Here is a 144,179-nt window from a genome sequence, read left to right on the forward strand (position 1 = left end):
ATCTGCAATACTCTTTTAATGGTTAACTTTGTAGGGTATCCTACAAATCGAGAGTTTCATAAAGACATCTTCATATAGATGTACCTGTGTGCTGTGTTCTAATCTGTTCCACACCCAATTACTCTCCCATGTCCCCTCCCACTGATTCTTTTATTTCTTGTGAGTCCTCCTTCTGACTTTTTAAAATCATGTATATTGCATTGTTCTCTCTTCCTCCCCTCTCATGTTTTTTCACCCATTCCTGAGTTTTGATTTGGGAATCAATATTAGATTGGCAGAACTCCAAGACTGAAGAGAAAATACAGGGAAAATGTAATACTTCACAAAAACAGAAACTTAAAATGTTTTAATTAAATGCCATTGCTTTTAGTAAAATTAAGTAAATCAAGTCTGGCTTAAATCAAATACTGTATCATGGTGGATATAGGGACCATGTTAACGTGCCTGACAGGACAGGATTGTAGCACAGGACAAGTGGGACATGGAGGCTTCAGTTCCCACGTTGTTTACACTCAAAGCCCAACCCTCTGGCTTTCTCTAAGCACCTCATATTCTCTTGTCTGAAGTTTTGTTTTCTTTCCCAATATTGTCCTTCTTTTCTGCACCTTAGAATTCAAGATGCATTAGATAACTATGGAAAGCATCTTTTTGTGGCCTTTCCATTGTCCTAAAATCAGCATCCCTGGAAGAGCAGAGTCAGAAGCGAAGGAAGGCAAATCTTCACAGCTGCCAAGCTGACAGGAATCTGTTATCCCCAACACAAGCCTTCTTAGCCTAAGCCAGAGACAAAACCAGAAGGAATCCAATTCTCCCTAAGTGTATTCCTACTTGTGACTTGCCAGAATTTGAAATATACTGCACCTAAAAAAAGGTATGGCTTAAATAATTGTTTTTTTAAAACTATGTATGATGTATATTTGTAGGAACCTGAGAATATAATTTCGGTATCAGATTTTCTTAATTCTTTCAATATATTCATTACTGATTTTAAATACCAAAAATAACATCTAAAGGCAAAAATTAAGTTTACTGACAATTGAAATTATAATTTTAAAATCCAGATAACATATTCAAAATATGTGAGCTGCTCTGATCTCAAGCTATGTAAGTATGCATGTATATATATAAATATATATGTATATGTATATATATATAAATATATATGTATATATATATATGCATCTTGTTAGGAAATTGTATTTATTCTTGTTAATCCCCACGTACTCAACAGTGAATGTCAGTAGCCAGGGGGAGCTTTGTTAGAAGAGCAGGGCACAAAGATTGTCGATGTGTGAGTAGAGAGGTAAACAGCTAAACTGCTCCTATTTCAAGAGGGATAGAGAGAGGTGCATGGCCTGAAAATAAGTTGAGAGTTGGTTGAAAATATTTAGAAAAGGTCAAGAGTCACATGGGAAAGGATGGAAGGCTGAGTGAGAAGGAGATACTCTAGCAGATGAAAGCGGGCTGTGATTTTTATTAGAAATGCAAAGTATCCAATGAAAATTTCATAGAGTTCCTTGCTGTATTGGCAGGTGATGAACATTTCCTCTTCTCTCACCCAATGAAACCTTCAGCATCATCTCTATTAACAATATGAAGTATAATTTCGTACCAAAGAGGTAAAGACATTGGCTTTCGTACCACTTCAAAGATGAAAACCTGATGAAAAACGAAATGACAATTAAAAAAGAAAGAAAGAAAGGAAGGAAGGAAGGAAGGAAGGAAGGAAGGAAGAAAGAAAGAAAGAAAGAAAGAAAGAAAGAAAGAAAGAAAGAAAGAAAGAAAGAAAGAAAGAAAGAAAGAAAGGAAGGAAGGAAGAAAGAAAGGAAGAAAGAAAGAAAGAAAGGTAGGTAAAAAGGGTGTTGATGCTCTGAAAGGAAAAGCAAGGTATGTCTCCCAAAGTCCTGGGATATTCCTGTATTTAGTTATATTGCCTGGTACACAGAGTTCCCTGGAATCGCTAGGCTACTTGAGGACACAGACTGAATCAATCTGTGTAATCTCAAGCTATAAACAAGCTTGGCATATATAATATGTAACAACAACAATAAAGGTAGAGATGTATTATCCAATGAGATTGCATGAGTCAGCTTTGGCATTAAACAATATGATTAGTTCTCATGATAGTTAAAAACCCAGATGCCAAGAACAGAGGAGACAGTAACTGGAATCACAATGACAAAAGGGAAGATACCTTTAGAGAAAAAAAATAAGTAGACAATGTAGGTGGTAGGACATAAAGTTTAGATTGCAGAACATATTATCCCATATGAACAGCACATTGATATGTCCCTGGAAACACTACCATGTCCCTAACCCTCTTTCTTCATTAGTCCATGTCAACAGGAATAGTGGCACATGCCTGGTAGCACAAATTGATTTAAAAATAAAGTGTACACTAATCACATTTAACAATTAAAAATAATAGCCCAAATTAGCTCACATGTGCCCAATTTCACCAACATAATATCCAGCATAATTATTAATAACAAATAACTAGACTTGGCCTCTGTGAATAAGGATGTCATCATATTCATGAGTGCATATAAGTACTTACTAAATACTTGATGAAAATAAACTAGAAGTAGCTACAGAGTGCTAGAAATAATAAAAAATAATTTTAAAAATCCATTAAGTGCTTGTTTGGCAGTAAAAGCATGGAATTTGTGGAGTAAATCTACATATTAATCTCAACTGCATCACATTTAGCCATACTTGGACCTAGAGTTTGTATCTGTTCTCTAATGAGAAATAACTAGAAGCAAATCTATATTAGCTGTGTGCTATTATTCAAAATATTTTATGCCTCTGTCTAATGCATTGATTCCCGTTATTAAATTTTTCACCGTGGTAGAACTATTTGACCATTTGCTGCTAAACTCACACATTAAAGAGAATACCCACAGAAAAGATAGGAGTGTTTCTTTGGAGCTGACCTTCAAGCATTAAAGCTCATGCTTTGACATTTTCCTGTGTGCCCTAAGGACCATCAGGATCCCCAGCAGAACTCTTCCGTCACTCTGGGTGCTGGCATGAAGACAAAATGGAGCAAGGAAGAATCCAGCCCACTCTAAACAGTAAGGGAAGAGACTTTTGGTTTAAGGAATTGAGATGCCCAGGTTGTTGGTGTCTGAGATATATTATCTGAAAACAACCGTGGGGTAGCAGTAAGGCTTCTCTAAATTTGATCTGGGTGTACTTATACACACATACTTAATGTTACAGCAAAATTCCTATACCTTTCATTTTGATTTCTTTAATGGCACATCTATGCTAGTTCTTTATATCTTTTGTAAATCATTTTTAAAAGAGTCCTCCAGATATTACCAAAAAACAACATGGAATCAGTACTAACCAGATTTCATCATGAGTCAGTAGGGAACATATTAGCAACTTCCTAGCCTAATATTTTTAAGATGTTCTTTTGAGACTTGTTACTAATCAGCATTCATATCCTTTTAGTTACTCTGTTACTTTAGGTGGAGCTGGTGGCACAGGCTTACAATCCCGGGTACTCAGGAGGCTGAGACAAGAGATTTGGAAGTTTATGACTTACATAGACTACAAGGTGAGTTCACCTACCCTAGGCAACTTAGGAAAGCCTGTCACAGGATAAAAGGCGGATAAAAATGAAAAGCCTGGGGATAAAGCTTAATGGCAGAGTCACTTGCCTAGCATGCATTAAAACCTGGGTTCAACTCTCAAGAACAATTTTATAACTATGAAAAATACTTTTGTAGAGTTTTAGCTACACTTTCAAGGTAAATCTTGACCTTAAAAGGCACCAGTCTCCTACCCTTAAGCCAAATTCCTTACATTTTTTTCTTAGCACTAAGCACAACTAAGATTATTAGATGGAAAGATTTACAGTAATATATACATCGAATTTGTCATTTCAGCATAGAACTTGTTCCATACAACACAGAAAATGAATAACACTGTCTTATAATAATAATTCTCAAAATAAAGCATCAATGCAATAAAGTATATTTTACATAGTGACTTTGAATACAGTCTTGAACTGCTTTGGGAACATAGAAGAACTTATTAATTTTTCTGGCACCTCTGAGGTACTGTGTAAACACTGCTTATCACTGTGCTATAACCATCTGTAAATTCTACTTACCAATGTGTTCCCTGAATGGAAAGACTAGAAAGCAAAGACCCATAAGCAGGAAAGAATGCTGTAATCTAACTACAGACCATTTACCAGGACTACTAAGGTGCTCAAATGATTAAGACTTTAAAAATATTCTCCAAGATGTTGGCATGTTTCTACATGTGAAACTATCATCTTCAAGATCCTGTTTTTCCCAGATAACCATGTTTTATATTTTATAACCATAAAAGAGAATTTGTTCTATTTGCCTTCACAGACATCATTCAGATAATGCCAGTCTGGTGCGATGTTCTAGTGAGAAGCCTTATGGTAAGAAGAAATGATTCTGTGAATTGGCTCATATTTCACAATGATTCAATTTCATCCCACTGAGTAAATCCTAATGAGTTCAGGAGAGCTTCGTCTCACAAACTTCTCCCTAGGGCAGTTCTGAAATATCTGCATTTTACCATCTCCTTGCAAAGTGAGAACATGAAACTACTGAGTTGCAGTCAAAGAGACTTCTGCAGTTTTTTTACAAAAAAAGGAAAATATTCTCATATTTGGTAATTAAATTAGCTAAATAAAAATGAAATCTGAGAAGATAGATCTCAAAGATAGATGGTGCACAAAACAGATGGAAAAATCTTATTCCGAATTAACAGAAATATTAAATTATTTGTGCAGTATTGATCTTATGAGGGAAGCCATACTAATTCACTGAAGTATCCAAACATCAATTCTTCATGAATGTCAATATTCTCTCCACAATCCACTACCATCTGACCACTATAGCTCTTAGACCATCTACTGTCTATTACCTTTCTATTTTATTTCTATTTTATATAAGTTTTCCCTCTACTTCAAGTAATCATGTTGTTTTCCATGTATTTTCTCTCAGTGTTAGCATCCAGCATAGTCGCACATGATATGATCATACAGATAAGATTATATTTCCCTCTCTGCTCTTTTTACATAGCATTTGTTTATTGTGAATGATACTGAGGCAGTATTCCTAATGAAAGAGCAGAGGGCATGCTATGGGCAGGTAGACATTTTCTTCTTAGTATATACCCCCTCCTTCATCAAATATACTCCTAAAAAAGGTTGAATTATGTCTTCTCCCTTCTGTAAATCACTATCATTAGGATTTCTTTTTACTAATATCAAGGTCATAGTAAATAGGTTAGCTCGTGGCTCTTCTCTATCCACCCTCTGTCCTGCTTGCAACAATGAACTAGATAAACAGCTTTCAAAACATTGTGTGAACCGTTGTGTTGAATTAGTGGTCATAGAATTCTTAGTTTGACCACCCCACTTTGGATGCAACTTTTTCTTTTCTTTTCTTTCTTTTGTTTTGTCTTGTCTTGTTTTGTTTTGTTGTGACAGGGTTTCTCTGTGTAGTTTTGGTGCCTATCCTGGATCTCACTCTGTAGATCTCACAGAAATCCTCCTGGCTTTGCCTAGCAAGTGCTGGGATTAAAGGGGTGCACCACCACCTCCCTGGCTTGGATGCTACTTTTTCTTCTCACAGTCTGCAAGGGCTGTTCATCTTTCCTATTGCTGAAGTTTGGAATCTCTCCAAAGGTCTATGTGCTGATGGTTTATAAATTTCCTTGGCTCTGGTTAAGAAAATCAATAGTTGGAGTTTAATGCAAGTTATTTAGATCAGGGTAAAATAATCCTACAGGAGATTCACAGGAGGCCCAGGCCCCTTCTTCATCCTTCATTGCTTTCAGACATAAAGTAGTAGTAGTGAACACACTACCCTTCCTGCACTAGATGCATTGGTTATACTGTACCATGCCAATACAAGCATAAATGAGACCAAACCACCAAACAGTGAAACTTCTAAAACCGATCAAACAAAATAAAACTTTCCACTTTTCAAGTTTGTTCCATCGTCAACTATCAAAGAGAGGGAAACGAACACAAGTCCTGGGTTCTGGAAACCTGCTTTAGGACTGCTTCCCACTCGGCAACCAGAGCACAAGGAACAGCTGGTTAGGTGGTGTCATTAGAACGTGGAACCCTTTCGTGATTGCTTCTCCATGTTGTATAATAAGCTACCTCGTGTCAAACTCATTTGAGGTTTCTGTAGAAAGTACATAAAGGAGTTGGGAGTAGTGGCGCACACCTTTAATCCCAGCACTCAGAAGGCAGAGACAGGCAGATCTCTGTGAGTTCGAGGCCTGCCTGGTCTACAAAGCAAGTTCCAGGACAGCCAGAGCTTTTACACAGAAAAATCCTGTCTCAGAAAAAAAAAGGATATAAAGGAAAAACAAACTCTATAGACGGTTTTGTTTGTTTCTAGATTACCAAGGTATGGATTTCTCCCACTTTTCCAATAGAAAATCAGGATATGTTAATATCAATTCTACAGGTGGATATAAGCTTTCTATGAATGTATCTCCCAGAAAAATCTATTCTTCATCCAAGAATACACTGGACTAAGCCTTCTTCTACCAGTATATGCTCAGTGATTAGTTGATGGGTACAATTTCTGAAGTAATTGTGTTCTTTTATTTAATTGTATGTAGCACATATATTTCATTTGTATAAATAACATTACAACTAATAGAAGCAACTAGAATCTTTTTAAAATGAAAGGTTACATCTTATATATGAAGTAACTCATTAATTTGAGTGGAAATAATGATATTAACTCAGTAATCATGAATGTGAGGGAAATAGAAGTAAAGAAACATGAAGGTTCACCTTCATTGATATTTTAAAAACCAATTCCCCATCACAACTTCTCACATCCTTGCTCTCTTGCTTAGGACCTGAAACAAAATCTAAACCTTGTTCTTTTTTCATATCCCAGAACGCTTAAAAATTGAAATTAGCAAGTCAATTGTTATTGGTTGTTTTTCTACATAAACACATGCATTCATTTGTTATCTCAGTAAGGTAACATATATGTAGTTTTGGGTAATATTCTGCTTTAAAAGTATATTTAACCACTTTCTATATTACTATTAATGAAGTACTTATCTATTTAAAGAATTTGTGGAAGTCATTTTTCTCCAACATGATATTATGAAGTAAGAAAATAAGGAGTAACATATCGTGTGTTTTTATAAGACTGAAGTTCACATAGTTAAGATTATTGATAGCATTACAAGCCACACTGACAGTTACTGCTGTTAAGACAGAAAGAGCAGCAGCACATTGTCCTTCCTAAGAAATGCTTATTGCTGTGAGAGGGTCAGCATAAGCCTCCACTCAGTGTGCGACCTCATATTTCCTAGATGGTACAGCTTCAATGGAGATCATTTGGTCAGACTATGTAGGACAAACTGCTTTAGATGTTGATCTCTGTTGTTATTCAGAAACCAACATCTAAATACATTAAGGAGTGTATTTATGAAGAGTTTTTGGGGAAGATTTGCCTTTCTTCTGGTAGATAAGTCCACGTGAAACTTACATCTTTCTACAGCACTGGCCTTTACATGTTTCAATCCAGCTACAAACATTGGTTTCTGTCGGCTCTTTCCAGTGAGTGTCCTTGACATGCTGAGGTCTTACAAAAGCAGATTAAGTTTTTACTGCAGCATGCATACTTACTTCATTCTGTTTCATGTAACTGAAAAGATCCACTGTAGTGATGGCTTAGAAGAAAACAGAATGACCAGGAAGCGATAAATACAAGGGTTAGGTAGTTAAAGTAAACATGCAGGTTGAAAATAATTAGACAGTGGTAGAAATACTACTAGATGTTAAAAACATACCTTGAATCCAACTAACTCAAAATGAGTAATTATAAAAGTTATTAAAAGTTATTTCAGGGTATGTATGTACACATTTGTGTACCCATATGTGTGTACATATAATGCATATATACACATATGTTTCTGTGCATACATGTGTATATATGTGTGTATATATGTATATATAAACATAAATATCACACTATATAAAATTTCATTTGTGGATAGTAAGCTTGGTATCACCAAAAAAAAAAGCAGGTAACATTTCCTTCTTAGAAAATATTTTCTTCTATTTGGGATTCATGAAGTCTGTGATCAAATAACAATCTCCATTATAGAAGTTCATTTTGGAATGTTGTTTGGTGAAGACAATATTCCTGAGGTAATGGTACCAGCATCCAGGTTTTAATGAGATGGAAGCTTTGCTATGTTGACAAGTTAGTCATGGCTGTTAGAAACTCGACTCAGATAAGAAACCCACAGATGAAAGGTGAACAGAAGTCATCTTTTCCTGTAATGAGGGTCACAGGCACTACATCAGACAAAGCTGAGTTTTATAAAGTAAGAGACTTAAAGCAGAATGGAGCTGTCTGTCAATAAGAAGCAGGATAAGGAAATTATGGGGACTACACGTGCCTCCTTGAGAATTCTGCATTTTAAAGCTGAGTGTTTTTATTAACATTACTAACCTAAAAGTACATATTTAAAAGTACATAGTCAACAGAGAACATTGGAAGAGTAAATGATTAATTTTTCTTACAATAACACAGTAAATTGGTATTAACATATTACAAACTATAACAGAAATATGAATGTGTTTTGGGATTCAATACTGTAAGTGAAAAGTCAAAGCCTTGCCGGGCGGTGGTGGCACACGCCTTTAATCCCAGGACTCGGGAGGCAGAGCCAGGCGGATCTCTGTGAGTTTGAGGCCAGCCTGGGCTACCAAGTGAGTTCCAGGAAAGGCGCAAAGCTACACAGAGAAACCCTGTCTCGAAAAACCAAAAAAAAAAAGAAAAGAAAAGTCAAAGCCTCACTTGCTAAGACATAGATCCATCTTTCCATTTTTTTCCACGTGATCCAGTATAATTCCAGGACTAGTTACTGCATGAGCCATTTTCTCTCTGCTGAACTGAAATTCCATTATATGCAAATACTTATAAAGGCCTATTCATAAATAAAATTCTGTTCTGCTGAATCACATACATTTGGAGTCTAATATATGAGTCATGTACATCTATCACCTTAGCACTGTGGGTATAGAAGACAGGAAGCTGGCTAGGGATGGATGTCTGCCACCCTAGCTTCAAGCTCAGAGAGTGACCCTATCTTAAGGAAGTGAGGCAAAATGTGTGAAAGGATACTTGCTGTCCTCTTCTGAACACACACACACACACACACACACACACACACACACACACACACACACAAATTGTAGTATGAAATTAATGTGACAGTGATGAATGCTCCATGGTACAATATTAAAATATACAAGGTAGAACAAAAGAATATCATGTTTTATGATGTAGAGCTTGAAATAGATAATATGTGAATATATTAACATGAAGAGGAAAGATCCATGCTGTTTAACAGGTTACAGTATCTAGTGACATATTTTGCCTGATCACAAGATACTCTATCGAGGTAACTTGTATGGCACAAAATTGTCAACCAGTACTGGATATAAAACATGAAACCAAGGCTTCATGTTGCAGCTGTTCAGCTAGTGACTGAAGTTCTAGAAACAACATCAAGAAAATGAGGATGATCCTGCCAATAAAGGTTTCCATGGATGTCACAAGGAGGCTGTGCTGAATTTGCTCCATGAAATATAAAAAAACCTTACTAAATAGAAAAACATCCCAACTCAGTGTTAGTGAGGCCAAATAAATTTTTCATTAAAATTATACAGCTAAGGGTTAGGGAAGTGGCTCAGTGTGTAAAGCCTTTGCTAGGGAGGCATGAAGATCGGAGTTTGAATCCCTCAAACCCACACAAAGCCAGGCACGGCAGAATCCATCTGCAGTACCAGTACATCTATGGAAGCTAGCCTGATATATGTCACAGCATACCCCAGACTCTGTCTTAAATAAGGTGGAAGGTGAGCATTAACACCAAGTTGTCCTCTGACCTCTATATTTGTGCCATGGCATATGTGTACACATATTCATATACATCATACCTATACCCTCCCACATTGTGTATATATATATATATACATATATATATATGCATATGTGCTAAAAATATATAGATCATTTCTCAGATGTATTGCTGTTCTATCTGGAGTCTATAGCACAGTAGCATGAATCCAGAAGGCTCTGCACTGACTTTGATTTTTCCTGACAGCTTGATACTTTCTTGAACATCAGGCATCAGCATGAATTTTGTTAACCTAACTGCCAGAGATTTGGCAAAGAGTGGAGCCATGTGAGAAGCATTCGGTTTAATCAACACTTCTGAAAGTCTCTTTAGCCAGGCATCTCTCATTCAATCCTGCTACCTTGGTCTTTTATGTTACTTAGAAACAATTAATTTGGAGCACATTAATGACCAATAAAACACAGTCCTCAGCTTGTTTTGTTAACTTTGCTGGTCTGTATGTTAATATTCAGCACACGCAATTCATATGATGGGAAATCTGAGGCCTATTAAAGACAACACAAACTCTTTATCAAGAAAAGGTTAAACAAGTTCATTTGCCTTCCTTCAATCAAAATCAAGTACATATGACAAGCTGAGGCAAATCACCGCTGCTCAGGGGGTTGATGAAATTTATTTCTTCCCACCTCAGAGTGTTTTTCAGTTCATTAGTAAGCTCTCAGGAACACTGCATATACACTTGGTATACTTTATTTGAAGTTGGGAATTAACACTTATCATTTCTTCAAGGTTGAGTAAAACAGATTCAAACTATGCATGTTCTCCCCACACTCCTTGTGCTCACACTGCCTGCCCAAAATGTTTCTCAGCTTGTCAATCCAAATTATTCTGCCAAGAATATTTAACAAGAAACTGCCTAAGAAGACAGGTCAAGGTCCCATATCAACAAGGCTACAAGTCGCCCAAGGCAAGTCACAACTAAATCTACTGTGTGATAAATCACATGAGCTTGCTATTTTTAGGGGGTGGACGTTAACAGACTATGAGGCAGAAAGAAAGAAATTGTCACTATCAGAAGTGAATTTATTGGAAAGGATTGTATTTATCACCAAAAATGTTCAAAACTTGGAGTACAAAGGAATGTATTACTTCCTTGTGTGCTAGCTTCCTCATCTATAAGCAAGGAGTACCATATTCAAGATTGGCATGTCTTCTGTTGAGAACTGTGGTTAAGAGGAGATTAATTTGAAACAGAGTGGAGAGATTCATGTGAGAGGATTTGGAGAGAGGAAAGAGAAGACAGAAATGTTACATAAAAATCTCAAATCTTAAAAGTAAAACAATAAAGTAATTGTTATTGTGACCTCCAGAAATTAGTACTATTCCAAATTTTATTGCAAAAAGTATTATAATCACTTGATATAATTTATATAATTACCTTTCTATAACAAGACTCAAATACAGTAGCAAAATAAAATTGTATATTATTGTAAATTTAAAGTTTTGTTCACTGTATTTTTTAACAAGGAAGTAGACCTACCTCAAGTTATTCTAATAAACCTACGATACCAGTTCGTTCCAGAAATCAGAAGTTATTTCTGAAACGTTTTAAAAGTTATCAATTTAATTGATATTATCAAGAATTCAAGAAGGTCAAACCTATATTATAAAACTAAGAATGTACATTTAATCATCTCTGTGATGTCATTATTTAATGTAGTTACAACTAAGTGGCCTTAGCCAAGTTTGTTGAAAAGAAACCAAAAATACCTGACCAAAAAAATAAAATAAAATCATAAGATACACACCCCAACACAAAAAGATGAAGAAGTGACAGGTGACAGGAAGATTATACTGGATCGGTATTTCTCAACCTGGGGGTTTCAAGCCCTTTTGGGGTCAAATGACCTTTTCATGGGGGTCACCTAAGATCATTGGAAAACACAAATATTTATGTTTTTATTCTTTACAGTAGCAAAATTACAGGTATGAAGTAGCAACAAAAATATTTTTTGATTGGGGGTCACCACAACATGAATTGTATTAAAGGGTCGCAGTGTTAGGAAGGATGAACACCTAGACTGTAGCATCCAAAGTCAGTAGTTCTTTTTGAAGTATGTGGAGGCTAGAGGTCAATACCAGGTGTCTTTTTCTATAGTTCTTCATTTTATTCATTGAGACCAGGAGCTAATATATTTAGTTGGGCTACCTGGATAATAAGTTCCAGGTATCCTTCCTTCTCCACCTACCACACATAAGCCCTGGAATTACAGACACATACTGCCATGTCTGGCTTTTATATGGCTACTGAGCTTGAACTCAGGTCCAAAATGCTGGTGTGGCAGCCATGGATTAAACTATCTCCCCAACCACAGTTCATTGGTTCTTTTGTGCTAGACACTAGATAAGCCACAGCAACTGATACCTATCTCCATAGCATTTGACATATTATAAGATATAAGTATTAATTATAAAGCTTCAAAGACAATATGAAGATAATCATCGTTTCAGGATACTGGAAGAAAAAAATGGATAAGGATGAAGAGGAAGCAAACCGTTTACTTCTGTGTTCTATAATATTTTGACGTACACACAAAATATGTTTATAGTGTATAAGACATTGTACAAGACATATATGTACAAGACAGTGCTTTGATATGTGTATTTATTGCATAACAATCCAATCAGAGTAACTGGGACATCATGTCAAATACTTACCATTTCTTTTTCATAAGAGTATTCACAATACTTTAGAAATCTTGAAATAGGCATTATTATTGACTATCATCAGGACCCTGTGCCAGAATTTATGTACTTATTCCACTTATCTGTAACTTTGTACCCATTGGCCAGCCTCTCTGGATCCCCTTCCTCCCCTTATTTCAGTCTTTTATATTTAAAAGATGATTAAGATGTAGCCAAGCCAAAGGTAAAGAGAATGCATTCCCTGTAGCATTCACTCTATGGATGCTAGATCAAAGTGACCGCATCTGTATGACCAGAGCTTAGGGCAAAGGGAGGTGCAGTCAATGCACAAGAGAGCTAGTCTAGAGGGACTGGACATGTCCAACACATGGAGCTGGTACTTTATAAATCTGAGGAAAATCATTGAAGGTATCTACAAATTCTGATATTTAATGAAGTATCTCTGTGTGTTATGGAAAAATACAACTGAGAAGTTTGGGACCTATGAGTAGGTACAACTCTGGATCAGATATTTTTAAAAGGACTAATTAACTTAATTTCAGAAAAGAATATAAAATTCAAAATAGTTACAGTCAATTTTAAAGTTTCTAAGTTTAATTTAGCCATCTAAACATCTTGGCAAGTTGAAGGTAATTAATAAACTCAGATCCTTAAGTATTCTTTTCTTCTGAAATAGTTTTACATTTACAAATAGAGTTCATTGAGCCCCTATCTGGGTTGTTCACTCACCTTTTCCACTTAGGAGCTTCTAAAGAAAAGAAACCAAATGTAACTTCACCCACAAATCTGCAGTGGCTCTGTTTAAGATGCCAATGTTTTCACAGTTGCAGAAATTTGAATGCCCAGACAAAAATTGGGTCAGCAGAGGGGCAACTGGTGAATGGAATCTCTAATGAAGGGGATGACTTTGCTTATGAAGAGATTCTCAATGAGCATCAATTGTCTACACATTACTATAAATAAATGGAAAAACTAAGTGTGCTTATGTGTAGTCTGTAGTCTTTACTTTGCACTCATCTAAAATATATTGGAGACTCTTTTATGCAAGAAAATAAGAATTCATGAATTGTCTCCAATTTCCTATTACAGATCTCTGTGAGTATTCCCAGATGCCTACAGAGATGAAATCAGAGACCACACCTGTTCTATAAGCTAGAGAGGTCACAAATTGATGATCTGGGCCCACGCGTGTCACCAGCCAGGATTACTGAGAAAGGGTCTGCAAAGTCTGACATGACTGTGTTCTGAAATATCGATTTGGTTCCTCTTCTAAATGCCTAATAGAAACAATTGTATCTAGAGTTTTCCTGCTTTGCCCACAGTCAGGACAAATCTTTGTCACCCGCCAATCCCACAGCTGCACAGACCCAACCAAGTAAACCCAGAGACTTATATTGCTTACAAACTGTATGGCCATGGTAGGCTTCTTGCTAACTGTTCTTATAGCTTAAATTAATCCATTTCCATAAATCTATACCTTGCCATGTGGCTGGTGGCTTACCGGCATCTTCACATGCTGCTGGTCATGGCGGCAGCTGGCAGTGTCTCTCTGCCTCAGCCTTCTGCTTCCCAGAATTCTCCTCTCTCCTTGTCCCACCTACTTCCTGCCTGGCCACTGGCCAATCAGTGTTTTATTTATTGACCAATCAGAGCAATTTAACATACAGACCATCCCACAGCACTTCCATTTTTCTTTTTTTAAGAGGAAGGTTTTAACTTTTATACATCTCCAAAGCCAGCTTGGTATATTTGGGAATTTGGGCATAGCTTCTCTCGCTACTTCCTACTGGAGGGGGGCGCTGTATCTTATGGGGACACAAAGAAAATTTTAGGATTATGGAGTAGTCTGTGAGGGTGTATTGTCTGAGCCAGTTGCCTTGAAATGGTTCTGGATGTTGGATCATCTGGGCCTAGGTGTCATCGGAGACCTTTCAAGGGGTCTTGGCTGGTCAAATCTGATGTATCTTAATCAGGAACAAATCCATAGCCTCTGGCTTTCTGTGGAAACAAAAGCAGAGCCTCCTTTCCAAAGTAACATATCCTTATTGCCAAATTTTGAAGTCAAGGTACCTTTAAAATATACATTTTGGCATAACTCAACAGCTTTTGCAATCAAATGTTTTTCTTCAGTTACGAATATCAAAGAGATATAATCCAGATAATTTCTGTGTGGTAGCCATCTTTACGTGGCTTATTTTTTATATTACCTTGAGCCTATTGCTTTAAACTGCAGCCTTCTAAGCCTGAAACAGTGCTGTGGCTGCTGGCTCTGCCCACTTCAGCTTCCCAACATGGCGATGGTACATTTTCCACCAGCTCTGGGAGCCATCAACTCTCAGAAATAGTGGGTCTATGCTTCTATCAAAGTAGCGTGTAGCCCAGAAACCTCTTTTTTGTTTTGTACTAGCAAAGCCTAAATCACCATGCAGCTTAATGTGCCACTTGCAGAGGCCTCATTCCTACCATACTGCAGGTTGAGCGTATATGTCAGGGACCTGTCATAGTGACTCAAACCAGCAGGGTGCCACTACCTTGAGATAGATAACTAGGAACTGTTTTTAGCTTCATTTTAGAATCTTTTTTTTCTCAGGTTTTAGGTGGAAACTCTTGCCAACACATTGGACGCCATTTGTAGCAAGAGTTTTCCTGCTTTGACCACAGTCAGGACAAATCTCTGTCACCCGCCAGTCCCACGGCCGCTCAGACCCAACCAAGCAAACACAGAGACTTATATTGCTTACAAACTGTACAGCCATGGCAGGCTTATTGCTAACTGTTCTTATAGCTTAAATTAATCCATTTCCATAAATCTTCATGGCTTACCACGTCTTCACATGCTGCTTGTCATGGCAGAGGCTGGCAGTCTCTCTCCCTGTCTTCCTGTTCCCTCAATTCTCCTCTCTGTTAGTCCGGCCTATACTTCCTGCCTGGCCACTGGCCAATCAGTGTTTTATTTATTGACCAATCAGAGCAATTTAACATACAGACCATCCCACAACACTAAATAATTACAAAAATTAATGTAACAGATTTGGATTTGCTCTTCTCAGCAAAGGAACATTTAAGCATTAAGAAAGCTCCCATTACCATACTGATTTGTATGTTTTGGTATTAATTAAAAGTTGGTTGTAATCCAAATATCAAACAGAAAGAAGACAAACACTTTAGAAAATTAATAAGATCATCTAAGGAATCATGTGAAAAATATTCTTTGGATTTAAGTTTTCCTAATTTTTTGAAGCAGAAATTCATGAGATGTACATAATTTTTCCATTTAAAAATATACTCATTACACAAACAATTTTAATACCTGTAAGTTTCTCTCACAAAGTTTTAAAAACACAAATATATGATGATTTTTATGTTAGATGGTTGTATTCCAGGTAACCCACAAGGTCCATGTTTGTGAAATAAGTGTTGTGACAGTGAATGTTATCTAACTCTATGAATGGATTAAGGGATGTCCATATGAATAGTAAACATATTGTTTCTGGCTACGTCTGTGAGGGGAAGATTTAGGATTTGAACTATAAAAAGATCTACCTTCATTCAGTGAGTATCTGAATAACAATCATTCAATCCATTGAAGGCAAAAATAAAAAAGCAGTCGAGGTGAAATCTTTCCTTGAACATGGGACATCAAAAGCCCTGGTGCTCCAGGGGCTTTTCAGACCATACATCCCTTACCACAACTCTAGCCTCACCTTTTTCAGCATTTCTAGGTCTTCACATTAAGATTGAAGAATGGTACCATCAGCTCTCCTGGGATTTCAGCATATAGTATCATGGAACTATTAGGCTTCCATAATTCTTTGAATCATTCTCTATAATAAAAATCCTGTGAGATATCTGCATGTATTTGACTATTAACCTTATTGATTTTGTTTCCCTCAGTATTCCTGATCAATATGCATCTTTTTAGAACCAATCACACCAGCGGATTAAAAAAAAGAGAGAGAGAAATGTCTTTATAAGGTTAGGGAAAAAGGGGTAGAGTAGACAGAAGATATAGATGCAGAAAGAGGTAGCCACATGACAACCAGGACAAAAAGATATGGATATTTTTGATTCCCATCTTATGCTGCTAAATAACATACAAGCCAACAAAGTAAATATCAATACTTACTGGACATTAAATAGTATATAAGAATTAGTACATTTAATATTTTATGTTAAACATAATACCTGTATTGGTGAAATTATTAAGGCCACTCCACATAGTTAAAAGGGAGGTTTATTTAGTGGCATAACTTACAAATGAAGGAATAGGTAGGTTATAGGGTCTAGGGAAGACGTAGCGCAGTCCAGTGGTGTTCTCTGGAGAACTCTGCTCGGTCTACTTCTAGAGTCCAGAGTCCGGGAACCAAGAGAGATGGTGCATCCAGATCTCAGGTCTTCAAGGTCCTCTCTTGGCCCTGCATTGTAAGTGTGACAGTTACTGAAGCCTCAATGGGGGTTGGAACTTACAGATCAAGGTTGAAATGGCTACCCACTACACACCTGATAATTTTGCCATGGCTATTTTTGTCTCTTTTCGGGTTACATACTAAAATGTGTAAAAAAATAAAAGCTGTATGATGTTTGAGACTTACATAAAGTAATCTAGAGATAGCAAGCAGTGGGAGTGAAAGGTATTATTAAGGTCTGTTGAAACAGATCAGTGGGTTAAGTTGCCTAGTGCTAAATCTTGATGACTTGAGTTCAATCCACAGATATGCACATATGCAGATATATGGGTGCATACATACTCAGAGAATATATTAAAATGTAATGGAAAGTATTTTTTATGGACTAAAAAATGCTTAAAGCTAATTAGTGTCAGTATGACTTTGGTATGCTGCTGGTTTATTGTAAATTTATAATTTTTCTCCAATAACTTATGTATTCCAGCAAAAGTTTGGTGACCAACTATATATGGATTTTAAGAAGGTCAACTAACCCCTTTTACATTGTTTCCGCATTGAAATAGTGCACTCATGCCATCACTTCACATTCATTCACAATTTTAATACACATTTCATTCCAGATAATATGATTTTCAATTTCTCCAAGTCTATAACAGCTATTAAAAGGTAGATTCACTATCTAGTCATTTTAATAAATAATGAATCGTTCAGCTATTTGCTTGTTTGGTTGTTTATTCATTTATTGCCAGTCATCAGGCTGGGAAACATACAAAGATACAATTACTTCATTACTTTTCACTGTCTTCTGACCTCACTGTCCAGCAATAAACAAAAGAAATTTCATAAAGTGATACTGACAAACTAATAAAGGATAAGAGTTAAAATAGCCTTATTTCTTATTTTTCTAAGGTATAAAAATTAAATTTAAGCGATATCCCTCTCTCTATTTCCATTCCTAATCCCCTGGTAGGGGGAACCTCCTTTGCGATAAATGTCTCTTTTTTTATTAAATAGTTCTCATTCATGTTGGCTGTGATGACTAAATAACTTTGATAGTCAGCTTGATTGGATTTATAGACAAGTGCATTATTAATGAGTCACATTTTAGGATATCAGCAAGGATGTTTCCAGAGCAGTTTGATGAATGAGGGAACTTTCACCCTGAATGTGGGCAGGACCACCATATTACCTAGGAATGCAGACTGAGAAAGCCAGCTGGGCACTAGCATGCCCCTTTCCTTACTTCCTGGTCAGCACCACATTCCTTTTGCACCACAACAGATCCTGAACTGTGGGTCAGAAATAAGCCCAACATCCCTTAAATTGCTTCTGACAAGGTATTTGGCCAAAGAATGGTGGATTCCTGCTTATAAAGCTAGTAAAACAGGGAGTAGGAAATGGTCCAATGATTAGAGCACCTGCTGCACAAATGAAGATATCATTTAGGATCCGGGACATGCACATAAAAAATTGTGACTGACAAAATCCACCTATAACTCCTGCACTGGGAAAGTGAAGGTAAGTGTATCCCTGGTGCTCAGTGGCCATCCATTCTAGCCAATTGGTGAGCTCCAGGATCAGTGATAAACCTTGACTCAAAAAATAAGGTTGAGAAGCAATTGAAGACGACAGCTAACATGACCCTCTGGCCTGCATAAACATGTGCAAAAGCAACCCATATATACATACATGCACATGTGCATTCTCTCTCTCTCTCTCTCTCTCTCTCTCTCTCTGTCTCTCTCTCTGTCTCTCTGTCTCTCTCTGTCTCTCTCTCTGTCTCTCTGTCTCTCTGTCTCTCTCTCTCTCTGTCTCTCTCTCTCTGTCGCTGTCTCTCTCTGTCTCTCTGTCTCTGTCTCTGTCTCTCTGTCTCTCTCTCTCTCTCTCTCTCTCACACACACACACACACACACACACACACACACACACACACACACACACACACACCGCTCTGTATCCTGAGGACAAAATTCAAGTTTATATTAAGGAACAGAGAAAGATTCAAAAATTAGGTCTCTGTTTCTTCACCCTTCTCTATAAAAAAAATAATAATAATCACCAGGGAAAGGGAGGACATATTATGAGAAAAGGGCTACAGAAAATGTAAAGTCTAATTTCAGCTTCTTCCCAGCATTGCAGCTATAGTGACTCGGTGTTTTTATAACCCTTTCTTTAGGTGATTAGAATGGGTTAGCAAAGTGGATCACACCCCAACCTGCATAGAACGGGATGGGCCTCCATGTCTGTGGATTGTTCATACTGAGGCAAACATAAAAAAGGTTACGATACCATTTCACTCCATTGAAAACAAAACTATCATCTAACACTTGGTGAACACAGATAAAGAACACACATACATCATTTTCTTTCTTTCCTTTCTCCTTATTTCTCTTCCTTCTCCATGAACCTGATTCCAGCACAATATGAACTTTGAAATGTCTGCTTTCTTAGTTTTTTTTTCTTTCCAATCCTTGCTGTACACAGAAAAGCCCTGGTTTCTCAGACCTCGTTGAAATGCAAAACATTGCATTAGAAAATGAAGAGACATTACATCATGTTCCAGAAGCAGTCCTACTTTTTTTTTCTATTTTGAGAAATGTTTCTTTACAATGTCATGCTTTCTGGGTGGAGACAGGCAGATGTAAGTTGATGTCTTATTGAAAGCAGCATGTGGCAAATTCAGATTTCAAGAACTAGGGATACTGAAATACAGATAACACAGGTTCAGATGCACAGTCACAGAAACCCTCAGTCTTCCAGTGGCCATACTGTCTTTTAAATGATCTTAAGCAAACACTGTCTTTTAAATATTGCTTTCTTTCTCTTAGTACAGTGGAGGCTCCTAAATTCATTTTACTTTGTTATCATCTCTGACACTAACAGAGTTTGTAAATTCCAATTTTTAGAAGCCTTTCTTTACCAGAGAAACAATAACCAATCTTTCCTACATTACTCCACATAAAGCAAATAAGTACATTCTGCCTGCTTGCTGAATGTGCTTTAGAGGCTTGTTCCTGGTCTGAATATGTGCAGGTTAGCTTTTCTTGACCCTTAGACTGCAGTCAGTTTTTCTATCATTCTTTGTTCTGAATCTATGCCCTATTTTTACATCCTTTTGGCCTAGGCTCCTGACTATTTAATGCCTTGCTGTTCCATTAGAAATGCATGCCTAATACTTTCTGAAACAAACCATTCATTGATATTTAGAGCCATAACAAAAGAATGGATTCAGAGCACTTTTGGGTCCAGGGAAAGAGATAATCTCCTAAACTCACTGTCACAGAACCGGAGATGTGCACAGCCTTCCTCTAGATTCATCAGTAATTTTCATGCAATTGTGTGCATCAGAGCTGCTTGGGAGGCTTCTTAAACCAGAGATTTGTGGGCTAAACCTGGGGGAGGAAGTCTGGGGAAAGCTCATGTAATAGCATCACTAGAGAATCCTTTGCAGGCTTTTGGGGCTGGCCAGAATCATTCCTTTAGAACAGCCCAGACTGAATGCACAGATATTGTGCATCTCTGTGGTCCCCATCCAACTTTCCTACTGTCTAACCATAGTGTCTTTTTATCCAAGGTGGTTTAAAGCATTCTAGCCAGAGAAAGGAAGAAAAAAAATGAGGGAAGGAAAGGAGGAAGGAAGGAAAAGAGGGAGGGAGGGAGGGAGGGAGGGAGGGAGGGAGGGAGGGAGGAAAGGCCACACTCCAGTAACAACAGTAGTTAATACTCTACACAATTTTACTTAATTGCAAAGAACATTCATATTTATAGTGTAGCTAGAGTTTTCCTGCCTTGCCCACAGTCAGGACAAATCTCTGTCACCCGCCAGTCCCACAGCCACTCAGACCCAACCAAGTAAACACAGAGACTTATATTGCTTACAAACTGTATGGCCATGGCAGGCTTCTTGCTAAATGTTCTTATAGCTTAAATTAATCCATTTCCATAAGTCTATACCTTGCCACATGGCTCATGGCTTACCATCGTCTTCACATGCTGCTTGTCATGGCGGAGGCTGGCAGTGACTCCTCCCACCTTCCTGTTCTATCAATTATCCTCTCTGTTAGTCCTGCCTATACTTCTTGCCTGGCCACTGGCCAATCAGTGTTTTATTTATTGACCAATCAGAGCATTTGACATACAGACCATCCCACAGCATCTATAGTAAATGGCATGGTCCCAGAAATGTGGAAATATACTTACATTTTGTTGTGTTTCTAATATTTCTATTAAGCCAGCTCAGTATTACAAGTAGGCAAGGTAAGGATCAGAGCAGTTAAGAGACTTGTATAACAATAATCAGCTAGTAAATGCTGTTAGGTTATAAACTTTTGATTCCCATGAAGTACTTTCCCTACAGTCTTTTTCTACTCCATGTGTGGTTTCCAGGCCACCAGACCAGCCCTTTCTTGGAATCTTATTAGAAACTCAGGTACAGTTTGCACCTCAGACAGACCAAAGCAGAATCCATAGTTTACAACTCTCAGATGATTTCTGAACATATTACTATTTGAACAACACTATTATAATAATACCAGGAGAAAACAAATTTTTAATATATGGTAACAAAATGAATGTTAGTACCCAAAGATCCTCCATAAAATTTATTCAACTTCAGGGACTTCCCCCTACCAAACTGAGTGCTAGTTTTCACTTTTCAGCAAAAGTTTGCCCCTTTCTGGGGTTAGTGGGTGGATTTTATTAACTATATCTCTATAGTTTAATTTCCTCTAAGCCAAAATGATGGCAATGATAATGTCTATCTTTCACAATAGGATTTTACTAAGATCTAACTATTTGGAGATTATAAATGGAAACTAATGTTTTCAGATCATTTTAATCACAAAACACTCCAGGTGAAGGTTACTATGCTAGCAGAGGTTAAATCATTTTGGTTTTTTGTTTCCTTTATAAAAAAAAATGCTCTATTATCTAAAGCACCTCATGACAGAGCTCCCAGAAGTTACAGCCCAATAATGTCCATTTACTTGTATTAAACTAAACAATGCATACAAATATAGTGTATTATAGAGCAGTTTACAAATTAGGCATGCTTGAATTAATTCAGGTTTTTCAAATAAGATCTTTCACCAAAAATTAGTTCAGTGAACTTGTTATTTTAACAAATGTTGTTTTTCAAGCTAACATGAAAACCCAGGCAAAGCAAAACTGCACCAACAGTGTGCCAGAAGACTCCGAAGAGACATGGAGGTCTACAGAGTAAATTAAATTTTCTGTTACTATCTCAGACTCATGACCCTCTCCCTCAACCCTTCATCTAAAATTGCCACGAATGTTCTGTAACTGGGTCAGGGCACACTTGCTTGGGGGAAGAAAGACATATTAAAGAACATTCAATTATGTCTCAGACATAAGGAGCAAGTGAAGCAAATGTAATATCCTGTCCTAAGAGCTGAGCATAATTTTCTACAGTGCCCCAGCTTTCATCCTCAATTGTCAACATGTGACTATCTTCCCTGACACTTAGCAGGAAGGTTTTGAACAAGTCTCTCTAACTTCTTTCTATTCAGTATTTGATTTCATTACATATACACACATGCACACATACATTATATATTGGTTCTTATTTATTCATTATATAATTTGTCATATTAATAAAACTGGTCTTCCCGTGAGATCAGCATTATTTCTACATATTAAAAATAAAAAATCTGGCTCCTTGATTCTATTATATTCACTATACCTCTTGATCATAGCTGCATTTTCCTTAAATGTCAGTCTGAGACACAGTGCTGGCCAAGTTTATTGTACCACGAGGTCACTGCAAGGTGGGTACTTGGAACTCAGCAGGCCAGTGCTAAATTGCCTGTTCACGACTCTGAGCTTACCCAAGGTCAGCACACAAGGTAAGGCAGAGGAACTGGCAAGCCTGACTTCATCATTCATGGGACTTCTGACGAATCATTAGCTCCTTGCTGGCATATTCAGCAGCTTTTCATGTCAGATGTTCCAAAAACAGTCTCTAATGCACACACCCTAGACAGTCAGGGAACCAAAGAATCAATAGATGAAAGAAGGGGGAAAAGTCAGATAAAAACACAGACCTTTGCTATAAATTAGGACCAATTTAATAACCAAATAAGCAAGATTCAAATTATGCCTAACATGGCATAGATACATAAATACACAAAAGCATTTAATTAAAATGTAAGTATATCCTAAATATATCACACTGAATTAATTTGTTGACAGAACATGGTCTACAACCGTTTCTGTAAACTTTTAAATAATCTTCATTTTGTTGTCAACAATAAAATCTTACATATTCCTTTATCAAAACCATAAACAAAAAGGAACCAAAGTAATAAATATGACTATAAGTAAATATAAATATTGCTATGTAGAGAAAAAAGATATCTTAGGTTCATTTAGTTTTACTATAACAGAATACCACAGACTATATAACATAAAAAAATAGAGATTCATTGGTTCATGATCCTGTGGGTTAAGAATAAGTAGACACAAGAAGAGGGGAAGCCAGATCAAGGCTCAATACTTTACTATATGTCAGGACTGATTTTCTTAGACAAAAATTTTAAAAATGTACAAAGTTAGTTATCAGATTAAAATAAATAGAGAATAGGTTATTTATATTACCTTTTCCACAAACAGTCTGATGTGCAAAAATTGTATAAATGGGAAGAGAACATACATAGGTAGATAGGTACAGAGTCTCCCACATCAGATTGGCACAGAGTCTCCCACATCAGCACTTAGAGTGCAAAGAAATATTTAGTTGGAAGGAATAAGACCACAGGATGGGGCCATTCAGCTTAACTCTTAATTTCCAAAGAGTCATGAGGAGTTTATCATTATTTTTCACTCTCCAAGCAGTGCATGGCAAGCAAGGACAGATCATACCAAAGTGTCACCTTGAGAATAAAGATTAAGTAATCAGCAAGAAAATGAGACTGCTTCATATTTTAGATATTACAAGTTAATGTGAATATGTGCTGCTCTGGAGTGAGACCACTTGGGTTCAAATCATTTTCTATTCAGCTGTGATTTTAGAAATTTTATGTTAGCCCTTCCATGTATACTTCCATGTATAAAATTAAAATAAGTGGTACCTTTTACTATGATTACTAAGCAAATTGCAAATGATAAGGTATGGAAGTAGCACGTAACATAGTGCACCCAATAAACACTAGCAATGATTATTAATTCACAACCTATGTGTACAAACATCCAAAGACACATCCTAATACATTCCTGCACTAACCAAAATATTTGATCCAGTGGATAGATAGCTTAATGGAAATATAGCAAGGCTGTCAAGCAGAATGTAGTCAGGCTTGCTTCATGCTTCAAGCACTAAATTATATTTGGCATTTCATTTAAAAAATATCAGAGTAACATAATGTAAGTCAAACCCCCACAGCTGCTTTAGAAAGATGTGGTTTTTAAAGAGATAAAATCTTCCTCATTATTTGGAAAATGGTGAATTTAATATAGTTTTATGGACAATTTTCCCGTGTAATCTAACACCTTTACATGCCATTTTGAATGTCATTGTGGGATATTTATTTTTATCTGCAATTCAATGAGCATAATTTTACACTGTGAATTGTTTAGTTTTTGCTAACATTGGGGCATCTTACAATTCTGATTTTAAATGCCACAGATTGGAGTCAGATGGAAATCCACTAAAATCCCTATTCTAAAGAAGAAATGAGGAGACATCAAACAGTCCAAAGATCTAGTCACAAGCAGGGAGTAAGGTCTAAATATCGAAAGTAGAGTAGGATCTATAGCTAATAATATAGCATTGTATACTTTAAAATTAGCTAACGGGGGTGGGGTGCTGAAGAGATCACTCAGTGGTTAAAAGCACTAGCTGTTCTTCCAAAGGACCCAAGTTCAATTCCCAGCCCCCACATAGCAGCTAACAACTATCTGCAACTCCAGTTTAAGGAGATCTGATGTCCCTTTCTTGCCTCTACATGTGCTGCATGCACATGGTGTATAAAATACGTACTTGCAGGTAAAACACCCATATGCATAAAATAAAAAGTACATAAATCTTTTAAAAAGAAAGATATAACTAAGAAAAATAGTCAAGAGTGTATAATGGTTAATAATGTTTACCAACTTGACATGACCAAGAATCATCTAGAAGACAAGTCTCTGGTCATATGTATGATAAGATACAGGCTAGCCTCTGGCCTTACCTATGGTGAATTATCTTGATCACATTAACTGAGGTGGGAAGAACCACCTGCAACATGGGTAGGTCTATTCCCTGGACTCAGGTTACAGACTGAATAGAAGGAAGAAAGTAGCTGACAACAATCACTAGTCTGCTGTGGGATGTCGTTCTATATGCTGTGAATATGTTTGCTCTGATTGGTTGATAAATAAAATGCTTAATGGCCAGTATCCAGACAGGAAGTATAGGTGGGGCAAGCAGACAAGGAAAATTCTGAGAAAGGAAGGCTGAGTCAAAAGTCACCAGCCAGACACAGAGAAAGCAAGATGTGAAGGCAGAACTGAGAAAAAGTACCAAACCATGTGGCTAAACATAAATAAGAATTATGAGTTAAGTGAAGTGTGAGAGCTACTCAGTAATAAGCCTGAGCTAAGGGCCAAGTAGTTATAATTAATATAAGCCTCTGTGTGTTTACTTGGGAGATGTGACTGGGAGATATTTGTCCCAACCACTGGCCAGCCAGGACAAAGCAAAACTTCCAACTACTTTTGGCTGCCCAATGTGGAGCAAGAGTTTCCACCTAAAACCTGAGCAAGTTTTTTTTTAAAAAAAGATTCTAAAATGGAGCTAAAAACAGCTTCTTAGATGTGTCTCTTGGGCAAGCCACGAACTACAGTGTCACACTGCTTTGATGGAGGCATAGACCCACTGTTTCCAAGAGTTGGTAGTGTGCATGGTTCCCAGAGCTGGTGGTAAATGTACCATCACCATATTGGGAAGCTGAAGTGGGTGGAGTTAGCAGCCAAAGCTTCTGTTTCAGTACTAGCCATTGCAGTTTTTTTTTTTTGTTTTTTTTTTTGGTTTTTCGAGACAGGGTTTCTCTGTGTAGCTTTGTGCCTTTTCCTGGAACTCACTTGGTAGCCCAGGCTGGCCTTGAACTCACAGAGATCCGCCTGGCTCTGCCTCCCGAGTGCTGGGATTAAAGGCGTGCGCCACCACCGCCCGGCAAGCCATTGCAGTTTAAAGCAATGGATTCATAATAAGGCAGATTCAGATGGAATAAGACTTTAAATGGTTTACGCTGTGTGCAAAAATGTCCATAATCTTGGAAGGTAGAAGAAAATGAATATAGACAGTTATGTAAAGAAATAATTAAAAAAAATGAAGTCTTTAAAGAGACAGTAAAAGTAATATAAAAAAATAAGCCATGTAAAAATGGAAATCACACAGAGAATCTGGATTGTCCTGTCTTTGGGATTTTTAACTGGAGAGAGACATGTGATTATAAAGGTTGCTAAGTTAAATGAATATATGTATTTTAAAGGGTATCTTGACTTCAAAATTTGGATCTAAGGATATGTTGCTTTGGATAGGAGGCTCTGCTTTTGTTTCCACGGGAAGCAAGAGGCTATGGATTTGTTCCAGATTAAGATGGATCATATTTGATCAAGCCAGACCTCCTAAACCTTACAGGTTATAGCTGGTCTTCCCAGGACTTGACTATTATCTTGAATTTTCTCAAGATCCCCATAAGACTACCAGTGCCCACAATCAGCAGGAAGTAGCCTAGAGAACTGTGCCCACATTCCCAAACACTGGATTATGAATATTTGTCTTTGTTTAGAGATCGATTACAATTTGTTATTGGTCATAGTCAATATTTTTCTAAAGAAAAAAGGAGGATATGATATAGATATAGTAGGATGAAAGGGTAAATTATTGAATCTACTTTTAAAGAGCAACAACTTGTTTAAAATGTTTTACATTGCTATAGATTTTAGCTTATTACAAATTTAAAGTTAATTTTGTTATACTATATGTATATTTCTACTCTTGTTCAAGGTATTATGTTTGTACAGCTCATTTGAAATGGTAATGTATAATTAAGAAATACAGATTAATAATTAGTCATCTATGATAATTACACTTACAGTCATGTTAGTTAAGTTTTCTAGGTATACATAGATATATTTCAGTTAGGTGGGTAGTCTTCAAACACTTCAAAGACCTACAAAATATGGCATCTAAAATGTTTTAAAAACTTAGACTTTCTGGACAGTGAGACACATCTGCTCCTGGCAGCACTGATTTACTTCAAAGAGGAACATGGACATCAAAGACACTCCATACGGAGTGTATCTTCTTCTTGGCAGAACTGGCCATTTGTGCAAGAAACTGTTCTTGCCTAGACTGATTGGAAAATGTTGTATAGACTAGACATGCAGGACCCATGGAAAAATGACCACTAAATTTTCCCAAAACAAGGTGAGATGGTCCTTCAGTTTCCTGCTCCACAGAGTAGACCATCAGATATTTTACAGGACACAGGGAGAAGCAATTCAAAAAACTCTAGGCCTATAGGCTAAAGATGGATGCCCCAATGTTACAAAAGAAATTTGGATGACTGTCCAGGCAGGCAGATGTCATTTCCAGAATTTTGGAAGTTATTTACAATGTGTTTTCTGTTTACTTAGGTAATATTATATCCTTCTGAGGTCTTTAATGTAGTTGAAGACTAGATAGTTATAATTATAATTTTCCTTGGTTATGATAAAAGATAAATTAGATATGAAACTTTAGACTCACACATATAGGATAGATAGAATATTTTCTTTAATTTCACGAAATACAAATAGACTAGATATTGTAACTGTAATTCTTGCTTGATAACTGTTCTATTATATGTAATTTTACTATGTTAAGTTAAAACCTCCCTTTTTGATTAAACAGAAAAGGGGAAGTAGTATGGGATGTTGTTCTGTATGCTGTGAATATGTTCTCTGGTTGACTGGTAAATAAAATGCTTGTTGGTCAGTAGCCAGACAGGATGGTATAGGCAGGGCGAGCAGATGAGGAGAATTCTGGGAAGAGGAAGGCTGAGTCAGAAGTCACCAGCCAGACACAGAGGAAGCAAGATGACAAGGCAGACTAAGAAAAGGTACCAAGCCATGTGGCTAAACATAGATAAGAATTACGGGTTAATTTAAATGTAAGAGCTAGTCAGTAATAAGCCTGAGCTAATGGCCAAGCAGTTATAATTAATATAAGCCTCTGTGTGTTTACTTGGGGGACACCAGTGAGAGATTTGTCCTGACTGCCGACTGGATGGAACACAAGAATACTTCCAACTACACTAGTCACTCTCTTGATTTTCTGAATACAGATCTATGTGACCAACTGCTCCAGCTCCTACCACCATGACTCCCTTGTCACAATGGACAAGACCCTGGAAGTGTGAGCCAATATAAACCTTTCCTTAATTAAATATCTTTTCTTGGGTCATTTAATCATTGTAAATGGGAAATTAGCAAGTTGGGTAAAAATCATTAGAGAACATACTTTTAGAGATGCTGGATGTTTCTGACATAAATTGCCATGACTTCACTTGTATATATTATCCTCAAATTTATAAAATCATATAAAATGGATATATAGAGCATTTTGTTTGCCCTTGATACTTTTAATAAAGTATATTTTCTCCTCTAATTTACATATTCTGCTGCTCACCACCTCTGAAATAATTGTAAATTAAATCTTCCATGGTGGAAAAATCATTTTACACACACACACACACACACACACACACACACACACACACATGCATACTTATGCATGTGCACTTTTTACACAATGCACCTTGATATCCCTTCAAGGTGATAAGGAATCCATCACTTCCCTTTGGCCTAGGTAGACTCTAAAAACTGTTCTACAAAACACAGTGACAATGGCAATTGTAACTTGTCATGGCTTGATGATCAAAGGGTTCATTCCTATCTTTCCTTCTTGGAATATTTATTTTGCATCCCAGCCACTACACTATGAAAGAACCCTAACTAGTGATTGTGAACACAGCATATTATTAACATGCATCTGGTAGTCAAAAGGTGAGTTTGGAAGTCAGTACATAACAATCTCAGGTATAGACATGTGGATGAAGATATATCCAATGAAGTTTGGCCCAGACATCTAATCACTTCCAGATCCAAATACCATTTATTTGTGCTCTATACCAATTCTTCACTAGAGAAACCATAGAACAAGTGAAATGGCTGTTGTGTCTCCAGGATGAGTGACATGTGCACCATGTTAACAAGGACAGTCATGGTGGATGAGAGATCTAGTCTTCTTGGCCTTTAACATTAGAATAGCACTAACCTGTACTTTCAAAGAGCAGATAGCACATCTGAGTATACAGATGTGTTAGCACCATGGCAAGATGGCTCAGCAAGCAAAAATGCTTGCCAGAAATCCTTATAACCAATTTTGATGTCCAGAACCCACAGAGATGTGAAAGGTGAGAGATAACTCTACAAAGTTGTCCTGTGGCTTTCACATATCTAGGCTCACATATATACACCATATATACACGTATCATGTACACGATAATAAGTAAACATTAAAACTGACTGCATCAAAGTGTGCATATGCACAACCTCTCCTACCCAAAGGCAGCTCTGGGCACTCTGTGATTCTAATCATGTTGACATGAGGCATGAAAGTGAAATGATGAGAGGTTGGGGAAAAGTAAAACACTGAAGAAAAAAAAAATATGCTGTCATTTGGATCTTAACTAATCCCCGGGGTCCATGTGGTAAAGGCTTGCTTCCCAGGCTAGTTTTATTGGGAAGTGAAACATCCTTTATGTGGTGGATCCTGCCACACATCAAATGAAAGTCAGCATAAGGACACTAAGATCTGGTAAAATGTTTATGCTCTAATTATATAGAAGCAGAACCAATATTCTTAAGATTCTTTGGTTTTCTCCTGTGTTTCCATTTCAATGTACCTAAATAGTTACACCCCATTCCAGCCAAGGAGAACAGGAAGACCTTCCAGGCCCATCCATCCTGGGTGAAAACTATGGTGACACATGGAGGGGTTTGCATCTAGAAGGCATAGTTTAAGATATAATTGTTAGACATTTATGATAGATTCTAACTGCTAGACATTAAGATATTTCAAATACAGCATCCTATAATCTATAACAGTATAAAAAGTTTATTTTGATAGAAATTTCTCTATTATTTTTAGTTATTATTTTATATTTAATGCCACAAAATTTAAATATTTTATACTTAATACATTTAATTCAGGTGCTCAAGTATCCAGTATACTAGCAATACTACATACATATGTGTGTGTGTGTGTGTGTGTGTGTGTGTGAGAGAGAGAGAGAGAGAGAGAGAGAGAGAGAGAGAGAGAGAGAGAGAGAGAGACTAGACTACATATATTTTTGGCACTCTAAGCTGAAGATTCCTTTTGGTTTTACCAAAAAGGGACTTTAGTATGGAGTGATGGGATCCTTATCATAGTGGGTCCCAAGAACCCAGACCAGCATCTCATTACAGGAGAGCTGGCTCACTCTCAATGTGGCAGATGAGACTGTCCATGCCTCAAAGTTGGATCTGCATAATGTGTCCTGACTCAACCTACTGGAACATTGCTGAAGCAAGGGTGCTCTAAAACAGGAGTAAATAGAATCCTAAGGTGAGATGCTTAACTTTTCCTCACTTAAAAAGTCTGTTATATTATTGTCCACTCCTTTACATAACAGAATGCCCTACACTTTTGTTAAGAAGGGACCTACTAATTAAATCATAGTTAAATATTTCTGTAGCTGGAGTTTTCCAGTGTCCCACCAGTTCGCAGCCACTCAGCACCAAGTAAACACACAGAAGCTTACATTAATTAAAACTGCTTGGTCATTAGCTCAGGCTAACTACTGACTAGCTCTTACACTTAACTCAACCCATTTCTGTTCATCTATATGTCACCACATGTTCTGTGGCTTTACCTGTGTGCCATTACGTGCTGCTCCCTGGATGGCAGGCTGGCATCTCCCTGACTCAGCCTTCCTCTTGCCAGAATTCTCCTTGTCTGCTTGCTTATCCGGCCTATACTTCCTGCCTGGCTGCTGGCCAATTAGTGTTTTATTAAACCAGTATACAAAAGCATTATCCCACCGCATTTCCCCTTCTCTATTTAATGAAAAAGGAAGGTTTTAACTTGGAAGGTTTTAACTTTAACATAGTAAAATTACATATAATAGGCACTCTGGGACCTGGCACTGGCAGGAGGCACAGGCCGGTGGCTGAGGTGAGGGGACTCGGGCAGCGGCAGAATGGTGAAGCTGATGGCGGAGCTGACTGAGCAGGCGACACAGTACACCAATGCTGTGCAGGACCTTCACAGATATAAAATTCCTGTCATTGAAAATCCAGGTGCTACCTTAGACAAGTTTGATGCTATTGACTTTTCTGACAATGCGATCAGGAAACTGGATGGTTTTCCTTTATTGAGAAGACTGAAAACATTACTAGTGAACAACAACAGAATGTGCCCTACAGGTGAGGGACTTGATCAGGCTCTTCCCTGTCTGACTGAGCTCATCCTCACCAACAACAGTCTAGTGGAACTGGGTGATCTGGATCCTTTGGCATCTCTCAAGTCACTGACATATCTAAGCATCCTAAGAAATCCTGTAACAAATAAGAAGCATTACCAAATTTACGTCATCCATCAAGTTTCACAAGTCAGAGTACTGGACTTTCAGAAAGTGAAACTAAAAGAGCGTCAGGAAGCAGAGAAAATACTCAAGGGCAAACGGGGTGGTGCACAGCTTGCAAAGGACATTGCCAGCAGAAACAAAACTTAATCCAGGTGCTGGTTTGCCAACTGACAAAAAGAAAGGTGGGCCATCTGCAGGGGATGGAGAAGCCATCAAGGATGCCACTGCAAACTCGTCGACGTTGGCTAAGGTGGAGAGACTGAAGGACTTGCTACAGTCCGGCCAGATACCTGGCAGAAAGCCCAGATCAGGACCAAGTGATGCTGGTGAAGAAGAGATGGAAGAAGACACAGTCACAAATGAGTCCTAAGCTCTGTAGCAGAGGCTCTCTAGAGAGGTCTCACTTTTTTGAGCATGGAGTAACAGCCTTGCTTGTATGAGCCACATAGAATCTGTCAGCATTGCTGAATGCTCAGAACTACTGCTGATAATTTTTTAATATGAACCTTGGGATCCAAATGCCTGTTTTCTACAAATGGTAAAATAAAGGCCACTTTCTGTGCAGCCAAAAAAAATTACATATAATAGAACAGTTATCAAGCAAGAATTACAGTTATAACTAGTCTATTTGTATTTTGTAAAATTAAAGAAAAAATTGCTATCTATCCTATATTTGTGAGTCAAAGATTGTATATCTACCTTATCTCTTATTATAACCAAAAAAAAACCATAATCATAACTTAGTTCATTATCCAGAAGCCAAATTCAAACAAAAGAATGCATATCAAGACCAGTGGCCTTGTTCTCAGAACATGTACACCCAATGGCTCGCTGCTGTCCTCTCTGTTAAAAAGTAATGGCTGTAAGCTCCACTTGGTAGTGAGGCATTCAAACTAACCTTAGCAAGGCATCTAGAAGTTAAGAAACCTATCAAGTTTAGTTTTAAAAGCCAGCGGCATCGTGTTTAAAGGTTGAAAACTGAGAAACTATTGAATCTTCTGATAAGGCAGAATCTCCTAATATTCCGAACTTTGCCCAGCTTCTACACTTTCAAGTCCCGTCATTCTCTTCTTGACTTTTGGTCTGGGTGTGTTTATCATGGTTACTTTATGTCTTTGAGACTCCATCTCATCCAAGTTCACCCACAGTTTTCAAATCATCATAGTCAGACAGTCTACACATAAAGCTTGCTCCCTTTAGAAGACGTACCCATGGATTTCTGTCCCTCCGCCAGGTAGAGCCAAGAGTCTTCAATCACCTTTGAGGCAGTTCTTGAGCTACCCCTAAGTTTAAAGAGGAGAAAATCTTTGAAGAAAGGACAAAAGGAGACCCCTGGAGCAAGATAAATTCCCATGCCCTACATCCATATGCAGCCTGTTATCCCCAGAGTTCCTTTCCTCCCTTGTTAATAGTGTACCCATCATCTCTGTACTTTCTGCCTTCATCTGATCACAAATGATAAAAATCACCAGTTACAGGGAAAGGCTATGGTGTTCCAATAACAAACTGGCCACTGCAATGTACTGAAATCTCTTCATGTAAACAATATATTCATACGTGTGCAGCAAAAGGCTTCTTAAACAATGAGGAATCAATTTAACATGAAGAATAGAAATAGAAATAGGAAGAAGAGGAAGTGAGAGAGGACAAAGACAGTACTATGTTCATGACTAATGAATCCCAGATTCTTTTTTTTTTTTTTTTTTGAATCCCAGATTCTTATAGGAATCCAACCTCTTCACTTTCAATTAAAACTTAAAACTTACATGAGAGTTTGCATTCAATCTCGCTTTTTATTTCTGTCACCACTGGGACATGTTCCCTTGCATCCAGCTGGGAGAATATTTTCACATCACTAAATATAGTCTTTTGATTTCGAAGTGATGAAACTTCAAACAAATCCCACAGATATATGAGCCAATGAGTAGCAAAACTGGACCAGAAACAAAATCTTCAGATGTCGATTGTGCCCATTTGACAACCAAATATCTCCTAACTACCCATTACTAGTTAACTATCTGGCAATTGATTGTATACTGCAGGGCTCACTTGCACAGCAATACCTCTTGGAAAGTCAGAGCATCTCATCTTTGGGAGAAGAGAACAGACTTTAACATCCTATTGAACTCTACTGTACTGGATTTTTCCCATAAGATAACATCTCACTTGTGGAATTACACTAGAAGAAAGGATAGACAGACAGACAGACAAATAGATAGATCACACTTCTTAGTAAAGCTTGCATAAATTATGACAGGAAAAGTGTTGATAATAAGTTGAAATACTGAGCAAATTACTGGCAAACTTACCATCCCAGTCAGTCATGGCCAGATCTGAGGCATTCAAAGAGTTTTTATAATTAGTATGTTTTACATCTCAGTTGCCTTCATTTTTGCATTTCTGATTTGTTTACTTGAAGGTGGTAGATATCAAGAAACCAAAGGAGGAAACCAGAGACCAAAGCATGTCTTTTGCCATGAGTTACGCCTGCCTCCTGGAAAAGTCACGATTCCATGCAGAGCACATTACAGTAAGGTTACTGGTGAAGTCAAAAGAAATAAACCATTTATATTAAGAATGATTTTATAGTTTCAGACTTCAACATAGTACAATGCTGCTTTAAATCTTGGACCACACATCTCAAATACTTAATGCTGATGTTCAGGATATTTTTAAAATGTTCCATCCTGAAAATTAAGGTCATCTTCTAAAAGCATCCATAAGGCTGCTCAATAACCATGTCCAGAGCTGTAAACTACTGCTGCTACCAATCAGGAGCAAATGATAGAAATGTGGGTCAATTACTGTGAACAATAACTGCTTCTTAAAAGCAGACATCTTATGCTCAACTTGGACAACTCCTCCCTAATTTTTTGTTAGTGTCACTGTTGCCTAAGTTACAAAGAAATAAATATTCATTCTTTCACAACAGTGAACTCATAAAAATTATTTCATTCAGCAACATGCCACCTGAAAGCTAATTTTGTACAGAAAGCTATTCTTTATATACATACTAGTGATTTGTATGTGTACATAATCAATGCATGTTATACAGTAAAGTGACAGTTTTCCTAGTTGTAGCATTTTAAAATGAGAGTTACAGCACCTTAACTATTTCTAAAAAACCTCTTACATGGGCATTATTTTAAAATATTTTCAACATCATTTTATCTTCAGTCAACAAGGTACTAAGGTTATCTTAGACCACATCATCACACATTATTTTATAGTCATCAAGTCCACATTTTCATCATCTCACCCAATGGCAACAACCACCACATCAATTGACTGTAAAGTGAGTTCAAATGGTAACATGTAAATACACATGAAAATTCAGAGGGAAGGCTCTCCAGAGGCTGCTCTAAACTCAAGAAGAAAGGAGGAATGATTTCAGCAGTGAAAGAATCAGCAGGGACAGAAAAGTGCCAGGTCTGATTAGAAGCCTTGAAAGAACTAACGCCAGCATCTCAAGGTAAAATGGGATTTTCAATAACTCACCCTGCATCGCAATGCTTGTAAGTGTTGAGAGGTGATTGGAGGGCGAAACAGAAGTTGACCTTTTCTCAGTGAAGTAAAAGGAGAAGTTCATCCATTGAACTGGAAGCTTTTAGTGGAGTTACTGGAAGACAAAGCTGCATGCTTGAAAGGAACAGAAAGTGCAGAGTTTTACAGCTTTATCAGAGAAGGTGCTTCAATCAGTTTGCATTTGATTGAAACTCAAAAGAATTCCTGCAGAACCACTGAACTCACTTTTAAGAGTCAACGCTTCTCATAAATTTCTCTTTATTGAATTCTACACACAGAAAAAAAAATTGCAAAATGCATTAAGTCCTTCAGAAAATGCTACTGCATTGTGTAGCCTATTAAAAATTACCTCTGAAAAAGGAAACATTGAAATGTGGTTTGTGAGGTATTAAAAGAAGTATGCCTTACATTGAGAATTGCACATAAAATAAAACCCATCCCTCTTTCCAAGCAACTTTTCCTTTTCTCTCATTCTATGATTTTTACTGCAAAAGTCTCAAGTCTACTTCATATTGCATTATCTGACTTGATCATGAAATTCTAGTTTTTCAAAAGTAAATTTAAGAATCAATGGTAGTTCTGGAAAGGAACATAGTCCAGGTGTTAAGTGAAAGGTTATTTTTTTCAATATATTAAAAATATTAAAATAAATTACTTTTCTCTGAGTCAACTAGCTTCTGAATGCATCTTTAAATCAGCAAGAATATGATAAGAACCCTGAAAGGCATCCAGGGTTAGAAGGACAACCAACAGCAAAGAACAAATCAAATGTCATGTTCAACTCTGGCTCCTGGCCAGGAGAAATCTACAACTGCAGCACAGTGGGAGCAGCCCAATCACAGAAGCAGGCTGGGCTTCCTAACTTCAAGATAACTCCACAGTTGTTAACAAGCTTCAAATCCAGTTTGAGGAGCTTGCTGTCCTGAGAGTAGCTGAAGAACACTAGAGGAGTTCACTTTGGCTATATCCCAGGCCACAGAATCCAAGATACCACAACTGTCACCAGGACAAAACCATCTTGGCTTAAATGTCAGTAGAAAATCTCCTGATAAAATTAGATGGCACCTTAGAGCATGCCACACTGAGTAGAACCCCTCTCCTGCCTCAGTGACATGCAGATTCAAGATGTGGCTGCGTAGGCACAACCCCAAGTATCCCTCTAAACTAGCCCTGCAGGTACCATCATTATCACACAAACTTGGAATTGAAATGATTGCATAAAGTTTTGCTTTCACTGATGGCCACCTATCAGGCCACCCTTCCAAGACCTATACCTCGACAAACATGGAAACCAGTAGACTTACCCCTCAGTGTAATCTGTGTTCAACTGGCATGACATAGGAAAGGTCTCCTTTCCAGACCATGGTCCTAGGAATTCAGCAGCTTATGAAAAATACCTTAGGGACAGAGAAAAACCAATATTTTTATTTTAAACAGGTTGATTATAAATGTGATCTTTTTCTAAAAAAAAGGGGGGGATATGATATAGATATATAGGATATAGAGATGATAAGATAAAAGGGTAGATTAATGAACCTACTTTAAAAGAACAACTTGTTTAAAATGTTTTACATTGGTATAGATTTTAGTTTATGTTTAAAATGTTTTACATTGGTATAAATTTTAGTTTATTGATGCAAACTTAAAGTTAATTTTGTTATCCTGTATATATATTTCTATTCTTGTTTGAGGTATTATGTTTATGTAACTCATTTAAAATTGTAATAGATAATTAAAAATAGATTAATAATTAGTCATCTATGATAATCATATTTGTAGCCATGTTAGTTAAGTCTTCTAGATATACATAGATATAGTTCAGATAGATAGGTAGTCTTCAAACACTTCAAAGACCTACAGAATATGGCATTTAAAATGTTTTAAAAATTTAGACATTCTGGACAGTGAGACATGTATGCTCCTGACAGCCCCGATTTACTTCAGAGAAGAGTATGGGCATCAAAGACACTCCATATGGAGTTTATCTTCACCTTGACAAAAATATCCATTTGGACAAGAAACTGTTCTTGCCTGGACTGCTTGATGAACTGGACATACAGGACCCATAGAAAGGTAACCACTGAACTTTGCTTGACAAAATGGTCCTTCAGGTTCCTGATTTGCAGAGGAAACTGCAAGACATTCTATGAGACACAGAGAAAAGTGAATGAGAGACTCTAGGCCTGTGGGCTGAAGACTGATGCCCCAACTTTATAAGAGAACTTTAAATGACTGTCCAGGCTGTCAGCTGTCTCTGTCTACCCTGCAAGACTCCCGAAAGTTGCTTACATCCTTCTCCCATTTCTCAGGTAGTATTATATCCCTCTGAGGTCTTTGATGTGGTTGAAGACTAGATAGTTGTAATTTCCTCAGTTATGATAAAAGATAAGTTAGATATAAAACTTAAACTCACAAATATAAGATAGATAAGACATCTTCTTTAATATTGTAACTGCAATTCTTGCTCGATAATTGTTTTGTTATATGTAATTTTACCATGTTAAAGTTAAAAGCTTCCCTTTTAAAAAAAGAAGAAAAGGGGAAGTGCTGTGGATATTGCTCTATATAAATAAAACACTCATGGCCAGTGACCAGACAGGAAGTATAGGTAGGACAAGGAGAGAGGAGAATTGGGGAAACAGGAAGAAGTGGGGAAAGACACTAGAGCCACCGCCAGGACAAGCAACATGTAAAGACACCAGTAAGCCACCAGCCATGTGGCAAGGTATAGATTTATAGAAATGGGTTAATTTAAGATATAAGGACAATTAGCAAGAAGCCTGCCACTGCCATACAGTTTATAAGTAATATAAGCGTCTTAGTGATTATTTTATACGTGGATTGTGGGACTGCGGGGCTTGGTGGAACCTGGAGAGAAGCCCTCCAGCAACAGTATTGACCACACATGTCCCTGAAGATCAGTAGAAAGCCCCCTCTAAGACAATGGTACCAAATGCTACATATTTTTCTTCTGTAGCCTATGTATCCTGGAGATATTGAAATCATTTTCTTAGGTTCTAGAACCACAAACACAAAACACTCAGCTGCAGTACCTTCTGTGCTCAAACTGTAGGATCTATAGAAGGCTCCCCTACAGCTTACTTCTGTAAGAACATGGATATCATTACCACAAGTCAATATTTTACCTTAATCTGCCTTGCAGGACCTGAAGATCTACAGCCCATGGACTTTAAACCACAGCTGTTGGTGAAAAAAAGCCTCAATATGGTTTGTGTTTGCCCCTTATGACTTCAAGAACAAACCATTTTGGTTCTAAAACTCCATGAAAGTTACTAACAGAGTTACACATTCTAGACCATAGAGAAAGCCCTCATGATGACTGACACTGACTATCTACTTGACAGGATCTGCAATCATCCAGAGGCAAATCTTTGTACAAGCCTAGGAAGGATTATCTAGACTATGTTATTCAGTGAGTATGTTTATGATGCATTATCCATATTAGGTTGATTGGGGTAGTAAGATCCACACTGAATGTCTACAGCACCCTTACTTTAGCTTGAGTCCTGAACTCAAGAAGTAAGTATAGAAACAAGAAATGTGGCTTATCATAAGTATTTATCAGTGTTTTTCTCCTGAATGGGAATGGAATGGGTCCAGTTATTTTATGCTCCTTCTACTATGCTGGAATTCCTCTTCAACTGGAAACCAAAATACATTCTTTCTTAAGTTGCTTTTGTGTACTACGTTGTTATAGAAATAAAGGGATTGATACAACCTCCTTTGTGGCTTTAAACCTCAAGTCTATGATTACCAGTACAATGGTTCATCTAGGAGCAGGCTATGCACTATATTGTGCCTCCACAGCAGTAGGAGCTGGTGCCAATCCCCCAGAAATCTCCTACATTCATTTGAAGAGCCATGGAGAAAAGGATTGTGGCTACCATTGCCACAATCTTGATGTTACCTATGGTTGCTCATAAATTTACTTTATAAATTGTCCTAGCCTCGATTAATGAGGCACCTGTAAACATTTCTGATATTGATCAAAGAATGAAATCACCAAGAAACTATACGGTTATTTCTCCAGAATTAAATGACATAAAACTACAAGTTCCTAAAAATATAGAAAAAAGCAAAAATAAGGCTATGAAAGAACAAATCAAATAAAAAAATGACAGATGGAAATTCATACATTATGGTAAAAAGTTCTGAATTAAATCCACCAAAAAAAAAAAAAAAACGTAGTCTAGATGGATCAATATACAAGACTCAAGTACACATGAAGCTCACTTTTTATAAAGATAAGCATAAACAAAAGTGATAAAGTTGGAAAAATAAATGTCATTCAATAAAAACTAAGGTAAGCAGTAGTACCTATACTCTTATCAGATAAATTAGACTATAAAATATGGAAGTCAATATAGATTGGTGAGAAGATAGATTCAGTAATAAGATATAATATCTATAAATACATACGTACCCCTAGAACCACCCAACTATGGAAAGCAAATATTATCACATCTAAAGGAAGAAGTTTAAATTCAATAATAATTAGCAACTACAACACCCCACGTCTCTCAATGGAAAGATCAAATTGGAGTGTTAAATAAGAAATGTTTAAAATGAACCATAGTATAGACAAAAAATATGTCTAATAAACATTTTAGAACATTTTATCCAACAGCAACATAATATATATTCTTTTCATCAATTGAACATGCAGCATTCTCCAGGATGATTACGGTAGCCCACAAAACAATTCACAGCCAGTTCAGAAAAATTACAACCATATATCTTCTCAAGTTGTAGCAGCAAAAAAAAAATCCATTAATATAAAAAAATTGAAAGTATAAAAATCAAGAAAAGGGAACAATGTGGTCTAAATAAGAAGTTTAGTGAAAAAAAATTGAAAGAGAAATGATATGTGAAAAGTACAGCACAAAAACTAAAAAAATGTTAATTAATGTTATAGTAATACGTTCACATACCAAAAATAGAAATCACTAAGAATGTGTCTCACTGACCTAGGGAAGTAAAAGTAAACTTAAAATTGGTAAAAAGGAAAAAAATAAATGTCAGAAGAAAATACTGAAATTTTTTAAGTTAAAAATGAAGACAATTCTTGATTCTCTGAATTCATGACAAAATTAACAAAACTGTATTTAAACTAAGAAAAAATAAAATTCATAGTTCTAAATTTCAGCATTTAAAATGTCACAGAGAAAAAAAGTAACAATACAACTTAAAGCCTTAGAAAAATTAGAACCAAAGCCAAAAGCAGTACACAGATGGAATTAATTAAGATCACAGCAAAAATTCAGGAAAGTGAAATGAAAAAAAAAAAATATATATATATATATCATATATAACAAATTATATATATATATATATATATATATATATATATATATATATATAAAGAACCAATGAAATAGAGTTGATTCTTTAAAAAGATAAGTAAAAATGGCAAACCTATTGCAAAATAACATGAAAAGAAAAAAGAAGACATAAGTGAAATTTGAGACAAAAGGGGAAACTTTACAACAAATATTAATGACATTGAGAAAAATCATAAGATTATTAAATATAAAAACCTTTATTTCACTAACTTGGAAAATCCAAAAGAAATTGATGAATCTATAGTTAAATATGACCTATCAAAATGAAACCAAAATCAAAATAATAATTTAACCAGCTCTGTATCCAAAAAGATTGAAGCATGAATAAAAGAATAGAAATAGCACTCTTTCCCCCTAGTTCCAGTCCACCAGTCTCACCCCCCCCCCCCCCCGCCAGCTCTGCAACAGAACACTCAGAGGAGCCTTCCTCCAATACCCACCTCTTGGGGATCCCACAGATCTTTTCCCTTCTAATCTTCTTTTCCTTACTTGTTGCTTTGTCCCAGACTCAATTAGAGCAGAGATCTCTGCTAATGCAAAGGCCTTGTTGGCAGAAATCCAGGTAGGCTGCCGTTAGACTTTCTTTTCTCTGTTTCCCTAGATCTAACTCCCAGCCTCATCCCCAGCTCTGAAGCAAAACACCCTTAGCAGCCTTCCCTGCCCCCTGCTCCCATCTCCTGTGTATCTCACATATCTGCTTCCCCTTCTGACCTCCCCGCCACACACATATACTTGTTGCTTTTTTGTCCGGGACTCCAACTCTAGCAGGCATCCCCTGCTAACTCAAGGGATGCTCCCCTCAGAAAAACAAGTAGACTAAACACAGACCCACCCCTCTCCTTTTGCTCTTGGGATACAACTCCTAACCTCAGTTTCATCTCCAGCTCAATAGCTGGAAATTTTCTGTGGCTTCCATTTACTCTCTGATCCCAATCCAAGGGATCATGAAGATCTTCTTCTCCAACCTTCTTTCCTCCAACTCAGCCCAGTACTCAAGCCTCCAACAACACCAGGTATTCTCTGTGATCATCCCATCTGAGCAGTCCAAGAAAACAGGCAATACACATCCATTACAATTCCACAAAATCCAGAGAGGAAACAGAAACCAAGAAACAAAACACTCACTCAACAAAGACAAGTCCAGAAATTAGCACTTAGAACTTTAATTATCCCAAGCCAGATGCCTAGATACCAGCATAAAAACACAATCAACAACAGCCAGGGAAATATGTCTCCAATAGAGCCCAGCTATCCTACCACAGCAGGCCCTGAATATCCCCAAATCACTGAAGCACAAGAAAAAGACCTTAAAACCAACTATATGAAGATGATAGAGGTCCTTAAAGAGGAAATGGGAAAAAAATTCCTTAAAGAAATCCAGGAAAATACAAAGAAATAAATGGAGGAAATTAATAAATCCAAGAAAGAATGAAAGAAAGAAACAAAGAAAGAAAGGCTTGAAGGAAACAAATAACAAATAAAATGGTTCAAGACCTGAAAATAGAAATAGAAGCAATAAAGAAAACACAAACCAACGGATCCTGAAAATGAAAATTTTAGGAATTCAAACAGGAACTACAAATGCAAACATCACCAACAGAACACAAGATATGGGAAGGTGAATCTCAGGCTCTGAGGACACAATAGAAGAAATGGATACATTTGTCAAGGAAAATGTTAAATCTACAAAAAGAAAAAAAACCTGACACAAAACATCCAGGAAATCTGGACACTATGAAAGGACCAAGCCTAAGAATAATAGGAATAGAAGAAGGAGAAGATTGCAGCTAGAAATCTTAGGAAATAATTACAACAAAATCATAGAAGAAAAATTTCCTACCCTAAAGAAGACCCGTATACTGGTATAAAAGGTATACAGAACACTAAATGGATTGGATTAGAACAGAAAGCAGTGGTCTTGCCACATAATGATCAAAACACTAAACATACACAACAAAGAAATAATATCAAAAATTACAAGGGGAAAAAGAGCAAATATCATATAAAGGCAGATCTATTAGAATTACACCAAATTTCTCAGTGGAAACTCTGAAAGCCAGAAGAGACTGGATAGATGTCCTTCAGACTCTAAGGGACAACAGATTCCTGTCCAGAATACTACACCCTGCTGTGAGGTGTTTCTGTAGGCTGTGAATTTGCTACCACTGGTTAATAAAGAAGCTGTTTTGGCCTATGGTAAGACAGGAGAAAGCCAGGTGGGAAATAGAAAGGAAATACAGATAGAAGAAAGGCAGGGTTGGAGGAGGCACTGTGACCCTCCCAGAGGAGCAAGATGTAATAGAATACAAATAAAGGCACGAGATATGTGGCAATACATAGATTAATAGATATGGGTTAATTTTAGATGTAATAGCGAGCTAGCAATAAGCCATAGACCAAACAGTTTGTAAATAATATTAAACCTCTGACTGGTTATTCGGGTACAGGCAACAACAGCCAGCTACAACAGCCAGCAAAAGTTTTAGTCACCATAGATGGAGAAAATAATATAATCAATTATAAAGTTAAATTTAAACAATATCTAGCTACAAATAGTGCTAGATACAATTCAAGGAAGCTAACCACACACATGAAAACACAGGAAATAAATAATCTCACATCAGCAAAATCTAAAGAAGGGAAACACCACACACCATCACCACCAACAACAACAAAATAAGAGGAATCAACAATCATTGGTCATTGATATCCTTCAATATCAATGGTCACAATTCCCCAATTAAAAGATTCAGACTAACAGAATAGATATGAACACAGGATCCATCCTTCTGCTGTATCCAAGAAATACAATTTAACATCAACGCTACCTCAGGGTAAAGTGTTGAAATATTCCAAGCAAATGGACTTAAGAAGCAAGCCTGGGATAGCCATTTTAATATCTAATGAAATAGACTTCAAACTAAAAGTAATCCAAAGAGAAAGAGGACATACATACTCAAAGGAAAAATCCACCAAGATGACATTTCAGTGCTTAATATATATACCCCAAGCACAAGGGCACCCAAGTTTGTAAACAAAACACTCACATACACACTGATAGTGGGAGATGCCAATACCCTGATGCACCAATGGACAAAAACTAAACAGAGAATTACTGAAGCTAACAGACATAATAAAGCAAACAGACCTAACAAATATTTGCAGAATATTTCACCCAAATACCAAAAAAATACATTCTTTTCTGCACTTCATAGAACTTCTTCAAAAATTGGCTTCTCAGAATAAAACAAATCTCAGTTGATATAAGAAAACTGAAATAACTCTATGCATCCTATCAGATCATCACACCCAAACTGCTGAGACACTAGGAAAGTGGTGCCAAAGGGAAAGCTCCTAACACTGAGTGCCTACATGAAAAATTGGAGAGATGTCATACCAGCAACTTAACAACATACCTGAAAGCTCTAGATAAAAAGAAATAATCACACCAAAGAGACACAGACAGCAAGAAATAACCAAACTCAGAACTGATATCAATTAAATAGAAACACAGAGAATAAATAATACAAAAAAAATCCTGAAACACAGAATTGATATTTTGAGAAAATTAACAGGGTAGACCAACCCTTATCCTAAATAACTAAAAGGGAGAGAGAGAATAAGGAAATTAACAAAATCAGAAACAAAAATGAGGACATAACCACAGACACTGAGTAAATCCAAAGAATCATAAGGACATACTTAAAGAACCTATATTTGACAAAATTGGAAAATCTTAAAGAAATGGACAATGTTCTGGATAGATACCATTTACCAAAGTTAAATGAAGATCAGATAAAAAATGTTTAGATAGAACTATAACCCCTAGGGAAATATAAGCAGCCTTTAAAAGTTTCCCAACCAACAAACAAACAAAGAGAAAAAGAGAGACACAGAGAGAGAGACATACCAGATGATTTGGGCACAGACTTCAAACATACTTTCAAAGAAGTTAACACCAATACTCCTCAAATTATTCCACAAAATAGCAGCAGAAGGAACTTGCCCAATTCTTTCCATGAGTCCACAATTAGCCTGATACCCAAACCACATAAAGACTCAACAAGGAAAGAGAATTACAGGCCATTTTCCCTTATGAACACAGTAGCAAAAATACTCAATAAAATACTTGCAAACCAAACCCAAGAACATATCAAAAAGATTACCACCATGATCAAATAGGCTCCATCCCAGAGATGCAGGGATGGTTCAATATACAAAAATGAGTAAATGTAACCCACCATATAAGGAAGCAAACAAACAAAAATCATGATCATCTCATTAGATGCAGAAACTGCCTTTGACAAAATCCAACGCCCCTTCACAATAAAAATCCTGGAGGTACTAGAGATATAAGGGACATACCTAAACATAACAACAGCAATTTATAGCAAGCCTATATCCAACATCAAATTAAATAGAGAGAAAATCAAAGCAATTCCACTAAACTCTCCACAAACTGACAGCAAGTCTCCATTGCAAAGGACAACACATGCGTGTGCAAATGCACACACACACACACACACACACACACACACACACAAAACTCATTGAACATGAAGATGTTGAGCTGGTGCTTACACAGAGTGTTCATCCCTATGTTCTAGTCTCTTTGGTGCCATAAGCTAGCAAAAGAGAAATGTGGACACCAACCCAGCCTCAAAACCTTTGGCATAAATTCTGTCCTGCCTGCAAAATATGCTATGGCAATGGTGGCGTAGAACATGTGAGAGCAGCCAACCAATGTTTGATTTGACCTAAGGCACTCTCCACAAGAAGGAACCAACACCCAACACTGTTTGGGTAACCAAGAACCAGGGACCAGATAGCTCAGAGATCTAGGGCAAAACTAAACACTGCTGGTCTATAAAAAGATCAATAAAATGATTCCTAACAATATTTTGCTATATGTAAATATCAATTCCTTATACAGTCATTATCATCAGGGAGGCTTCCTTCACCAGGAGATTCAAAAAGATTTAGAGACTCATCAGACAGTATATGGAGTAGAGTCTAAATGGGAGGTCTCCATCAAATCCCTCCTCTTAGAGCTAAGAGAAACCCTCAGAAGAGGATGTGGAAAGATTGTAAGAGCTAGATGGATGAAGGATACCAAGAGAACAAGGCCCTCTGAGTCAACCAGGCAAGGCTCATATCAGTTCAGAGACTGAAGTAGCAAGCACAGTGTCTACATGGTTCTACACCAGGTCCTCTGTATGTGTGTTATAGCTATCAACTTAATATTTTTATGAGACTCCCAGTTGTGAGAATGAGAAGGCCTCTGACACTTGTGTCTGCTCTTGAAACTCTTACTCCTGTTGTGTGACTGTGTCCAACTTTGATATGATAGTTTTTGCTTCCTCTTATTATATTTTATTTTGCCATGTGTGGTTGTTATCTCTTAGATACCTGTTCTTTTCTAGTAAGAGACAGAAAGGGAGTAGATCTAGAGGGAAGGGAAGATGGGGATGAAGTGGGAGGAGCAAAGGAGGAGCAACTAGAATCAGGTTGTATTGTATGAGAAAAGAATCAATTTTGATAGAAGAAAAATAAGAATAGAAAAAAGAAATAAAAAATTCTTTGGTGGACCTATAATTTAGTACTCTAGTGCCATTTGCTTTTTTTTTTTTTTTTTTTTTTGGTTTGGTTTATACTTGCTTCTGGTAAACCATTTGTGTCTGATCCAGATTGCCTTCCATCTCTCTGACTTTCACTGAACTGGGACACTGGATGGCATCCATTGCAGACCTTCATGGGTTCAGAAAATGCCCAGGCCACCTTTCCCTTCATGGGATCAGGGGGCTTGCTCATCAACTCAACCCTGACTTGTGTTTCTCCCTACTAGAAGCCTACAGGTCATTCTTAATACATTTTTTCTCTGCTTGTCTAGTTCTCTGTGTACTTTGATTAATAAAAAAATAATACTGATTTAGATTCATCTATGTATTTTTGAAAGTCATGGATTTACTTTATTGCTGCATTGTGGGGAAAGTCCACATAATAAATGCACAGAAATACAGAGTTGATGCTGCTGATGGATACAGTGGAGGTTTGTCCATTCTGGTCTTGAGATATATCTCCTTGATCCCTTCTCATTTTAAAATCAATCTAATGAATTAATCCTTATCCTCAGAATTTCTCCAGTTTTAAGAACAGCTTCTTTATGTGTGTAAATTCACCAAGTAAAACTTTAACAGACATTTTCTGGAAATTTAGAGAATTTTAAAGAGTTCATTTGCTTTCCCTAGTATTCACTCCCTTAAAGAGGGAAAAAATTGTTGACATATCACTTTCATTTCAGAGACTGCAGTGTCTATCAATACGTACTTTTCTCAGTGCTCCCCATTTAATCTCTTTAAATACTTCCTAAGACTTGGCCCCCAACAATGGAATTAGAACTAATTGGTCTGTCATTTCTTCAGATGTCCCCAGATCCTGCTGTACATAATGACAACGCGCTGGCCACTTGCCAGTCTGAATAAAAGAACCTGGTAAAAATATTGGGGGAAAATGCATGGATAACAATAGCATTTTAAAATTATCAGTTTATTTATTTATTTTGTGTATGTGTGTGGTTGAGTACATGCCAAAGAGATCATGTGGGAGTCTAAGGAGACATCATTGGAGTCAGTTCTCGCATCCCATCATGTGGGTTCCAGGAACTGAACTCATGTCATCAGGTTTTGTGAGAGGTGCCTTTTCCACTGAGTCATCTCTGGGTCCTAACTATAATGTTCCTATACACCAACAAAGGGCTTATTTTAAAAATTCAGAAAATATTGCTATTTATGGTAGCTATAAAACCACTCAGGAATTTTAATCAAAATACTGGCAAATAAGATAAAGCGTTATAACACACACATCCAGAAAATAAAAATACATTTCTTGTTTATGTACCACAAGTATTAATACTGTTAAAACACCTTAACCTCTAAAACAATTGATATATTCACCATAATTTCCCAGCAAAATATCAATGACTTTCTTCTAAAATATAGTAATGAATCTATAGGTCATGTTGAACCCTAAAAGACCCAGAATGGTGAAAAAAATCCAAAGAGAAGAATGTATTATTCCTGGCTGCATACCCAGAAGCTGCTCAGTGAGGCCCAAAGCATGGCTGTGATCAACCATGGTGGCTGTTGCCAGCACCCTTCACACTACTGCGGAGCTCTGGGGAGCCTGAGAGTCCCCCCATGGAAACTTCAAGGAGTCTGCAGAGCCCATGAAATCCCCCAAACAACTGAAAAAGGAGGCAGGTCCTATGGGGAGATGCTTTGAAAAAGTGAATTCAAGAAATCGAAAGGACAAATAACCAAACGAATGGAAACTATGAACTATGAACTATGAACCAAAGGCTGAGGGGCCCCCAACTGGATCAGTCCCTCTGAATAGGTGAGACAGTCGATTGGCTTGATCTGTTTGGGAGGCATCTAGGCAGTGGGACCAGGTCCTGGGCTCGTTGCATGAGTTAGCTGTTTGAAACCTGGGGCTTATGCAGGGACGCTTGGCTCAATCTGGGAGGAGGGGACTGGACCTGCCTGGACTGATCTATCAGGTGGATCCCAGTCCTCTGGGGAGCCATTGATCTGGAGGAGGTGGGAATGGGTGGTGGGATGGGGGGAAGGGGAGGGGGGCAGGAAGGGAGAGAACAAGGGAATCTGTGGCTGTTATGTAGAACTGAATAGTATTGTAAAAAAAAAGAAAAAGAAAAAAGAAAAGGTAAACATGATAAATACCATGTGACGGGACAATTGATTTTCATTTTTTTCTTGCAAAGAATAATATTAAAACAAAGACTGTCATAAAGTAAAAAAAAAAAAAAATCGAAAGGAAAAATGGAGCAGAGCTGTGCTCACTGGGGAGCATGCCCAAACTACAGACGTGGTAGCAGAGGGTATGGAAGCTATGTGGGAACACAGGCACAGTGGACGAAGAGCACAGCATTACTGAATAGGGCTGGTCCTCGGCCTGCAGGCTTGCCTACAGCATGGAGCCACTGGAGTTGCTGCTGCTGATCACCCTGCTGGAAGAAGGGAAGTGTGTGGCTGAGGAGCTGTCAGCAGGCTGCAAGTACAACGGTCATGCCTGTGAGCCTCAGGATGCCTGTGTTGAGGCTGGGGAGATGTTTTGTGAACTGGAGCTCGAGTGGATCCTATCCTTGGATGCTCTGCCTAACCGTAAGATCACTCTGACTCTGGGCAACAGCAGAATATATGAGAGCAGTCTCAACGATGGCCCAGTATTTATGGTGCTTTATGTACATGTCTGCGGCCTGGGCTGTTGCTGAAGGCCTTATTGATATATGATACCCAAGGCCCATGCTGCTGGAGATGAAGTGGACACCCATGGTCTGTGCTATGACTGTGGTCCATGTTAGTGTCCATGGTCCAGGTTGCCACCCAAGTTCATGTTGATGTATGTGGCCTTGTATTGCTGCAGAGGGCCATATTGACGTCCATTGTCCTGCTAAAGAAGGGGTTGTATTGATGTCTGTGGCAAATATCACCTCATAAGGCCATGAGGATTTCTGTTATCTGTGCTGCCACCTAAAGATATGTTGATGTCTGTGGGCCATGTTGCCATTGAGGGCCACGAGGGTGTCCATGGTCCGTGTGGAGGGCTGTATGTGGTCTGTATTGCTGTCAGAGACCATGTTGAGGTCCACAGTCCAAGCTGACAATGTAGGTAGGCCATATGGATACCAGTGATTCGTGCTTCTACCTGATGTCATATTGATGTCCATGGGCTGAGATGCTGCTGAAGACCATATGGTGTCTATGGCTTGTGTTGCCTCTGAAGCTAAGTTGATCTATGTAGTCTGTGCTGCCACCAAGGGCCATGATGGTGTCTGAGGCCCATATTGCAGCACAGGGTTGTGTTGATGTCTGTTGTCTATACTGGTGCAAGAAACCAAATGGAAGACCACGATTCATGTTCCCACTGACTGTAAAGGGTAAGGAAGCTTCTTTTGCTGTGGTATCAGTGACTAAAGACTTATAGTTGAGAATAAGAGACTTAGAAGGCTTCTGTGACAACACTCCCCTCCTACTCCACCCCCCCAACCCCCAAAAAGGAGTAACAGCCTCAGCAGGAAGCCGTTGGAGAAAACCTGTGATAAGGCTGCTGAAGTGTAGCTCTCCACAACTGATGGCTTCTGGTGGGGGAGCGTGTGGGGATTGGGTTTCTTTAAGGGGCTCGCCACTGGGAGTATGACCATGCCTCAGTGAGTATAAGGGCAACAAAAACTGGACTTGGTTTTGTTTCTGTTTGTTGTTGTTGTTTTATTTTGGGGAGGGTTTTTTTTTCATTGCCAGGGAGAGTCATAAGGGTGGGGCACAGACCTGGGAGGACTCAGAAGTTAGTATGATCAACGTACATTATGTGAAATTCCCAAATAATCAATGAAAATATTGTGTTGGAAGAAAAGGATATGTTATTCCTTGACTACTGAAAATAAAATAGATGAATTAGTCAATAAACATAATACCAAACTTAGGAGATAGTCCATATTCAGATAGTCAACTAATTTTTAACAAAGCCTTCAAAAACACATTGTGGAGAAAAAAATAATCTGTTCAGTAAGTATTACTTGCAAAGTTGAATGTTCATATATGCGCAGAATGAAATTAGATCCCTTACCCCCCCCCCCCCCGACACCACTATCCACAAAAATCTATTCTTAGTACATCAAAGTCCCAAATGTGCAACCTGAAACTATAAATTTATTTTAGGAATACGTAGAAGAAACTTTTTAAGACATTGACGGCCATTGACTTTTCAGATAAGATCCATAACTATAAGCACTAAATGTAAAACTAGCCAATCAAGTAGCTCCCATGCAGCAAAGAAAACAATCAAAAGTGTTAAAATGGAAGAAATACCAAAATGGAAGAGAAAGATCTATAAACTATTCACCTACCAATTAATTGTTATGCAGAATGCATAAAGAACCCGTGCCACTCAACACCAGAAAAACAAGCACAATTTTCAAGCAGCTAAAGAGCCATGGATTTCACCAGATATACAGTAATCAATAAGTATGCTAAAGATGCACAACTTTACCAATCATCATGAAAACATAAGTCAAAACCATAGTGAGATAACCTCTCATACCAGAATTATTTTTTGACAAAAAAATTAAATAAATAAATGTAAAGAATGCTAAAAGGGTGGAGACTTAGGCCATATTGGTGGGAACAGAAAGACAACTCAGCCTTGATGTAAATGATACAGAAGTTTCTCAAAAAACCTTAACAGCGTTCTGGTCAACCATTGCCTGTGTCTCTTATAATCTTTCAACCTAATTTTCTGCAATGATCCATAAACCTTGGGATCAGTAGACATGGTATAGATGTTGCATTGAAGGCTGAGAATTCCAAGGTCTCTTTTTCTGCCTTGGCCAATTGTGGGTCTTTATGTTAATCACCATCTCCTGCCAGTCAAAGCTTCTCTGCTGAGAGGTAGGAAATGTGTTAACCTATGGGTATAATGATGTCATTAGGAGCTGGTTTAATACTATGTCTCTTTTGTACAATAATAGCAGCCTCTCCCCTAGGACCTAGGACCTGTCTATCCAGAGGTTCTTAACTCAAGAATAATGGTTTCATCTTGTAGAGTGGTACTTAAATCTAATGAGAAAGTGGTTGGTCATTTCCATGACAGTGCAACTGTACATACAAACTCACAACAATTGTGACAGCAAACATAAAACCTATGAAAGCTCAAGTTAGAGCAAATCCTAGCATGGAGAGGGAAGTTGGACATGGATTCCCACCCCTAGCTGGGGAGCTATTGTCAAGTGATAACTGCTGGGAAAGGAAGAATCAATATCTTTAAGAGGGTAGCATCTAGTAAATTAACCACATTCCTGAGGAAGACCACACACCCAACAATATATTGACTTGATGGTTGGGAACAAAAGGAAAAGGGCCTAAAGTCAGGTGAGTAGGAAATGGGGTATATCTTGAAGCACTTGTGCTGTGGAATGTCTTTCTGTATGCTGTGAATATGTGTTGCTCTGATTGGTTGATTAATAAAGTGCTGATTGGCCAGTAGCCAGACAGGAAGTATAGGTGGGGCAAGCAGACAAGGAGAATTCTGGGAAGAGGTAGACTGAATCAGGTGGCCAGCCAGACACAGAGGAAGCAAGATGACAAGGCAGAACTGAGAAAAGGTACCAGGCCATGTGGCTAAACATAGATAAGAATAATGGATTAATTTAAGTGTAAGAGCTAGTCAGTAATAACCCTGAGCTAATGGCCAAGCAGTTATAATTAACATAAGCCTCTGAATGATTATTTTATAAGCAGGCTGTGGGACTGCTGTGGCTAGGCAGGACATAGAAAAACTCCCACCTACAGACTTGAGGGGCAGATGATCAAAATACATTCTGGAGGCCCCCAGGCAGTGGGACCGGGACCTGTCCTCAGTGCATGAGCTGGCTTTTTGGAGCCTGGGGCGTATGCTGGGACACTTTGCTCAGCTTGGGTGAAGGGAGGAGGGGACTGGATCTGCCTCGACTGAATCTACCAGGCTGAGCTGAATCCCCAGGGGAGTCCTTGCCCTGGAGGAGATGGGAATGGGGGGTGGAATGGGGGGAGGGGGGGCAGGAGGAGGGAGGACAGGGGAATCCGTGGCTGATATGTAAAATTAAATTAATTATAAAATTTTTAAAAAAGAATTTTCTGAAAGAATGAAAACAATAAATAAATAAATAAATAAATAAATAAATAAATAAATAAATAAATAAATAAATAAATAAATCAAAAGAAAAAATAGCCAGGTGGTGGTGGCGCACACCTTTAATCCCAGCACTCTGGAAGCAGAGTCAGGTGGATCTCTGTGAGTTCGAGGCCAGCCTGGGCTACAGAGTGAGTTCCAGGAAAGGTGCAAAGCTACACAGAGAAACCCTGTCTTGAAAAAAAAAAAAAAAAAACTCAAAAAAAGCCTTGATGATAATATATTGTATGAAAAAGAAGTTATTTCAAAGAAAGTATTTTAAAAGGAAAAACATTCTCAAATAACCCTCATAACCTTCAAAAAAGAACTTCCATAAGGTCCAGCAGTGCTATTGCTGCACATAAGTGTGGCAGCAGCAACAGGACACTAATGCTGGGCAGTTACATAGTCCTACATTTGCTGTCAACTAGACAGTGCCATTTTTATTCAAAAATAAAGGATGATCAATGTCTGCCCTGTCCACTGTAAAGGGTACAGCCTAATCCCTCATGAGCATAAAGCAGCAGAATGCATGGGCAGTAGGTTCACCTGTGGTGATCTGCTCACACAGGACTTTTAAGGCAAAGTTAATTACGTTGTTAATGCTTTCTTACTACCTGTGAATTTTCCTGTCTTGTTGTTCAAAAGACAGTTATTAAAGAATAATTTAGGTTTCCAATTCAGAAATGACAATTGCCTTATCTCCTTTGTTGAATCCCAATCAGCAAGGAAATGTATAATTAAAAATAACCCTAAACTTTGAAAGACAGGAAGCCATCAGTTCCATATAAATATGCAAATTTCCTTTATTAATCTTTTAAATGAACCTGCTTTCTTCATTGTGCAAGGATCATAAGTATCCTATTGCACTAATAACCCTTCAGTATTATTAACTATGTTTTTCAGGTCTAAAATAAATACCTGGTTACTGGTTAAAAAAAAAACCTCCCCAGAGGAATAGCTGCTAAATGGCGTTTGTTTCTATAAACACAAAATATGTCATTAATCCATTTTTATCCCAGAGAGGATAGTTGTTTTCATGCATTATGGTGATTTTATTGTATCTTATTAAGGAATAATGGCGAACTAAAGCAACTGCATTAACACACTCTTGTAATAAAAGCTAACGCTTTCGCTTTCTAATTAGTTACACTCATTTCATGAGAGAATGAAGCCAGATATGTTCATCTATGTGTGAGTCTTTAAAAAGGACTTCCTTTGTAACACAGATATGAAATTCTCCAGTTTTTAGCACAGGGATGCTAAGCTATAGTACAGGTACAGAATCAAGGCCAAATCTCGCCTGAAAAGATCTAGACATGCCTCAAGACCTCAAGAGACTTCCCAACTACTCAAAAAAAAAAAAAAGCTTCCTAACAAAAAATTCTATATTGATCTAATTGTCCCCTTGTGTAATTAGTTAGTTAGCTAGGTCATTAGCCACTGTCTTTCTGTAGAACTAACTGTAGGCACAATTAGTTACACTTAAGCTAGTTACCTGTGGCTCTGAATTCAAGTGTGAATGGGCATTGAAAAAAAAAATTGCTCTTACTAATTTCCATCTCACTTCAAATCTAGCTATGTATATGCTTTAAGTTATTTTTAAATAAATATACAGGGTAGGCAAGGGCATGTCAATCAGTTGCTTTTTCTCCCTTCCCCACACCTGCTACTTTCCATAATCCTCAGCATTCTTTATAAATGAGTGATGAGATCAATTCTGCGTGCTGAGAGCCTTTTTGTGAACAAATGTAGGGGAGATATTTATATGGAAACAGTTACTCTGAGCAGCATGTCACAGTTTCCTTTTTTTTATAAACTATCATGAGACTATATCGTTAATTTTAATAAGATTGACTCCTGTTGGATTACCTTAGCAACAAAAGCATGGTACTGATTTAATGTGAGTTTTTGTGTTATTATCCTTACAAGCATGGAAATTAATTGCCAATAACCCGTGGCCTATCAGAGACCAAGCAGGATTCATTTTAGTATCTGTATAAACTTAATGGCAATGGCTTTAATATTACAGGTCCACTCAATCTACATATTGTGAACTAGAAACCCAGGTGCTAGATTCATAATTACATGGTAAAAAATGTGTAAAGATGTGTATTTAAATAAGTGAAAGATTGCATTAGTAATAACACCTCGACAGACTTAACTAATAAATTATTGCAGTCTATTCTAGACTACATAGTGAGTAGTATTGTTATATGTGCGTACATTGTTATACAACTGTAACAAGGAACTTAACTTGAGAAGGGCCTTGAAGAGTAGTGATTGGATCAAGGAAATTCATCAAACTAAAGACCAGGGAAGTTTCTGTCAACAAAGGTTATCTTCCCTTGGGATTTCAGACAAAGGGTTCATATAAGGAGTTGTAAGAAGGCAGATCATATAACCAGGTACCAGTACAGTTACTAATGTAGAGTGGTCTGCTCCTAATGCATCGACTGCTCACCTTTATCTATATGTCATAAGATATCCTGCATTTTGTAAATCTGATTTACATAATTACTGATTAAAACATCTCATGGCTTATCATCAGTTCTTCCCAGGAATAGTTAGTTTTAGTTAATTATCAGGATGCAAAAAGATTATTTTTCACTGGGAAACAGGGAAGGGTAGTGAAAAGCTATTCTACTTTGGAGGATGAGAAGAAAAGGAAAAGGCAACTTGAAAAAGAGGAAAACTTTACAATAGAGGACAAGGGAAAGTTACTGGAAAAACAGCTTCTGTGGAATCCAATAACAAAACCAACCTTTCAAACATTAACCTCTCTACTGAGAGTGACTCTGAGCAACTCAGAGTCACTGTTTCCATGCACACATCTCTCCCACATTTGTTGAATAGTCAAAGATGTCACCCTAGTGAAAGCCAGTGTAAAGCATCATCATACTCATGTGTGTGGCCTCTGAATTAATGACTCTCAAATCAACTAAAACCAAGGTGAAGACAAGGGTTTACCTATGTCTTTTCTCGCTAAAACAACTCTCATTTCTCTATAGGGAGAGGTCAGGACTTGGAAAAAATAAATATTGGTTTTTGAAACTTGTTTATAATCCAACTTAAAATCTAAGTTCTGTTAGAACATTGAGGTTACACTATGTTTCTTTCTGATATCCACAATTAGCATATGCCTTCTATGCAGTAACTCTTTACTGAATCATTATAGCTGTACAATATCCAGGAAAGGCTCATCTGAAGATCTTTAAGACTATCAGGAAAAAAAAAAACTTTGAACAAAGCTATGATTGGATTTACTATCTTAGGGGAGAGTACAATCTTGATAGGTTCATTGTCATGTTCAGAAGGAGAACATTTCTACAGGAACATATTTATAGACTTTATACCTCTATATGAGTGATTTTAAGGTGAGTTTCAGAAAACAAGGAACTATCTAAGATGGGGTATAGTTTAATAAGAAAACTAGCTTTGGTATAATGTTAGAATAATCTAGAAAAATGTTGTTAAGGAAATAGTAACATAGGAGTTCTCTAGAAAAACAGCACTGAGAGATGGCAGATATAAGTGATGGTATGTATAAGTGAAGAGTTGGGTAGTATATGTGTTGGGTAGTATATATTGAATGAGATTAAAATTTTAATTTGTAGACTGGATAAAGTATACTGCCTTAGTTACATTTTTATTGCTGTCATAAGACTCTTTGATCAAGGCAAGTTATAGGAGAAAGAGATTTGGGGGGCTTACAGTTTCAGGATTGGTCCATGGCCATCATGACAGAGTGCATGGCAGTAGGCAGGCAGTCATGGTGCAGAAGCAGCAGCTGCAAGCTTACATTCTTATCCACAAGTAGGAGGCAGAGAGAGCTAACTGGAAATAGTTGAATGTTTTGAAACCACAAAGCTCACCCCCACCCAGTGATACACCTCCTTCAACAAGGCCATGCCTCCTAATCCTTCCCAAATAGTTCCACCAACCAGGGACCAATTATTCAAATACATAAGTGTGTGGGCATCATTCTCCTTCAAGCCAAAACAAGTACCTTCACAAATAGGCTTCCCTAAATTCACAGATAACATAGATATTATAGCCCACAAAAGCTCCTCCTGAAGAGAGAATTCCTGCATCCTTCTGTCCCCTCGAGATATCTGCCATTTTTCTATCTTCCGAATCTATTAAGATGGTATTATTTCTGGACTGACATCTGTTGGCCTTGGAAGCTAAAATGTACCATTGGCTCACCTGGTTCTTTGATCTGGTACTCGTTCAACATTTATCATTCACTTTCCTCTGTTAATTATTGGTCGGGTATCTTGGGTCTTCATTTGAAACTGAATCTAATTTGTATTCATACTTAGTATGTATATTATTTGCTATCAACTCTTTTGTTAAGCTTTTCTCATTGAGAAAAATATCATGCCAACTAATAATTATAGAGGATTTAGTACAGTAGAAGAAACATATTCAACATTTAGCAGAAAGATGTCTAAAAAGTATATATACAAAGTATTTTCATGTTCTGAACTTTGAACTATTTCAAAAGACATTTAATGAACTGCTAAGAGTTGTATGTTGGTCTCCCAAATGCATATTTGTTGATGGACCATCCTTAACTTAGTCTAATATTTAAAAAGCAGCAGAATAATCACCGACATTTCATATACGGTGAATATTCAGTTAACCCAGACCTTCACCAGGCTGGTAAGACAGAAAACTGCTCCTTCCTGCCCATTTCAATCCTGGGTTCACTTAATTTCTCTAAAACTATGCCTTTATAAAGGTAGATTCTGCATACTATAGATTGACTTGGCAAGTTTTAGTCTGATCAGTGTTATTTTCTATATTAGGTTTCTAGTAGATACAAAATACAGCTCTGAGTATAATGATTAATTAGTTCACAGATTTGCCATCTGCTTCATTCAAGCCCTGCAAGGTGAGAAATGACAAATTTGGACTAAATAAATTGAATATTAATGAGGCTGAGCTTCTGCTACCTTTTGAAACAAAAAAAGAGGCTGAGGATTCTATGTCAGTGATATGTTGGTGTTTGTCTAACAAATAATAGCACCCCCATCTTCATTAAGGCATGACTAACCATTTTTAAATTATACAGATTTAAAATATATAACAATATTTCATCTATTCATTGTGAAATGATCAGCATATCCAAATGATTAGAATATGCCTCACCTCTTGTAGTCATCATTTGTGTATGTGGAGAGAACACTTAAGATCTTAAGCAGACTTCAAGTAATGCTGCAATGATTATAATCACCATACTATACATTGTCTTTAAATCCTAGTCATCTAAGATAATGAAAACTCTCTACCTCTTCTCCAATATCCTCCCAATTTCTACTCCATTTCCTGGCAGTTATCCCACTCTGCTTCTATGAGCACATTTTAGACTACACTGAAATCACATGCATGGCATTACTTTTTCTCCATTTGACTAATTTCACTTAGCATATCTTCCAGGTTCACCTAAGTTGTTATAAATGAAAATATTCAGTCCAATATTAAGGCTTAAAAATATTCTGTTTTATATGTACCACACTGTTTCTTTTTAATTAAAGCATCAAATAATAGTTACAGGAATTCTGTCTCTTGAGCTATGGTCACTAATGATAGTGCAGATAGCTTTCCACAACACTGATTTTATTTCTTTGGAAAATGCTCACAAGAATGAGATGATGAGAACCTATTAGAGCTCTGGTTTATATTTTTGAAGAAACATACTGTTTTCTAAACTGGCTATGTAAATTTACATTTGCATCAAGGGTGGACTGGAGTCTTCTTTCCAAATATACATCTATTGTCAATTTAAACACAGCCATTCTAACCAATGTCTTTTGAAGAATACACATACATCCCATCATGGATTTTAAATGATGAATCCAATATCAATGAATGGAAAATTGGAAAGAGATAAAAGTAGAATGTCCATACATGATTGTTCCTATGTATGGATACATGTACATAAAACCAAGAACATAGAAAGCATCAGACACAGTAAGTATGAGGTGATATAATTTGATCATTTTACCCTTAAGATTATGTGTTTAATTTTAAGTTAATTATTAAATTTTAGAAATTAATTTTGGTAATTTAGCAATTATTTCCTGTTGTTATAAATGAATTTTCATGAGCATATCCTATTCATCCATACTTAAAATTTTACATTTTGAAAAAAGTATAACCATGCTGCTTTTTGATATGAAAGCAACTTTTCTGTTAATAAAGTTTTAAAAAAAAATACTCCCTCACCCCACAGACATATGTGTGTAGACAAACACATTGTCTTATAGAATCAAACATCAGTGGTTCAAGTGAATGGGGAAAAGTTCATGAGGCTTTAAGCCTACACTAAGAACAATAGGCATCTGAGGAAAACTGAGATCACGAGAAGTGGTCTTCCCCAGGAAAAAGCATACCAATTTGTTGTCTACTGTCAAACAGCCAGACCTGAAAACATACGTGTAAGTAACATTATAAGGAATGAACAGGTGATATTCAGGAATATATATGTGCATACATATATGCATGCAATAACAATTAGTGAGAAAAGAAGGAAGGTAGGGGTATATGAGAGGATTTGAAGGGAGGAAAGAGAAGGGAGAAATAAAATTATGTACTAATCTCAAAAATGAAATTAGACAAAAAAGAAATACATTCACTGGTAGCCACTAAAAATCATAGAAATTGGAATTTTTATTAGGTATTAGGTGAATACATGGTGTTATTACTTCTTAACTTTCACTAATAAATCCTATATATTTTATGCTCCAAACAGGCATACAATCTCCCTTTAAGCCAAAGAAAGAGTTTCTTAGTAACCTTTGTACATTCAGTGCATTAAAAAACTGTAGTTGCCTTAGTTACCTTTTTATTGCTGTGATAAAAAACCATGACCAAGGCAACTTATAAAAGAAAGTGTTTAATTTGACTTATTGTTAGGATTTAGCTTAGTGTTGGAATCCATGCCTGCTGAGCAAAGGAACAGCTGAGAGATGACATGTTGATCCACACAAATGAGACAGAGATAGACAGTGGCAGTTACAAGAGTCTTTGAAACCTCAAACCTCACCCCTAGTGACACACCCTCTCCAACAAGGCCACATCTTCTAACCCTTTACAAATAGTTCCACAGCTAGAACTATTTAAATACATGAGTCTTTGAGGACCATTCTCATTCAAACCACAACAGAAACAAAAATATTTGGACAACTTATTAAGTAAATTACAAATTAATAAATCAATATTACTCTGAAAAAGTCCCTTTGTTATTCCCATTCAAATTGGTGGGGGATTGTATTGTTTTGCTTTTATTGAAAATAGATTATTTTTCATATAATATATGCTCATTACAATTACCTCTCTGTCTACCCCTCCTAGTTCCTTCCCACATCCCCTCCTAACCAGATCCACTCCCTTTCTGTCTCTTATTAGAAAACAAACATCCCAATTTATGCAAAGAGAATATTCAACAAAATGTAACTATTCTCTGGAAAGTTGGTAATGACAATATTGTACCCTATATTTACATAGGTGAAAAAATATAGATACAAATAGCACTTTAAGTATTTTAAAAGATACTATCTGCTTCAAACACTCAATTTAAATATGGAACTTCCTGGTACATATGAATGCCTGATAGTGAAGAGTTTACGTTGTTCTGAAGTCATAAGAAAGGACCCAATGCACAGTAACTTCAACTAACTGTATCAGGAGGAGAAACCCTTAGTGAAAAGGAAGCAGTCATTGTATCATCACTTCATTAAGTTAGAGCCACTACATGACACATAGGAATAACGAAGATAAAGAGATACAACTTGACCAAGTGTTTTTATTTTATCTAAGACCAGCAATCAATAGCTTTGATCAGGGTATACTGGAACCAAACTCTTCACTGTTTTTTAGGAGACAGCCTTCAGAGAGCAACTTCAAATGCACCAAAGACCTCAAAACTGAAACTGCTAGAGGAAAAAGTAGGGAATATACTACAAGATACAGTCACAGGTAAGGATTTCTAAATATGACTCTAAGGAATTAATTAGGACCCTAAGGCATTAGGTCAAATGGAATACAGTATCTCATAAAAAAAAAAGTCTTCTGTATATGGAAGGTAACTGTCCATTTAGCAAAGATACAGACCAGGAAATGGGAGAAAATCTTGGACAGCTATGCATCTGAAAGAGGGATGCTATATGGAATACACAAAGAACTCAGGAACTAAAAGTCAAGAAAATAAATGATACAATCAAAAACTGAACTCTAGGCTTGAGCACAGTTCTCAAAAGAAGAAATACAAATAACATAACACTTTTCAAAAGTGCTCCAACATCATTATCCCTCAGGGAAATGTAAATTAAGACTACTCTGGCATTTTATCTCATTCAGTCAAAGCATCTCTATCCATTGAGAAAACACAACAAATGCTGGTGAAGACATGGGAATACAGGAACCCTCACTCAATGTCAGTAAAAGTGTAAACTCTCAAAAGCTACAAATATAACTATTCTATGACCAAAATATATCATGCCTGGGTGGATATATTTGATATATTTGGTAAGATCCAAATGCCTCTAGATCTTATGACAGAGACAACTTGTACACCCATGCTGCTCTACTCACCATAACCAGAACATGGAGTCAGCCTAGATGACCATCAACTAATAGATGGATGATGAAAATATGGCACTTATACAAAACAAAATTGTACTCATCTGTAAAATAAAAATGAAGTTATAAAATCCTGTAGGAAATTGAACTAGAAAATATTACACTGTGTAAGGTATCCCGGGCTCAGAAAGACAAACACAGTCTATTTGCTCTCACATGCATATCTTAGGTTTGACCTTTTAGATTTTCTGTAAAGACCAAGAGTTAAGAAAAGAGCTATTACCATAAGGAAGGGTATAGGTGAAAGAATCAACATAACATGTATGATATGAAAGAGGGGTAGAAATACTAGCCATGGACAGCTTTAAACAGGATGGGGCAGGGGATGGAAGAAAATAAGGGGAAGATGTGCAGTGGGTAATGGTTAAATCAGAGACACAACTGGTCAAAGTACTGAAGGTTAAGTGACTGCTGAGTACTCAGTCCTAAGTGAGACATCAGTACCACACTCTCCAGTGCCCAAGAAACATCAGAAGGAGGTGGCCAGAAGATTTGGAGAGCCAGAGGATGATAAGGAGTACTATAAGGCACTGTCTTCTGGATATGATGTGATATTCATAACCAAGAACACACAGCAGTTCTGGCTACATGACACCTACACACACACACAAATATATATATTTGACATATATATGACATAGAAGTAGGAAGAAGACTATAAAAAGCATGTTGGAGGAAAAAATATTATCACAATACATTGTATACATGTATAAAAATTTCAACAATAAGAGGGGGAGGTATGAGAGAGAAGGAGAGGGAGAGAGACCCACCAATCACAATACATAAATTGTGTAATTGATATGCAAAACATATCTAAATTTGAATCAGGAACTAATGTATTACTGACATTATTTAGGTCATCACAGACCATATTTCTGAAGTACCAGTTTCATGTAAGTTCACATTGGCTGAGAACTGTCTCTGTAACTCTTATAACTCAAGTACACTTTCTTTTGGTTGTATCCATCACTGGGCACAAAGTGTTTGAGCTTTTGATTTCCGCATATAGGGTCTTAAATAAAAATTATGCTCTTTCCTGTGGACTTTCTCTGCCTCCAGTTATCAGAATCTTTTTTCAAGAGCTCTTTTGAAGTATATTCATAGTACAATTGATGGTTGGAATAGTAAATTGAAGAATGTGGCAGATGAGACATCATAAGATCTAGCTACATAGCACTTCTGAAAGGAACTGCTACTATTCATATACTCTGCAAAAAAGTCTTAGTTCAGAATTATAAAAGTTAAATGGCAATAACTCAACATTTTACTCACAATTTGTATGAGGAAATAAATTCTAGTGATCTGTCAAACTATGGAACAATGATAAGCCTTTTTCTTAGCCTGTGTTCAATCTCTGAATTCCCACTGTCAACTGTGGGTAAGTGTCTTTAAGCAAGTAAAAATGCTAAAGGATTTTTTATTGCTTTTTTTTTGCACTTTTTTTCCTTATTAAGAAATTTTTATTCATTTTACATAACAACCACAGATCCCCCTCTCATCCCTCCTCCTGCCCCCCCCAACCCATGCCCTAGCCCCTCCTCTGAAAAGATATGCCTCCCATGGGGAGTCAGCAAAGCCTGGTACATTCAGTTGAGGCAGGACCAAGCTCCTCCTCCCTGTATCAGGGCTGTGCAAGGTGTTCCACCATAGGTAATGGGCTCCAATAAGCCAGCTCATGCACCAGGTATAGATTTTGATCCTACGGCCAGGGGTCCCTTAAACAGAACAAGCTACACAACTGTCTCACTTATGCAGAGACTGGTCCAGTCCCATGCATGTCCCACAGCTGTTGGTCTAAATTTCATGAGTTCCCACTAGCTTGGTTCAGTTATCTCTGTGGGTTTCTCCATCATGATCTTATGCCCCTTGCTCATAGAATCCCTCTTCCCTCTCTTCGACTAGACTCCTAGAACTCAATCTGGTGCTTGGCTGTGGATTTCTGCATCTGCTTCCATCAGTGACTAGATGAGGGCTCTATGATGACCGTTAGGGTATTCATCAATCTGATTACTGGGGTAGGCCAGCTCAGGCACCCTCTCCACTACTGCTAATAGTATAACCTGGGGTCATCCTTGTGGATTCCTAGGAACTTCCCTAGCACCAGGCTTCTCTCTATCCACATGATGTCTTCTATCAAGATATCAAGGTGCAGGACAGCATGGAAGACTCCTGAGGGCAGTCCTCACCACCAACACCCCCCCCCATCGGGCTCTGCAATCTACAAGACCCATTCCCCACTCCCAAACTCACCTATCCCCCTGCAACCTCAGAGGCTTCCTGAGACACAGACACAGCAAGCACAGAATGGACCAAGAGCAGCTCCCTCATACACAGACATGTCTTGCACCAACTGGAAGAAGAGATGGGTAGACGCCAGTGCAAAAAATCCATACAACAACATAATGGAGACTTTGAGGATTTTTTTTTGAAGTGCTTTATACTCTGTTCACTAGCAATAGTCCAACAATGACTTTGGAGCTTCTTTGGCTTGAAAGTATATCACATACCACGCAGTTCTCTTTGGCTCACCTACCGTGCAGTTGCAGCAACATTGATGTGTTAGAAATTAGTGCTTATTACCTAGAATATAGGCCAATAATAAGAGAGAAGAGTCAAGTTTATTCAGGTGGCATAATACATGGTATACTGGAATCCACAATTTAAAAAAACAGCAGTGGGTGTACTGAAATGATACAAGCAGGTTCTTTGAGCACTTGAGAGAAGTACAACCACTTAAATTACAGATACTCTGATTAAATTAAATGATTCATTTTTAAGGCAATGTTGAAATCTAAATCCCCCTTATCCACACGATGAGATGACTGAATGTATCTCCAATTACAGTGACCTTGTTCACCCGTGATGAAGACCTACACATAATGCAGTCAAAGCAATTGCCTGCATTATAATATGAACAGGATTAGACATGACAGAAAATTGATCATTTTCCAGATAGTTTAGGCCAGTCACAGAGTGATCAATCAGACTGTTGTACAACTGGTGACACAGAGGTCAGACAGTCCATATAACCAAGCTCCATTTCACAACACTGTAGTTCACGCAGGTAATGCAGTCATTATGACAGCCCCAAATTGGTGATTGATTAGCTGACTTTCAGTTCAGTTTCCAGACAGCCTCCATCATATCCACTGTTTACTGTTCAGTACAGCACTTTTCCATTTGAAATGAAACTGTTCTTGAGCAGCAAATCTTAGGCCATACTTTTCAATAATTAATCAGTGGAAATGCTGACTGAACAGTCATTAGTCCAGCTTCAATCCACTTCCAAGTAGAACAGAAGAACCGTACAAATGCAATTAATCTTCCTAATCAATTGTGCAGTGGTCAAAGGAGAATTATGATCCAATATTGATTGATAAAAGTGAAAGGTAAGTTTAATTCAAATAATCTGAGTCTTCCAAAATATTTTCAATTAGAATCCAATCCCATTATGTAGATTTCCTTAGGGAGTTATCATTCAGAAGAATATTAAGGGGCCTATTTATATGCTGGCGGGAGAAAATATGTTGGAAGCTTATTCCAAAGTTTAGCAGAAGAGGCCTAGGAATATGAACTAACATACTGTATCCAGGAAACAGCATACAGCTCACTCCAGTTGAAGCAGGTGTTGATGATAGATTTTAAGAAATCAAGAGGTGTGTGTAGAAATGCACGTTAAAAGTATCAACCTAAATACTGTGTGTGATAGTCATTCCACTAGGATGTGTCATCAAAAAGTATGGCCTATAGAAAAGACACTGCAATGATTTGGGGAAGAAAGCTGGCCAGAAATGATACAGTAACTGGATGCTTAGAAAGGGTCAGAAATTACTGAAAAAGTTGAATGGATCAAAATTAATGAGCTATAGAATATGCATAGGTTTACCACAAGCAGGATTCTAGAAGGAGATCTAAGGTGCTGCTTCTAAGAGAAATAGATGTTAGATTGGAGATAAGGAGGAGGAGCTAGTGGTGTTGGTAGAGAACATGGAGAGGAGGGAGAAGAACAAGGAGAAGAAGAACCACCTGAGGTTCATTGCTATGGAGTGTCAGGCTGTTGAGACATAAAATAATAGAGATATGAATGAGGCAACCATTAGCATATAGTGGTGTGGTGATATTGTGTCCCCCAATATATAGTGCACATTAATAAACTTATCTGGGGTCAGAGAACAGAATAGCCACTAGATAGACATAGAGGGCAGAAAATGGTGGCACACATACCTTTAATCCTAGGATTCTGGAGGCAGAGATCCATCCATGAACTCTCTGTGAGTTCAAAGCCACACTGGAAACAGCCAAGCATGGTGACACATGCCTTTAATCCCAGGAAGTGATAGCAAGAAGCAGAAAGGTATATAAGGTATGAGGACCAGGAACTAGAGCCGTTATTAAGCTTTTAGGCTTCTAGCAGCAGTTCAGCTGAGATCCATGTGAAGGCTTCTAGTTTGAGGAAACAACATCAGCTGAGAAGTTGGCGAGGTGAAGACAGCTGTGGCTTGTTATGTTTCTCTGATCTTTCAGCCTTCACCACAGTACCTGACTCTGGGTTTGTTTTTATTAATAAGACTTTTTTAAGATTCGTGCTACATAGTAGTAATTAAAGGTATAGACATGGGTGTTATACTGGGAAATCCTACTTTAAAAAAAAAGTCACAAATCTAGAAAACTCCAGTAGGATCATAATACATGAAAATAAAGGAATCAAAGAATGACATAGATTTATCTCATCAGACCAGCCTTGAGACAGAGTACCCCTAGGAATAGTCATTTGAAGCTGTAGTTTCTGTTCACTTAGATAAACACCAATTCTTCATCATAGGAATGCTGGCAAGCAGAGAAACCAGGCTCTCAGACTCATTGTGCCGGGTCCATGCCATAGAAAAGCAGGCTCTTATGAAGACATGAAAATTGTCATTAGGTTTGAAAACATAGGACTCTTCAGTGGTGGGGATCAGACTCCTGGCCTGAAAATAAACACAGTCACTTATTAAGAGTTAAATTCTGTACTCCCAAAAGTATACATCAAAACCAGTCTCCAGGACATAAGAATATGGCCTCACTTGGAAATTGTGTTGTTGTAGATTAATTCATTAAGATGAGTCCATCCTGAATGAACGTAGACCTTTAATCCAAATGGAATCTTTCCCAATAAGGAAAAAAGCATGTGAGGACCCAGACACACAGAGAAAATGCCATAACAATTGTAGAAATCGAATTTGAGGAATGCAGATATAAGTCAAGGAACACCAATAGTAACAGCAACCCTCAGAAACTAGGAAGGTATAAGATCACTGAGATGATTCTCCTTATTCATTTATACTTCAACCTCTAGAACTATAAGGAAAGCAAATTCTGCTGATGTTTTAAGCTACACAGTGCATAGAACCACAAGAAAAATGGTACAATATGCAACTGGGCTCAAAACTCTATACTAGGGGATGACAGAAGTGTGAGCCAAACACATTTGATCAGCTTTCCTGGGGTTCCTGGTCATTATATGCTGCTGAACTGATTCTGGCCAAGGGCTCCAGTTAGCAAAAGTTAAAATAAGAAAGCATCATTCTTTATATTTTGAATCACAGCAATATCAAAAAATGGTTTGAGTGATTTTACATTTAAAAATCGTATTCTTCTGTTTCTATGGCTTGCTAAAACTTTGTTACATATGCAAGGTTAACTGGATAATTAAAGTCATTTCCCAGAAGATTTAGGTCAGAAAAATAATTAACCTGAGTCACCTAGGTAATAAGGAGGAAAGGTATTGTTCTCTTGACCTGTATATTTTTAAAAAATGCTTCAATTTCCATGACTTTTGATGCATAGACATGACTTTATTTAAAATCTAATAAAAATAAAGGTCCATAAAAATGTGTACTTTCAATTGTCCTATTTTCTTTGAAGATATATATATATATATATATATCCATTAAGCCTTCAGATGTCTTACTTCACATATTAATTTCCTAGTTATCCTTGCACTTCTCATCAATTCATTCTTTATTTTTTAAAGCTAGCAAACCATACATCAAAGATCTTAGAAGGGCCTCAAAGTTCTTGGAATAGCATAGGTGTTTTATGTTTATATTTTTTCATGAGAGAAAATGGTACATATACATAAATATCAGAAAAGAAGAAAAAAACAACACCTAAGGCAAAATGTAAGGAGAGAACACTCCAACAAAATACAACTTGCACAGTAAATCTGTTCTGTCAGATCCTTGACAAGCAGGTTTATGTTGACCTCTTTCTGTCTGGAGAGAAAGAGGAAAGAAACCAGTGTCGATCAAAGGTTAAGCAGAATAAAAAACTAAATTGGGACACAGAATAGCTGCACAAGCTTTTCCCTTCAATCAGGGTTTTGTTATTTTTATTTTATTATCTGTACAAAAGCAGACTACCATGAATTTTCTATTAGATTTTCTTAAAAAATGAAATTTCTGATGTTCCTGTCTTTGTAAATCTTGTGAAAGTTGGAAATATTGATACTATTGAATTTTTATTCTTAATTATTGGTGTCTTCAGACTGCCAATCATGTTCTGAACAGCAAAAACACTAAGAAATTATGTGTCTTGTTTATTATAACCTACAAAAAAGAAGATGAAGAAAAAGAAGGAGAAGGAGGAAGAGGAAGAGGAGGGGGGAAGAAAGGGTATTTCTGTCACATCTATGTCTGCTCCATCATAGCACTTTAGATTTCATTTAAAAGACAAGCACTCCTGCCATATAAAGTGGCATGTTATGAACTAGCAGAGGCAAATGTGTCTGCCATTGAAGCATCTGCATGACCCAAAATGCAAAATGTTGTTGCATTTTTTAAAATAAATTATACTCTAAATCCTCTTTTAATCCTCTTAAACAAAAAAGCATATTATGAGACAGTAGATTTCACAAAGCCATCCTGTAAAAATCTAAAAGGGAGTAACACAACTACACACACACACACACACACACACACACACACACACACACACGAGAGAGAGAGAGAGAGAGAGAGAGAGAGAGAGAGAGAGAGAGAGAGAGAGAGAGAGAGAGAGAGAGCAGTTTTTGTTTTTTGTTTTTTTAATGCCAAATGCTGTTTATCGAAGGAGGAAAGAGGTCTTAAATACAAGCTTACAGCACAATGGGAGAACGGGCAAAGAATGAATGAACCTTCCTTCTTCCATTGTCCTTAGATAGGCTTCCAGCAGCAATTTTGTGAGAGGAAAAGGAAAGAAGAAACAGGGGGCGGGGTTGAAATGAGAACTTTTTCACACACATGACATTTCTAATATTCTTTCACTAAGGGCCACTTATAATCACACTGGTCTTTGCACAGCAAGGATGTGAGGTAACAGGAGTATCTTAGGGATAAAATGTATATTTCTTTATCTAGTGTCTGCTTCTTCCTCGTAGTCTGAGTGTGTACCTGGGATGTTGGCCATTTGGAATAGCACCTGTGCTGTTGAAACCCTGTTTCTGGAGCTCCCACAAGTTTGAGGCAGACAATAGGCCTTTCTCATGACCTCTATTTAACAGGCACTGTGGTGGGCACTGTGGTTATCTGGACTCAGAAAGACATAAAATGCAAAATATGCATTCCCTGTGCAAGACTGAAATCAAGGCAGCTAAAAGAAGAGATTACTTCCTTCAGTGAGCTTGGGAGATCAAGAAAGTCTATGGGGAAGAAGCAACATTTTAACTGACTTTGAAGGATGTTCGGGGTTTAAAGACACATCAGTGAGGATAAAAGATCATCTTGGGCTGAGGCTGTCTGTAAAAATGGAGATTATGGGAGCATCCACTTCACAATAATTGAGAGGATCAAATAAGATCCTTATATGAAACTGCTTTCTAGCACCTAATCTTATAAAGATGACTACTGTCCAACTGAGGTATAGTTTGAATATGCCTTCTCCCAAATTTAACTTGACACTTAATCCCCCCTGTGGTGGTACTAACAATCAGGCCCTTTAGGGAAATGGTTAAATTACCAGGGCTTCACCTAATATATGAACTAGAGCTGAATAAAAGGGCTGGGGCAGCGAGGACAGTTCTTCAATACCCAATCTCAGCCATGTTGGGACACAATAACTAGGTTCCACATGGGAAGCAGAGGCCAGGGCCACATAGGATGCAAGACTCTCAGAACTCCAACTTCTACATGCTTTCAGGTATGTGAGAAATGACTGTTCTTTATAAGTTACTCACTTTCTCATATTTTGTTACAATACAAATGAACCAAGCCAGGATGAAACATTAGGGTGAGTTCTTGAGTTCACACATTTGATAATTCTAGCGAGTTACAAGCTGCTTCATCATACCTATTGCAGAAAAGCACCTTTGAACTCCCATCTGAGTAAAAGAGCCACTTGAAAAACACAGAACTTTATTAAGTGATGTAAATGACTTTTAGGAACTTGAGAAATAAGCACTAAGATGTATTAATCTTCCAATTAACTTAAAGCTTTAATGAAAATCCAATAGATAAAAATAGCATTAAGAAATTGGAAGCATGTTCTTAAATTAACGTGAAAATATAATGATAAGTTTCAAATATGGGGGAAGTATTAATAAGAACAGCCTGCTTCTAGCAGGAGAACACCTAAGGCTATATCGGGAGCAGCAGTGGCAGTCCCATGGAGCAGAACAGAAAGAATGCAACCTGCAAAGGCTCAGTTAAATAAGCCATATTCAATAAAGCTAAGAATTGGGATAACCTGGGAAGAAAGAGACATTTATCAGTAAAATTTGCTAGATGAATGAAGTTCCTAACCAACCATGTAAACTTCAAAACACATGTGGGATTTACATCTGAGGTGATTTAAAAAAAAAAAATCTATTCACAACTTACCTGAAACAACCAATCCTTAGACCCAAAGATCACCAACTTCCTAAGTCATGGCTACCATGATTACAGCTTGGAATATGTGGGACCAGAAAATGATTTAAGTATAATCCTAGTAAACACAAAAATGCCATAGAATAGTTCAATAAAAGGCTATACAGAGGAGCTGTGTATGTAGATCTCTGCAAACTCACACCACCACACAGTCTTACTACACAATTCAAAGCTACAGATGCCATGGGCAATCACTTTTTCTAATAGACTTATTTTTATTCTATGTGCATGAGTATTTTGTCTCCAGGCATATATGTGCACCACGTGTGCCTGGTACCCACAAAGCCAGAAGAGGATACTAAACACCTTGGATTGGAATTGTAGACATTTGTGAGCCAGTATGTGGGTGCTAGCAATAAAACAAACTGCTGAGCCATCTCTCCAGAACCTGCTGACAAGAACTTTAAGAGGTAGCATTTATCCATTTATGGATGACACATCAGACACCTCGGATATAACTGCCTACTCAGATTACTTTGACCATTCAAAGGGGATGTGACAATGGGAATTAGTCATGTGTACTGTTTTGTCTCTCTCAACTTTTTTTGTCTGTTTTCTGTGGTGTTTTTGTTTTTGTTTTGTTTTGTTTGATTTCCATTCCCAAACTGAGTTCCCTAAAGGACCTTTCTTGTTTATGTTTGGATCACCAATGCCTAGAGGAGGAGAATTCCTTGTGAGGTTAAACTAATGTTTAAATTTATGCTACATAAGTACAAATTAAGGAATATTTCAATTAAACTAAAAACCTTATGGGACTCCAAAGATAATCTTTCTTTATCCTCCCCATATTCTGCACCATTTGTTATTTATTCCTCTTTTAAAGTATTAGTTCTAGTGTAAGCTTGTCTCTTCACGCTTCCAGGACATGCATTGCTAGAGACTTGCAGAAATGAGGGGCTCTATGATTTAAGCAATGCTCTCAAAGAAAACTCTGCAGGATAAAGAGCTGCACTATCTATTAAAAATGTTACAGATTGGCCGGGCGGTGGTGGCGCACGCCTTTAATCCCAGCACTTGGGAGGCAGAGCCAGGCGGATCTCTGTGAGTTCGAGGCCAGCCTGGGCTACCAAGTGAGTTCCAGGAAAGGCGCAAAGCTACACAGAGAAACCCTGTCTCGAAAAACCAAAAAAAAAAAAAAAAAAAAAAAAAAAGTTACAGGTTTTCAGCATTCAATGCAAGTATTAAAAAAAATGAGGTATGAAAGCCAGTGAGATGGCTCAGTGTTTAAGAATACCTACTGTTCTTATAAAAGACTCATGTTTGGGTCCCAGCACTCACAAGGCACCACACAACCATCTGTAACTCCAGTTCCAGAGGAACTGATGTCCTCTTTTGGTCTTTGTGGGCACCAGACTCACACAATGCACAGACATGCATGCAGGCAAACACTCCTGTACACAGAATAAAAATAAAGGAAGGCCATTTTAATGAGGCATGTATTCTTTATGTCTCATCTCAACTACTTGAGAACATGACTTGACCTTAAGTAAAGAAACTCTCATGTGTATTTATGTATGGAATATGTTTTTTATGTACTTCTTTCCTTCCTACAGGTTTTAGAGACTAAGAAACATACATGAGTCGCTTCAAATTCTTGATATAAATTTGGTAGTGCTCATTTGGTATTTTGAAAGAAAAAATAAAGTGCTCCCTCCAAGAAAAAAAAATGGGAGCCTCAAAGAACAAAGGTACTTAAATTGATTTTCTCATTCTGCTCACATTAATATACCCCAAAGATAAGATATTTAACATAGGTCTTTTATTTTAATAAAAGAATATACTTCAAAAATTCCCCCTTTGAAGCACAGAAAACTAGCAATATTTAGTAATTGCCATCAAATGCTGTAGCCCCACAGTGTTACCTCAGCAGTCAGATTCATTTTTCTGTGATCTAGAACTGCCTCTTCTGCCACTTGACATATTCACCAGCATATCAAAGTCCTATCTTCATTCTTACTCCTCCAGAGCTCTTGGAAAACAGCAGAAACATTTACTTCAAAGAGCCCAGCTTCAAACACTCTGAGAGACCACATACACACTCCATCACATCTCTGATTTCCATTTCTGAGTGACTCAGTCAATTGTATGCCACAACAACAGAATCCCTAAGACTGGGCAGCCTGGAAGGAACAGAGCTTATTCTTATAGTTCTGGAGGATGGAATACGACAAGCAAGAGTCCTCTGTTAGGTGAGGCCCTCCATGCTGCATTGTCCAACTAGAATCAAAAGGTTGGAGTAGGACTCATCTTTGATCAGAAATCAATTAACATGCTTATAGTATTAATTCACTAATTCAAAAGCCACAATGGCCTAATCAATTATAAAAGTTCTCAAGTCTCAATGTCATTGCACTAGGGACTAAATCTCCCTGGAAAAGGGAAAGATAAATGATATATTATCTCAAAAAATATATATATTATATATATATATATTGAAAAAGGTTAACACAAATACATTCAAACTATAGAAGCTTTTGAGTTGAGAGCAGTACTCTATTCACTATTTAGATGTGAATACCTTATGCTGAACAGGGTGTGTGAGTGTGTGTGTGTGTGTGTGTGTGTGTGTGTGTGTGTGTGTGTGTGTGCATGTTTGTCCAATCCTCTAAATAACCACATTACCATATCATCTTCTTCTCATGGCAGAGAAAATTAAGGCTTACAGAGTCATAATCATAGTTAATGACTGGCCAGGATTGAATTTGTTCCTTAGATTCCAGAGCTGATGTTATTAACAAAGCTGCCTCCTCAGAGAAGGCATTCAATCAACACACAAAAAAAGAAAACAAAAAGATATTCCCTTCCATCCTTCTCTAAATATATACACATATTGATCCAAGAATGAAGGTATTCTATTTTTATGTGCTTAAGTAGCTGAGGATTACCTCACCTTTCAAAGATGCTCTTCCCCATGGGGCTTGGATTGAATAAATTTACTAACAGTAAGTTTTCCTCACATATAGGTGAGCTTTCAAAAAAAAGCAGCAGTAGCCATGAAAGATGTCCTTTAATTGGTTTAATTCACAGCAGGTAGATTTTTAAGGTGTCTCATTACAAAAGAAGAGATGAAGTCTCTTTGACTGGAGCTTTATCTTCTCATCAGCTCTTACTCAATCCCATGGGTAATCAGATTTCTAAATTAAGTCCTGGACTAGACACAACAGACCATTCTTATGTTATTTCCTTTCACAAATTGCAAATTTGGCCCATTTTTTTCAGCCATCTTATTCTATCTTCAACACAACACTTAGCCAATACTTTTTTTTTTTTTTTTTTGGTTTTTTTTTTTTTTGAGACAGGGTTTCTCTGTGTAGCTTTTGGAGCCTGTCCTGGCACTCACTTGGTAGCCCAGGCTGGCCTCGAACTCACAGAGATCCGCCTGCCTCTGCCTCCCGAGTGCTGGGATTAAAGGCGTGCGCCACCACCGCCCGGCTTAGCCAATACTTTAAAAAAAACCTCAGATATTCTAGAGGATATTTTCTCTTAGTAAGGAAACCATCTAAACTACACTTTTTATTATAAAAGAAAAAAGCCAACTTCTACAGCCTTTTTACACTGGATACCTGTATTCATGCTCCCTTTTTGCCTCACTTAGTTAATGCTTTTATATAACATGCTGTTTTACATAGTGTCATAGAGAATATAGGAGGAAACAAGTTTTATTTACTTTATGAAACATGTTCTATGTGGAAAGAAGAAGAAATGAGGTGAAGAGATACATTAGCAAGAATATTTCACAGAATGGTGTGAAAGAAACAAATGATGTGATAGGTTATGAGAACGCACATCATGGAGGTGTGGGGAATGGGATAGGACATGACATGAAGCACAGAAGGAGTAGACCTTATCAAGAGATATCTTTGAGATGTCAACAATGAATAGCAACTAGCCATAGGTAGTGGCAGGTAGCTGTATTCTACACATCAACTCACTGATTCCTATATGTGACCTTATAAAATAGCAACTTGAGAGAGAAGAAGATACATGTCATAATTAAGATCATGAAGCTAACACAACTTACACAAATAAGTGCAACAATGTGTTAGTCAAAGAAAAAGCAAGCAGAAGGCATAACTCAGGGCGATGAGACCTGAAGTTATTATCTCAGCAATTCTCAACCTTAGGTCTACCCATCTAAACTCCTTTACTTTTCTGTGAAGGGATTTGCATAAGACTTAACACTAAGAAGTAATCTCACTATCACCCCTGAGCACTGTATCAAAAATGAATCATCTTACACATGACTTGTGGGTACTTAACTTGAACAACCAGAATATGACAACAACTAACATTTTAGAATATTATATTTCTGAAAGCTTACCATTTACTTCTTAATTCTACGGAATACACTCTAGTACAAGAAATAGCATGTGTTCTAAGTACTTGAAGGCAACTCTTGCTATCAATGGCATATATGTGAAAAACACAAATATCTCAATGCATAAGTGCAATCTTTATAAACATGCTATTTATTTATCTTTTATAAATGGTTCAATGTATGTGACTTACAAAAAGAAAACCAAGATAATGCTGCCAACCCACAGCTAAAATGAGCATTTACTCATGAGAAGCCTCAAATTACGTGTTCAGGCATTCTCCCAACCAGGAGACAGATTTGCCAAAATTTGCAAACTGCTATTTACCTTCCACCTAACACTTCCTAAACACAGATACAAAGATATCAAACCTATTGCTTCCTTTCTGACAGTCAAGTCATTCTGTTATCTCAAAAATTGGTCAAGACAGAATGTAAACAGTACCCTATAACTTTTGTGTTGTTGGAAACATGCGAGCTAGACAAAACTTAACAGGTGAAATGTTTTAACATATAATACATAAGTTATAAAAGTCTGTGCTGGGAAGCAAGGGAAGGAAAAAGAAGAGCAGACATTCTTGAGGACAAAGAGGCACTTAACATCAACAAGGTGAGGCACTTGGGTTTCAGACTCGCATTCAACTCCTGCCTGCTACTTGAATATGGACTTTGGTCCAAACACACTAGTGGAATGCCAGTATTCTCTAAGTACTCACCAGGCATTCTTTTCTCTACCCCCCCCCCCGATCATGAGAATTCTAACATTGCTTATTTGATAACTGTCATTTTAGTTTACTTCAAGTGAGTGAAGGGGTACACAAAATAAGGTGTGTGAACAAAATTTAAAGTGTCCTATCATGCTAGACTCGCTTTCTGAACATTCCAGTATCAACACAGCAAGAGTTGTGATAAATTTTAGAGGTACAGCAACTGCTCCCTCAAAATAATAGAAGGCTCTTCCAGAGTTGCCAAAGCTCAGGTGTGAGGGTGGAATTAAATCACCTCAGACATTACCCAAAAAGTTAAACTTTCCCATCTGTGCCTGGCACATATTAGATTTGAAGTATTTTTTTTTTCTAGATCAGTATGGTACATGGGAAGTTCACAGTTTATAAAGAAAAATCTGTATTCACATCTTGATTACAATGCTTGTATCTATGCATTCTTGCATAAATTACTCACTTGTGTTCTTTAATTTCATTTGTAAACACAAACTGTTATCTCTAGTCTTACCAGATTGTGTCAACAAAATACTATATAGGAAATATTCCCCCAGTTTAATGAAGCCATCAGGATTCATTGTAAATATGACACTGAAGTTGGGTGGTATTTTTCTTCCCATAGTACTCGGAGAGCAAAGAGTTAACAACACATCTGGTTTGAGGTAGATTCACTATGTTTACTAAAGAAGTCCTGCAGGAGAGGAAGGAAAGTACACAACTGATCTAATCTCTTGTCAAGAGGATAATTGGACCTTGGAGCAAACACAGGAATGCTATCTGCTATGAGGAAGGATCTTATCTATTTAGCATCCTTAACAGAACCCTCATAGCTATGGATTGCTGATAAAAATAAATAAAATAAACCTTTCATCAGTGTGTTTATGAGAAATCACTCTATGGACTAAGTCACCCATCCACACTATCAGGACCCTCTGTCCTACCCTCCATCACCTGCCTCTACACCATTAGAAATATGCAATGTATGATGACAGAATTGAGAGCAAGTACTATGACAGTCTGTAAGGAAAGTTAGTTAAGGGATTTGGAGTCTAATTTGAAGCCAATTTACTAAATAATATTACAGTACTTACCTTTCTACTTTTCCTATTTACTGACCTTTTAATATATCAATACTAGCTCTGTACAGGAACATCTAAAAATATCAACTTCCAATTTTTGTAATCTATTCACAAAAGGAGTATTTTTAAAATGTTGCATAGATGTAAACATCCATGAATTTTCACTTATGGATTCTGTATACTTCCTAACATGCCTGTGTCTTCAAATTTGTGAAACTCTGAGAAAAAGTTAATAAAAAAAAAAACTTGTAACTTTTGTCTTCATTTTCAATCTCAAACAAAACAAATTCTGCCTCTATTTTCTAGTTTCACAAGAATGTGTTGGTGTCCCAATGACAGATTGTTACAATTATTTTAACATGTCAATGAGCACTCACACATTCCAACAGAAAACTTAATGTAAGCTAGAGCATTAATCATTGAAATTACTAAAACAGTAGACTGCCTTACACAGTCTGATACATATTATTTAATGTTCTAAACAGCTCATGAACTAAGTATCTTCTTCATTTTGTAGATGAGCAAACTAATTTCCAAGGAGGCTATTGCATAGCAACAAACCTCAAGCTAAAGAATTAGAACAATAGTCAAATAATAATATGAACTGAGCTAAGCAGAGAGATCTGGGATTGTGTCTCCACTCAAGCTATGAAAGGTACAGTATTTTACTGTATTCAGACTAACAAGTTGGTCTGGTATAGGTTTGTTGGTACTAGCAGAATAATAGACCCCCCTAGGCCAAAGACAGTGACAGTTAATAAGAACAATAACAGTAGTCAGAATGTCAGCATTTGAACTAGCCCTACAAGCTCTCATTCCAGAAAAGACACAAAAAGAACAAGTGACACCCACACACATAGGGAACTGTACTGCAGGAAAGTTCTACAATGGGCAATAAGGAAGTCTATCCTCTATTATAGAGGAAAGCACAATGTGTGTTTCACTGGGGAGTGTGCATGCCTTCCCTCAGTTCCAGAGATCATCTCCAACTCCCAAGACTGTTTGATCCCTATAGGCCACTGGCAGCTCTGAGCAAAGGCAGTCAGTGTTCAACTCTCAAGATACTCAGTGATTCAAGAGATTTACACAACATCCTCTCTCCATAGTATCATTTGTTTCATAATCTCTGAGGGAGCTGGTAATAACTTAAACATAATAGGCTAGTAGCAATTGTAGCAAAAATAATAGATTGAATTATTTGGTAAACTTATAAGACTACACCTGCAATTCATAAATGCACAAATGTTCTCCTGTGTTGGAACTTGTGGAATGATGAAAATATATTGGTGGTCTGATTAAATGAAAAGTAATACTAGAGACTCCATTGAGGATTTTCACAGGATCTAATTGGCAAATATGGATGCTGCAAGCTAAACTAGAATACTGTCTGGTAGGACCCATACAGTTCTTCTTCTACCCACATCCACTTGAAATCATAATATAATCACAGCATTCCCTTCCCCCTTCTTTTTCTTCCCTTCAAGCCTTTCCCTGTATCCTGCCTTTCAAATTCATTACTTTTTAAATACAAGATTTACATACATGTATATATATATATATATATATATATATATATATATATATATATATTCCTAAATTCATAAGTACAACCTGTTCAGTCCATATACTGTGACTTGTGTGTATATTTTTCAGGGCTGACCATTTGGTATTGGATAACCACCTGGTTATCCAATTTTCCCATTTCTTCTGTTCTCCACATTTCTTTTCCAACTGCCACTTTACTAAACCAGCATAATTGCTAACTACATTCACATTTTTAATTAGACATCAAAAACAATTAGTAATAAAGTTTTTTGTTGTTTTTTGTTTTTGTTTTTTTTTTTTAGCTAAAAACAACTGCACTTTCTCTTTAGTAGACTTGCTGGTCCATCATGGAAAGAATATCTGAACTTGCTGCATTCTCCCTATGATCAATGGAATTCTCTGCTATATGAAGAAACTCTGTGACTCATAATTAATTTCTATATTTAATACACTCCTTGTATTTCTGTGAGCAGAAAGCAAGGGGGACCCTAATCAACAAAAATTATAAATATGGTTCTAATATAAATACCAATTTGCAAATGATATATCTGCTTCTAATCTGTTAAATCTGCCAATATTACCTTAACTCTTGGTGTCAAATGACAAATTAGTGATTAACTCTATAGACTAATGGAACATTAACTGGTTATGATTTTTTAATTATTTCTTATTAATCTAGTCTCCATATAGGATTGTTTTACCCAAACTACGCTCAAGGGCATATTGTGGCATCTTTGTTGTTAGCTTCAAAATGTTTTATTTCTGAAATAATTCTAGGAAATGCAAAATTTTAAAGGTCAAAACACCACCATTGTTATTCTAGAATGTCAGCAAAATTTCCTACCTCAAGCAGCAGAACAGAGTGTCCACAGGAGTGACCAAGAGAACCCGACAATAGTGGCATGCTGCAGCATCAGATTTCATTAACCAAACTCTTGCTAAGTGAGTAACCTTTCTCTCTCAAACTTTTACAAAATCAGCAAATAATCAGACACGTCCAAGTAAATAAAAGACAATTAACACAACCAGGATCAACAGATTCTAACCAAGATCCACAGCTGGCAAATACCAAAGCTACACAACATCAGGAACCAGGAAACTGAGAAGGAAGAGAAGCGATTCCGTGGAGCATACCAGAGCAAATTATTCAGTGGAGTTTCCAGGTATATCAAAACCATGGGTCAAAATCATAGAACGTGAAGCTTTCTGACTAGCTTGTGCTTAAGCAAGCACACTCTGTAAACAGGGGTTACAGAAAATTCTAGGCTACAATACACATGATCCACTTAAAGAATTTTAGACTCAAAGTGTACATTAAGGGCATGGTGTCTTGCCATCTGTGTTAGATTTCACATTAATAGCAACATTTTTTAGCATAATCTATATTCCAGGCCCTGTACTAAGCATTAAGCATAATACCTTACTTATGCCTCCTACCATGCTATTTAAAAGATAAATATAAGTTGTCATATCTCCACTTTCAGAATGAGAAAAGAATACTTGGAGATATTTAGTAAATTGTTCAGTAATATGAATCTGATACAGCATGCACAAATACCTATTTATAATAGGCATATTTCATTCATGACTTTCCAAATATGAAAATGAACTTAGTTTTTCTTCAAAGGCAACAGATGAGATTCACTTGTGTCTACAAATTAAAGCTTTGCAAGGATTTCAAAAGAATTAAAAAAAACCTTGAAATTTTTTTTCTTCCTGTGTGTAAATACCAAGTATTTTTATTTACCAGGTTTTTAATACACTGAAGATATATTGTTCCCAAGACACACACATTTGTACATACATATATCCTGCACCTGACACACTGGAATAATGTCAACTGTGTTTACTTCAATAATTACCTTCAAACAAACACATGTAGTGATTTTATCTGAATGTCAGACCCCACATGGCACTTCCCTTGTCCGACTAAGGCCTTAAGGAAGTAAATTAATGGATCAAAACCCGAGTAAACACTAATCCAGTGCTCAAAAACATTCCAGAGAACTAAAATTTCTAAGATTTCCCTAGAGGTATGGTTAGTCTTCTCAAATAGCACTCATAATGAAAAGGCAGTCAAATCATACGGGGAAACATGCCCATTAGAAATGACATGCATCATATGCCCAGAGCCTGTCGACGTGGGATAAAATGATATACTGACTCCTACAATTTTCCCCTATCTTCTTTTATTGAAAATGGATTTTTATACAATATATTCTTATTATGGTCCCCGCACCAACCCCTCTGATATCCTTGCCACCTCCCCTTTCCTCCCATCCAAATCCATTCCTTTTTTCTGTCTAGAAACAGACTGGAATAGGGCAAAACAAACAGAAGAAAAAGAGCCAAAGGAAAATCATACAGACACAGAGACACACTTGTCCGTGCACACAGAAATTCTATAAAAACAGAAAACCAGAAGCCATAACATATATGCAAATGGCTCCTATAATTTTTAAGCAGATCAAAGATGAAAAATAATTGCTATTAATTGCATGTGCCTCCTCACCATAGCAACAGATTCCAACTTTGGCTATAGTCAAGGTTAAGAATGACTGGTCTAAAGTGGTGCATGGTTTCAATCCCAGTACTGAGGAAACAGAGGCAGGAGAATCTGCTAGTTGAAGATTCTAGCCTGGTATATAGAGTGAGTTCTAGGCTAGCAAGAGAGACCTATACTGTGAGACCCTGCCTCAAAAAGAAATAAATTCCAGTCAGCAGTAACTTAATAGGTATGTTATCCCTAATTTACAGTTTGAACATAGGTGTGGAAACACGAAGAAATATGAATGCAAAGGAAGATGGCACTTATTTGATTGTCTACAGAGTTAGATAAGATCTGAAAAACAGACTAAGTTGTTTAGCCAACTGAACCTAACCACATGGTTAATAAAAGATACCCTTCCAAGACAAAAGGAAACCATTTGGCATGCATTTGATGGACCATAATTAGAAAGCCAGACAATATTTGCTGTTAGGTAGATCAGTAACTCATCTACTGTGCTCTATGAACCATAATTCTAAATACTGAAAGAGACGTATCATTTGGGGCAATAATCCTCTAAAAATTAGCACTCATTTATGCAATTCTGAATTTATTTGTAGAGAACACATTACTTTAAGAGAGCCATTCAGTCAGTAGCTTCACATATTATGCCTCTAAACCCAGCTCACGTAGATCATAACTAGTTAGTATCTGCCAAGAATGGAAGGGCTTTCACTATAAATCTCCCAATACTATCACATGACAACTCAAAATATATACACTAGGATGAGTAATTTCTATTTACCAGATCATTTACGTCCCTGATGCAGTTTTTTCTTGTCAGTATGCTTTAAGGACTCCCAAACAAACATTACATTAGTCACCCTTTGTTTACCAGTTTGAGATATTTTTGATAGCAAGAAAAGTACACTAAAAGCAAAAAAATGGAATCTCTCATTCTAAAATATGCCCATAAAATAGGAATCTATGTTTAATGCATTCCTACAGTGTTAGATGAGGAAAGGAAAATGAAGGAGTGGGTTTTTAATGCACAAGAACACCAGGACATGAAAAGAAAACCTTTCACAAGCCCTAATGTGAATGTTCAATGGAGGCCATTCAGCCCACTTCTTATCATCGGAGCCTAATTTTACTTTATTAATCTCTTGAATATGTCCTTCCTTTCAAAAGTCTGAATACAAAAATACACCTTAGAACTTTATTGCAGCTTTGAGCTGGCAAGACGGCTCAGCTGGTAAAATCACTTGTCAAGCAAGCCTGGTGACCTGAGGCTGATCTCCAGAACCTATGTCATGGTAGGAGGAAAGAATCTACTCCACTAAATGTGTCACCTCCAGAAACATGCTTTGGCTCATGTTCTCCACCCCCTCTCTCACATACACACACACACACACACACACACACACACACACAAACACACACGCGCACGCGCGCACACACACACACACACACACACACACACACACACACACACACACACTCACACACCCCTAAAGATTTTACAAAAAGAGGTTTTTTTTACAGCTATTACTGAAATGGCATTTTCCATAGCTTTGAGATTATAAAGGGATTTAATTTGTTCTGTCCTGAGTTCCAAGTACATGCATGATGATAAAGGGGAGAGAGGTTAGGCTTCATGAAGCTCCTAGAAATATTTTAGGAAATCCAAATAAGAAAGAAAAGTATGTCAGTCAAAGGTCATGCAGTATATGGACTCGAGGGGTCAAGAACAGCCACCTCTAAAGAATGTAATCTTCCGGCTTTCTGTACAATCTATAATCAGTAAGCCAACATAAACCAGGAACTGAGCCACAGTAAAATCTAAACCGGATAGCATTTTATTTTAGTTAAAAAAAAATATCTCTTTCAACTTAATACTTGTTTTGCACACTATCCATTTTGGCATTAGCTGCTATTCCATGGCAAGATGGATACAATTTCTAGATCTTCTTGTCCTAGCTGAAGTCTGTCCCTCATCTGTACATCTTTTTTCTTTAATAAAACCTGCTTCTTTCCCAACATATTACATTTCTTAGAATTTGATGGCAAAGACAACCTTGGTCCATATAGTCAATGCTCTTTAAATAGTAAGACTTCATTTACTCTGATTTAATTTCATATCTATTTCATGACAGTATACCCTTCTCCATATTGCTTTGATCCCCATCCCAAGTATTTTCCACTGTAACATAAAGAATGTCAATGTACAGTCTTCCATCCTACCATTACAATGGATACATGAAATCTAGCTAGATACAAACCCAATGGATCAACTAGAAAATTAAGCCATGGATTTCCATGTGGACTTACAAAGAATGAGTCATCAAAGAGACTCTAAATCTCATAACTCACTATTCAAGAAAAAACAAAGCCCAAGCCAAAGGGGGGAGGATAATTTAGTTCTTAGCCTTTACTGTTCCAATGACTTAATTCTAAGAAATGCTAATGAAATATTGAATATATAGTTTTAATACCATATTAAATGTGTCCAATTAAACTAAAAAAAAAATACCCATGTTCATGGATCTTTTAGTCTCACATCAAAACACAGGCAGAAAACAGTAAGTAAATCATCTAGTATATTACAAAGTTGTGGGTACTGTAAGGAAATAAAAGCCCAGGTAAAGCAGAGTTACAGGGCTGGGAGAAACAACTAGACTGAAGCTTCAAAATGACAAAAAAAAAAGTTATAATTCATTGTAAAGTTTTTCAGCAGACTTGAGGGCTGTAAAGAAGTTCCATATATCACTGTTTGAAAGAACTTTTTAGACATTTACAAACTGCTAATACAAAACCTCTAAACACAAACCACTTACGTGATGTCAAAGAGATCGCTACAGGAAGACTCAAATGGGGGAGAGCAAGGTCAGCTTATTATGCTAATGTGACTGCTGAACAAAGCAAGTCTTGTAGGGTACACTAGTAAGACTTCCTTTACTCTGAACTGAGTCAAGAAAACGTTGTAGACTTTTGAAGGGAAAATGGTGAGTTATTATCTGTTTTTAGAGGACTGCTATGGGTGTGGTGATGAGAACATACTGAAATAGGTGGTGTGACTCATCCCAGGACTGAGGAGGCAGAGGCAGGAGGATCTCTGTGAGCTCTACTCCAGCCTACTCTAAAAAATGTATTCTAGGACAACCTAGCCTACACAGTGTGTTCCAGAGCAGCCAGTCTCCTCTGGCTCCCTGAGACCCACTATTTAAAAAAAAGAAACAGAAGCAAGAAAAGCAGGAAGAAAATTCCTGGGAGAGACCCAGTGAGAGACACCAACAATAGAAAGGTACACTAAGGTATGAGGGCAGAAACAAGGGTGGAAACTACTGTTATAACCAAGTCAGAAACAGCGGTGCTGCTGAGAGCATAGAGATAGTAAACATGTCAAGCTCTAATACATTTTGAATGTTGAGCCACCAGGGTCATTTGATTAATCATCATGATGATTGAAAGACAGACAATGATGTAGAATTCCTGAGTGGAACAAGTGAAAAAGATAAATCTGTCATCGCTGAGTTTGGCAAAGTATCAGGAAGGGAAAGAGGGGGAATTTAGTTTAGAGCAATATACATCTAAAAAGACATGCAGGCATCTGACTACAGGAACAGGGTATAAGAAAGCTGTCTAGACAGACATAAACCAGGTTTAAAGGATTTTCAAAAACAATCTTGAATATATCTTTCATGTGTAGCTGATATATAGTCCCACATAAGGCGTTTCTCTCTTAAGCTTTGTATAATCTGTAAAATATTTCTTTTCAGATATATCATTATATTAAATGTAAATATTAGAGCTTGCTTGCTATACTCATTTTAAACAAAAAATCAGCAAGATTTCTATCAATAATAATGAAAGAATTAAAAATAAAAACCCTGTAAGTTTATTTTCATTAAGTTTGGTCATGGATTTCATTCATCAGAGCCAAAACCAGGCAAAATGAACTAGTATGAGTAATTCTAATTTTATGCCATTGGTCATTGCAGTTGTTTATATAGAATGCAAATCTAGATCTATCTTTAAGAGCCAATACTCTTCAAGGCCAGCCTGGGCTACCAAGTGAGCTCTAGGAAAGGCGCAAAGCTACACAGAGAAACCCTGTCTTGAAAAACCAAAAAAAAAAAAAAAAAAAAAGAGCCAATACTCCCAATTTGGCCATGAATCTGTACAATAGTATATGGAAATGGTTCATGTTAGCATGATAAGTGTAGATCCTCAAAGCAAAGGACCAAATGAGCTATATCTTTGTTGTATTAAAGAACAGTTGCTGTCTTTTGAACTTTCATTTTATGTTTTGATTCATTGCAATGTGTTGTCCTCATTGCTGGCTACATGAGAGAATCTACCCAATTTAAACTAAAATAAAAGCACAGAGCAAAAGCTACAATACTCATTAAAACTACCTTAGACTAATGTCCCATCCTCTGATAAAAAGTAGGGCAAAACAAGAAACAATCCTAAATCATTCTTAAATGCAAAGTGAGATTGATTCCTAATAAGGAAGGAAAGGAGGAAGAAAACTGGGGCAGAATTCTTTTCCTTTAAGATTATGTGTTCATTATATAAAGTAGGTAATCAAGTATTATGAGCTGACATGAAAAACAATGTAACTACTTTGCCAAACAACCTACAACAGTGTATTACTCCTTGAGGCAGAGATGCATTTAGAGAACATTCAATAAAACGTCAGAACTTCAGACTTTGCTCACAAAAGGTCATTCATGTTTTGAAGAAACATTTAAGAAGTAAAACACTCCAAATGGGAAAATTGAATCTCAGGTCAGTTACAGTTTAGAACAGAATGTGAAGTGAAAACACTACTGTAGGAGGAAATTTCTGTATTTACCAGTGATTCAGAGGAATGAAAAGCCTAAATCCAGCCACCTGACAGATCTTCCTTTTATTAGAGTATTCTGGTTTGGTAAATTGGAATTTGAGGCAGTTTATCTTCAATGTAGTAACACCAAGTTTTATGGAAAAATGATAAAAAGTGGTATTTCTCCTTTTCGGTGGTCAATTTACTTTTGAAGCCTGAATTATGTGCAACCAATGAATTATGCAGTTCCGATTGTCTTATTGGCAAAATGGGAGAAAGTAATTCCAACCCCAGGACTTACTGAGCATGTGAACAAAATGTAAAGTAGTATTTCCCTTGGAATTTACAAGAGGACAGAGTATGGTTTAGCTATTGATTTCACACAAGCTAAATTGCATTCCATCTCATCTTCATAAGATACATGTGAAGAAGAAAAACACAAAATGACAATCAAAGGTACAATTTCACAATGCCACAGATCCAGGGGTTCAAACTGTGTGTTGTTATAAATGAGCTTAATTTCTTCCTCTAGTCTTCATTTTTCCTGAGAGACTAAAAGTTTTCCCAGTCAATTGCAGATGATCCTGGCTGTATTGTTGCTTACCTTGAGGGTCCCTGCACTTCAGAATGTCTCCCTTTTGTTGTTCCAGGAATAATTGATGGGGTACTATATTTCTGGGTTTTTATCTGTCAGGAGGCCTGCCATTGCTGAAATTCCACAGCTTTCTTCCCATCACAGAATGGTCCATCAAACAATGCTCATCTGAATTGCCAACACACACCTAAGCTAGAATTCTGTCTGTCACTCAGACTCCAGCTTGCACAATACATGCTTCCATGTGCACTTGCTTCCTTACATCATGACATCATGCCTGTGATATTTCTTCAGACCACCTCTCAGCATTACGTCTGAGCCTCTCTGGGACATGTAGGGGAAAGAGCTCTTTGCCCACACCAGGAAACTCCCTTCCAGGCCCCATTTATCCAGTCACCCCAAGTAATCATCTCTACCCTAATCGCTTTACCTATAACAGCACACATTTTCTACCAGATTTTAGTTTCCAGGGTAATTGATAGAAACTGCGTATATTCCTCCTTTTTCACAGTTCTCATAACCTAAAGACACCAATTATCTTTCCTAATAGTACAGAGATGAACATCCAAAAGTTCACTCTTATTTGAGTACCAAATTCCACTCGAGGTCTTCTTCCAACTCTATTATATCAATCTATTTACCTGCTCATCTTTCCTTTATCACACATGAGTTTAGGCCACAAAAGAAGAAAAACAAAATTATAACATCATAGGTACTTTCTCCAAAGAATCTTCCATTCTTCACAACTAAGACACTGATGGCCTTAACTTTGTTATTTAAGTGAATAAAATCAACTAAATTTAGGAAAAAGAAAATAAGTATGTAAATACTTTATACACCATCCTGCTGTGTTGATGTTTTCTCTCTCATTATATCTTTTTGAAAAAAAAATCCATAAAGACACATAAAAACTACTTTCAGTCTAGTCTTTTCTCTCTAGTCATGCATTCATTCAATGAACAGAATACCATACTATCACTAAATGTTGCAGGAAGTGCTTGGCACTAGGTATGAGAACACCAGTAGCTGTCTTCATAGATCTTATACTACTCAAGAATATCACAACAATAAAGCATTATTCAATGTAGGAATGCTACAAAATGCAAGCAGATGACCCTCATATTGTGTTGGATCTGGAATATTTCCATAATAATATTATAGCAATTGAGGAAGGAATAGGAAGTAACATGGTGATAGGGGTGATAGAGCAGAAAATGTAAAAACTCAATGAAAGGAACTCCAGGTTAAGACAAGATTATTTAGTAGGTCCAGTAGTATGAGCTATGAGGCAGGTTGGGGAAATGTGTGCTTCAGCTATGCAGGGCTTTGTTGTAGGGGAAAACCCTGAAATGAATATTTTTTTTCTCAAGACAAAGGCATGATCAGATTCACATTTTACTTTTTAATATTCTTTGAGCATCAGATAAATAAAAGCTAGAGACTGTGCCTCTTATTGAGGTTCTATTTCTTCATCTCAAAAACAAATGTTGTTTATTATGAAAATCAAATAAAATAGTTATGATGAATGTTTGGCATAAAGCCTGATTCAGTGTAAATATTCAATAAATGTTATTATAATGATTGACTCAGAATTTCACAAGATAAAACTTCAGATTATCACAGCACATTAAGAAGAAAGATCGACTTCATAGCTCAATATGCATACTTACAATTATTTTTTAATATATTGGCATTGAGTTTCATAATTTCATCTAAAATTCCATTTCCTTGGATAGAAATATGAATAATTCCACATATATTATAGTATTGTTGTGCAAGTAACACATTAATGTTCTTGTGAAAACTCCTGTCAAGGGATTTGTAGCAGACATCATCAACAAATAAATTTATTTTCTTCCCTCTCTCTTTACTAAAGAATTAACTCTTCAGGCTCCACTGGTATACGTAGGAAGGCAGCTAAATTTAATCTTTGTTAAATTGGTTCTTGATTACATTTATTAAGAGATAATTGGCCTGAAGATATTAATTCTATTCTCTACAGGGACTAACTTACTCCAGTTTCATGGGCTTGGAAAGCAAGGTTCACAAGTACAAAGGAGGTTGCGAAATAATCACTTGCTTTTAGAAACAAGATGGCTATCACCTTAGAAAACATAGGATGGATTAGGAAAATTTCAAAAACCAGTGGACAGCTTCCCATCTTTCCCTTTTATAGTTGCTAATATGCAGGGAAGACCAATTCTTCAGCACAGCATCTTTGCAATCCTTTGACTTATTTTTTCTAGGGGAAAAAAAGGTTTGGGGGATATAGATTCTTTTCAAGTGCTCTTTTCAAGTTGCTGTTTTTAAGGGCAGCACTTAAAACTCCAAGAAAGAGGATGAATCCTCAAAATCCTTAGCAGCAAGCCTACTTTCCTGAAAGAAACATTAAAATTGAACAAATGAGAATAAATTTGGTCACTTCCATGGCCTTTCTAGGCAGCCTTATCCTCTAAAGTATAAATCAGAGTGGCAGATGTCCTGGAAGTTTTCCACTATGGTTTCTTAAAAGGTAAACTGCTTGGTGCAGGCAATGTTGCAAATTAAACAGAGAGGACCTTGGCTTTCATAGGTCTGTGGGACAATATAGCATGAATTAGGAGAAAGCAACTCACCCAGTTGCCAAGCATCCTAAATCATCCTAAATGTCCCCTAAATCTCAGATGATGATAAAATTCAAGTTAGCGCTAGGAATGTGGATCAGTGGCAATATGCACAGCTCTGAAATTGGGGGAAGAAATGCTAGACATCATCCAATCAGATCCATATATTTTAATCATGGAAACATGGAATTATCAGTACAGAGAAAGCTTATAAAAGTGAAAAACAAACAGAATCTGAGATGGTAACCCTTCATCCAAACAATTCATTCAGCACCAAATAAGGTAGATTATGCTACAGTGGTTGAGATTTTTTAATTACATATCAAAGGCATGGACAGGTGCAAGGTAAAGTAATATAAGTTCAAGAATTTCTTTTAGATAGCATGGGAATGCACAAGCATTGATTTATCTAAATGCTAAAGAAGGAGAACATATCCTCATTTTGACTGGCGTTACACTGTAAGCAATAGGGATACCTACCTGTAATTAAAGAAGAGAGAGATGAGACGATCACTGAGCCATTGAGCTAAAGCCTCTGTATTAAACCAAAATAACACCTGACCAGACTCCAATAACCATAGTAATGCCAACAGCAACTTTGACTCATGATTTAAGTCACTTAAAGTTGGATTCTCTGTTATTTATAACCATTAAAATAATCCTATTTCTTACTTGAGAATCTACTATGATGGAAAGTGTTAATTGAAAACTAGACACAATATAGAATCACATAGGTGATGGGCCTCTGGCCATGCCTATCAGATACTACCTTATTATTTAATACAAGTAGATGTGCCCACTATTGGCAGAACTGTTTCCTAGACAATAGAGTCTACACAGCACTAAGAAGCATTCACTGCTGTTTATTGTTCTTTTAATCAGAAAAACTCGTCTCTTCTTGGAAATAGAAACTGTGCATATGTGGTATGTGAGGGGAGATGGTGTTTCAAGACTTTATAGGATGCAAAGAAAGCTGTTAGATGATTCCACCTGCAGACCAATTCCCCTGCAACCTCAAAGTGCTAGATACCACCCAAAGGAGTATGCTGATGCTCTTATCAGAAGCATATGAAATCAGTTAAATCAACCTTCTCATACAGAACTTCTCAGTTTACCTGAGGCTTTTAGGTCATTAGTACTTCACTAGCAAAATGTCAATTTACTAGATACCTATTAATACTGATAAATCACGTTTATCTTTTAAAAATTATTCCAATTACATAAACTATAGGCAGTGTATTTATCATACCTCCATACATTTTAAACAGCTCAAATATCTTTCAGAAGTCTGTCAACAACATTGACTAGGGAAACTCTTGATAAGGAACTCTTTGGATATTCTATATAGCATTTTAAACTATTGACCCAGTCAACTGTGCATGGGCCATTCCATGCAGCAGGCCTCAATACTCACACATGTTCCCTGGTCCTATGCAGAGCCATGATTTGCTCTACACTTCATCCTCTATTACTCATCAGATAAAGGTGCTTGTTATCAAGCTTCATTACCTGAATTCAGTCCCTAGGATGCACTTGGAAAAAAGGAAGAAAAAAAAAAAAAAACAAATCCCTCAAGTTGTCCTCTGACCTCCTCCTTTGTACCATAGCACTTACATATCCATGTACACACAAAATAAACAAACAAATGTAGTATTTTTAAATATAACTACTTTGGGTTCTATTTGCACAAAATTTTGGTGTCAGATACCAACTTATCAAAATCATACACCATTTTCAGTAAATGCAAATTTGGAAAACTGACTCTTAATCATTCCCTTCTCTCAACCCTTTTGCTCTTCTCTATTGGTGCATAACAGCAGTGTGTTCCTTTTGTAAAAATTTAGTGATGTTACTGATAGAAAATATAATCATTAGGAACAGAAGCAAAACAATAGGACTAAGATCACTAAGTACTGACAATGTGGAGGGAGGGGTGTAAATATCTCAAATCACACTAATTGTCAGTTTTTAGTCTGTTGCAGGAAATAAAGATTCCATATATCTCTCACTCATCAGCTCTGATACAGTAATCTCAGTTAAACTACTTCTATTGCAAAATGAAGACTTTCGTCAGTCTGTTGATGTAAGAAGTAGCTCCAAACCATATGTAAATCGCATCAACTTCTTGCTCTTATTACATGATGCAAGTTGTTTGGCTATTATTGCTTCCAGTTGAATCCGTCTACTCAGCCCAACTTGGCTCTGCTCTGTGGGTCGTATTCAAGGACACAGGTTGAAGGACCAGACTGTTTGGAACAAGTTGTTCTCGTAGCACAGAGAGAGGAGCAAGGACAAAAACCTCAATAGCTCTTTAAGCTTCTGCCAGAAGGTGGTAAAATTTGCATCCCACTGTCCAAAGCAAATATGAGCCACATTCAATTTTTAGGGAGAAAGGAAGTACATTCCTTCTACTGTTTGGAGACACCAATCTATATGGAACTGAGGAAAATGCCTGATCTTTCAGAGAGAAGGGGGAAATGTTAGAAGGAATTATGACCTACCAGAGAAGATAAGTAAACTGTTGTTCTGCGATTACTCTGCACAGTTCCCAGGAGCATACTAATTATTTGTTCTCTAAACAATTTCTTTCTGCTTGGCATAGCCTGATTACACTTCAGTTTTCCTTAGACTTAGATTGAAGGCATGTGACTGAGTTCTAGTGAATGAGCAGTAAGAACAATATGAGTTCCTGGTAGGTCTGGACTGTAGTGGACCCACACAGAATTTTCTGTGCTATTTTGTTGCTGAGGTTCTCAGAGCACAGAGCCACTGATGGGGGGTAGGCAGAGTCTCAGAGTCAACGCTTCGAGAAAAGACACGCTGATGAGTCTGTGTCCAGTCACTCTAAAGGTACAAACATTAGGAGTACAGGTACAAAGTACTTCGGCACTACATTTTAAAAAAAGTGTCAACCTATTCTGGCTAATTTGGGGCATAAATTTGAAGGTTTTATCATTGGCACATCCATTTTAAGGAGTCACATATCATCTGACAGGTGATCTACAATTTCAAGTGTTAACACGTTCTAGCTATATGTGGGTTACATAGCTAGGGTTTCTAGCTTCAAAGCAATCTTAGAAATTTGAAGAGCTCGTCTTTGCAAACGACCTAACATTTAACCATAAAAGAGAAAAGGAGATGAAGGGAAGGGCATGCCCAGTCTCAGCTAGTGTCTGCTTTCTAAAATTGCTTACACTAGCCAGTGAGTTTCATGGAGAAGAGTCACTGACAATTTTCCAAGTCTTCAATTTCTTGATTAAACTATTGAAGATGCTAGATCCAGATTCACATCTAAAGATATTCCAAGAACTTTTTGCTTGGTTTATTCTTGTTTGGTGCACTCTTGACAATCAATCAAAGAACACATTTTTAAAAAAAAAAAAATGAGATGAGGAAACAACCTTTTATGACAACACCTAAGCCACATATAATTTGTTTCCTGAAATTGAGGTCCTAAGTGACAGTTCTGGCTTTGACCTTGTACTCACTGGAGGTGTTGCGCCTGCACTCATAACAAGGTACCCAGCCTCAGTCGCAGTCCCCTCTGGTCTGTGGCATGTCATTATCTCTTTCTTTATTTCAGTCTATTATTTGGTACAGCTTGTTCTTTTAAACTGCTCTGTTGTTATCTCACATAGATAGCCTTTTGCTGGGCATTTTTCCTGAACAATTCAACTTTCTAAAGTTAGAGAAAATGTCACCTAAAACATGTGGCTTGGTTTTCTTTTCTGATACTTAAAAAAAAAAAAAAAAAAACGAAACAAAAAACTTCATGTATAAAAGTATGAAAATGTTCTGTAAGTCACCTGCAAGTTCTTCAAATTAGAAGATATGTAGACCATTCCACTTCTGAATATACTTGAAATAGCTCACATGTGCCCACAGTACAGAGACTAGGTTTATTTCTACTTTGATGAGTTATTTAATGGACAATGGAGACAAATTCTGAGTTGAGATTTGTATATTATAAGCCTGGTTTTCAAAAAGCAAAAAAAAAAGAAAAACATTAAAATAGGATTGGACATAAATTGGCCATTTCTATGACCCACAAGTCACAAAATACCCAGAGCTCTTCAGGAATTTCTGTGAACTTCATCAGTCTTTGTCATAAAGCACACAACAGGGTCGGCTAGGTGGCCAAGTAGTCAAAGCACTTGCCAATAACCCACTTCAGAAATGGAGAGCTAACTCCCAAAAGTTGATTCTGAGTTCCAAATGAGCACTGTGGCATGTATATGCCTGCACATATACACACATAAAATCATCTTCATCATCATCATCATCATCAACATCCACAAAATAGACAATATATGTCTAAATTCGGACTTTCTGCTTCTTGATATTTGAATGTGTAGGAATTAATTGCAATTTTAATTTAGACCTCTCCAGTTTTCACTGTAAGAGCTTCCTAGTCAAGGCATGGACGTTTGGTCTTTCTCTTCTCCCTCATTTACCTTCTTTCAACACAGCTTGTAAGACACCATTCTTAGCAAGGAAATGGAGCAAAAACTCAATGGTTTCCTAGCTTATTCTATCAGGTCATATCTAATTAGCATATTTTTCAAGACCTTCAAGGTTGAGCATCTACACATTCCAACCTTACTCTTCAGTCACCTTATACCATACTCTGTTACCCTGGTCAGGAAGGCTTTCTAAAATAATTTAAAAATTAAAAATAGTACTTTGCTATGCCTTATCACAAGCCAAACAGAACTGCAAAGACCTTTTCTACCAACATTCTTCTCAAAAATATCACATGATTTTTTTTCCTTGACTCCAAATACATTGTAAAATCAGGATTAGGTGAAAAAATGGCCTTCCTCTCTGACTGGATGCCAGCACAAATGGGGGCATCTGATTATGAGGCATTTAGCAAAATGCTGAAAATAATAGGTTCATAAATGTTTGTTTACTATACTATTTAATCTCCCCAATATACTTGGCAAGAAAACAGAACTTTAAGAAACTGTGTGATCTTCCTTCTAACTGATACAGGGCGGGCACACACTCAGCCAGGCTTTCCCAGAAAGCGATAGAAATACAACTCGGTGGAGTTCAAAGGATAAATATGAATACCTTAATGCAGAATCCAGGAGCCCAGTGACTGCAAGACTGGTTCAGTAGTTGTTGAATCTGCCACCAGAAAGCTGTTCAAGCCACCTCACCACTCTGCTTTTTGAATGGACCAGACTGATGCTAAGGCTCAACAGAAGCCAAATATACCTTCAGCAGACACAGTGCAAACACCAATATGTAGGAACAACCAAAAGGAGGAGCAGTTCCCAATAATGAAAAACCTTCCCAGAAGGCTCTTCCTAATGTGATAAGCAAGTGCTTAAAATAATCCCTAGCAAGGAAAGTGGGACTGTAATGGGTTCCCTGAACCCAAAAGTACCCAACATAGAAGAGGTAGCGACAGAATGCCTCTCTGACATATGTGGAAAAAAGAAAATGCAGGAAGGTCATCCAAGTTCTGCTTTGAGGGAGGTAACAGGGATGTATGAATGTTGCTCTTGCACTCACAGAGAAAAAAAAAATCAGCGAGGCCCATCTGTTGCTATGTTGCCACAGGGAAGCAAATGTTAGATCATTATAATTTACTATGAGACTATATAAGTACCTATGGGTATCACACTTAGCAAGAGGGAGGGAGAAAAGGAAGAAAGCATTGCCCAGGATCACAGGAGTCATGTTAACCAAGGCTGGAGACATTTCTACAGGCAACTAACCTTCTTGGTGGAATCAGAGTACTCGGTAAGAGAATCTGCACATAACAAACCAATTCTGAGGGATGAAACATGGCTTAAATCTCAATAGGACCCTGATAAGAGCCACATTTGATAATGCAGACCACCATGACCTAATGAGGCTGTGAATTCCAAGATACAGCAAAGGAGCAGACATAGCAAACAACACTCAGTAGGAAGCAAAGCCAACAGATGACTTACTTCATAGCAAAGCCACTGGTGAGGACAAAGCTGAGAAAAGGTCAGCTACTTGTTCAAAGTTACTTTCTGCAACTAGAAAGAGCATTTCCTTACAGGAAGACTGTTAAGGAATGATTATTACTTTAATCAATACTCCACTTTTCTTGTAGTGTACCACAGATACCATAGTTATGCCAAATGATTAAACATAATTCTTACTAGCAACTGAATTTTAAAATCTCAGTCCTAAAGCTTACCACAGGCCTGTGACTGAGGACATATATAAGATGTCCCTTTAATAATCTCACAGCGTACTCCCTGGTCCTCTGGTTCTTCGAATCTTTCCATCTCCTCTTGCACAGTGATCCCTGAGCCTTGGGTGAGGGAATTGTGTTGTAGACATGTCACTTGGGGCTAGACATCACAACTCTGTATTTTTTCAGTTGCGGTTTTCTGAAAGAGCGTACCAACTGGTTATCTAATAGCAAATGGACATCCTGAGTGCATTCATACAAATAGCATTACATTGGTTGAGTGGGTTATATTTCTATATTTAGGAACATATGCATACGCATGTAGGAATATATGCATATGTGTGGTATGAGTGTGCAAAGGAGGTACATGGGAAGGGTTGGGAGGTGGAAAGAAAATGATATAAGGGGGAAATCATATAATTACATAATCTTAAAAAATAAAAAGATATGATAAAAATGTACATATATAAAAGAGAGATCTGGGCCATTTTATGCAAAGAATGCCCCACTTGTGGAACTGGACCTTCTTTTTTTTTCCCTAAATATCATTCTCAAACATTAAAATACCTATCACCTAACTAGTGCCTGAGTGGTAGAATGTGTCTCTATTATATTGTTTAATTTGGGTCATCCACGAGTGCAAGGGCTATGGCACCACAGCCAAACATAACACTGGGGTGCATACCCTAGTTTAGTCAATGTTGGACTGCATCAGGCTGCCCTTACTACACGAGCCTGTTTCTGGTCTCTCATCTATAAAATTGGAAAGCTCCCAATAACTGTTAGAATTTCCCAAGATTTTAAGCATCTACTGCCTGCTATGCACAGTGTTAATGAGTTAGTGACTCTTACTGCCATATTACTAATTATAAAACCCCATAAAATTCCAATACTACATGGATTCTCATGAGAATGCTGTTGCCCCTCTTCATTGAAAAGTGTAATGGGAGAGTAGCCAAATATTCCCCGTTAGTGGTGCTAGAAAATGAGGATGGCAAGTTCCAAACATCCTTCTAGAAGATAACCCCCCTGAAAGGATTCTGAGAAGGCCAGAGTTAAGCAAATAAAAGTTTGTTAGGTGCCTCTGCCTTGTACAATGAAACTAGGGAATGGTGCAGAGCTCTGGACAATGTCCAGTGGCAGCAGACATGGTCAGGTTTGCTTGATAACTTTATTACTAATCTTCTGCAACTGCAAACAGCTTGCAACCCAATCAGCAATTGATGCCCGAGGCAACTTGCATTTCCACAGAGAAATTCACAGTTGAATGTCTGATAATTATTAAGAGTCCTGTAAAACCTAATGCCCTTCCAGGCATCCCTAGTTTAAAGAACTCTTGTCCCTTGTAAAGTCTCACTCAAGGAGTAGACAGTATGGATGTCTTATTGTCAAACCTTTTGTGATTCCAAGGAAGGAGCCTGGTAAACAGAATGCTCTAGCTCTGGACAGTCTCAAAAAGACACAATGATATAGACTGAAAGCAGTAACTGTACTGCTATCATCTGAGTTCAGAGTCCCAAAGAACATAGTGGCAACCTACATCCATTTTCACAGGTACCTCCATGGCTATGCTGATGACAGCTGGAACCTGTACACAGTGGGTTTCTGGAGACAAATCTAGAAATATCACAAATTCTAAGGCAAAAGTGTAATTTCTATACCAAAAGTATTACAAGACACTAATAATGTCAAACTTACTAATTCATAGAAAATTGCCTGTGTCTAGCAACATGCCTCTGCTCAGGTGAATAAATTGAGACAAATTTTTAAGTCAGATTTACTGTCCACAAAAATTTTACAGATTAAGATTCTGTCCCTGTGCTATTATCTAATATCCTATCTTGAATCCTTTAGTAAAGTGTTTAGCCAACTAGAGGCTTAAAATAAAATATACCCAGAGTAAATTTTGAGTCATATTATCTAGTACCAACAGCTCTGTTTTTGTTTTCAGAGGTTTGCATGTAAGTTCTACTGAATAGTCTCATAGTTGGTAGGGCTAAAAAGCAATACCACACTCAACATTTCTTTATCAAGGTAATGAATATCATGACATGAATTCATATGTCCTGCTACCACTGAAAGAAGGAATTCAGGATTGTTTTCCAATGCAGTTTCCTACTTACACAACATCTCTCCTGCTGAGAGTCACAAAGTAGGTTTCTATTGGGATGAAAACATACAGGAAGAAAATTACACCCAGCATAGAGAAGAGTGCAAAAGATTTTCAAAACCTACTGAAGTCGTCAGAACCCAGGTTCACAAAAAAAAAAAAAAAAAAAAAAAAAAAAAAAAAAAAAAAAAAAAACAGAACAACAACCCACCTCTCTCCACAGTTCGTGAATTCTGTGAGTCCGCCATTCCAGAGCTGTCAGCACTGATCCTGTCTAGAACCAAAGAATCATTTTGTTTATTTCTACATTGAACTAAAATGAATCACACAATATAGGATCCTGGTAGCCTGGTTTCTTTACCTTAATGATACATTTCTTTTTTTAATTTTATTTTATAATTTAATTTAATTTAATTTTACATATCAGCCACAGATTCCCTTGTTCTCCCCCCTCCTGCACCCCCACCTTCCCCCCCAGGCCACCCCGCATTCCCATCTCCTCCAGAGCAAAGACTCCCCTGAGGATTGAGTTCAACCTGGTAGATTCAGTAAGGCAGGTCCAGTCCCCTCCTTCCAGGCTGAGCCAAGTGTCCCTGCATAAGCCCCAGGTTTCAAACAGCCAACTCATGCACTGAGTACAGGACCCGGTCACACTGCCTAGATGCCTCCCAAACAGATCAAGCTAATCAACTGTCTCACTTATCCAGAGGGCCTGATCCAGTTGGGAGCTCCTCAGCAGTTGTTCATAGTTCACGTGTTTCCATTCCTTTGGCTATTTGTCCCTGTGCTTTATCCAACCTTGGTCTCAACGATTCTCACTCATACAAACCCTCTTGTTTCTCGAAAATTGGACTCCTGGAGCTCCACGTGGGGCTTGGCCGTGGATCACTGCATCCAATTCCCACAGTAATTTGATGGGGTTTCTAGCATGACAATTAGGGTGTTTCGTCATCCTGTCACCAGAATATCTCAGTTCGGGCTTTCTCTCGATCATTGCCAGCAGTCTATTGTTGGGGGGGGGGTATCTTTGTGGATTTCTCTAGCATTTTGCTTCTTCCTATTTGCATGTGGTCTTCATTTATCATGGTCTCTTATTCCTTGTTCTCCCTCTCTGTTCTTGATCCAGCTGGGATCTCTAGATCCCCTAAGCTCTCTTTCCCTCGACCCTTGCCCTTCATTACTCCCACTCACGTCCATGTTGTTCATGTAGATCTCATCCATTTCTCTGTCATTGGGAGATCCCTGTGTCTTTCTTGGGGCCCTGTTTTCCAGGTAGCCTCCCTGGGGTTTTGAGTAGCAGTCTAGTCATCTTTGTTTTACATCTAGTATCCTCCTATGAGTGAGTACATACCATGATTGTCTTTCTGAGTCTGGGTTACCTCACTAAGGATGATTTTTTCTAGATCCATCCATTTGCCTGCAAACCTTATGATGTCATTTTTTTCGCGGCTGAGTAGTATTCCATTGTGTATATGGACCACATTTTATTTATCCATTCTTCAGTTGAAGGGCATCTAGGTTGTTCCCAGGTTCTGTCTATTATAAACAATGCTGATATGAACATAGCTGAGCAAGTGCCCTTGTGGTATGATTGAGCATTTCTTGGGTATATGCCCAAGAGTGGTATAGCTGGATCTTGGGGGAGATTGATTCCCAATTTTCTAAGAAAGCGCCATATTGATTTCCAAAGTGGTTGTACAAGCTTGCATTTCCACCAGCAGTGGAGGAGAGTTCCCCTAATTCCACATCTTCTCCAGCAAAAGGTGTCTTCAGTGTTTTTTATCTTAGCCATTCTGACAGGCTTAAGATGGTATCACAGAGTTGTTTTGATTCGCATTTCCCTGATAATTAGAGATGTTGAGTAGTTCCTTTAATGTCTTTCAGCCATTTGAGTTTCCTCTGTTGAGAATTCTCTGTTTAGTTCTATAGCCCATTTCTTAATTGAACTGTTGAGCATTTTGATGTCTAATTTTTTTAGTTCTTTATATATTCTAGATATCAATCCTCTGTCAGATGAGGGGTTGGTGAAGACTTTTTCCCATTCTATAGGCTGTCCCTTTGCCTTGGTGAATGTATCTTTTGCTCTACAAAAGCTTCTCAGTTTCAGGAGGTACCATTGATTGATTGTTTCTCTCAGTGCCTGTGCTACTGGTGTTATATTTAGGAAGTGATCTCCTATGCCAATGCATTCAAGACTACTTCCTACTTTCTCTTCTAGCAGGTTCAGAGTAGTTGGATTTATGTTGAGGTCCTTGATCCACTTGGACTTAAGTTTTGTGCACAGTGATAGATATGGATCTATTTGCAGCCTTCTACACGTTGATATCCAGTGTTTATGCCAGCACCATTTGTTGAAGATGCTTTCTTTTTTCCATTGTACACTTTTGCCTTCTTTGTCAAAAATTATATGTCCATAGGTGTATGGGTTAATGTCAGGGTCTTCAATTCGATTCCATTGGTCCACATGTCGGTTTTTATGCCAATACCAAGCTGTTTTTATTACTGTAGCTCTATAGTAGAGCTTGAAGTCAGGGATTGTGATGCCTCCAGAGGTTGTTTTATTGTACAGTATTCTTTTGGCTATCCTGGGATTTTGTTTTTCCATATGAAGTTGAGAATTATTCTTTCCAGGTCTGTGAAGAATTGTGTTGGTATTTTGATGGGGATTGCATTGAATCTGTAGATTGCTTTTGGTAAGATTGCCATTTTTATTATGTTGATTCTACCTATCCATGAGCATGGGAGATCTTTCATTTTCTGATATCTTCTTTGATTTCTTTCTTCAGAGACTTAACATTCTTATTATACACGTCCTTCGCTTGTTTATTTAGAGTTACCCCAAGGTATTTCATATCATTTGTGGCTATTGTAAAGGGTGATGTATCTCTGATTTCCTTCTCAACCTGTTTGTCAATTGTATATAGGAGGGCTACTGATTTTTTTTTTTTTGAGTTGATCTTGTATCCTGCTATGTTGCTGAAGGTGTTTATAAGCTGTATTAGTTCCTTGGTTGAATTTTTGGGGTCACTCAAGTATACTATCATGTCATCTGCAAATAGGAAAAGCTTGACTTCTTCCTTTCCAATTTGTATCCCCTTAATTTCCTTACGTTGTCTTATTGCTCTGGCTAGGACTTCAAGTACTATATTGAATAAGTATGGGGAGAATGGGCAGCCTTGCCTCTTTCCTGATTTTAATGGAATTGCTTTGAGTTTCTTTCCATTTAATTTGATGTTGGCTGTTGGCTTGCTGTAAATTGCCTTTATTATATTTCGGTATGTTCCCTGTATTTCTGATCGCTCCAAGACCTTTATCATTAAGGGGTATTGGATTTTGTCAAAAGCCTTTTCTGCATCTAGAGAGATGATCATGTGGTTTTTTTTTCTTTGAGTTTGTTTATATGATGTATTACATTGAAGGACTTTCATATGTTGAACCACCCTTGCATCCCTGGGATGAAGCCTACTACTTGGTCATGGTGGATAATTGTTTTGATGTGTTCTTGGAGTCTGTTTGCCAGTATTTTATTGAGTATTTTTGCATCAATGTTCATGAGGGAGATCGGTCTGTAGTTCTCTTTCTTTGTTGTATCCTTGTTTGGTTTAGGAATCAGGGTAATTGTAGCCTCATAGAAGGAGTTTGGTAATGTTCCTTCTGTTTCTATTGTGTGGAACAATTTAAAGAGTATCGGTATTAACTCTTCTTTGAAGATCTGGTAGAATTCTGCCCTGAAACCATCTGGTACTGGGGTTTTTTTGGTTAGGAGACTTTTAATGACTGTTTCTATTTCCTTAGGGGTTATTGGACTATTTAAATAATTTATCTGGTCTTGATTTAATTTAGGTATGTGGTACCTATCCAGAAAATTATCCATTTCTTTTAGATTTTTCCAGTTTAGTGGAGTAGAGGTTTTTGAAGTATGACCTGATGATTCTCTGGATTTCCTCATTGTCTGTTGTTATGTCTCCCTTTTCAATTCTGATTTTGTTAATTTGGATGTTCTCTCTGTGTATTTTGGTTAGTTTGGATAAAGGCTTGTCTATCTTGTTGATTTTCTCAAAGAACCAACTCTTTGTTTCATTAATTTTTTTGTATTGTTCTCTTTGTTTCTATTTTATTGATTTCATCTCTCACTTTGATAATTTCCTGGCATCTATTCTTCCTGGGAGACTTTGCTTCTTCTTGTTCTAGAGCTTTCAGGTGTGCTGTTAAGTCACTAGTGTGAGATTTCTCCAACTTCTTTATGTGGGCATTTAGTGTGATGAATTTCCCTCTTAGCACTGCTTTCATAGTGTCCCATAAGTTTGAGTATGTGGTGTCTTCATTTTCATTGATCTCTAGGGAGTCTTTAGTTTCTTTCTTTATTTCTTCCTTACCCCATTGGTGATTCAGTTGAGCATTATTCAGTTTCTATGAGATTGTAGGTTTTCTGTAGTTTTTGTTGTTGTTGAAATCTAACTTTAAACCATGGTGGTCTGATAGAACACAGGAGGTTATTACAATTGTTTTGTATCTGTTGAGACTTGTTTTGTGGCCAAGTATGTGGTCAATTTTAGAGAAGGTTCCATGGGGTGCTGAGAAGAAGGTATATTCTTTTTTGTTAGGATGGAATGTTTTGTAGATATCAATTAAGTCCATTTGAGTCATAACATCAGTTAAGTCCTTTATGTCTCTGTTAAGTTTCGAATTGGGAGATCTGTCCAGTGGTAAAAGTGGGGTGTTGAAGTCTCCCACTATTAATGTGTGGGGTTTTATATGTGGTTTAAGCTTTGGTAATGTTTCTTTTACATATGTGGGTGCTCTTGTGTTTGGGACATAAATGTTCAGAATTGAAACTTCATCTTGGTGGATCTTTCCTGTGATGAGTATGTAATGTCCTTCTTGATCTCTTTTGATTGATTTTAGTTTAAAGTCTATTTTGCTGGATATCAGGATGGCTACATCCGCTTGTTTAAGACCTTTTGATTGGAAAGTCTTTTCCCAGCCTTTTATTCTTAGGTAGTGTCTACCTTTGAATTTGAGGTGTGTTTCTTGTATGCAGCAGAAAGATGGGTCCTGCTTTCATATCCATTCTGTAAGCCTGTGTCTTTTTATAGGTGAATTAAGCCCATTGATATGAAGGGATATTAATGACCAGTGATTATTCATTCCTGTTATTTTTTTGGTGGTAGTGTGTGTGTACTTCTCTTCTTTGGGGTTTACTGCTGTGCCATTATCTATTGCCTGTGTTTTTGAGGGTGTATCTGACTTCCTTAGGTTGGAATTTTCCTTCTAGTGCTTTCTGTAGGGCTGGGTTTGTGGATAAGTATTGTTTAAATCTGGCTTTGTCTTGGAATGTCTTGTTCACTCTGTCCCCCCTTCTCCCTACCCCCCCAGCTCTCTTTCCCAAGCCACCCCGCATTCCCACATCCCCCAAATTGAGGTCTCCCATGGGGAGTCAGCAGAGCCTGGCACACTGAGCCTAGGCAAGTCAAAGCTCCTTCCCACTGCACCAAGGCTGCGCAAGGCATCACACCTCAGGCACTGGATTCCAGAAGCCTGCCCATAGACCAGGGACAGATCCCAATCCCCCTGCCTGGGTGCCCCCCGCAAACAGTTCGAACCAAACAAGCATCTTCTATATCCAGAGGGCCTCGTCCAGTCCCATGGGGGCTCCACAGTTCATGGGCTTCCACTAGTGTGGCCGGTCATCTTTTCATGTATGCCCATCAAGATCTTGACGTCCCTCACCTGCAGAATCTCTCCTCTCTCTCATCAATTGGATTCCCAGAGCTCAGCCTGGTGCCTGGCTGTGAATCTCTGCATCAGGCTCCATCAGTCACTGAACAAAAAGGCTCTATGATGACAGCTAGGTTATTTGCTAGGCCAGTCACCAGAGTAGACCGGTCTAGGTACCCTCTGGACTGCTGCCGGCAGACCAAGTTGGGGTCAACCTTGTGGACTCCTGAGAGTCTCCCCAGCACCCTGCCTCATCCTACTCCCATGATGTCCTCATATATCATGGTATCTTCCTCATCCTCTGCCACCCCCACACACACACACCCAGTCTGCTCATGTAGATCTCATCCACTTTTCCTTTGCAGGGTCACCCATGTGTCTCTCCTATGGTCTTTCCCTGTTAGCTAGCTTCTCTGGATTTGTGGGTTGCAGTCTGGCCACCCCTTCCCTCACATTTAGTATCCACTTATGAGTGAGTACATACTATGTTTGTCATTCTGAGTCTGGGTTACCTCACTCAAGATGATATTTTCTGATTCCATCCATTTGCCTGCAAATTTCATGATATCATTGTTTTTTACTTCTGAGTAGTACTCCATTGTGTATATTGCCACATTTTATTTATCCATTCTTCAGTTGAGGGGCATCTAGGTTGTTTCCAGGTTCTTGCTATTATGAATAATGCTGATATGAACATAGTTGAGCATGTGGCCTTGTGGTAAGATTGAGCATTCCTTGGGTATATGCCCAAGAGTGGTATAGCTGGGTCTTGAGGAAGACTTATTCCCAGTTTTCTGAGAAACTGCCATACTGATTTCCAGAGTGGCTGTACAAGTTTGTATTCCCACCAACAGTGGAGGAGTGTTTCCCTTGCTCTACATCCTCTCTAGGATAAGCTGTCTTCAGTGTTTTTTATCTTAGCCATTCTGACAGGTGTAAGATGGTATCTCAGAGTTGTTTTGATTTGCATTTCCCTGATGACTAAGGATGTTGAGCAATTCCTTAAATGTCTTTCAGCCATTTGAGATTCTTCTATTGAGAACTCTCTATTAAGCTCTGTAGCCCATTTTTTTAATTGAATTGTTCAGTATTTTGAAGTCTAGCTTTTTGAGTTCTTTATATATTTTGGAGATCAGCCTAAGTTTTGTGCTGTGGGATGTTCTGTATGGCAAATGTGTTGCTCTGATTGGTCAATAAATAAAACACTGATTGGCTCGTGGTTAGGCAGGAAGTATAGGTGGGACTAACAGAGAGGAGAAAAGAAAGAATAGGAAGGCAGAAGGAGTCACTGCCAGCCGCAGCCCGGACAACCAGCATGTGAAGATGCCAGTAAGCCACATGGCAAGGTATAGATTTATAGAAATGGATTAATTTAAGATATAAGAACAGTTAGCAAGAAGCCTGCCATGGCCATACAGTTTGTAAGCAATATAAGTCTCTGTGTTTACTTGGTTGGGTCTGAGCGGCTGTGGGAATGGCGGATGACAAAGATTTGTCCTGACTGTGGGCAAGGCAGGAAAACTCTGGCTACAGTTTTGTGCATGGTGACAGATAGGGCTCTATTTGCAATCTTCTGTATGTTGACATCCAGTTATTCCAGCACAATTTGTTGAAGATGCTTTCTTTTTTCCATGATCCAGTTTTGGCTTCTTTGTCAAAAATCATATGTTCATAAGTGTGTGGATTAATGTCAGGGTCTTCAATTCAATTCCGTTGGTCCACATGTTGGTTTTTATGCCAGTACCAAGCTGTTGGCTTGCTGTAAATTGCCTTTATTATGCTTAGGCATGTTCCCTGTATTCCTGATCTCTCTAGAACTTTTATCATGAAGAGGTGTTGAATTTTGTCAAAGGCTTTTTTAGCATCTAGTGAGATGATGATGTGGTTTTTTTTTTTCAGTTTGTTTATATTACAATGACAGATTTTCATATGTTGAACCATCCTTGCATCCCTGGGATGAAGCCTACTTGGTCATGGTGGATAAATTTTTGATGTGTTCCTGGATTGGGTTAGCCAGCATTTTCTTGAGTATTTTTGCATCAATGTTCATGAGGGAGATCAGTCTGTAGTTCTCTTTCTCTGTTGTATCCTTATTTGGTTTATGAATCAGGGTAATTGTAGCCTCATAGAAGGAGTTTGGTAATGTTCCTTCTGTTTCTATTGTGTGGAACAATTTGAAGAGTCTTGGTATTAGCTCTTCTTTGAATAACTGGTAGAATTCTGCCCTGAAACCATCTGGTACTGGGGTATTTTTTTTTTTTTTGGTTGGGAGACTTTTAATGACCGTTTCTATTTCCTTAGGGGTTATTGGTCTACTTAAATAATTTTTCTGGTCTTGATTTAAATTTGGTATGTGGTACCTATCCAGAAAGTCACCAATTTATTTCAGATTTTCCACTTTTGTAAAGTACAGATTTTTGAAGTATGACCTGATAATTCTCTGGATTTCCTCATTGTCTGTTGTTATGTCCTCCTTTTCATTTCTGATTTTGTCAATTTGGATGCTCTCTCTCTCTGCTTTTTGGTTAATTTAGATAAGGGTTTATCTATCTTGTTGAGTTCCTCAAAGAACCAACTCTTTGTTTCATTGATTCTTTGTATTGTTCTCTTTGTTTCTGTTTTATTGTTTTCAGCCCTCAATTTGATTATTTCCTGTAGTCTGTCTCCTGGGTGAGTTTGCTTCTTCTTGTTCTAGAGCTTTCAGTTGTGCTGTTAAGTCACTAGTGTGAGATTACTCTAACTTCTTTATGTGGGTATTTAGAGCTATGAATTTTCCTCTTAGCACCGATTTCATGGTATCCATTAAGTTTGGGTATGTTGTACATTCGTTTTTACTGAATTCTAGGAAATCTTTAAATTTTTCTTTATTTCTTCCTTGACCCATTGGTGATTCAATTGGGCATTATTCAGTTTCCATGAGATTGTAGGCTTTCTGTAATTTTTGTTGTTGTTGAAATCTAACTTTAAGCCATGCTGGTTTAAGACATAGGAGATTATTTCAATTTTTTTTTTTTTTTTTTTTGTATCTGTTGAGATTTGCTTTGTGACCAAGCATTTGGCCAATTTTGGAGAAGGTTCCATGGAGTGCTAGGTTGGAATATTCTATAGATATCTATTAAGTCTGTTTGAGTCATAATGTCTGTTAGTTCCCTTATTTCTCTGTTAAGTTTCTGTCTGGCAGACCTGTCCATTGGCGAGAGTAGGGTTTTGAAGTCTCCCACTATGAGTCTATGGAGTTTGATGTGTGATTTAAGCTTTAGCAATGTTTCTTTTAGGAATTACAGTGCCCTTGTATTTGGGACATAAATATTCAGAATTGAGACTTCATCTTGTCGGATTTTTCCTTTTGATGAATATGTAGTGTCCTTCCCGATCTTTTTTGATTGATTTTAGTTTCAAGTCTATTTTATTAGATATTAGGATAGCTACACCAGCTTTCTTCTTAAATCCATTTGATTGGAAAGTGTTTTCCCAGCCTTTTATTCTGAGGTAGTGTCTGTCTTTGGAGTTGAGATGTGTTTCTTGTATGCAGCAAATGGATGGATCTTGTTTTTGCATCCATTCTGTTAGCCTGTGTCTTTTTATAAGTGAATTGAGACCATTGATATTGATATATATTAATGACCAGTTATTGTTAATTCCTGTTATTTTTTGGTGGTATTGTTGTATGTTTCCCTTCTTTGATATTTGATGGTATGGGACTATCTATTGCCTGTGTTTTCATGGGTGTATCTAACTTCCTTTAAATTGGATTTTTCCTGCAAGTGCTTTCTGTAGGGCTGGATTTGTAGAGAGGTATTGCTTAAATCTGGTTTTATCATGGAATATTTTATTTACTCCATTTATGTTGATTGAGAGTTTTGCTAGGTATAATAGTCTGGGTTGGCATCCATGGTCTCTTAGTATCTGCATAACATCTGACCAGGACCTTCTGGCTTTTAGAGTCTCCATTGAGAAGTCAAGTGTTATTCTTATGGGTCTGCCTTTATATGTTACCTGGCCTTTTTCCTTTGCAGCCCTTATATTTATTCTTCATTCTGTATGTTTGATTATTATGTGGCGAGGGGACTTATTTTTGGATCCAGTCCATTTGGTGTTCTGTAACCTTCTTGTATTTTTATAGGCATTTCCTTCTTTAGGTTGGGGAAGTTTTCTTCTATGATTTTTGAATATATTTTCTGTACCTTTGAATTGGGATTCTTCTCCTTTTTCTATTATTCTTAGGTTTGGTCTTTTCATGGTGTCCCAAATTTTCTGGACATTTTGGGTCATAATTTTGTTGGCTTTAGTGTTTTCTTTGACTGATGAATCTATTTCCTCTACCATATCTTCAGTGCCAGGTATCTGCTCTTCCATCTCTTGCATTCTGTTGGTTATACATGCATCTGTAGTTTCTGTTCATTTACTCAGATTTTCCACTTCCAGCATTACCACAGTTTGTGTCTTCTTTATTGTCTCCATTTCAATTTTAAAATCTTGAACTGCTTCCCTCACTTGTTTAATTGCTTTCTCTTAGCTTTCAAGGAACTTACTGATTTCTTCCCATTTTTTGTTTGACTTTTCCTCGATTTCTTTAAGGGAATTTTTCATTTCCTCTTTTAAGATCTCTAATATTTTCTTAAAGTCATTTTTATTGTAGATATCTTCTGTTTCTTCTGTGTTGGAATGTTCAGGTCTTACTGATGTAGGTTCTGATGGAGCCATATTGGTTTTTATGTTGTTGACTGTATTTTTGCACTGGTGTCTACCCATCTCTTTCTCCACTTGGTGCAAGTGGTATCTGTGTCTGAGGGAGCCTTTCTTGGTCTGATTGATACTCTTGATCCAGTGGGAGCTCTTGGTCTAATTGATGCTAATGGACTTTTTGTCTCAGGGAGCAGCTCTTAGTCCAACTGGCGCTAGTGGGCTCTGTCTCAGGGAGTAGCTGCAGTCTTAGTGTGTGGTAGATGGTGGCAGTCTGACCTGTCTGCAGGAGGTCTGTCTGCCAACTGGCCTCTTAGTCCAGTCGGGTGCTGGCAGGCTCTGTCTCAGGGAACTGTTGCAGTCTCTGAGGGTGGGTGGCATTTGGGGGAGGTGGTGCTTGGGTTACAGGGTCTGATGGGAGATGGTGGTAGTCTGACCTGTGTGCAGGAGGTCTGCCTGCCAACTGGCCTGAAACTGGGACTGCAATGGGTGGTGGTGTAGGGGTGCAGGGTTGTGTCCCTGGGCCCAAAGCCTAGAGGCTGGGTCGTTCGGGTATGAGGATAAAGACTCATTTCTTAGTCCAGTCGGGTGCTGGCAGGTTCTGTCTCAGGGAACAGTTGCCTAAGGAGGATTCTATAGAAGGATCTTTCATGAGGGGCTGAAGAGACATCATTAGATCAAGGCATCACTGAATCACCAAGGTTCAAATCCCAACACCCACATGGTGTTTCATAACCATCTATAAATCCAGTCCCAGGGAATCAGATATCTTCTGGGTCTTTGTATGCACTATATGAGAACATAAAAATACATGCAAGAAAATCACCCATGCACATAAAAATAAAATATTAATACAAGAATCATTCGTGAGTTATGTTTGACCCAAATATGTCTTCTTTAGCTTGTCCTTAAAATTGTGGTGCTGTACTTAGATAAATGGAAGCTTTACATTTTAATACTCTCCAATTTATTGTTATTTATAAAATTTTAAACTCCTCTTAAAATTATCTTGCTAATAACAAGGTTAAAAACAATACTTTGATGCTGACTTTCTCCTTTACTGTTTTGTCTCTCATAGATCCTCAGTCTGTTTGGAATGCTGAGAGTTCATGAATACAGCATTCCTTCATATCCGATGACACAGTTTCACTCTGGTCCTCTCTGGCCAGCTTCATTGATTTACAGAGATATGAATTTAGAGGATAGTTTGATAGTATATCCAAATGCAGAGTAATAGTGTCAGGTTTACCTATGCACCTGTGATCTCCCCTATCTTGAAATTTTGACCAGATTTATAGTACCAAACATTTATTTCCTTTTATGGAGTGGACCTTGAATCTTATCACAAAGCAGTTGACCTATTAGACCCACAGACATATTTTACCAGTGGTCATTATTGTGGTTTTCCCCCAACACTAGTAGCAGTCTACATTCTGGAGCTATGAAGGCTAGAGAGCTTCCTGGTTGGTATCAACTTGATTTCTCCATGTTGTAAGACTAAAGAAATATATCTTGATACCTATTTAAAATAATCATTCATTTTTCTTTAGAAGACAGATTGGCTACTTTTATACTTCCAATTTTCAGAAAACCATAGAATTCTATCTATTTTACGTGCAAAAACATTTTATCAGAGATCTTTGGTATGATTACATTAAACTAATAGATCAAATTATGAGCAAGTGGCATGTACAATACAGAGTGTTCTCATCTATAAACACATCCCTTCCCATTTGGTAAGACCTCCTTTAATTTCTTTTAACAGTGTTTTAGATTCACTTAGTTTTTTATTGCTAGGTATTTGAACTATGTTACTACTATAAATGATTTTGCATTTATAATTGTTTTCTGTTATTATAAAATAGAAATAATTTTAGTATACTGATCTTTCCAGAAACTTAACCAAATGTCTCTATTAATTGTAAGAATGTGTAAGTTGTTCTATTCTTTCCACAGATGTAATAATGTTCTGTGAATTAAGACTGTTTTAGTTACCTTTCTCTAAAACCTCTACATTTTAAAAAGAGAATTCTTTGACTACTATCTCTAGCCAGAAGAGGGGACCTCATCACACGAAGCAAAATTTTATCAAGTTAAACGCTGTTTGTCTTATATTCCATTTGTCCAACTGAACTTTGAAAAGTAACACCTTCAATATGCCATCCTGTCATCCATGTTTTCTAACTGTGACACCATTATCCTCATTCACGATGTTCACTGCCAACAGTCACCTCTGAGTTCATGTGTGTACCGCCCTCTCCCATTCTTTCTCACTTCCTGGATCAATAACCACAGATGGAAGCCAAACCTGTGGCTATGGAGTCCCAAACTAAGGCAAGAAAAGCCTGCCTATTGCCTCTCACTATACTATGCTTATGGCTTTAATACCACTTTCCAGTTCTCAGCTCCACCTGTATCCATTACTGAATTCCCAGTCAATGCTCTGTGTTGCAAAGTAGGGGCCAACAGCCACTTACTGAAAGCTGTGCCTTTGAAGTCATAAATTCACAGTGAAGGCCATCAGAGACTTGTCCTACAATCTTGGTGTTCTCCAATTCTGAAACTTCCCTTCATTATATTTCATTATATTCCATTGTAGTAGTCTAACTAAAGTATTTTTGCCTCCATTCTGTCTATATTATATTCAACCCAAATCTGTTTCATTTCCTATACCGTAAAACATCTATCAAGTGCTATAATTTTTGCTTAATTGGCCCAAAGCTGCAGCCGCCTACCTACCAAAAGGCACAAACTTCATAACTGGGACTCTTCCCTCCAACTGTAAGTTTTCTTTGGCCTTATAAGCATACAAATTCTTAAACCACTCATGACTGATTTGTCAAAGCCTACATACATATATACAGATGCCATCATATAAAACACATCATCAACAACAAAAGAAAAAAATTGTATTGTCTTATCTTAAGGTTTCTTGAAGACCATACAAAATTTCAGTAGGAACACATCCAGTGTTCTTACTTTCCATATCAGAGTGGTAATTGACTTACATAACACAATACAATTACATATTCTAAAACCCTGACTCAAGAAGTTAGTGCCATGTGGCATTCTCTCTCCCCCATAATTTCCCCTTTCCTCCCAAATCACTTATCACTTCTTCCCTTGTTCTAACTTTTGTACTTTAAAACTAGTGGTAGACCAATAAGTTGGTGCATCAGATAATGGCTCTTGCCATCATGACCTTAGTTCAATCCCAGAATTCACATGGCAGAAGTAGAGAACTAACTCCCACAAGTTGTCCTCCAATCTCCATTTGCTCAATATGGCACTTGTGTGCTTACTTGCATACTTATACATATATACATATATACATACATACACACATACATACCGAACAAATAAGTGAATGTAATAAAAGAATTTAAAACCAGTGGTACCATACCTGACTCTTTCCATACTTCCCTGCTCATACCAGAATACCTTCAAAGATTGCCGCAGTTAACATATGACCTTCCTCATAAGAATGCAGCTTCCTCTGATACATATTCATCTGATAATCTGACTGCCTATGAATTCATTTTTTTTTCCGTATTTACAAACCTACTACCATATTTATTACCCCACCCACTGCCACCTCCATCCTATCTCGGGCTATGATCTGTTTGAAGGAAGGAACGGATAGGGAGCTCCATGGGATCCACATTGTTAAGTAGATTCTCTTTACTTATAAAAGGACTCCCACACAAATTTTTAAATAAAATTTAAATTTTAAAATTTAATCTATTATATAAACAGTTTAATTCATGCAAAAAGGAGTACAGACTTGGAGTTCATTGCATTAATTAAACAAAATTGCATCCTATACGTATGTGAAAATATCCACAGCCAGGGAAGTTAGGTACTCAGTTTGTTTTCTTCCAAGTGTTTGTTCAATTTTATTCCCAATAAAACGAGTATTCTGGTGTATTTACTGTTACCATCCCACCAGTTAATTGAACTATTCAGAAAGAATTAGGAGATGTGGCCTTGTTAGAAAAGGTGCGATCTGACGCCTTGTGGGTGTGTCACCAGGAATGGACTTCGAGTTTCAAAAGCCCACACAAGGCCCAGTGTCTCTGTCTCTGTCTCTATCTGTCTCTGTGTCTCTGTCTCTCTCTGTCTCTCTCTCTCTGTCTCTCTCTCTGTGTCTCTCTCTCTCTGTGTCTCTCTCTCTGTCTCTATCTCTCTCTCTCTGCCTGCTGTCTACATATGAAAATGTAAAGCTTTCAGCTATGGCCCCATGCCTCTCTGCTTCCTAAAATGACGAACATGGACTAACCCTCTGAAATTGTAAACAGTTCAATGTTTATACACACACACATAAACATACACATGCACATATAATTTTAGAGATATTATTACAGAAATAGAAAAAGTCATTTTTACTGACTCTAAATGTAAATACCCCCACACCAGAAAAAAAAAGTAGTAACAAGTCATTTTGTAAACATAGAGGTTTTCAGATGTTGCAAATCTAAATGTTAAATTGCTATGTACACAAATAAAATCAGTACTTATGGAGTACTTCCTTATAAAGTATAAAATTTGGGGAATGTGTACTTTCATTCTTTATATATGTTTATATGTGTGTATGTGTAAAAACTTATATAAGTGTATATATATGTACATATATATATGTATATGTATAAACACACTCACATGTGCAAAATGAATCCTGAAAATAATATGGCTTACATTAAGGAAAGGACAAACCAATTCAAACAGCAGAAAGATGGTTTATGGCTCATGTGGTATATCAAAGGCAGTATAAATGAGAAGCAGCAACCCTTTTAGCTTTATGCTTCTAAGTTATGTTTTAATATAGGTGAAGAAAACCTACCTATAAGTTTAATATCACATTATTGCTAATGACACTATTGACTATGTGAAAGTTTTGCAGGCTTAATCATGTCTTATGAATGTCACTAACAGTGATCATCCATGCCCATCTGTGCCCCATCCCTAGCCCACACAAATTCAATTACTGTCAACCTAAGTAGTGTTTAACTCAGTCTATCTGAGGATTGTCTTTGCACAGGATAGTGACGAGATTCTGAAAATGGAGCTGCTGAGACACTTGACTCTCCATTCCCACTTAGCTACTAGTTTCAATCACAGTAGTGCAATCAAGCTGGTGTGTTCTCTTTCCTGTGTTCTGTCAGCAAATGGATAAAGCAGAGGTGCTCCAGTCCCTGTATCTCTTGACAACCTTTATCTTAATGACAACCTCTAAAGCTCTTCTGAACTAGGTTTTGTTTTCTTCTCTTAAGAAACTCTCACCAAATCTCTCTGTCTTTGAGATGCAATTGATAAAGTCTGTCTAGCCTTTACCAACTTAGGTCTTTATAAAAGTTTACAAAGATACTTCCTTTGACTTTGATGTAAACAAGGCCTGTTGATCCAGCTTCTCAATATGTATTCCACTAAAGTTTGGTGTCATGGGATTGTAATTTCCCGGAGGCTGAATAGGGTAGGGGAAGCCATCAATTCCTCACTACAGGAATTCTCAGCATGTTTAACATATTTATATGCAACATAATTCTTCAAGAGGGGAAAAGGAAAGTAACATTTCAAAGTCTGATTGTATAGACTTCTCATTTCACAGAGCACCTTATAGGGACATCCATGAAACCTATTTAGTGAAATGCTGTTCCAAGTAATTATTCTAAAACCAAACATACTAGGATGCCCACACTCCCCACCCCCAATTATATTTCTTTTTCACATTCTGCTGGAATGTCTAGTCCACAAAGGCAAACTTAACACTAGCCTTAGCTCTAGATATTAACAAAGCTGAAATGAAGCAACAGCAACTCATGTCTCTGTTCTACTAGATATTTCCTATGTCCCAACCCTGGTCACTGTGCATGGCCAAAAGAACACAGCTAAAGTCCTGCTCTGTGAATGTTTTTTCATCATGTTGTCCTGCACCCAGATCTGAAAGTTAGCTGTATATCTGGAGCCATAACTAGCTTTTACCTCTTCTGTTAACCTCTAAGCACTGGAACCAGGAAGCAAACTCTAAATTCAAGCTCCAAAGCTGAAACCCTACCTGCTGACACTACCAATACCTCTGCTCTTGCAACATAGCCATAGTACCAGCCTTTTCCCACTGCAGTTCCACATCCCTATTAGCCTCTCCCATAGTCTTTTATTTCTATCTTGTACTGGCTTGTGGCAATACTCAGGCCCACATCACTCATTCTATCAAGGGCCACCTCAGACCCCAACCTCAGTTTTACCTGTTCAGGTCAGTCCTGTAGCTGGAGTTTTCCTGCCTTGCCCACAGTCAGGACAAATCTTTGTCGCCCGCCAGTCCCACAGCCGCTCAGACCCAACCAAGTAAACACAGAGACTTATACTGCTTACAAACTGTATGGCCGTGGCAGGCTTCTTGCTAACTGTTCTTATATCTTAAATTAATCCATTTCCATAAATCTATACCTTGCCACGTGGCTGGTGGCTTACCGGAGTCTTCACATGCTGCTGGTCATGGCGGCGGCTGCAGTGTCTCTACACCTCAGCCTTCTGCTTCCCACAATTCTCCTCTCTCCTTGTCCCACCTACTTCCTGCCTGGCCACTGGCCAATCAGTGTTTTATTTATTGACCAATCAGAGCAATTTGACATACAGACCGTCCCACAGCACAGTCCTATATTCTTCAAGACTCATGGCCTTGTGCTCCACTAAAAAGATAAATTTGGGGAAAACAAAGGAACACTAGTAAGCATACAAATATAATAACACCTTCAGTTAATATTTTCAACTAGATGTCTTCATTGAAAAGTCACCCTGGAAAAATAATGATGACAAAGTCTGATGACAACAGTTATACCACTCTGAAGATGACCATGTTGCTTAAAACCCTTTGCTGCAATAAAAACAATGTCTACTATTCATGCTAGAGCTTCATAGAATTTATTCATAGAATAAACTATCAGTTAGGAAATAATGAAGTTTCCTGCAAAGCTTTTCATATATTCCCTTCAAGGTGTGGTTATGTCCTGACAACCTGACCCCCAGACATTCTACATAAGAAATCTTGCTAAAACTCTAAAGTATCAGCTAAAATTCATCTCATTACATTATAAAATTGTTAGTCCAATTTTTAAATTTTTTTAAAATCCTTTTAAATGTCTAGGAATCTATTTTAAACTCTCTGAAAACTGGGAGCAATTTCTCAGGGGAGACTACATGACGGGCACTGAGCTCTTCATCTCTAGGAAACAGATGCATCAAGAACAAGAAGAAAACAGTTTTGCTCAGCTTTTCCAAATCAAAACTAGCCTTCCAGGACACAATCTCAGAGCACAGTCATACAAACACACACCTGCTCTTTTCCAGCCTTGCCACACCACCAAAGACACCTACTTCCAACATCTGTGGCTCTATGCCTAGGGATTTTTACCCCTTTCAAGCCCTCACAAAGTCATCAACAAGCAGGGGATTACCGTTTTCTCTTCCTAATTATGTCCTAAAAATATTCTCATGACCTTTGGCCTAAGGTTAAGTGGACCCTCTGTAATCTGATCAGACATACTAGCAATTGTCTAGTTTATCATCAACCTAATTTATCTCCACTGTGTGTTCAACCAGGACTTCTGTGCCTGTCCATTCTGATTTACACCTATGATCCTGAAGTGTTTATTAATAGCATCCTTTTTCACCACTACAAGTATCCTCAGTTTGGTGATAAATTATGCAGCCACCCTCTGTGGTCCTATCATTCCAGGGGAAGCAGCTAATCTTATAAACATAAAAGTTTATAACTTGCTCTGCCTATTACAGTCCTCCTTTTCATGGCTTTTTTTTTTTTTTTTTTGTCAATACAAAAACCATAGATCTCATCTTAAAAGAAATATGAGGTTGTTTATGCTGGAGCCATGGCCTGGGAACACAGATTTAGGTTATCCCAGATTCCATGGTCTGACATGGAAGCAGTTTCATGAAGTTTTTATAGTTTTACAGAACAAAGAAAGTCACAGATCAAGGCAAGTTCAAAATACATCCGTGAATACATTAGAGAAGCAGGTATAGTGACACAGGAAAAGTTTTCTATAGGCCCCAGATGCTAAGTTAATAGATTCTAGCAGGTTTTTACCTATTAGTCACAGATGTTCTTTTTAACACCAGAGGTGAGCAAGGAATGGCTGATCTAGAAGGCTAGCATTAACCCAAGATAAGAGAGCCAGGATTTTTGGGCATGCAACATTCCAATCTCTCCACAGTACTGGAATTCTGATCAGCAGTGAGTCTGTAGACATAGATTCTTTTCAGTCTTTGTTCATGGTGAATCTACCACCTCAGTTCTGCCTTAACTTCCTGGATCTTATGCCCTGGTATGCCAGAATGTGTAGTTCTTAACATTGCTTTTGTAAGGAATCATTGTTTCCTAATTTTATGTAGTATAAATAAAGGTTTGCTTGTTAGTAGTTCTGAGATTGGAGAAACTCCTCAATCAAGTTGCATATTTTGCCATAACCCAAATTATCAGAGAATGAGGACAGCCTTAAAAAGCAAGGCAGACTAGGCAAGAAGAGAGTGATTCATCTAGCCTCTTAGGAGCTATCACCAAGTCACAAGACCTAAAAGGAGGTGACACACACAGCTTTATTACTGAGCAGGAAACAAAAACGAATGAATAGTCTTTCAGAACTTTTATCACATTAGTAAAACCTGGGCCAACAAGATGGATCAATGGGAAAAACATTACTCAAGTAAGCCTCATGACCTCGGTTCTACCTTAGAAGCCAACAGCAGAAAGAGAGCTCTAACTCACCAAAGTTGCCCTCTGGTCCATCCCATAGTGTGCATGCTCATTCACTCATTCACTCTCCTCCCTCTCTCCACATTCACTAGCTGGTTACTTCTCTCTCTCTCTCTCTCTCTCTCTCTCTCTCTCTCTCTCTCTCTCTCTCTCTCTCTTGCTTTCACACACACATACACACACACACACACACACATAATTTAAATAATTTGTAGTCTGGCAGTGGTGGTGCATGCCTTTAAATCCAGCACTCGGGAGGCAGAGGCAGGCGATTGTGAGTTTGAGGCCAGCCTGGTCTACAGAGCAAATTCCAGGAAAGTCAGGACTGTTATATAGAGAAACTTTGTCTCAGAAAACCAAAATAATAATAATAATAATAATAATAATAATAATAATAATAATAATTTGTAAATCCTCAGGATAAATTCAACTTTCTACTTAAATTTTGTGGGAATTTTTCTAACTTCCAAAAAAAAAAAAATCTGTGTTAAGGAAATCAATTTACCAAAGGAAACCATAGTTGATCTGTCCACTGCTAAGAGTCTTCTATTCTGATGCTAAATCTGGTAACATTCCTGTTCAGACCTCAAGGGTGAGAGCAGGTGCAGAGGGTGAAACTGGCTTTGAAAACGCTGTAAAGCTCAGGTAATACTGAAGAGAGCATCATAGATTTTATACCCATGCAACTAATTATGTCTGACTAAGGATGCTTCAGATCTGCTTTCGTTGATTGCCTTCTTTAATATAATTGGGAAGATGTAATTTTTAAACCTGACATGTTACCAATTTTAACTTCTGTTTCAAATAAATGCAGACAAATATGAAATGTGTGCCCTTGTGTCTCTTATTAAGGGAATTCTTAAGAGGCATAGACCAAAATACACTGTAATAACAATGATCCAAAAATCAATTATGGAAATAGATGAAATCTTCATGTACATTCTTCATGCATATTATTTGTTGAGAAGCATGAAGAATCAGAAATATAGAAGTAGTTCTCATTCCATGAACGATGTTGGCCTGAAATATTAATACATATTCTTAAATTATTTGTGACTTTTTTCCTTCTTACTCTCTAATACAAATGAGAGTAATATCTTACACTGTGCCTTTTTATTTAAAAATTGAAAACCTCTGAATTGCAGAAATAGTCAAAGCAGGAACATTTTTAAGCTAAGGACTTCTTTTTTATGTTACTTAGACAGAATAAAAAAATCTAGAGAGAGTATGTTGAAAGGAGTGAAAACATTCATATAATACTGAAACCAAAATAAATCCAGCTCCCAGACATGCAGTAGCTGATACAGTCCACCTAATGAGCAGCACCATGCATGCACACTGACACCATCTCTCTCTCTCTTCTTCAGCTGCTATAAGCAGACGAATCATAGCACTAAAATTCTATGTGCTACAAAGTTCTACACCAGAGGAGGTCTTGCTAATCGAATGCTTGCATGGTTTGAATCTCAAGTCAGTGCTTTATTATTCTAGTTTTCATTCATGTAAATCACGGTACTTAGCTCATGCTTGCTCCTCCCACCACTCTCCTCTATCTCCCTCCCCTCCTCTCCATTTTTGTTACAACCATGCTGCAAACCTCTGCACCATACATACAAGCATATACAGTTAAATCTACATATTGGATTTTGCCTCCTACTTTTTACTTTCTCTTGTTCTCTCACCTCCCACCACCATTTAGATTCTTGCTTTCTCCTCACATTACAACTTCTACTTTCGTGTCTCATTCATATATATATATATATATATATATATATATATGTGTGTGTGTGTGTGTGTGTGTGTGTGTGTGTGATGTATAGAGAGATATATACAGATATCATATATATGTATTTCTACATCTGTATATTTGGCTAGTGAGAATGTGAGCTGCTGCAGCAATTATAGAAATCATTATAAAGTTTTTCAGACAATTTAAAACTGAACTACCACATGACTGTGCTTCTGGGCATAGACTTGAGGGATTCTAAGCCAACATAACACAAAGATAGTTCTACATTCATGTTTATTGCTTCACTACTCATAATAGCCAAGATATGGAACCAGCTTATGAACCTATAGTACAGACACACAATCTAGTTCTATTCAACCAAAAGAAGACTAAAAAAATTGAAAAAAGGTTGAAATAAAAATCATGTTAAATGAAATAAGTTCAGGAAGGCAGATAGCAAGTGCTTTCTGTCATAGGCAAATCAAGTCCATCTTGATACATACATATGATTTGGTTTAAAAAAAAATCAAACTTTAGTGAAACTATTATTTTTCTAATACACAGTTATTGAATTTTAATTTGTGGTTAAGTATCTTTCCAGAAGGATGAGAGAACTTGTCCACTTGCAAAAATAAATTTTAGAGTACTTTTTGCCAAGTAAATATTTGTATTATTTCCAAATGCATTTATCAGCCTTGTCTTCCACAGCTTATACATTTTCTGTCATACATAGAGAAATCTCATAATTATAAATGACTCTATAATTATAAATTACAAATTTATAATTTTAAATTTAAAATTATACAATTATACAATAAAGAACCCTACACCCTATTTTTATAGATCTTTGGTTCTATATAGCATATGTGACATAAAAAATCACCCCAAAACATAATGTGAATTGCTTTTGTCGTCATTATGATCAAGTATCTGACAAGAAACATTTAGTTTCTTAATGTCATTCTCTTCTTCAAACAATCATAGACCAGATGGAGGAATAGGACATGTATTCATTCAGCCTTTGAGTGTATGAGACCTAAAAGTATCAGCAACACACTTTAAAAATAGCTCAAACTCTCTTTAATTATAAAATATAACAGCTTTATGGTTATTTAATATGCATACAGTTATATTGACTCATTGATGACAGCATCATGTTATATGTCTAGCATATTTCACCCAGAATAGTGTTTTTAAAATTCAAGCTATTGAATATTCTTTAGTTCATTCCTATTAATCCTGTTAGTGTCCTGCATTCCATTAAAAGATATATCATCATAGCCAGTGAGATACCTCAGTAAATATAGGTGCTTGCTGATTGAGTTCAATCCCCAGGACCCACATAGTGGAAGGAAAGAATCCACTATCCCAGATTGTCCTCCAATCTCTACATATGCACTGTGGTATGTGTGCATGTGAACATACACACACACACACACACACACACACACACACACACACACATACACACACACACACATACGCACACACACATACACACACACATAGACACACACACATCCCACAAATAAACATACATATTTTTAAACAAATACATAACAAGCAGTTTTTCCATTCACCTGTGGCTAGATTTTTGTGGGGTTTCTTGTCTGGGCTGTCATAAAGCATCTATGAATATTTATGTAGAAAATCTTGTAGAGACATATATTTTTATACATCTTGGTAAATATGTAGAATTTGGGTTGGGTTGTTTAATCATAGGTAAATATTTAACTTTGAAGAAACTATGTCTTACCTTCGTAAATATTTAAATCACCCATTGAGCATTTTTTATGTAGCGTCAAGGAATTTCTGCAATTTTTCCAGATGGCCAATCTTCTGAACACTGTTTCTAGACTGACACTTTCCTCAGTGTTTTACAATACACCTGCATTACAAAGAGAATCCACATATGTGTTTGGGTCTATTTCTAGACTCTGTCCTCTAGTCTCTTGGTAATGACAGAGATAGAGGCAGTCATTCTCTGATGCTAACCCAAGCTGCTTAATTGCATTATATGTGTTAGTCCATTTAATCTTCACATGACTTCATCAGAGGGACACTATTTTAACATCTAGATAAAAAAAGACAAAGTCAGAAATATTATATAATTCCTTTAAAGTGCTAGAGCCATTATGTGACAAAGACAGGACATGATCTAGACAGGCCACCTCCAGGATAGACATGTGCATGTCTAAGCACTGTGCTGATCTTACAGTACAGCACAGAACTTATTCAGCCTCTCTTATTGATATTCACTCATCTCTGTCCTGAAACTCACATAATGGTATCTTTATCATGGACATATCCCTTGCTTTTGTGCTCTAAGGATGATAGAAAACAGGGTTACAAACCACCTAAGTGAGGAAATAGGAAGAAAGCACATATAGTTAAAAGCTATGTTGCTTCTCGTATTCATGCATATTAGCTAGGCTGAAAACACAGTTCTTTACTCCTTTGAATTATCATTTGTAAATTGAAATGAAAACCCATCCACAAGGATTGTGAATTTCAGCATGAATATATCCCAGAAGTTAAGAGACTTCTTGAGAATTCCTGATGATTTGTGATTTTAAATCACAAGCAAATAAAAGAAGTTTTCCTAGAAGTCATTACCTATGGTTGTCATTATGTGCATGTGTGTATGATACCTGAAGCCATGCCACTTTTCATGAGGGGAGTCAGTTTTGGTATTTAACTTGGTTTGTTTGCCTTTCTGTAAACCATTTCTCCTGGAAAATCATCCGACATGAGAAAATTTAATACCATGTTCTATGATTTGAATGTTTATGTCTGCTAAAAAGACAATGAACTATATACTGAAATCCTAATCCCAGAAAGAGACTCCTTTAGGAGGAATCTTTGAAAGATAACAAGTCATAAAGGCCATACCTTCACAATGTAATTAGGTGACTTGCACAAGAGATGCTAGAGAGCTAACGCCCTTTCACGATGTGAAGAAACAGCAAAGATACCCATCGGTAAGAGCAATGGAAAGGATTTTCACTGGATACCAAATTCACACTTTGATCTTGAACCTCCATAACTCTACTACTATTCAAAGTAAGTTTCTGAACATAAACCATCCAGTTTGAACTCCTTTGTTATGCAGTTTAAACAGAAGGAGAAACCATGTGGATGGTATAGGCACTGAAGACTGGAGGTATATTACCAATAATGTAAGCTGGACCCTTACTAAAACTCAGTTACACTCTGATTAAGGATGGGAAAACAAAGGTGAAGGGATGCTAACATGACATCACCGGCTAACAGCAAAGTGGGGAGACATGAGAGGAGAGCCTGAAGAGAGGACTGGAAAGAGAAGTGATGTAAATTAAATTTTAATTAAAAATGGCACACATCCCAAGCTCTGTAGCAGATCACCTGCTATGACATCTCCTTCCTCTCTATCCCCATGTCCAGGAGATCATGCAGATATCCTCTTCCAGACTCCTTCATCACCCCATTCCTTTGCCTCAGTCATCAATACTCCCAAATATTCTCATATTGACCTACAAGCCAATATGTCCAGGGAAGCAGATAGGCAGCGAAGCAGGTAGGCTATCTTCAGATCTTTATTTTCCTTCCTTGCCTCCAAAAACAATTCCCTAATCTCATCCCCAGCTCTGTGGAAGATCACCTGTGGTAGCCTCTCCTCCCTCTCTACCACCATTCCCAGCAGTATGCTTTCTGCTCTGCTCTGGGTCACATGTGGTCCTTCCCCTCTAGGCCATCTTCATCCTTAAGTGCCAAGCAACACAATCTATCCAGAATGCCCAGTGGCCACACCTGGCAGGATCCCAGGAGCATTCCCTATCAAGCAACACACAGGCAACAGAAACCAAGGAATAGAACATCTACCCAACAACAACAAGAAGAGATATCAGCACCTAGACTTTCAGTCACCACAAATACAGATACACAGATGCTAGCATAAAAACACAATGAATATCCACTAGGATAGTATGACTCCAGTAAAGCCCAGCAAACCTACAACAATAGAATGAGAAATGCAATATAGCTGAAGCACCAGACAAGCACTTCAAAATAGCCGTAATGGATATGATAGAGGTCCTTAAAGCATAAATGAATAAATCCATTAAAGAAATCTATGAAAACACAATCCATGGAATGAAATGAGGAAAACAGTTAAGAATTGCAAGTGGCAACTGACCTGAGCTTGGAGCATATGGACTCTGGACCAACAGGGAGTCTGTATGGGACCAACCTAGGCCTTCTGCATGTGTGTGACAGTTGTGTAGCTTGGTCTGTTTATCAGGTTCCTAGCAGTGAGATCATGACCTGTTCCTGGCACTTATCTGGCTTTTGGGAACCTGTTCCCCATGCTGGATTACCTAGCCCAGTCTTGAAACAGGAGGAGGAGCTTGGTCCTTCTTCAACTTGATGAGCCATGCTTTGTTCAAGCCCTCCATGGGAGGCCTGCCACTTTCTGAATGGAGGAGGAGTGGATGCGGAAGTGGGTAGATGGGTAGATGGGAGTGGGCAAGAAGAGGAAGGAGAGAACTGGAGGAGAGGAAGGAGAGGAAACTGTGGTCAGTATGTAAAATAAATTAAAAAATGTTAATTAAATAAAATAATTTTTTAAAAGAATTGCAAGTGGAAATACAATCAATAAACAAAACACAAAATGAGGAAAATCTGGAAATTAAAAATTTAGGAACTGAAACCTCAAAGGCAAGCCTCACTAATAAAATACAAGAGACAAAGAGAGAATCTCAAGCTTTGAAGACACAGTAGAAGAAATGAACACTTCAATGAATAAAACTGTTAAATAAAAAAAAAATTCAAGCAAAAAACATCCAGGACATCTGGGACACTATGAAAAGACCAAACCAATGAATAAAAGAATTAGAAGAAGGAGACAAAACCCAGATTAAAGGCAAAGAAAATATTTTCAGCACAATCAGAAAAAAATTTCCTTTACCTAGAGTAGAAGATGTGTATCAAGCATAGAGAACACCAAATAGACTGGACCAGACAAGAAAGACCCAGAAGCACATAATAATCAAAAGACTAAAAGCACAGAACAAGAAAAAATATTAAAAGCTGCAAGGGAAAAAGACCAAAACAGCATATAAAGGCAAAGTAACACCTGACATTTCAATGTTACTCTAAAAGCCAGAAGGACCTGTATAGGTACTCTACAAACTATGAAAGGCCACAGAGGCAAGCCCAGACTACTATATCCAGAATAACTTTTGATCCAACACATGGAAAAATAAAGACATTCCATGATAAAAATAAATTTTAGCAGTAAATATCTAAAAACCTAGCCCCTAGAAGGCACTAAATGGGAAACTTTAACCTAAAGAGGTTAACCACATGCAAGAAAACACAAGGAATAAATATCAACCCAGTAAATCAAAAGAAGGGGAGGGGGAAATCACACATTATTTTTGGGGGCCACAAGTATATATGAAATAGAGATTCAGCTGTATATAATAAAGCCATACCTAGAGGAGTTAAGGAATTCTTCTAGAGGATAGTCAAATATCAAAGAATATTTGATGTTATTTGGCTTTTAATATATTAGCTGTCTTGTGTGTTCATATACTACAAGGCCTTAACAGCAAGCAGTATAAGCTTCTCAGACCTACTGCTGATCTAAACTAGGTAACACCCCTACAGAGCCTAGGAGACAGGTGAATTATAGAGGCATAGCTTTGTTTCTTGTGCAAGTGAAGCTCAGATCTTCCTTCCCTAGACAGGGAAAATGGCATTCCAGAGCAACTGATTCAGAACAAAAGATTATTTTGCATATCCAGGTGGAAGGAAGGCTGGATCAGAAGTCCTGATCCAGGCAGAGTCATGTGGCCAGAGAAGGAGAATAGGGCAGTTTTTGGATTAGTAGGGATTGGGTCAGATCAGGAGAAAAGGAAGGAAAAATGGAGGGTAGAGGAATAGAGGATGAGGATGAGGTTGAGAACATAAGAGCTTAGTTATTACCAGGGCTATGAGAAGATGGAAAAAAAGGGAACAAGAGGAACTGAGTGTCAGAACAAAACTGAAGCTATGTAGATAGAATTCTGTTTAGAAAAATAAAGTGGACAGACAAAAGAGCCTGGTGTACTTAGATTCTTTTCCTTCAGATTGCCCCCATTGCCAGCTGTAGAGTCTTCCCCAGGACTCTGGCAAAAATCTTCCCATATTACAGCCACAAAAAAAAAATGGGAATCAACAAATATTGCTCATTGATAACTCTCCATAATGTCTTTAATTCCCAAATAAAAAGTCACAGATTAACAGGATGAATTCCAAAACGGGATCAATCCTTCTGCTTCATCCAAAAACACACCTTAACATCAGAGATATTTATCACCTCAGGGTCAAGTATGGAAAAAGATTTTCTAAGCAAATAGACCTAAGAAGCAAGCAGGAATAGCCATTTTAAGATTTGACAAAATAGACTTCAAATGAAATTAATCAGATGAGATAGGGAAAGATATTACAAATTCAAAGGAAAAATCCTACAAGAGGGTTTTTTAATTTTTAACAACTATGCTCCAAACACTATGGCACCCAAGTTTATAAAAGAAACACTACTACAGCTTAAATTACACATTGATTTTTGCACACTGATAGTAGGAGACTTTCATACCCAACTCTCACCAATAGACAGGTCATCCAGACAAAAACTAAACAGAGAAATGCTGGAGCTAAAAGACATCATAAAACAAATGAACCTAAGAGATATCTTTAAAACATGTCACTCAGACATAAAAGAATATAACTTCTTTTCAGCATCTCATGGAACTTTCTCCAAAACTAACCAATATACTCAAGCACAAAGCAAGTCTCAACAAATATAAAAAAATTGAAATAGTACCCTGCATACTACCTGACCACCGCAAACTAAAGCTGTATATCAACAACAGAAAGCTTACAAACTCATGGAAACTGAACAACTTTCTACTGAATGAAAAATGTTTCAAGAAATAAATTCAAGACATTCTAGAATTGAATGAAGATAAAAAACACTACATACCCAAGTGTATGAAATACAATAAATGCAGTTGTAAGGAGTAAATTAATAGAACTAAATGCCGACATAAAAAGTTTGGAGCAATCTTGTATTAGTAACTTAACAGAACAGCTGAAAGTTCTAGAACAAGAAAGGGAGGAAGGAAGGAAGGAAGGAAGGAAGGAAGGAAGGAAGGAAGGAAGGAAGGAAGGAAGGAAGAAAGGAAGGAAGGAAGGAAACCCAAAATGAGTAGATGATAAGACATAAACCCAGAGCTGAAATTAACAAAATAGAAACAAAGAAAAACAATATAAAAATAAATGAAAGAAAGAGTTGGTTCTTTGAGAAACATTAGTAAGATTGAAAATCCCTTATTCAAATTGTCTAAAAGGTAGAAAGATCCAAATTAACAAATTAAAGATGAAACAGGGAATATAGCAACAAATACCGAGGAAACCGAGAGCATCGGAAGGACATACTTTAAAAATCTCTATTTAACTAAATTGGACAACCTAAAAGAAATAGATAATTTTCTCAATATATACCACCTACCAAAGGTAAATAAGTACCAGATAAGCAATTTAGACAGACGTATAGCCCCTAGTGAAACAGAAGCAGTCATTAAAAGTCTACCAACCTGGGAAAAAAAAGAAAAGAAAAGAAAAAAGCTCAGGGCCAGAAGGTCTTACTGCAGAATTCTACCACACTTTTTAAAGAAGAGTTAACACCAGTACTCTTCAAATTATTCCACAAAATAGAAACAGGAGAAATATTAACAAATTCTTTTCATGAGGCCACATAAAGACACAACAAAGAAAGAAACTTACAGACCAATTTCCCTTACAAATATATATGCAAAATTTTCAATCCTAAATTGGAAGTTTCAATCAAATCCCTCCTCTAAGGTCTCAGAAAGCCCTGCAGAAGAGGAGGCAGAAAGAGTATTAAAGGCAGGGGGTATAGAGGACACCAAGGAATCAGGCCTTCTACCTACAGCAGGACCAATGCAAGTGTGAACTCACAGAGGTGGTGACAGTATACACAAGGCCTTCTTGGGTCTACAGCAGATAGGATTTGAGAGCTAAAGAGAGAAGTGGACACATGCCCCTGTCCCTAATTCAAGTCTATTCATTAAGAGGCAATCTTCAGTTAATAGCCACTTTCAAATGAAAAGCTAGTTTTTTGTTTTTTGTTTTTTTTTTTCAAGGAGTCCCACTAGAAAAGCAAACCATTCTTAAGAGGAGGCTGCATGCCCAGCAGTAAACGACCAACAGAAGATGAACTCAGTGGCATCTTTGGCAGTTCATTTTTCTCATAAAGTCAGAGTTTTTGTTTTTGTTTTTGTTTTACATGTTTCTTTGCATATACATTGCGGCTTTCTGTTCCATGTTTTTATGGGATTCATGTGTGTGCAAATGTGTGTGTCTCTGTGTCTATATGCATTTCTTGTGCTCTATCTGGTTTGTTTTTGTTTTATCCCATTTTATTTTATTATTATTCCTTAGATTCCTGATTGTTTTCTGTAGAGAGATTTTTCTTTAGGCTGTCAAAAAGTGACACGGAGACTTATCAGTAATTATGAAAGCTTGGCCAATAACTTAGGCTTGTTTCCAACTAGCTCTGACTTAAATTAACCCATATCTTTTAATCTACATTCTTTTACGTGGCTTAGTTACCTTTACTTTATAATGCCCATGCTGCTTGTTCTGGTCTTGGCCTCTCCCACTTCTTCCCAGTGTCCTCTGTGCCTAGAAATCCTGCCTAGCTATTGGCCATTCAGCTTTATATTAAACCAGAGTGACAAATCTTCACAGTGTTCAAAAAGATTATTCCACAACAGTTTTCTAACGAGACAGAAGGGGTGTGGATCAAGATGTGAGGGGAGATTAGGAGAAACTAGGAGGAGTGAGGGCGAAGAAATTTAATCAGAATGTACTGTATGGGGAAAAAAAACTTTTTCAGTAAAAGAAAATAAAACAAATTAAAATGTAAAAAAAAAAAAAAAAAAGAAAAACCTCATAGAATTGCAACCTTCTTGGCAAAAAAAAAGTTTCCATCATACAAGATTTACTTAAAATATACATGAAAATGGTATTATTTTTGGATAAAAGCAAAAGAAAATAATTTCAGTAATTGTGTAACCCTCTTTATAACACTCCAGTTTCACAGATTATTGCCAATGACCATGTTCTTACTTATAAAGATAGCTTTACCCTTGCATACTAAAAAACTACAGATTAATCGAGTCATGAAACTCATGCAAACAGTTGGTAACATATTGAATCTCAGATGAAACCTGTATCTACTGAAATGACACATACACACTCATAAAACTACCTTTTTATTTGACAAACCTATACTAAACTTTTTTAACATTATGTTCTCTGTCTGCCATTGTATTTTCTGCCTTAGTGACAATCCTTTCTCTTCCTGAAGTCTGACTCTTTCTGACTTGCCTAGAGTAAATTCTGTAACCATTTGTTCTTGAAAATACACTCAGATAGCTATTATTATGCTTTCACTCTGAAATGTACCTCCCAAGCTCCTGTGTTGAGGGCGTGTTCCCTTGCTGGCAGACTTGTTTTAGAAGGTGCTAGGAACTTTGTGAGGTGGGGCCCAGCTCAAGGAAGTGGGTTATTAAGGGCAAAACTTGGAAGGTTTTATCTTGTTGCTAGTTCCTTGCACTTGTCTCTGTTTTGTGGCTGCCGGGAAGTAGCAGCTCTCCTCTGTCATATTTCACCACAGTGCTCTGCCTCCCCACAGGCCCACAGGCATGGGGCCAAGTGAAACTTCAAACTCTTACACCAAAATAAATCTTTCTTCCTTTAATGCGTTCCTCTCAGACACTGGTCACAGCAAAGATAAAATAACAAACATGGGTATATGATTCCAAACCAAGCACAACAAAACACTTATTGGATAAACAGTCTCATCGAACATTAAAACAGAAATATTCTCATAATCCTCACGCCCATTCTTATCCATCATCTTCCACCTCTTGCCAAGTCACCATTTCTAGTGGAGGAGATAAACACGGGAAACTATGGACTTGACCCCCACCCATTTCCCTAGTTCCTGAACCATCCCTATGGCTAATCTTCAAGCAAAAGGCAGTTCCCTGTTCTTAAGATTTAAATCTTACCAGTCTACAATATGGCCCAGATTGAAACCCGTTGTATGACACTATATTGATTATTGGCTTGTTAGAATCTGGAATCACCTTGGAGATAAAATTCTGGGTATGTCTGTAAGATATTGCTTACACTATGTTAATTAAAATGCAAAGTCTTATCTCCAATGTAGATGCCACCATTTCATAGGCTGGCTTTTTAATTACCTAAAAACAAAACAAAAAAAGAAAGCAACTATGCCCAAGCACTCATCACTCAGTAATTTCTGCTGCCTCTGTCCCCTCAAACTGGGAGCTAAATGAAACCTTCCTCCTTATAACGTTTACTGTGTTGTTGTTATTTCATTATTTGTTCATATATTTGGTCATAGCAATGACAGAGATAGCTAATGCACATGTATTTTTTTTTGTTTGTTTGCTTGTTTGTGTATTTCAGTTTGCTTTGCTGGTTTTGTTTTAGCATTGATTCTGGAATTTTTGCTTTGTCCTGCAAGACTTTTTCATTGACTAAGTCCCATTAGTTATTCCTTGAATTGCCCTGGTTTCCTTTTTTTTTTTTTAAATGGGTAATGTGGTTAGAGCCTATCTTGTCAATAAATGTAGGAGTAAGTCTAAGATTATTAGTTTTGCCAAATAAAAAGTGCAATCTGGCCTGTGACAAAGAAACCCTTTGGTGTAGCAGTCTGATAATAGAATATTAACTGACGGCTATAAAAATAGAATGGCTAAAGTAATGTTTTCATAAAAGAAATTACAAAAGAGTGATTAAAATAGATATATAAATATATTGGGTATGGTAATGTTTAACATGAAATATTTAAATTCATTAATTTCTCAAATCATATTTTATTGTATATGTATAACATGGACAAAGGCAAACTCAAAAATGCAAAGCTGAAAGAACCAAACACCCACATTTCTCAAAACTCACCAGACAGTAAAGAAAATATTTTTCTCAATGTTTACTACCTTTACTATAACTAATCACCCAAGAGTTTCCACATCAACAATATTTGTTATCTTGTAGCATCATTTATAACAAACAACCTTAATATAATACCGAAGTGTTACCTCCCACCAATATTCAAAAAAGCAAGAGCAATGTTAAGTCATTTTGGACAGATGTGATTAGTTACCACTTTTTAAAAATTAATGACGATCATTTATGAAACAGATATCACGGGTGTCAGATTTCAGCAAGGTACTTGATGCAGTACCTCCCAAAACCTTCATTTAAAAATTCATGCAAAATGACTTTGATGGGATGACTCCTGAGAGGACTGCAAACTGTCAGGAGGAACAAACAGTGGGCTGTGAATGACAAATGACAGCCTGTCACACAATGAGGAAGGTATCCGGTGCAGTGCCCAGGGACTGGTGTGCAGGCAGTTCTTAACATTTTATTAATGATCTGGAAAAGCAAGTAAACAGAGTCTTTTCATCACACCTGCACAAGAGGGCTTCAAAAGAATCGTACAGCGAAACAATGAATGGCAGGAAAACACAGAGAGATTACATTAAGATCGTTTTTTTGGAGATGCCGCCGTAAAATAATACAAGTTAATCTTCCCTCATATTATGTTATTCAAGGAGATGAACATTAGAAAAAAAACACAGGAGGAAAATTGAAATGGAATTCATTAAAAGATAATTTCTATTTCAAGACAGGAATAATTGTGCCCTGAATTAGTAACATCTGAAAGAAAGATAGCCCAGAGTCACATCTGCGTCATTGACTCTGGGAGATGCGCAGAGTCGAAGGCACAAAACCTTATGATTCCCTCAGAGACAAAGTAATTTGCTACAATTATATAATCGACAAGTAAAATCCTCATCATGTATTTTTAAATTACCATGAAATACTCCCTTGGTTTAACACTCACATGATATTTATATTATAGCAAATCTCAGCCCTTTTGTCTATGTTCCATGTGGATTAGCAAGGTTCATTCATGCCTCCTTTGTAGGCAGAATATCCTAAATTGCATAGGATGCTGGCCATTCTGTTTCCCAAGCCTAATCTGTCAAATGCAAATTGTGGGGCAAAAGATGTCTGCCTTGTTAGATGCAAATTAAAATTTTCCTGTTAATTCATGGCTCAAACTATCAGACAACTGCTGTTATATTTTGTTCCTGAATTCATTAAACAATTGCAAATTTACTTTCTTGGTAAGAAATTAGCAATTACTTTAGATGTTATTCAGGTATGGCTGCTATATATAGCAGTTGATTTAATATTTAAAACCTACTTAAAAAGTCAAGTATTTTGCTTAGGTGAGTTGCCTTCCTCATGGTGAATTCTTTCATTTCACATTCATAAAGACCAGAAGATGCTATGACAACCATCGTAAAAATTCCATCCCATTGGACTGAAAACTAGGGTGACTTGGAAATGCTCAAATTTTCACATACATTTTTCACATGTTATGTTTTAGTCCTGAGAACTTAGTTTTAAGCATAGTTGGGGAAAAAAAGCCTATGACTACATAAAAGAAATGAGACTTCGGGCTCCTCATCTACTATGTAGAAAGGTTAGACATCACCATCACTGTTCCTCACAAGGGAAAACTGAAGGATTAAAAAAAAAAAACCTGAAAAATCAGTGCTATTCTGAGATACAACAGAAAACTCATGGCAAGGGCCAACTATTTTTCAAAAGACTGGAAGAGCAGAAAACTGCGCTTACACAGACCAGTGTGGAACAGAGGACTACCCAGAACCAACAGGGACGCATGAGACAGGGTTCCCCATGTTGTCCATAGTCTCTCACAGTCACGCTGTAAAGATAAAATTCCTATCGTCCATCTACCAGAAAAGGGGGGAAAACCCACAATTTCACAATACAACAGCTTTCTCTTCTCCTTCACAGGGCCTGCCCTTGAGGGAGACTATTTTGCCAGAACTCAGATAATTCAGGAGAGGGGAAAACCAGAGTCCCCTTTCTTCCTTTCCACTGGCACAGCAAGTATCTACCTCAACTCCTCCATCAACTTCAGTTGCGGGGGGGGGGGGGGGGGGGGGGGGCAAGCGGCAGGGCAAAACTCAAGCCCACCAAAGGCTTCTACCCATTTATTAGCACTTCCCCACACCACTGCCAAATCAGTAAGGCTTCTGTGTAGTGAAGTGGATTACAGATAGTAGCATCTCTAGAAAAACCCAAGAGTACTAGAAAAGCCTAAATTACAACACTGAGGGAAAAATTTTTCTCAAAGACCATGGCTGATTGCTGTTCTCCCTCATTATTGAGATTAAATAAATCGTGCATACATGTAACACAATGTTATAACAAGGTAATAACATTTTAACTCAATGTGGATATTTAAATAACATCATCATTATGATGATTAAAATGGTTTAGTATGTGTATAACCTGTCTTTCCATAAATATGAAAGATTTGTAGGTTTCTTTTTATTGTTGATTTGTTCTGTTTTGTTTTTACTTTTTGTAGCCTAAATTTCACAGACGTTTTGAAGATGGGGGCATCAACACTCCACATCCACCCACTCCATTTCTATTGTCATCAGTGGGTCACAACTCAGCCCAGACTTTATTTAGATTTTCTGTTTTGTTGTAACTTTCTTCTGCTGTTTCGAGATGTCATCGGGAAACCAAGTTAATCATGGAATCTCTTTGTGCTCTGGCTTCCTCACCACTCACTGCTGGTGATGTCAGCCTTCCCAGTTTAGTTTTCTTCTCCTGCCCAGTAAGATCTATCTCATTTGAGCATTGCAGCAGAACTGGGCTGACATATGAATCAGAACCATTTCTTTGCTACGTGGAAAGCAAATTCTATTAATTCTCAAGAGCTACAATTTGCCAAACATCTGGGTCTAGTGCTTTCTCTACTCAAAGGTTTTTAACTACTGATTCAATTTCTTGACTCAATTTTCTTTCAATCGATATTGGCCTGTTCAAACTGTGTCTTTCTTATGTAAGTTTTGACACATCATGTCTTTCACAGGCTCAGTCCATTTAACCTAGTCTATCAGATTTGTGAGGACAGACTTGCTCAAGGCATTTTTTTTTTTGTTGTTGTGCTTTTTAAGTTCCAGAAGATCAATAGTATCAGTCTTAATTTCCGATATTGGTTATTTGCGTTTTCTTTATTTGGTTAATCTGGCCAAAATTTTATCAATATTATTGAAATTTCTATAAAATCAAGACTTCAACCTATTGATCTATCTAGTTTTCTAGTTTTCAATTTTGTTGATTCCTTATTGAAGGTTTTTTATCTTCTTTCATTTGTTATGGTCCCTAATTTACTTTGTTATCCTACATTTCTTTACACAAGGAGATAAAAAGAATGATCTAAAACATACACACACACACACACACACAACACACACACACACACACACATTTGAAACTATTTCCTTTAAACAATACTTTTGCTACACTCCACAACTTTTGATAATTTTGTTTACATTGGGTCCAAATTATGTTTCTTTTATACCTCCCACTTTATTTGTGGTCTTATAGGTGTGCTAATTTCCAAATACTTAAGATTTTCCAGTTATGATTCTGTCATTAACTACTAGTTTGGTTTTCTAGTATGAAGACCTACAACATTTTTTACATCATATTTATTTTATCAGGGGGTGGGGTGGGGTGGCGATGGGATGCATAGGCCATGGGGCACATGGAAAAGCCAGAGGCCAACTTGCAGAAGTCAGTCCTCTCTTTCCACTATGCTCTTTCCAGGGGTTGAGTCATCAGGCTAGGCAGCATGCGCCTTTACCTAAGTCACCTCACAGCCTCATTGTCATTTCCTAACACACATTTTAGTGACCACCATGGGTTCTTGCTTAAGGTAGATACTCCATCTGGAGCTTGAGGGGAAAAAAAGTACATTCTACATTGCTGCAGTACTAACTTTTGTTAATACTTCTGTTTGAGGCATGTATACCCTTTACTTTCTTTCTCCTTGATTTATCACTTAGTGACAGGAACTGGTCTATTTTAATAGTGGATTTCTCTACTCTTCTTTCTATCAGTTTTACTTCTTATATTTTGATATATTTAAATATTAGTGTGAGGGACTCAGGTGCAGGCCAGGACAGTCAGAATAGGTAACAACCCAACCTACCCTCAGAGCCCTTGCACACCCTCTGTTTGGAGCCCAAAGACTCACCCCTCTGACACCCCTTCCTGACCCACCTCATCCCCACCTCAGGCAGATATCAGCTGCTTAGGTACAGGCCACACCAATCAAAAGAACAGAGACCCCCCTGCTGAACCAAAGGCCATGCTTGCTGCAAGAAGTCCAAACCCCAACTATGATTGAGAGTCCCTGTTGGACCAGAGGCTCTGCCCGTAGCAAGAAATAGAGACCACAAAGACCAGAACACAAAAGAAGAAACAGGAACCAAGGAACAAAACACCCATCCAAAAAAAAAACTCAGAAATTGGCAACTGGACCTATATTCATCCTAAACAATCATTGGTCATTGCTATCTCTCAATATCAATGGACTCCATTCCCCAATAAAAAGTCATAGACTAACAGAATGGATGTGAAAACAAGATACATGGTTCTGTTGCATACAAGATAGACATTACCTCAGAGTAAAGGGTTGGAAAAAAAATTAACACACAAATATAAGTAGCCCTTCTATGTATAAACAACAAACAGGCTGAAAAAAGAAATCAGGGAAACAACATCCATAATAATAGCCACATAGCATATAAAATATCTTGTGATAACTCTAATCAACTAAGTGAAAGACTTGTATGATAAAAAAAGCAAGTCTTTAAAGATAGAAATTGAAGAATATATCAGGAGATGGAAGTATCGCCCATGTTCATGGATTAACATAGTAAGATGGTCATCCTACCAAAAGGTATCTACAAAGTCAATGCAATCCCCACCAAAATTCCAACACAATTCTTTATAGACCTTGAAAGAACAATACTAAACTTCACATGGAAAAATAAAAAGCACAGGATAGCTGAAACAATCCTGAACAACAAAAAAACTTCTAGAGGTATCACCATCCCTGATTTCAAGCTGTACTACAGGTCTATAGTAATAAAAACTGCATGGTATTGACATAAACCAAGTAAGGGAAATATTGACATATAGATAGGCTGATGGATGGAAATGAATCAAAGATCCATACACCTATGGATACCTGATTTTTGATAAAGAAGCCAGAAATGCAAAATTGGGGGAAAAGACATTTTCAACAAATGGAGCTGGTATAACTGCATGTCAATATGTAGAAGAATGCAAATGGATCCATATTTATTGCCCTGCACAAAACTCAAGTCCAAGTGGATCAGAGACCTTGGAATAAAATCAGATACACTGAACCTAATAGAAGAGAAAGTGGGGAATAGCCTTGAATGCATTGGCTCAGGATACAACTTCCTCAACAAAACACCAACAGTGCAGGCACAAAGATCAACAATTAATAAATGGGACCTCATGAAACTGAAAGGCTGCTGTAAGGCAAAGAATGCCATCCAAAGGATAAAAGACTTTCACCAACTCCACATCTGATAAAAGGTTAATATTCAAAATATATAAAGAACTCAAGAATCTACATATCAATAAACCAAATAATCCAATTGAAAATGGGGCACAGATCTAAACAGAATTCTCAACAGAGGAATCTCAGATGGCTGAGAAACATTTTTAGAAATTTGAGTGGTAGTGGTGCAAGTGTTAGGATCCAAAGGCTGGATGGCTCAGAGACCAAGATTAGAACCAAACACGACTGAAGAAACAAAAAATGTCAATGTAATGATGCCTAACAATATTCTACTATACTCATAGATTGGTGCATAGCTCAATAGTCATCAGAGAGGCTTCATCTAGCAACTGATGGAAACAGATGCAGAGACCCACAGCCAAACGTAACAATATTCTACTATACTCATAGATTGGTGCCTAGCTCATCAGAGAGGCTTCATCTAGCAACTGATGGAAACAGATGCAGAGACCCACAGCCAAACGTCAGGCTGAGCTTGAGGAATCCTGCTGAAAGGGGGAGGAAGGATTATAGGAGACAGGGAGTTCAAGGACATCACAAGAAAACCCACAGAATCAATTAACCTAGCTTCATGGGCACTCACAGAGTCAAAACCAACAATCAGGGAGCCTGCATGGGACCTCCACCCTCTGCATATATGTGACAGTTATGTAGCTTGGTTTTCTTGTGGGACTCACAACAGTGGGAGCAGGGACTGTCTCTGACTCTTTCATTGGCTTTTGGGACCCTATTCCTCATACTGGGTTGTCCAGTCTTAAAACAAAGGGTGGGGAGTGCTTTGACTTACTGCAACTTGATACATCATGTTTTCTTGATATTCATGGGAGATGTGCCCTTTCCTAAACAGAAAGGAAAGATAAATGGATGGAGGTGGATAGCAGGGAGGTGGAGGGGAAGAACTGGCAGGAGAGGAGGGATGGGAAACAGTGATTGGGATGTAAAATAAATAAATAAATTTAAATTTAAAAAAAGAAAGAAATGTTCAGCATCCTTAGCCATTGGGAAAATGCAAACCAAAATGTCTCTAAGATTCCATCTTATACCTGTCAGAATGTCTAAGATTAAAAACAATAACAGTTCATGCTAGCAAGGATATGGAACAAGGGGAACACTCCTCCATTGCTGGTGGGAGTGCAAACTTGTACAGCTACTTTAGAAATCAATATGGCAGTTTTCAGAAAATTGGAAATCAATCTACTTCAAGCCTCAGCTATAGCACTCTTGTGCATATACCCAAAGGACACTCCATCCTAATACAAGGACACCTGCTCAACTATGCTAATAGCATCTTTATTCATAATAGCCAGAAACTGGAAACAACCTAGATATCCCCCAACTGATGAATGGATTTTAAAAAAAATATGGTATATTTACACAATGGAGTATTACTCAGCTGTTAAAAAAATGACATCATGAAATTTGAAGGAAAATTGATGTGACTAGAAAAAAAAATCATCCTGGGTTAGGTAACCAAGACCCAGAAAGACAAACACTAAATGCACTACACTTATAAGTGAATATTATCTGTAAAGTAAAAGATAATCATGCTACAATTCACAGATATAGAAAGGCTAAGTAACAAGGAGAGATCAAGGGGAAACATGTGGATCTCTTTGGGAAGAGGAAATAGAAGGTATTTCAAGGGTGGACTGGGGAATGGGATGGGGGTGGAAAGAGGGATCAGGTAGGGGGATGAAGGGAGAGAATACTTGGATGGGCAACTGGAATTGGGAGACATTTTTGGGCGAGGTAGAAACCAAGTGCAATGGAAACTCCCAGGAATTTATGATGGTGACCCTAGTGAAGATTCCTAGTAATGGGGGACCCAGAGCCTGAACCAGCCCTCTTCTATAACCAGGCAAGGCTTCCAGCGGAGGCATTGGGACACCAATCCAGCCACAAAACCTTTGACCTACAATTTGTCCTGCCTGCAAGATGTACGAGGGTAAAGGTGGTGCAGAACTTGTGAGAGTGGCCAACCAATGACAGCTCCAACTTGAGACCCAAGCCACAAGAGGGAGCCCACCACTGACACTGCCTAGAGGGTCAGGAGCCAGGGGCTGGCTAGCCCAGAGATCTGGGATAGAACCAACACAACTGGGAAAAAAGTAAATAAAATTATTCCCAATGATATGCTATACTTGTAGACAGGAACCTATCATAATCATCATCAGAGAGGTTCCATCTAGCAACTGATGGGAGCAGATACAGAGACCAATAGTCAAACATTAGGTAGAGCTCAGGGAACCCTGCTGAAGAAGGGAAGAAAGATTGTAGGAACCAGAGGGGTCAAGGACACCACAAGAAACAGCCCACAGAATCAACCAACCAAGGCTCACAGGGGCTCACAGAGACTAAACTGACAATCAGGGAGCTTATATGGGTCTGACCTAGGTCCTCTGTACACATGTAACAATTGTGTAGCTTGGTCCTCTTGTGGGACACCTAACAGTGGGAGCAGGGCTTCCTCTGACTCTTTTGCCTGCTTTTGAGACCCTTTTCCTCTTACTGGGTTGCACCATCCAGCCTTAATAGGTGAGAAGGTACCTAGTCTTATTGCATCTTGATATGCTATATCTGATTGATATCTGTGGGAGGCCTGCCCTTTTCTGAAGGGAAATGAAAGAGGAGTAGATCTGGGGAAGAGGAGAGGTGGTGAGGAGAGACGTGGAAGAGAGGAGAGAGAGGAAACTGAAGTCAAAATATAATATATGAGTGAAGAATAAATTAAAAATAATAAATAAATATAAAAATAAATAGTGTGAGAATGAAGCATTGCTGTTTTGTGGATGTGTTTAGGCCATTTGCATTTAACACGGTTAATAAGATGGGCATCTGCCACATTTGTAACTCCTTTCTATATGCATCCTTTGTCTCCCTTCTTTTTCTTCTCATGAATTCTCTGCCTTCAACACAAGATTCTATTCTGCCTCCTCATTTAATGTAATCATTTTATTTCTTGCCCACCTCTGTGCAAGAACACTAATAGATAAAAACCTTTCTGAAATCTATTAACTTAGCAGACCACTAGCTTCCACTCATCCAAAAGCTAAGAATGTCATCAATAGCATGTGAGGCCTATAGAAAAGCTTCCTCAATCTTTTAACTACCTATCTGATGTACCTGCCAATGTATTCTAAATTTGCACTAATTTATGACTTTCTTTGTTCTGTTCACACTTAAAACTATAAAGCTTCATGAAAGAGCTTTCAAGTTGGAACTTGGACTTTGAGATAGCCCAAATCTGTGTTTCTGGGCCATGGTCACTCAAAATGGGCCATGGTCACTCAAAACTATTTTCTATTTCCTTTAAGGTACAGGCTGGGTTCTTGTATCAACTATTATCATTACTGCTCCAACAGTTATAACTTAGGTCAGTTTTAAAGAAAATGAATAAAATGGAAAACTTTCCCTTAGTTTATTATTTCTTGTCTGCCCTCCCTTTCTTTATATTGATTCAAGAATATGATCTGTATCATTTGTATCTGACTAAAGAGTGTCTTTAAACACTTCTTGTTGGGAATGTTTCTGGAGCTCCCTCCATTTTTGTTTCTCTGAAGAAGAAAAATAAGGCTCCCTTTCTCCTGTGACTTTAAAGCATCATTTTCCTGGTTATAGCAGTCTAGGTTTAACATAAATTAAATAAATTATATAAATTTGCAGCTATTTCTCTGCACTTTCTACTTGAAGAGTTGGCAATAGTCAGGGGTTCTCCGATCCCAGTCCTTGTACCTCCTGTGCAAAGTGTTTTCCCACCTTGGTTTTCTTCCAAGATGTTCCTGTCTTTGGTTTCCTTTAGTTTCACACAGGATGCCTTGGTGTTTAAAATCTTTTCTGAGCTTCTTAATCCATGGTTTAGTGTGTACAGTTGTTTGAATAAGAATGACTTATCTAAACTCCGTAATCTCATATAGTTGAACACTTAATCCATGGTTTAGTGTGTACGGTTGTTTGAGTAAGAATGACTTATATAAACCCCATAAGCTCATATATTTGAATACTTAATCCATGGTTTAGTGTTTACGGTTGTTTGAATAAGGTTGACTTATATAAACCCCATAAGCTCTTACAGTTGAATACTTGGGTCCTCAGTCAGTGGAACTGTTTGGGAAGGAGTAAGAGTTGTGTCCTTGTTGGAGGAGGTGTGGCTGTGTTAATGGAAATGAGTCACTGGGGTGAGATTTGAGGTTTCAAAAGCCTAATCCAGGCAGGCTGAAGGTAGAACTCTCATCATTTTTTCAGTACTATGTCTGCCTGTGTGCCACCATGCTCCACACCATGGGCCTAAACCTCTGAAACTGTAAGCAAGCCCCAATTAAATGCTTTCATTTAATAGTGTTGCCTTGGTCAGAGTATCTCTTCACAGCAATAGAATAATAACTAAGACAGGCCCTCATAGGCTCATACAGTTGAATACTTGGTCCTCAGTTGGTAGAACTGTTTGAGGAGGAGTAAAAGATATGGCCTTGTTGGAAGAGATGTGGTTGTCTTGGAGGAGGTCCTTCACTGGAGTTTGTGGTTTCAAACGCCAATGAAATTCCCGGGTAGTTCTTTCTGCCTTATGTTTGTGGATCAGATATAAGCTCATTGCTATCTCTCCAGTGCCATGCCTGGCTATTTGCTATCATGCTCTCTGCCATGATGGGCATAGTCCCACCTCTGAACTATAATAAAGCCCCAATAAACTTTTTGTCCTGTATGTTGGTCATGGAGTCTTTTTACAGCAGTGGAAAACTAAGACAGTGTCTTTTATTAGTTAGGGGACATTATTAGCTAACCATTCCTCTCAATCTCTCAATACTGCTTTTCTGCTTCTTTCCCTCTTCCCCGCCCCCCCACCCCGTGTGTGTGTGTGTGTGTGTGTGTGTGTGTGTGTGTGTGTGTGTGTGTGTGTGTGTGTGTCCCTCTCTCTCTCTCCATCTCTCTCTTTTGGCCTCCATATTAAACAAACATTTTATACATTTTGATACTGTCTTGGACAATCTGCTAACCCATTTTATGCTCATGGAGTCTTTCACTAATCCAAGTTAAGACTACTAATGAGCCAATCCAAACAGTTCTTCATTTCCAATTTCCAGTATTCCCCTTGGTTACCTGACTTTTGATTTCTCTGCTCTGTTACCCTCTATGCATCAACTGTTCTCAAGTCCTCATCTTATAATTCTCCACAAGTCTTCTGCATCTGATTCTGATGCCTGATTGCTGTCCTCAAACTGTGTTATTTTCCTGGTTTTTGGCATAATCATGTTTTATTGAAGTCTGGATATGTGGCATTATATAACAAGGACTAAGATACACAGACCTTGAATGTGAGAATTTATGTTAATCTGCTAGAACTAGAGCCATAACTTTAGTTTGTTATAGCTACAGGTATCAGGATATATTTTTCTCTACATTAAATTTAGAGCTTCTTTAAGTATTGGTCCTTGGATTATCTGCATTTTACAGCTCTTTTAAAAGACACCCGCCTTCTTTGGACTAGAGACCTAGCAACATGATGGCTGAGTGCAGCATTTTGTAATCAGCTAAATCACACTCTTCCACTGAGCCCCTGTTTCTGCATCACCAATTTCACAGCAGAGCAGTACAGCCTTTGGCTTTTTTCTCCATCCATACCCATAATGCCTTTTCTAGCTACGGTACTCTGGTTTTCCCTCTCTGGCCGCTTGAAGACACTGGAAGACCAGAACTGCCTGGAGTGGAAAAGCTTCTAGTCTTCGGTTACTCAGAAGCCCCTCCCTCCCCTGGTCTGCAATTGCTTCAAAGGATCTTCATTGCAAGAGCCCACTGAGGATGCTGAGAACAAGTCTGATCACAGCATAGAGACTCAAGACCTTGGTCCCCAGGATTGCCTCACTCTCTTGCTCGTCCACACTCAGCCTCCAGCAGCTTGCCAAAATCACCATTTAAGCATTTTTGCCAGTTTGTTGCCCCAGCTTCCTTTGCTCCATATCAGAACAGCTCAGTTCTCACTCATATTCACCTGTCTCTGGATTTCACAGCCATGCTCTGCTTTGCAGTCTCACTGCTCTAAATCATCTACGGAAAGATGGCGACTTTATTTTCAGGAAGCCTGGGTTTTTCTCTTGTAGAGATGGGAATGGTGACTTCCTCCCCAGCTTGTTCTATTGTAACTGAGACCAGCAGGGTTTTCAGTTCTTACCTACCCTCAGTTTAGCTTCCAGAATAAGACAGCTAAATTAAAATGTGCAGTCTCTTACAGATAGAAAACCAAGTAAGCAGCATAGTATAATGTGAACTAAAGAATATGAGCTTGAAAGACAGTGCTGCCCAGGTTTCAAATTGTAACTACTGTAAGCCTCAGGGGTCTACTCAACAAAGCCAAGATATCCACCTTTTGAGTTTTCCAGAAGGAAGCTTAGTGACTGGCATATAGCTTGATGAATTGTGTCAGTTTATCCTTAAAAAATAACTTTTGCTGAATAACTAATTTTACTGCACAATAGGCATTGTATCAGTTCATTAGTCAACCAAAGAAAATTAAATCTGCATGGATCAGAATTAGGAGCAAGGCAGCCCTATTCTACAGGCAATTAGTGTTACAGGCCCAAGGAAAACACCAATGTCCACATGCCCTGGAAGAATTGGTAGTCAGATACTAGGACATGGAGATTTTATAATGAACTTTATACAATAGGTACACTCAGAAACTCAAATCCTAAAGCTCCAACTCATCAAGATCTCACTAATCTTACCACTAGCCTTTGCCCTTTCAACTTCCTGGTTCTCTACCCACCTCTACCTGGAGGACCCCATACTCACATCCAGAACCTTTTGGTAACTGTTTTCCCACTGGAGGATTTTCCTGAGCCTGTGTTATTCTGCCCAAATCATCAACCAATCAGAATTCCCCACATACACTCAAATTAACCAGCCAGATTCATCCCTGCTCCAGGCATAATTTACATATGTATAGCACCAAATTGGCTTCTTTCCAGTACATAAAACTCCACTCCAAAACATTACTTGGCAGCTGATTTTCAAGTTCCTTTCTAGATACAGAAAGCTGTTCCCTTCATTTCTCAATGAACCCTGCCAACTTGCCCATCTTACACTGCCCTCCCTTGTTATTTCTTACAATAATGAGACAACAAATTCAACTCTGACCCCAGAAACCAGGAACACTGAGGAAGAAGCAAAGATCTTAACAAAACTAAGAAATTCAAAGTCTTCTGTGTGTGTGTGTGTAGTTTTAAATTCTGTACCTAGATTATTTCTCAAAGCAGACTTAAGGTGAATAGAAGAAAAGCAAACAGAATTTCCCCCTAAATATTGAACATCAACCTTAATTTGATAATTTCTTCAAGACCAAAATCCAGGTACCACTGCAAATAAGATTAAAGGCAAATAAGAAAGATTTGTCTTTTCCAGTCAGTTTTATTGGTGTTAGAGAAAATACATTTATGTCTCCCAGAAAAATCAAGATTTAAGAACACAGGACATTATTAAGGAAAGAAGGCATTGAACAAGAGGGTGTAAGAATACATCTCTAGTAGGTGTGACACCTCCTAGAAAAGTAGGGTAAGGAAGGTCACACGAGGAATTTGACATCTGAGTCCCACAAGAGCAACTCAGAAAAGAGCCTACGTTATTAGAAATTCTTTGCAGGTTGTAGGCAATCAATCAGGTCCACAGCCAAAGTGACCAAAACAATTTGGAGAGGCAAGATGGGTTTAATTAGAGGGCAAGTGGAGGATTTCACAGAATGCTCCCATCAGGAAATATCTGCTCTGGGAGGATCCGAAGGCAGCAGAGCGTCCCAGTTAGCTGGGAACAGGGTGACTGGTGTGTATAAAGTTCACCTGCAGTAAGAGCACTTGTAAATCGTGGCTGTTTCCTTACAGCCCTCATGCATTTAGCACAAAATTGTACCCTGGCTAACAATCTTAATCAGACTGGGCTAAATAACTGTGATGATAATCACTAAGTCAGAAAAATACCAAGAAGAAGTGAAGGGAAACGGCTAAGAGGGGCCCAGCATGCACCTGCTCTCTACACAAAGGACCGAAAACGACAGCTGTATGGCTACATTCTGAACACTGGGAGTCAATAGTAGAAAAACAGAACACTTGTCAGAGTCAGAAACTGGAAGGGTAACATAGAGAAATCAAATGTCTCAGTATCTGTCATCATCACACCACAGCCAGGAGAGGGCTAGTCTCCCTTCCGTATGATAAGGGTGAAGAATACAGTCCCAGTAAACTTTAATCAGCATGGATACCAGGATTCCTAGTTATCAATGTGTTTCACTGTCCTCACAGACTTGTAGTCTTACTAGGTAAGTAACTGAAATCTGTACAGGAGCATTGCCTCAAAAAAGGGTGTCATAGAATGTAGAAGCCAGGAGCCAGAAGCCACCTTGGAGAGGACCTACTATCTGAATTCCCACTACTCTAGAGAGTCACGAACCCTTAAATATTCCCATATGTGGAGTCCTGAAGACATTATACAGCAATGCCTCATAGCAAATAGCTCTCCTGTAAACCAAAACTGGCCCTACAGAGTAAGTCTCCCTCAAACTTACTGGGTGCTCTTCACTGTATAAGAAGAGGTAATGTGGCACAGTCAAAACTTCAAGATGATGCATTCAAGGATTAAAGGATTGCAGAGTCCATCCTCCGAGATCAAGGACATAGGTAGTCTCATGGAAAATCGTAATGGTGTCAGTACTAAAAGCAGTTAGTCACACTGTTCCAGCCACCTCTTGCTCTTGTGTGTAAAGAGAAACCTGGCATTAACAGAGCAGAGGAAGGACCTGCTGATCCATTGTTGTCCTATGTACATGAGTATGCTTTTGCGGTCTTATGCAACTCCATAATGTTGCCAAGCATCAAAATATTGCCTCACAACCTAGAATGTTCTGAAAATAAACTGACTAGTGCCTAGTGCATTCTGAATACCCTAGAGAAGGAATTTTCCAAGCTCTCAATTCAATCAACTCTATGCATTTTCAAGCAGGAACTACATCTGGAAGAGTCTGGGGTAGAAAACATGTGTCTACAGCTTTATCCCTGGGTGCACTCATTCAAAAGAGCACCCAGGAGGAAATGTGTCTGTTTTAAGACATAACCCACTCCAGTTCTCTCCCTGGCAGACACTATGACTAAATGAATATGGGTGAGAAAACCCCAGGAAATGCCCACCTCCAAGCACACATGGCTAGGGGATGACTAAGTCATATTCCAGGGCAAGCCCACCCACATTTCCCACCACAGCTCTGCCATCATAGCTATATGACTCCTACCATCTGCCTCTCCCATATTTTGTCTGACCATACATTGCTGACAAGATTGAGTGCCCAGAGGGAGTGTTGGGATTTCCGTGCCTACCTTTTCCAGAGAAGTATCTGAGCCAGCACCACTGTCTGGTCAAGGACCATTTGTTTCTACTTCCTCATTACTTAATACTAATGGTGCCTTGTAAAAGCCTTGTAAGTAACAGGACTAATGTCAGCAGGAGCAGTATGGACCACCACTCTCACTGTGGGAATAACCACATGGGGAACATCCCCATGTCTATAACACACCTCTCAGAGTAAACTCTCAGAGTGCCCCCACTCCAGCATAAACAGCAGAAGCAATAGTTATTTTTAATCTTGCATGGAGAAACTGAGCTTAGACTCATTACCTGTAGCCAAAAGAGCTACAGTGGGAATATAACAGGGTACCTAAATAAAAATAAAAACATTCCAAAAAACTGATACCCCAAGATGTATCTTTAAAAGGAAGCCACTCACTAAGAAGACCAACTCAATATATCAATAGTTATTTGATGTACTAGATATAGAAACACAAGTGAATATGTACATGAACTATAAACAAATAATATGTCCTAAGAGAAATGGATGAATTATCTGATTAAGAATTCTAGGGCTGGAATGAAGACACCACATACCCAAACTTATAGGACACTATGAAAGCAGTGCTAAGAGGGAAATTCATAGCACTAAATGTCCACATAAAGAAGTTGGAGAAATCTCATACTAGTGACTTAACAGCACACATAAAAGCTCTAGAACAAGAAGAAGCAAAGTCTCCCAGGAAGAATGGATGCCAGGGAATTATCAAAGTGAGAGGTGAAATCAATAAAATAGAAACAAAGAGAACAATACAAAAAAATTAATGAAACAAAGAATTGGTTCTTTGAGAAAATCAACAAGATAGACAAGCCCTTATCCAAACTAACCAAAAGACACAGAGAGAGAGAGCATCTAAATTAACAAAATCAGAAATGAAAAGGGGGACATAACAACAGACATTGAGGAAATCCAGAGAATCATCAGGTAATACTTCAAGAACCTCTACTCCACTAAACTGGAACAATCTAAAAGAAATGGATATTTTT

At 37.6% G+C, this 144,179-nt stretch overlaps 1 protein-coding gene and 1 long non-coding RNA gene across 3 annotated transcripts; one reads left to right on the top strand and one right to left on the bottom strand.

Annotated features, from left to right (window-relative positions):
• Positions 1-16,811: 16,811 nt before the first annotated feature.
• LOC143267797 (uncharacterized) lies at positions 16,812-119,141 on the bottom strand. Of its 2 annotated transcripts, none has more exons than XR_013043315.1 (6): positions 118,965-119,141; positions 96,523-96,585; positions 36,532-36,624; positions 35,201-35,341; positions 22,874-23,021; positions 16,812-17,036 (listed from the first exon to the last, which is right to left on the bottom strand). It is a non-coding gene; the product is annotated as an uncharacterized LOC143267797 (long non-coding RNA). The 2 variants fall into 2 exon arrangements; XR_013043314.1 differs by lacking the exons at positions 16,812-17,036; positions 22,874-23,021 and adding exons at positions 29,690-30,080; positions 32,912-32,985.
• LOC102927697 (U2 small nuclear ribonucleoprotein A') lies at positions 31,316-32,072 on the top strand. The gene is given in 2 exon segments (XM_042258264.2): positions 31,316-31,845; positions 31,847-32,072. Coding segments are annotated over 2 exon segments (756 nt in total).
• Positions 119,142-144,179: the final 25,038 nt, after the last annotated feature.

This window comes from Peromyscus maniculatus, chromosome 11 (genome assembly GCF_049852395.1).
Source record: "Peromyscus maniculatus bairdii isolate BWxNUB_F1_BW_parent chromosome 11, HU_Pman_BW_mat_3.1, whole genome shotgun sequence".
In the NCBI taxonomy this organism is placed as follows: Eukaryota; Metazoa; Chordata; class Mammalia; order Rodentia; family Cricetidae; genus Peromyscus; species Peromyscus maniculatus.